Genomic DNA, 144,179 nt, shown 5'->3' with positions numbered 1-144,179 from the left:
CAAGTCCTTTATATCTAATTGTTTAGACAACCATACCCTTACTTCTGACAACATTTTGATATTGTTTCCAACTACCAAAAATGTTATCTACGTATAGTACAAGAAATACCACCATCACACCTTTTGTATACACAAGACTTATCCGGTTACTAAATAAATCCATAGGTCTGAATTACTTTGATAAACCGGATGTTCCAAGACCTTGAAGCTTTGCCTCAGTCCATAGACTGATTGAGCTTTACACAAGATGCTCTCAGCCCTTTGCAATGAACCCTTCTGGTTGCTTTATATGGATGCTTTCTTCAAGACTTCCATTAAGGAATGCTGTCTTGACATCCACTTGCCAAATAGATAAAAGAATCCGGATAGACTTAAGCATGGCTACCAGTGAAAAAAGTTTCCTTTTTCATCAGGCCTTGCTTTGAAGGTTTCAACATTCCTGTCTATCCCTCTTTTCCTATTATAGACCTTTTACACCCAAAGGCTTTTACACCACTTGGTGGTTCTATAAGCTTCCAGATTTTTTAGAATACATATATTCTAATTTTATTCATTACTTTTTGCCAAGATGCTGCATATTTATCTTGGAGTGCTTCGTCATATGTCCGGAGATCAGGTTTATGTCCTTCAGGGATCGAGTCCAAAAACTCTCCCAAAACATGAACCTATTTACCCTCCCACTGTGACAAGACACTTTATGCAATTGTGTATCATTTGTGATACGTGTTGCAGTTTTCTTGTGGTATCTCATCTTGTACAGTTGGTACTAGGTTAGACATGTCCTTTATTATTTCCTTAAGAACAAATTTACTTATGAGCACGTGGTTCATTATATAGTCCTTTTCTAAAAATCGCCATTGATGCCAACAATGACCTTTCGATTTTAAGACTATAAACCTACTTTTGTTTATCTAGGATAACAAACAAGTGAACTCTATCCAACTTATCATTGTCTCTCTTTAACATATGTGGATTACAGAATCCGAATATGCTTCAAAATAGGTTTTCACCTATTCAGCAATTCTATATGAGTCAGAGTTCTAACTTGGAAGGTACTATGTTCACTTTCGTTTCGAGTTTATCTTTAAAACAAATTTGGTAATTTTCTGAATAACTCATCATCTATCTAATTATTCCATAAGAGTCCTTTACCTTCTTTCTACTACACCATTCTGTTGGGGTGTACCAGATGCAGTTAGTTGGGATTGAAATCCAACTTCTGATAAGTGACTCCTAAAATCTCTCAAGAGGTACTTGCCACTACGATCTTCCATAGTGACTTTTTACTTTAACATTTCTCCGCATCAACCTTGTACTCTTTGAACTAATCAAAGTACTTAGTCTTGCGGTACATTAAGTAAATTTATTTGTATCTTGAATAGTTGTCTATTAAATGGACAAAATATTCAATACTACCTCTTGTCTGGATAGTCATAGGATCACACAAATCAGAATGAACCGTTTTCAACATATCTTTGACTCCATACCCCTTGGACTTAAAAGCTTCTTGGTTATTTTCCTTCCAAATAAGACTCGTAGGTTGGAAAGATTTCCACTACCAATGAACCCAAAAGTTCATCAGCTACCAATGAATCCTACTCAAGTATAACCTAGCTTTAGATGCCAAAGATATAATTGGTTCATTTCCGAAGGTTGCTTTCTCTTAAAATTATAAGATGTGTTACTAATTTCCATTTGTTGCATCGTGGGAATTTATTGGATTATAAATTGTCAACCATCATACCAGAATAGATAACTTTCCTATTTTTCTTGATAACAACTTTGTTATCAAAATAGACATAATATCTATAATAGTTTAGAAACTGAAATCAGGTTCTTTCTAAACTTGGTACGTAAAGACAATTACTTAAAATCCATATTTTATTCTTATCAAAGGATAAACATCTCCCACTGCAACAGTTACCACTATTACAGTAGTGCCCATGTGGACGGTGATTTACCTTTCATTTAGTTGTCGGGTTTCCTGGAACCCTGCAATGAATTGCAGACATGATTAATGACATCTTGTATCTACACTCCAGGTTCTGGTAGATAACACCACTAGACATGTTTCAACTAATGAATTAAATACACCTAAATTGTTCTTAGTTCTAAGAAGACAGTCTACCTTAATGTCCAAGTCCTATTTCCAATCATTACAATTGGGACTACTAAGTCTTTTTCTATAGTATGACTACTAGGGATTGACAAACATCCTAAGAATCACAAAAATATTTGGTCAAGATCAACTCCTTAAAATCTCCATGAATTTTGTGTATACAAAATCGAAGAGGAGATTTTATTCATTAATTTTATTATCTCGTCAACTTTACTTTATGACGAATAAAATTAATAGTTGATCTGTCTTTGATCAAATATTTGGTCAAAACTCTTTGAATTTAAAATAACATTGATTCCTCAAACAATATTATTTAAATTTACCAACACCTCAAACACCGTGAATTTTGCATGCCACGTTAGTGTGGACGTATACAAATTCAACATTTGCAAAAGGAGGGTTTTACCCATTAACTATCTTGTCAACGTATCTTTATGACAAATAAAATTATCTCAAACACCGTTAATTTTGTATGCCACGTTAGTGTGGTCGTATACAAAATCAATCATTTGTAAGAGGGCTTTAACCCTTTAATTTTATTATCTTGTCAACCTAGTTTTATGACAAATTAATAGTTGGTTTCATTTGGTCACACAAATAATAGCAGTGACTCCGATGGGGAGGATACTATTAGATGTGTCTAAGTGTATACCATTACTTGACACTAAGTCCATTAATAAGATTATGCCCCTTCCGTTGGGGAAGATCACACGCTCTTAATTAACTTCCTATAGTCATCCAAAAATGGAAGTCTGTTCTAGTGATCCACAAACAAGCTCATCCGTTATGGAGGAAGGCACTCAGAGCCAACGCGCAAGCTTGTTTGCATCACTTACAAACCAGTAATGGAGACCATGGGATTTACTTAAAATCCCTCTCCCACTTAGTTATTTATAAATGAGGAATTTTAACTATGCTAGCCTACTAAATATGTAAACCAACATGCACACACAGCACAATATAAAAGCAATAAATAGAAAATCTAATTTTCAACTATTATGGCTTTTATCTCTAGTTGTCCTCCGTGTGTTGTCATCCCAAGCTGCTGCCATATTTGGCCACCGCCACCGGGTCTAGCTGTCGCATCCATCTTGCTCCTAGTTCCGCTGCGCCTCTGGTCCTTAGAAGGTTCCACGCTTTGCAAGATTCGATCCGCGACATAAATAAAATTTTACATTTTGATCCTATATTCCATAAAAGGAATGTACATGTATCTAGATCAAAAATAAAATCCTAATAAAACTAAATACAACTCCTGCTGTATTTTATAATACAATCATGCACACACAATAAAATGCCCTTGACATGTCCAAGGGTCCAATCACACACATAATAACTATAAGCCATAATAGTTGGATCCTGCATCCACAAAGTTAGCACATCCTACTATTAACCTGCCTAAATTATGTATGACATGTGCATAATTAAACTAATACCAAATACACAGAGGCAAAACCTAGCTTAGATGCAATTGTTGGTTGCTACTCGGAAAACCTAGAGGTTCCACTGTACAAAAATTTTGTACAAAGGTCTGAACCTTTTCCTAGCTACCATGTGTTCTTTTAAATTAAATTTTGGATCGCCTGCGGAACTTAACACGTTTGATCCAAAACTTAATCTATTCGTTCTTTTAGGTTTTGACTTGGGTCTCCTGCGGAACTTAACACGTTCAACCCAAATCACCTTAAGTTATTAATTCCATTAAATATTAATTTCCATAATTGGTTCCCAGTACTGACGTGGCGAGGCACATGGCCTTCTTGGATATGGGAGCAACCACCACCGACTAGACAAAACCTTTATGGAAAGCTAATATTTAATTTCCTAAAATAACTTTAGGTTAACCGAAAAGAACAATCAAATCACAAGGAAAAAGAAAACAAAAGAACACAACATCGAAAAACATATTCGAAATACTAGAATCGCATGCCTCTTGTATTTGGTATTATTTCCAAAAATAACTAGTATGATGCGGAAAGAAAAATTACTAGTTATACCTTTTAGAAAGACCTCTTGATCTTCTACCGTATTCCTCTTCTAACCTCGGACGTTGTGTGGGCAACGATCTTCCGAGATGAGAAACCACCAAAGCACCTTCTTTTCCTTTCTTCAAATTTCGGCCAAGCACAAAGCTTCCAAAAGATGAAGATCTTTTCCACCAACCAAGCTCCAAGGGATGTAAGCTTTCTCTCCTTCTTCCTCAAGCTAGATCCGGCCACCAATTAAAACTCCATGAGCATGAAGAGGTTCGGCCACAAAGAGAAGAAGAAGAGAAGAAGGAAGGGCCGGCCACACCACCAAGGAAAAGAGGGAGAAAATAATAAAGGTTGTTCACCATGAAGCCTTCTCTACCCCTCTTTTATAATCCTTGGTCTTGGCAAATAAGGAAATTTAATTAAAACTTCCTTAATTCTTTTGTCATGAAAAGGAAAAATTTATTTTAATTAAAATAATTTTTCTTCTCACTAAAACATGGCCGGCCACTTATTTCCTCAAATCAAGGAGAGTTTTAATTAAACAAGAATTAAAACTTCCTAATTTGTTTCCGGAAATTTATAAAAATTTCTCCAATAATTTTATCCCTTCATGATTGGTTTATAAAAAGGAAATTTAATAAATTAAAATCTTTCTTTTAAACATGTGGATAAAAAGAAAGTTATCTCTAAAAATTAAAATCTCTTTCAATCTACAAATAAGGAAAGATATCAAATCTTTTCTTAATCTTTTGTAGAAACTTATAAAAGAGAATATTTAATTTTTAAACTCTCTTTTAAATCATGAATATGTTTAAAAAGGAAAGTTTTCTTAAAATTTAAAATCCTCCTTTAATCAACAAATAAGGAAAGATTTCAAATTTTAAACTCTCTTTTAATCATGTAGATGATTTACAAATAAGGAAAGTTTTTACCAAAAATTAAAACCATCCTTTTAAACTACAAATAAGGAAAGAGATTAATCTCTTCTCTTAATCTTTTGTAGAAAGTTATAAGAGGAAATTTTAATTTTTTAACTCTCTTTTAAAATTATGATATCCACATAAGAAATAATTTTAATAAAAATCCTTTTTAATATTCTAGTGGCCGACCACCTAAGCTTGGGACCCAAGCTTTGGCCGGCCACCCACATGGCCCATCCACTTGGCCGGCCCTAGCTTGGGTTCCAAGCTAGCTTGGCCGGCCCCATTGGATGGGTAAGAAGGTGGGTATGCGGTGGGTATAAATCTCTATATACTAGAGGCTACGATAGGGACCGAGAGGAGGAATTGGTTTTGGTCTCCCGATGAAATTAAGCATCCCGTGTTCGCCCCGAACACACAACTTAATTTCATCAATAATAATTCATTCCACTAAAGAACTATTATTGAACTACCGCACCAATCCCAAATTACATTTTGGGCTCCTTCTTATTATGAGTGTGTTAGTCTCCCTGTGTTTAAGATAACAAATGTCCACTAATTAAGTAAATTACTGACAACTCACTTAATTAATATCTAGCTCCAAGAGTAGTACCACTCAACTTCATCGTCATGTCGGACTAAGTCCACCTGCAGGGTTTAATATGACAATCCTTATGAGCTCCTCTTGGGGACATTCTCAACCTAGATCACTAGGACACAGTTTCCTTCTATAATCAACAACACACACTATAAGTGATATCATTTCTCAACTTATCGGGCTTATTGATTCATCGAACTAAATCTCACCCATTGATAAATTAAAGAAATAAATATCAAATATATGTGCTCGTTATTATATTAGGATTAAGAGCACACACTTCCATAATAACTGAGGTCTTTGTTTCTTTATAAAGTCAGTATAAAAGAAACGACCTCTAATGGTCCTACTCAATACACTCTAAGTGTACTAGTGTAATTATATAGTTAAGATAAACTAATACCTAATTACACTACGACCTTCCAATGGTTTGTTCCTTTCCATTATGGTCGTGAGCTACTGTTTATAATTTATAACGATAACATGATCCTCTTCGTGTGACACCACACACCATGTTATCTACAATATAAATTAATTGAACAACTACATTTATCATAAATGTAGATATTTGACCAATGTGATTCTTATTTCTAGATAAATGTTTATACCAAAAGCTAGGCTTTTAGTATACACTCTAACAATCTCCCACTTATACTAAAAGACTAAGCTGCCATATCTGCTGCCATACATCTGATTCCCAACCCTTCAACATGTCCATCAAAAGCTCTCGCCTTAAGGACCTTAGTGAAAAGATCTATAGGTCATCATCTGATGCATTCTAGGCAGCAACAACTTCTCCTCGTTTATACGATTTCTCGTATTGGGTGGTACTTGCGCTCTATTGTGTTTACTTGCCTTTATAGACTTATGGTTTCTTCGAGTTTGCTACTGCACCAATATTATTACAATAAATTGTAATAATCTTTGGACAAACCAGAAATCATATCTAAGTCTATCTTGAGGTTATTGAGTCATTCAGCTTTTATGGCTACCTCAGAGGCTTGCCATATACTAAACTTCTATGGTGGAGTCCAGAAAAACACCTATGCTTATCACTCTTCCATAGTTATGACTTTACCTCCTAAAGTAAACACAAAACCCCGAGGTTGACTTATTATTGTCCCTATCCGATTGAAAGTCAAAATCCATGCAACCCACAAGGACCAAATTAACTGCCTTGTAAGCTAGCATATAATCTCTAGTGCATCTAAGGTACTTCAATATATGTTTTACTGCAGTCCACTGTCCTTGTCCAGAGTTACTTTGATATCTGCCAACTATGCCCTTGGCAAAACATATTTCTTATCTCGTGCATAGCATTCATTAGGCTTCCGACAGCCGAAGCATAAAGAACTGCCTTTATTTCCTTTATCTCCTTTAATGTCTACAGAGACATATCTTTAGATAAAGTTACTCCATCCTGAAAAGGTAAGAAAACTTTCTTGGAGTTTTGCATGCTTTAAAACGAGCAAGGATTTTTCCGATGTATGAAGCTTGGGATAAGTAAAATATTCTTTTCTTGCGATCCCTTATTACTTTGATCTCAAGAATATATACATTCTCCCAAGTCCTTTATATCTAATTGTTTAGACAACCATACCCTTACTTCTGACAACATTTTGATATTGTTTCCAACTACCAAAAATGTTATCTACGTATAGTACAAGAAATACCACCATCACACCTTTTGTATACACAAGACTTATCCGGTTACTAAATAAATCCATAGGTCTGAATTACTTTGATAAACCGGATGTTCCAAGACCTTGAAGCTTTGCCTCAGTCCATAGACTGATTGAGCTTTACACAAGATGCTCTTAGCCCTTTGCAATGAACCCTTCTGGTTGCTTTATATGGATGCTTTCTTCAAGACTTCCATTAAGGAATGCTGTCTTGACATCCACTTGCCAAATAGATAAAAGAATCCGGATAGACTTAAGCATGGCTACCAGTGAAAAAAGTTTCCTTTTTCATCAGGCCTTGCTTTGAAGGTTTCAACATTCCTGTCTATCCCTCTTTTCCTATTATAGACCTTTTACACCCAAAGGCTTTTACACCACTTGGTGGTTCTATAAGCTTCCAGATTTTTTAGAATACATATATTCTAATTTTATTCATTACTTTTTGCCAAGATGCTGCATATTTATCTTGGAGTGCTTCGTCATATGTCCGGAGATCAGGTTTATGTCCTTCAGGGATCGAGTCCAAAAACTCTCCCAAAACATGAACCTATTTACCCTCCCACTGTGACAAGACACTTTATGCAATTGTGTATCATTTGTGATACGTGTTGCAGTTTTCTTGTGGTATCTCATCTTGTACAGTTGGTACTAGGTTAGACATGTCCTTTATTATTTCCTTAAGAACAAATTTACTTATGAGCACGTGGTTCATTATATAGTCCTTTTCTAAAAATCAGTCATTGATGCCAACAATGACCTTCTGATTTTTAAGACTATAAACCTACTTTTGTTTATCTAGGATAACAAACAAGTGAACTCCTATCCAACTTATCATTGTCTCTCTTTAACATATGTGCTGGATTACCCGAATCCGAATATGCTTCAAAATAGGTTTTCACCTATTCAGCAATATGAGTACAGAGTTCTAACTTGGAAGGTACTATGTTCACTTTCGTTTTCAGAGTTTATCTTTAAAACAAATTTGGTAATTTTCTGAATAACTCATCATCTATCTAATTATTCCATAAGAGTCCTTTACCTTCTTTCTACTACACCATTCTGTTGGGGTGTACCAGATGCAGTTAGTTGGGATTGAAATCCAACTTCTGATAAGTGACTCCTAAAATCTCTCAAGAGGTACTTGCCACTACGATCTTCCATAGTGACTTTTTACTTTAACATTTCTCCGCATCAACCTTGTACTCTTTGAACTAATCAAAGTACTTAGTCTTGCGGTACATTAAGTAAATTTATTTGTATCTTGAATAGTTGTCTATTAAATGGACAAAATATTCAATACTACCTCTTGTCTGGATAGTCATAGGATCACACAAATCAGAATGAACCGTTTTCAACATATCTTTGACTCCATACCCCTTGGACTTAAAAGCTTCTTGGTTATTTTCCTTCCAAATAAGACTCGTAGGTTGGAAAGATTTTCACTACCAATGAACCCAAAAGTTCATCAGCTACCAATGAATCCTACTCAAGTATAACCTAGCTTTAGATGCCAAAGATATAATTGGTTCATTTCCGAAGGTTGCTTTCTCTTAAAATTATAAGATGTGTTACTAATTTCCATTTGTTGCATCGTGGGAATTTATTGGATTATAAATTGTCAACCATCATACCAGAATAGATAACTTTCCTATTTTTCTTGATAACAACTTTGTTATCAAAATAGACATAATATCTATAATAGTTTAGAAACTGAAATCAGGTTCTTTCTAAACTTGGTACGTAAAGACAATTACTTAAAATCCATATTTTATTCTTATCAAAGGATAAACATCTCCCACTGCAATTACCACTATTACAGGAGTGCCCATGTGGACGGTGATTTACCTTTCATTTAGTTGTCGGGTTTCCTGGAACCCTGCAATGAATTGCAGACATGATTAATGACATCTTGTATCTACACTCCAGGTTCTGGTAGATAACACCACTAGACATGTTTCAACTAATGAATTAAATACACCTAAATTGTTCTTAGTTCTAAGAAGACAGTCTACCTTAATGTCCAAGTCCTATTTCTAATCATTACAATTGGGACTACTAAGTCTTTTCTATAGTATGACTACTAGGGATTGACAAACATCCTAAGAATCACAAAAATATTTGGTCAAGATCAACTCCTTAAAATCTCCATGAATTTTGTGTATACAAAATCGAGAGGAGATTTTATTCATTAATTTTATTATCTCGTCAACTTTACTTTATGACGAATAAAATTAATAGTTGATCATCTTTGATCAAATATTTGGTCAAAACTCTTTGAATTTAAAATAACATTGATTCCTCAAACAATATTATTTAAATTTACCAACACCTCAAACACCGTGAATTTTGCATGCCACGTTAGTGTGGACGTATACAAATTCAACATTTGTAAAAGGAGGGTTTTACCCATTAACTATCTTGTCAACGTATCTTTATGACAAATAAAATTATCTCAAACACCGTTAATTTTGTATGCCACGTTAGTGTGGACGTATACAAAATCAATCATTTGTAAGAGGGGTTTTAACCCTTTAATTTTATTATCTTGTCAACCTAGTTTTATGACAAATTAATAGTTGGTTTCATTTGGTCACACAAATAATAGCAGTGACTCCGATGGGGAGGATACTATTAGATGTGTCTAAGTGTATACCATTACTTGACACTAAGTCCATTAATAAGATTATGCCCCTTCCGTTGGGGAAGATCACACGCTCTTAATTAACTTCCTATAGTCATCCAAAAATGGAAGTCTGTTCTAGTGATCCACAAACAAGCTCATCCGTTATGGAGGAAGGCACTCAGAGCCAACGCGCAAGCTTGTTTGCATCACTTACAAACCAGTAATGGAGACCATGGGATTTACTTAAAAATCCCTCTCCCACTTAGTTATTTATAAATGAGGAATTTTAACTATGCTAGCCTACTAAATATGTAAACCAACATGCACACACAGCACAATATAAAAGCAATAAATAGAAAATCTAATTTTCAACTATTATGGCTTTTATCTCTAGTTGTCCTCCGTGTGTTGTCATCCCAAGCTGCTGCCATATTTGGCCACCGCTACCGGGTCTAGCTGTCGCATCCATCTTGCTCCTAGTTCCGCTGCGCCTCTGGTCCTCAGAAGGTTCCACGCTTTGCAAGATTAGATCCGCGACATAAATAGAATTTTACATTTTGATCCTATATTCCATAAAAGGAATGTACATGTATCTAGATCAAAAATAAAATCCTAATAAAACTAAATACAGCTCCTGCTGTATTTTATAATACAATCATGCACACACAATAAAATGCCCTTGACATGTCCAAGGGTCCAATCACACATAATAACTATAAGCCATAATAGTTGGATCCTGCATCCACAAAGTTAGCACATCCTACTATTAACCTGCCTAAATTATGTATGCATAATTAAACTAATACCAAATACACAGAGGCAAAACCCTAGCTCTGATACCAAATGTTGGTTGCTACTCGGAAAACCTAGAGGCTCCACTGTACAAAAATTTTGTACAAAGGTCTGAACCTTTTCCTAGCTACCATGTGTTCTTTTAAATTAAATTTTGGATCACCTGCAGAACTTAACACGTTTGATCCAAAACTTAATCTATTCGTTCTTTTAGGTTTTGACTTGGGTCTCCTGCGGAACTTAACACGTTCAACCCAAATCACCTTAAGTTATTAATTCCATTAAATATTAATTTCCATAATTGGTTCCCAGTACTGACGTGGCGAGGCACATGGCCTTCTTGGATATGGGAGCAACCACCACCGACTAGACAAAACCTTTTATGGAAAGCTAATATTTAATTTCCTAAAATAACTTTAGGTTAACCGAAAAGAACAATCAAATCACAAGGAAAAAAAACAAAAGAACACAACATCGAAAAACATATTCGAAATACTAGAATCGCATGCCTCTTGTATTTGGTATTATTTCCAAAAATAACTAGTATGATGCGGAAAGAAAAATTACTAGTTATACCTTTTAGAAAGACCTCTTGATCTTCTACTGTATTCCTCTTCTAACCTCGGACGTTGTGTGGGCAACGATCTTCCGAGATGAGAAACCACTAAAGCACCTTCTTTTCCTTTCTTCAAATTTCGGCCAAGCACAAAGCTTCCAAAAGATGAAGATCTTTTACACCAACCAAGCTCCAAGGGATGTAAGCTTTCTCTCCTTCTTCTCCAAGCTAAAATCCGCCACCACTTGATCTTCAATGAGGAAGAGAGGTCCGCCACAAGATGGAGAGAAGAGAAAGGAAGGGTCGGCCACCACACCAAGGAAAAGAGGGAGAAAATAATAAAGGTTGTTCACCATGAAGCCTTCTCTACCCCTCTTTTATAATCCTTGGTCTTGGCAAATAAGGAAATTTAATTAAAACTTCCTTAATTCTTTTGTCATGAAAAGGAAAAATTTATTTTAATTAAAATAATTTTTCTTCTCACTTAAACATGGCCGGCCACTTATTTCCTCAAATCAAGGAGAGTTTTAATTAAACAAGAATTAAAACTTCCTAATTTGTTTCCAGAAATTTATAAAAATTTCTCCAATAATTTTATCCCTTCATGATTGGTTTATAAAAGGAAATTTAATAAATTAAAATCTTTCTTTTAAACATGTGGATAAAAGAAAGTTATCTCTAAAAATTAAAATCTCTTTCAATCTACAAATAAGGAAAGATATCAAATCTTTTCTTAATCTTTTGTAGAAACTTATAAAAGAGAATATTTAATTTTTAAACTCTCTTTTAAATCATGAATATGTTTTAAAAGGAAAGTTTTCTTAAAATTAAAATCCTCCTTTAATCAACAAATAAGGAAAGATTTCAAATTTTAAACTCTCTTTAATCATGTAGATGATTTACAAATAAGGAAAGTTTTTACCAAAATTAAAACCATCCTTTTAAACTACAAATAAGGAAAGAGATTAATCTCTTCTCTTAATCTTTGTAGAAAGTTATAAAAGGAAATTTTAATTTTTTAACTCTCTTTAAAATCATGATATCCACATAAGAAATAATTTTAATAAAAATCCTTTTAATACTCTAGTGGCCGACCACCTAAGCTTGGGACCCAAGCTTTGGCCGGCCACCAACTTGGCTCATCCACTTGGTCTTGGCCGGCCCTAGCTTGGGTTCCAAGCTAGCTTGGCCGGCCCCATTGGATGGGTAAGAAGGTGGGTATGTGGTGGGTATAAATCTCTATATACAAGAGGCTACGATAGGGACCGAGAGGAGGAATTGGTTTTGGTCTCCCGATGAAATTAAGCATCCCGTGTTCGCCCCGAACACACAACTTAATTTCATCAATAATAATTCATTCCACTAAAGAACTATTATTGAACTACCGCACCAATCCCAAATTACATTTTGGGCTCCTTCTTATTATGAGTGTGTTAGTCTCCCTGTGTTTAAGATCTCGAATGTCCACTAATTAAGTAAGTTACTGACAACTCACTTAATTAATATCTAGCTCCAAGAGTAGTACCACTCAACTTCATCGTCATGTCGGACTAAGTCCACCTGCAGGGTTTAACATGACAATCCTTATGAGCTCCTCTTGGGGACATTCTCAACCTAGATCACTAGGACACAGTTTCCTTCTATAATCAACAACACACACTATAAGTGATATCATTTCTCAACTTATCGGGCTTATTGATTCATCGAACTAAATCTCACCCATTGATAAATTAAAGAAATAAATATCAAATATATGTGCTCGTTATTATATTAGGATTAAGAGCACACACTTCCATAATAACTGAGGTCTTTGTTTCTTTATAAAGTCAGTATAAAAGAAACGACCTCTAATGGTCCTACTCAATACACTCTAAGTGTACTAGTGTAATTATATAGTTAAGATAAACTAATACCTAATTACACTACGACCTTCCAATGGTTTGTTCCTTTCCATTATGGTCGTGAGCTACTGTTTATAATTTATAAGGTACTGATAACATGATCCTCTGTGTGTGACACCACACACCATGTTATCTACAATATAAATTAATTGAACAACTACATTTATCATAAATGTAGATATTTGACCAATGTGATTCTTATTTCTAGATAAATGTTTATACCAAAAGCTAGGCTTTTAGTATACACTCTAACAGGAAAAGTCCAGTCGGTCTGGAGGACCGGACTGGCATTAGGTAATCTCTCCTGAGGGGAGTAGGTGAGGACGCGTTCCCCGTAGAGGGAACAGTAGGCGTCGGGTCGACCTAGGGTTTCCGGTTGGGAATCTGAAGTCAGACTCGGACAGTCCGAAGACTGTTAGTTATTCCTTACTATGTTTTATCAGATTCTAACACTGTCTTGGAGGGAATTTTGCTCGGACTAACCTTGTTTTACAGGTGAGAAACCTGCTGGAAAAAGGTGGTCCGGGCGCCCGGGATGGATCCGGGCGCCCGGAGGTCCGGGCGCCCGGAACAGGTCCGAGCGCTCGGGACCAAACTTTATCCCCTGTGCGACTTCGCCACGTGGAGCATCCTGGTTGGTTGGCCACGTCACACTCCAGGCGCCCAGAAAGGATCCAGGCGCCCTGAATGTCATATAAAAAGAGGGTTGAGGTGCAGCTTCAAGACAACGATTCAATAAGCTTTCCTTCTGCTGTGTGCTGCTCAAGAAACGACTCTAAAGTGCTGTTACAGTCGCCGACGACCTAAAGCTTCAGTTATTATTTTGTTGTCGGTATTATTTCAATTCCAGTTGTACTTATTTCCTTGTACTTATTCACGATATTATAGTTGTTGCCCACCGGAAGCGATCAAGGATCGCGGGCCTTCGAGTAGGAGTCGCCTTAGGCTCCAAATGAAGTAATTCCCTGTGTCTCTGTGTTTGACTGTCTTTATTCCGCTGCTTATTACTCTATTAGTTTCACGTACGATTTACGAATTTTGAAAAATGAAATAGCCACGAGCGCTATTCACCCCCCCCCCCCCTCTAGCGCTTTCGATCCATCAATTGGTATCAGAGCCTGGACTGCCAGAAGGTTTAACCACCGACTGTGCACAAGTGCTATGATCTGATTGAACCATGTGAGTACAATATTTACCTCGAACAAAGAAAGGGGGGTTCCTATGTTCGGATCAAGAGGACCAGACACCAGGCAGGAAGTCCTAGTTGCGACTAGGCAAGGAAGTCCTAGTAGGTCGGGTGGACCGAGGGGCAGGAAGACCTGGTGGGTCGAGGATCGGATGTGGGAAGCCTATGGTCCTTTGTTTGAGGGGGGATTGTTGGGGTTGCAAGGTTGCAAACATAGTCCCATATTGGAAACACATGGGAAAGATCATGGGTTTATAAGAGAAAAAAATATTTCCATTGGCATGAGGCCTTTTGGGGAGAGCCCAAGAACAAAGCCATGAGGGTCTATGCCCAAAGTGGACAATATCATGCTATTGTGGAGACATCTAAATTCTTTTCGATCCTACAGAGAAGATATGATAAATTGGATAAAGACAATTGGTCTGAAGAATGATATTGTAGTGGTTATTAAAAATTCTGCTAATTTAAAAGGTGGCAATCTACCAAAGTGTCATCTTATATGTGAAAGAGGTAGAAAGTACAACCCGTCATGATATCTAGTTGATGGACAATCCTTAAAAAGAAATATTGGGACTAAAAAATGTGAATGCCCATTTGAGTTGTGAGGTATACCAATACCTCTAGATGGTGTGATGTGGGGTTTAAGGGTTATCTATGGTTTTCATGATCATCAATTAGTTGAATATATTGATTGCTATGAGTACCCAAGTAGGTTAAAACCAATAGATAAAGAATTTGTGCTCGACATGGCCAACAGCACCACACCTCGTGAAATTCTTAGTATTTTGAAGGAAAGAGACCCGTCAAACACTATAGGGATCAAAAACATTTACAATGTCATTTTCACAAATAAATCTGCTAAACGGGGTGACTTAAATTTTATTCAGTATGTCTTTGTAACACCCATAAGATCTCTAATAATGCCATATGAATTTTATGCATGATTAAAATAGGCCTTATGTGGATTTTTCCAAAAATAAAAGAAAATAGAACTAAAAAGAGGCATGACCAAGGTTTGAACCTTGAACCTCTTAGTAGATGCATGTATGTGTTAACCAGTAGCCCTAGTAGGGGAGTGCTGTTATGAAAGAGAGGGGCATGATAATTAAAGGTAAGGAAAGGCTCCCTCCACTTAGAAGGAAAAGTTGGAGTTTTCTTCTACTACCTTCCATGAGAAGATGGTTTTGCCTTCTTCCTTCATTTAGCATAAATAGGAAAAAGAGAAAGGGAATTTCATTTTTCCCTCTCTTCCTCCTTCCTTCTCCCACCGAAATCCCAAGCCTCCTCTTCCCCATTGCCGAAATCAAACAAGAGGTCTTCTTCCTAGGAGAACTTCACAAGCAAGGTTTCTTTTTATTGTAAACCAAGCGAAAGGAAGTAAGTATCCCCTCACCTGCAGTACAAGTAGTTTAAGACGTTTCTATGCTTATAGGTTACTTGAAAACTAAGATCTTGCCATATGAGTTTCGTCCATGATGAGGTTAAGGGACTATCTATGGATGTTAAAAGTTTTTATGCTTCATGTTGTTGGAAAATTTGGAATCCTACTCATTTAGGGTTTCGGCCAAGATGTGACAAGAGGTCTAGAGAAAAGTTTAAAACCTAACTATGCTTGTTTTATGCTTCCACATGATGTATGATTTTCTATACCATGTTAGGTTAAATTTCCATGTCTTATGTTGCCTCAAAAACCTAGAAGCTTATCCTTAGGTTTCGACCAAGGAAAGAAAAAGGAACTAGAGAAAGTTTTAAACCTAATTTATGCTTGTTTTATGCTTCCACATGATGTATGATTTTCTATACCATGTTAGGGTAAATTTTCATGTCTTATGTTGCCTCAAAAACCTAGAAACCTTACCTTTAGGTTTCGGCCAAGGAAAGAAAAGGGGCCTAGAGAAAGTTGTGGACCTAAACTATACTTGTTTATGCTTCCTCATGATGTATGATTTTCTATACAATGTTAGATTGAATTTCCATGTCTTAAGTTGCATGACAAACCTAGAAACCTTACCTTTAGGTTTCGGCCAAGGAAAGAAAAGGGGCCTAGAGAAAGTTGTAGACCTAAATTATACTTGTTTTATACTTCCTCATGATGTATGATTTCCTATACAATGTTAGGTTAAATTTCCATGTCTTATGTTGCATGAAAAACCTAGAAATCCTACCTTGAGGTTTCGGCCAAGGTTGAATATTAGAGTTAGAACCTCACTTATGGTTACCAAGGGACTCACTTGCTATGCTATGTAGGTTGCAGAAGTTTCATGCTTTAAATTGATTAAAGAAAAAATTTAAAACATGCCTTCATGTTTCGGCCAAGATAAGAAGAATGAGGTTAAGAAGCTACCTAGGGTTCCTAAGGTCTTACATGTTATGATTAATGATTATGAGGACTTAGGTAGTTGATTTCATATCTCCATGTTGTTTGAAAATCTATGATGTATGTTTATATGTTTCGGCCAAGCATGATTTAGGGCTTGTAAGAAGTTTCAAAACCTTAACCATGCATGATGTGGACTCTTATGACATGATATGAATTTTATGTCACCATGTTAATTGATATATGCACTTATGTCATCATGTTATGAATTCCTATGAGATGCTATATGTTATGTGCACTTCATGTTATCATGTTATGTTTTTATGAGATGCTATATGTTGTGTGCACTTCATGTTATCATGTTATGTTTTTTATAAGATGCTATATGTTATGTGCACTTCATGGTATCATGTTATATTTTTTTTATGAGATGCTATATAATGTGCATTTCATGTCATCATGTTATGTTTTTATGATATGTTATATTATATGTTATGTGCACTTGGTGCCATCATACTATGTTTATGCAAGGCTTATGTAAGATGAAAAGCCTAAGAGATGTTTCCCTTAAGTTGGGATCAAGAGCACTCTTCATTATATGACAAGAACATGAAATGTTATGATATGACAAGAACATGATATGTTATGATATGACATGATATGACATGCTATTTTACTTTGTATGGCTTGTACCAGGGATGGGCTCCTAAGTGCGCCTAGGTCGATGGTCAATGAAATGGGCCTAGTAAAAGGGATGGGCTCCTAAGTTGCCCCTAGGTCGATGGTCTATGAAACGGGCCTAGTTCCTAGTAGGTTCAAGATTAGCTACCTTGTATCTACTTAGAATGCACGCATTTATGTATGTATGTGGTACAAAGCCGGGGGCCCTCATGTTGAGATTATGTTTAAGTACCTATATAATATATGTTTTCAAAAGAACATCTTGCATATTCTCATTTCATTCTATATGTACATGTTTCAAAAGAGCATCTTGCATCCACATATCTCATGCTATATGATTCCTTATGCTTTAGAAAAATGCTCTATAGAGATATTTTCATGTTATGTGATCTTTATGCTTAGAAAGATGCCCTTGAGATATGATTATGATGTATAGATGTACATGCTACTATTTTATGATTATGCTCCCACATGTTATGCTATGATATGTCTTATGCTCTCACATATTATGATATGATTTACCTTATGCTCTTACATGTTATGCTATGATATGTCTTATGCTCTCACATATTATGATATGATTTACCTTATGCTCTCACATGATATGCTATGATTTACCTTATGTTCTCACATGTTCTATTTATGATTTGTCATATGCTATGTTTATGATTTATGGATTTTGTGAGTAGGAAAGGAACTTACTAAGTCTATGTGCTTATAGTTTATATTTCCTTGTACTGCAGAAAAGGGTAAAGAATGGCTAAACTAAGGGGAGCAGCAGGAAAGACAATGATGATGTGTGTGGAAGTGGCATGGTGGAATAGATCCATTTATGTTTTAGAACCTATATATGTCTAAACTTGCATGTGAACCATGTTTTGATTTCATGTTGGTATGCCTATGCTTAAGTTATGGAATTATGAATCATGTTCAAGTATTATGCATGAATACTAGTATGTAGCATATCCATCATGTTATATGGTTATATTACTCACATGCCATGTTTAGTACAATGCATATGATAAATTAGAAAATTTTAAATACACCTTCCGCTGCCATGAATTCATATGCATATGTATGTTACGTAGTCCAAGTAACACCCGTCCCTTCTTAGAGTAGTACTAGCATTGGGAGGGGCGGGCGTTACAGTCTTGGACCAATTAATCAAGAAAGAATACCTTCATAATTACCGTACAAATCCAGACACCAACAAAATCATAGATATTCTTTGGATTCATCCAAAAAGTCTAGAGTTGTCTGTCAATTTTTCATCTGTGTTGATCATTGATGTCACATACAAGATCAATGAGTATCGGATACCACTATTGGAGGTTGTGGGTATCACATCTACAATGCGAACTTACTCACTTATGTTTGCATATCTTAGTAATAAGAGGATAGAGTAACTAACATGGGCATTAGGTACCTTGAAGAAGTGGATGGTTGAAAAGAAGGCATCGTTGCCATTGGTGTTTGTTTCAGATCAGGATTTGGCGCTTATTAATGCCATTGAAATATGTTTTCCTAATGCACATCACATCCTTTGTATTTGACACATAAACCAATACGTAATGAAGAAATGTGCCCCTATGCTTGATCTGGAGTGGCAACATTTGTATACATCATGGCACTCATTCATTAATTTATCGACACAATGGTCTTACCAGCAGAAGTGGGATGTCATGCGTGAGGAGTATCAACGATTCAAGGGTGTTCTAAATTACCTTTAGGATACATGGTTATATCCTTACAAAGAATGGTTTGTTTCAATATGGGTTGATACATGTATGCACCTCAGGAGCAATTCAAATCAAAGGTATAGTCACTTTATAGCTTTATTATTTAAATTTTGTTCATTATTATACTATTTCAATTCTTTTCAGTATTAAAACATAATGTAATTTTTTTATTACAAGGCAGAGTCTGCACATGCAAGATTGAAGTTATATTTGGGAGATACCATGTCATCCCTATAGATATCTTTTAAAAAAATACATAAGATGTTGAGAATTTAGTTCAGGGATATTAAGAAGTTGTTCGAGAGATCTCTCAACATTCCACGCCATCAACATTTATATGATGACATTTTCAGTCAAATAAGGTGTCGGATTTCATTAGAGGCAATGGAGTTGATTTCTATTTAGCTAAAATGCATTAAGGAAGCATCTCACCAACTAGTCGGTAGATGCAACTATTCTATCAAAATTGTATACGGATTGTCATGCGAGCATGATCTTACACATTACCGTTACTTTTTCATTCCAATTCCTCTTCAGAGTATCAACGCTCATTGGAAGAGATTGTCGATGCACGTACATCAGTTTAATGACGAGGGAGCACAACCTAACAGGACATCCTACGTTGTTGAGATATTAGATGGGATGGATCCATATATGCAAGAGCATATGATAAACAAGTTTTTCGATATGATAGATCCATATCAAAGTACAGTTCAAACCCCTTCATACAACGCAGAACATAGAGGTCAACCTATGGGTAGAGATGAGCAAAGTGGGTGTCGCATACCTTCTTTTGCATATGCATCCACTTCAGGATCTAGGGTCTCTCAACCGACTGCAACATCTCGAGGGAGAGGAAGATGTGGAAGGGGGATGAAGGTTCGCAATACTTAAACGACCTATGATCACTCTCCAATTCCACCCATCCATGATACTTATATTGAGAAATTACATGTGTCTCTATAGTGTTATATTTCTCACACTGTTGATGTTCAACCTGATGGTCATTGTGGATTCAGGGCAATAGTTGCACTAATTGGGTATGGTGAAGAAGGTTGGGTTCAAGTACGATTCGAGTTTATAGAAGAGATTCAGCAAAATAAGGATCTATATGATCAACTTTATCCAGATTGAAATTTGGTAACCAATCTATTATTCTCATTAAATTGGTTTGAACTGTGGGCACCAGAAATGTATTGGATGGGCTCTATGCCTTTGGGAATTATCATCGCATCAAGGTATAATCTTGTACTATATACATTTGGTGAGAATGTTGGGAGTTGTTTTACTCACTTACCATTAAGAACTCCTCCAGTTCCAAACCAAGAGCGTCGAGAAATAGCTATTGCTCATGTTGGCAATCACTTCGTACAAGTTTTCTTACATCCTCATTACCCTGTACCACCCATTCCAACGTGGTGGTAGTAACATTCATCGTATGAAGCTAAAGTCGCTCGTTATAGAACACGTGTTCATTTGTGATACAAAGTAATAGGTACACCACCACCAAACACGTCGGGAGCAGAATTTGGAGGCAACAATGATTAAAATTTCTATTTTTATATATTTTCGTGTTCTTTTTTATATTATTATATGTACTCTTCATTTGAAAAAATACTTGTTCCTAAGTTATGAATGTGTTCACAATTAATTGTTAGTATTTTTGTTAGATTTAAATATATAATTTTTATTTTGATCCATATTTTTATACTTTTAAAATTTTTTACAAATAATAACTCCTAAAGTTTATAACTAAAAATAAACAAAAGATTATAAACATATAAAAAAATTATTCAAAAAAATAAAACTGATAAAAAAAAATTGATTAACAAAAAAAACCAATAAAAAAATAAAATTTAAAAAAATAATAAATTGAAAAAAAAAAATACAAGTATTATGAAAAAAAATAATAAATAAAATTAATTTAAAAATAAAACTAAAAAAATTATATAAAATTGAAAAAAAAAAATAAAGTATTAATAAAAATAATAAACAAAGTTGATTAAAAAATAAAACTAAATAAAAATTAAATAAAATTGAAAAAAAATATCATATTTTAAAAAATAATAATAAATTGAATTAATTAAAAAAATAAAACTAAATAAAATTAAAAATATACAAGTATGAGAGCTATTTTTAAACAAAATTAATTAAAAAATAAAACTAAATGAAAATTTAACAGCTCTCATAGTCGAGTACCTACCAGAAGATGAAGTTAGCTCTTCCTCAATGAACATTGATGAAGGGGAAGCAACGTCAGATGAAAGCAACTCTACAGGGGGAGGATCAGAAATCGACAAGGTAAGTCAAGTACGGTCTCTACCACCTGACCAAATGTTTAAATTTGTTAAATTATTAACTAAAGATGATTGCATGCTAGAAAAAGAAAATAAAAAGTTAAAATTAATTTTAGATAAATCTTGTCTGTCAGAAGATTTTAAAAGATTAGAATTAGAAAATGATAATTTGAAAATACAAATAGATATTTTGAAAAATCATGCATGCTCAGATAATCAACATATTAGAAAATTCTATGGATTAAATTGGTATGTTAGATACCATAAGGGAAAAATAAGAAGAATTTCAAAGAAATATATTGCTAAGAAATTCTTGGTTAATCCTGTAGGAAGAAACATATATTGGGTTCTAAAATCTTGTCTAATTTGAACTTTAATTTAGACTTAGCGCTTTTCAGCGAAAAATTAAACGGTTGAATTTCTTTAAGAGGCTTTGTCTAGAAATGGTTGATGATTCAATAAGCAAGAAGACCTAGTGCCTCGCCACAGTCTAAAAACCAATTAACGAAATAAATTATTCAATTGACTAACTGATAAAGCATTAAATTGAAATTGAAATTGAAATTAGATAATGCTTTAAAATAGTTACTCAATTTTTTTAAAAAAATCTCAAATTTTTCTCTACAAATTTATTTAACTTAAAAAAATTTCTCATCTATTTAACTTAATGTTTTTAAGTTATTATATAAACTTTCTTTACCAAATTTATTTTATAAGTTGCACAATTTTTTAAGAAAAATAACTTAGAAAATTTTTATGCTTGAAATTTTTTTACTTAGAAATTTTTCTACAACACTTAAAACTTCAAAACTATTGCAAAATTTTTTTTGAATTACCCTTAGATTTTTATGGAACCTCATTTTTTTATGTGATCAAAGGGAGAGAAGAAAAAGGATTAAATCTAGGGGGAGGTAGATTTAGCTAATTTTCTTTTTTTTTTCTTTATTGTAAAATTTATTTTTACTTTAACCTTATTTGTTTACCCTATCTTAACTTGGGTTGCTCACATCAAAAAGGAGGAGATTGTTGGAACCCCGAGGTTATTTTGGTGTGATCAAACAAGATAAGTTAGGTCCTGTTGGTTTTGATCCATGTGTCTAAGTGTGCAAGAACTTATGAGCACATGAAGTTAGGCAAAAGACGCAACTAGCGAGAAGGACGACACGGAAGAGAGCCGACGGGCTCGGTGCGTCTGAGGGATGAGGTGTTGTGGAAGAGTACACTGGCGGACGAGATGGAACTATGCGATGTTTCCGAGGGACGAGAAGCTGGAGCGAAAGATTACTCGGGTAGCAAAAGACGCAGCTAGCGAGAAGGTCGGCACGAGAAAGAGCCGGCGGGCTCGGTGCGTCTGAGGGGCGAAGCTATGGAAGAGTATGCTGGCGGATGAGAAGGAAGCATGTGACGATTCCGAGGGATGAGAAGTCGGAGCGAAAGGTTGCTCGATAAGACCGGAAGTTGGGTTCGAGTGAACCCTATTCCGGATGGCCGAAATCACCCAAGCAAGATAAGCCAGAGCGGAAGACCTGAACCGAGACGAGCAGCACCAGAGCAGAGGGCCCGGACCGAAAAAGTCAACCTTGTTGACATTTAGGGTTCGAGTGCTTGGATCCATTTCAAGCGCCCGGAACGGGTTCGGGCGCCCGGAACCTGAAGTTTATCAACTTCGACGTGGATGTTGAACGTTGCGTTAGGGATAGAATTCTATCCCACTCCAGGCGCCTAGAACACTTCCAGGTGCCCTAACCAGGACTATAAATACAGCATTGGTCCAAAAAATAAAATAGAACAAGCATTTTGCAAACAACACTTGTACACACTTTAGTTTCCTTTTAGCTTCTCATTTTCTATACTTCATTGCTGTAAAGATGTAAAATCCAACAATTAAATAATAAGGTTATTTGGAGAAATAATCTTATTAGAATTTTTTTAGAAATTGTTAGAAATTTTCAGGAATTTAATCGGAGCTCGTAGGGCGTATTTTGAGGGGATAAATTATAGGCTTTGGAAAAGGTCTGTTTGGAATATCCAAATTTGGGAGTTGATTAATTCTATTAACCTAAGGTATAAAACTAACACCTAAGTTTATTTTCCCTAATTTCCCTTTTCCCTTCTCCACCCGCGCCGATCCCTTCCTTTCTCCACCCGCGTCGAACCTCTTTGCCCCAAACCAGCGCTTAACCTCCTTCCCTCTCCCTCTCGTGTGTTCCCGCAACCGGGGTCGCCAACCTCTCCTCCTCTTCACGCGAGCACCACACACAGCCGCCGACCTCTACTCACACGTGTGTCGCAGCCAGAGATCTTCCTTCTCTTCTCCCTTGAGCCCCAGCCAACGACCTCCTCCTCTCGCGACTCACCTCCTTCGTCGAGCTCAGCCGGCCTCTTCCCTCTCCTCGCGCGCAAGCACCATAGCAACCGGCGATCCTCCTCCTCACGCGGGCACCAGCTGCTGAGCCAAGGCAACCGACCCCTCTTCCTCACGTGGAGGTATGCCCTAACTGCTCCAGCAAGTAGTTCCTTCATAGATAGGTATGGATGGGTAGGCTAGCAGTGACGTTTGGGCGCTGATTTTGTATCTGTGCAAGGTTTTCGCTTGATTTCCAAATGGGTTTTGAAGGATTTTGCTTGGGTTCAGTGGACATCTTTGCTCATTTGTTTGGGTTTTGATTCTTCGAAATGGATTTAGTGTTGGCATACTCGGTTGTTGATTCCTCATGTTGCCTCTCAAGGGATTTTGATTGTTGTTCGGTTTTGATGGTTGGAGAACTTCTTGTAGATTTGTAAAACGAACCCAAGGATGTTTTGTTCCAGCACAACGTTTTTGATATGTTGCTCCGCAATAGAGAGATCTTGTTTGGTTCTTGGTGCCTGGTGTTGTCTCATAATAGTTTTGATTCATCGGATGAGTTAAGTTGTGGTGGTTTTTGAAGAATGTTGGAAATTTCGTGAATGGATTTGGGATATTTTGAGTCGGGTTTGAAGCTATGATGGGTTTCTAGTGTTGCTGGAATTTTGTGTCTGAGTTAGAATTTCGGGTCAGATTTGGAATTTCTAGTTTGATTTGTATTTGAAGTCGAGATGGATTAATTAGGGTTAAACCAATCTAATTCTGATTTATGTGGATAATCGAGGATCGTATTCGATTTGTAGTTACCTTAAATATATCTGGAGATTTGATTTAGTTGTTTAATTTATATGTAATTAGCTAAATCTGTACATCACAAATTTGCAGGACTTTGATTCGAGACGAGCATCTCGATGTGGGATTAATTAGCACGATCTACACATAAGGTGGGTACTTCTTACTTTGTCTCTTTAGTTCTTTGAACTTGGTGCATGAACTATTTTTGGATAAGGACTGTCTTACCTTGACTCCACTCTTATTTTCCTGCGCTTGATACTTCCACGTGATCTTTGAGAAATTCGTTTCCATATCTATGCAGTCTCTCGTTATTGTTCATAATAGGTAGCAGATACTAGATACCATGGTTGTATGCTTTGTTTGTTGTTCATTTATGTATTATATTGAACATGCTAGCTTCATGTAGCATACCTAATTTTCTGCTTATATTTGTATGATGATTGTTGCATTTGGCGCATCATATCATGGCATGCATGTCAACGACCAATTCTCCCTTGGGGTCAAGAGAGTCGTTGACTAGAGCCGCATCCTCAGCCACTCGAGAGAGTGGTAGCTGGAGTTGATGCCGCTTGTCCTGTCGTGCCGCACTCGGCCACGCGTGGGCAGTGGTAGCTGGAGTTGCGAGCAGCAGGGACCCCTTTCGCTGTGTAGCTAGTTAGCTACTCAGCACCTGTCCAGTTGGTCACTCGAGAGTAGTGGCGGCTTTTGGGTGGTACAGTTGTCATCGATCCGGCCTCTCGACCATACAGGGGTCATGGTGCAGAAAGGTGGGCGGGGTGACCATCCGTGCATACGCTGTTATTATACTTGATGTGGCTGCTGTTGTTTACATATGCTGTTATTGCTTACTTATGCTGCTGTGGTATATTTATGCTGTCGTTGCTTCTTGCTATTGTTCACTTATGCTGATATGCTATCTTATGTTGAGATATGCTCTCGTCGTAGGTGGTTAGACTTTGGTTTATTTATTGGAAATGTTTATATACCTTACACATTACCTCTGTAGTTATGAGCAGTATTGTAACAGGTTAGTACTACTTCTGACCTCCTATTACTAGCCTAGGATATGGTTTCAAGTATGAGCATTTATTATGATTCTGTTTTAGTATCTGCTATCCCCTTTATGAGATTGTATACTGTTGGCTTATTCTCTATTTATATGTTATGTTCATGCACTATCTTTTTCTTTACCCGCTGAGTTCCAATACTCACCACCCCCAAAATGGTTTTCTTTCGCCAGGTAGCAGGTAGATGAGTCATGATGCTTGGAGAGATGCCGACTGCCAGTCCTGGGTCCTGCGTTATATCGGTTTTACTTCCACTTTACTTGTATTTTTAGTATATTGATTTGTGTTTGGAGTTTGATTCGTAGTATTTTGTTTTCGTGATCTTGTGGTTGTATAAGCCTAATTGGCTAGTAAACTTTAGTCGTGGATTGTGGGTTTTCTCTTCATTTTCCCGATGTGCTTAATTCTAGCCGTGTGGACTATGATTTAAACTGCGTGGTTATGTTGTTTCTATTTTATGTATGTTCTAGCCGTGTGGGCTGATGGTTATATAGATGTTATATGTATATTTATTGCTTCAGATTGTCACCCGTACAGGGGAGATGCTGTCAGATTTTTGTCTGGCAAAGACTCCTCTGGGGTGTGACAAAGAGGCTTCTCCACCTGAAGGAGATCTTTAGTGCACGTTCACTTCCTTGAATTAATAACATCCCTGGTTGTAGCTAAGTAAATCCTCCAAGCCTCTGTCTTTCAGTTTATTTCTTGTTTTAATTAATTTTATGCAAGTGTTCTTTTAAAGTCCGAGAAGAGTTTGTTTTGAATTTTTGCAGGATAATTCACCCCTCCCCTCTTGTCGGACTCCAAGGGACCAACAGTATCAAATTTTAGTTGAATGGTTGTAAAATTTTTGAATTACATATCTATGTTTTAGAGTTTGATGTTTTAGAGTTTGATGTTTTATAGTTTGAATTACATATAAGGCTCACGTTGGGCCTGATATGATCTCATATCAATTAGGCCCACGTTGGGCCTGATATGATCCCATATCAATTAGGCCCACATTCATGCTAAAATTTATCATAACATTAGAACATCTTTGGAAAGTTTTAAATAAGTAATGGATAGCACCGTTGGATTCTTTGCAACACCAGAAACTCACAAGACTTTAAATGGGTGCAATCAGACATGTCTAGGTCTATCAGTGGATTTTGACTGAAATCCACTTATAGACCTAGGGCTTTTGGTTTTCTATAAATTCACAATCATTAGGATGGGTTAAGCGAGGAGAAGCTAGATATGGTGTCAAACTTACTTCTAACCATTAAAAATGAAGTTCTTGTGGCATGCCAATTGGCATGGAATAGTGCACCTAATGGATTTCTATGAACAACAAACCCTATCAAATTTTATTTTACAAAAATAATAGAACCATTTTGTTTAAGTCATAACTTAATTTTAGTTCAAACCAATTTTACAAGACTTTTTTATATTTCCAAGCACACCCTATAAACTTGAATCTAACTGTTAGACCTAGCTTATTTGAATTTTTTTTTAAAAAAAAATCATAACCGCTACTAAATTGTTAGTTTTCACAATAGAGATATAGTATGAAATTTTAGATATTGGGATCAAAATCTTAGTTGTGATCAATGAACAAAGCGACTAACGACAGATCATATAAGACCTACGTTGGGCCTGATATAATTTTATATCAAGCCCACATTCATGCTAAAATTTATCATCACATTGGAGCACCTCTGAAGAGCTTTAAATAAGTAATAGATAGCACTGTTGGATTCCTCGCAACACTAGCAACTCACAAGACTTGAAATGGATGCAATCAAACCTGTTTAGGTCCATCAATGGGTTTTAAATGAAACTCACGGATGGACCTAGGGTATTTGGATTTCTTCAAATTCACAATCACTAGGAAGGTTTGAGTGAGGAGAGACTAGATATGGTGTCAAAACTTAGCTTTAACTACTACCAATGAAGTTCTTGTGGCGTGCCAATTGGTACGGAACAATACACCAGATGGATTTCTATGAACAACAAACCCTATTGAATTTTATTTTACAAAAACAACAAGAACCATTTTGTTTAAATCATAACTTAATTTGAATTCAAACCAAATTTACAAGACTTTTTTAAATTTCCAAACTTACCCTATAGACTTGAATCCAACTGTTAAAGCTAGCTTATTTGAATTTCTGACAAAAATCACAACCACTAGCAAGTTTTTTATTTACAGAACAGAGATATGGTGTGAAGTTTTAGATATTAGATCAAAATCTTGGTTGTGATCAATGAACAAAGCGGCTAAGGATGGATCCTATAAGGCTCACGTTGGGCCTAATATGGGATGATATTAGGCCCAAAGTGGGTCGGATATGATCCCATATCATGCCCATATTCATGCTAGAATTTATCGTCATGTTGGAGCACTTCTGGAGAGCTTTAAATAAGTAATAGATAGCACCGTTAGAGTTCTCGCAACACTAGAAATCAAAAGACTTGAAATGAATACAATCGGACCTGTCTAGGTCCATCAGTGGATTTTGACCGAACCCCACTAATAGACCTAGGGTACTTGGATTTCTTCAAATTTATAATCACTATGAAGGTTTGAGCGAGGAGAATCTAGAGATGGTGTCAAAACTTAGTTTTACCTACTACCAATGAAGTTCTTGTAGCATGCCAGTTGGCATGGAACAGTGCAACAGTGCACCTAATTTGTATTCAATGAACAACAAATACTATCAAATTTTATTTTACAAAAACAACAAGAACCATTTTGTTTAAGTCATAACTTAATTTTAGTTCAAACCAAATTTACAAGACTTTTTTAAATTTCCAAGCATATCATATAGATTTGAATCCAATTGTTGGAGCTAGCATATTTAAATTTCTAACAAAAATCGCAACCACTAGCAAGTTTGTTTACAGAATAGAGATATGGTGTGAAGTTTTAGATATTGGGATCAAAATATTGGTTGTGATCAATGAACAAAGCGGTCTAGGATGGATCATATAAGGCCCACGTTGGACCTAATATGATCCCAATCAGGTCCACATTAATGTTAAAATTTATCGTCATGTTGAAGCACCTCTGGAGAACTTTAAATAAGTAATAGATAGCACTGTTGAAGTCCTTGCAACACCAGCAACTCACAAGACTTGAAATGGATGCAATCGAACATGTCTAGGTCCATCAATGGATTTTTACTGAAACCCACTGATGGACCTAGGGTATTTGGATTTCTTCAAATTCATAATCACTAGGAAGGTTTGAGTGAGGAGAAGTATGATATGAAGTTCTTGTGACGTGCCAGTTGGCACAAAACAATGCTCCTGATTTGTATTCAATGAACAACACTCCTTGTCCTGTTTTATTTTTCAAGCACAACAACATTCATTTTATTAAGTCATAACTTAGTTAGAGTTGAAAATAAATTTACAAGACTTTGAAATTTCCAAGCACACCCTGTAGAGTTGAAATGCACTGTTGGACTAAGCCTATTAAATTTTTAAAAATTTGCAACTACTAGCAAGTTTTTAGTATACAAAATGAAGATATGGTGTGAAGTATTAGTTCTACCTTGCTGGGATTGGTTCACACTTCTCATATCATAGATAACATTGTATTAAACAACAAATACTACATATAAAGATATTACAGTAACATCACTTTGCACAACTATTTTTCTTAAAACACTATAAATGTACTACATATAAAATATATGGATCCACTCCTCTTGCTTATAAAATATATAAATCAAGCAGAATATTCCTGCATACATATACAAGTCAAGAACTAGAAATTGGTGGCATTCTACAAGTCATTCGATTATGACCCAGTTGTTTACACCGACTACATTTGATTTTCACCTTCCCATTATGTTTCGACTTGATCCATATCTTCTTTCTCCTACTGGGCTGCACAAAGCTAAGGGGACATAGAATTATAATATTGTTTACGCCCCTAGGACAAAATTCCTTTCTTCGAAAAGGGTAAATATGATCCATGTATATCGCATTCCAATTCTGTGAATGAAAATAATGCTCACAATATGGGAGTGTATCCATGTTCCAGTGAATGATGACGGTAACGGTATGTGAGCAAGGCAGTCCTGAAATTTGAAACTCCCCGTAGTTATAATATTTTATTTCCAAATCAACAATGAATAAAGTACCCCATGTCTTTACTTTCATTTCAAATTGAGAGTAGGGATAGACTTTATATGATCTAGCTTTCTCTCTTCTTGAATTCATTTCTTTGGTAGCATGAGGTGTCAAAGCAATATACAATTTCGAAACTTCCTCCCTACGGTTAAAGAACCATTGAGCTACCTTTCTTCTGATATTATCAATTAATATATTTATGAGAAGTTCATGTGTATACTTGAACAAAGCATTTAAACTCTTTATACAATTGGTGGTTAACATTGTGTACCTTCTCCCACTAAAGTGTGCATTAGCCCATCTTTTAGGATCAATGTTCTGAAGCCACTTATGGGTATCTAGATGTTTTTCAAGCATGGACTACATTATGAGATTATATTGGAGTGTTGTGTTTGCTCGTGCTGCTACACAAAACAAGCCTAAAGCTGACCTGCTACCAGTATTTGTTACCATATTGTAAGACATGTGGTGGCAACAGAAAGCATGATGGGCGGTTAGGTAGACTTTCTTAATTGCTGATATAATGTCGTGATGTCTATCTGATAATATGTTCATTAACAGTGCATCGACAACAAAGAATCTCTTTGTATGATCCAAAAACCACTCCTATGCAGATCCACATTCAACTTCGGTGATTCCAAAGACTACTGGAAGGACATTGTCATTAGCATCAATTGTTGTAGCAATTAACAATACACTAGAATACTTCCCTCTTAGATGTGTGACATCAATTCCGATCAGTTTGCGTAAATAAGGCCAGAATACTCTTCGACAAGCCCTAAAATCCTAAAATAGTGTTGGAACTGATTATTACCATTCCTGTGTAGAGCCACATAGGTTTCAGGATTCCTGACTCTTAACTCACACAGATATAGTGGAAGATCTCTATATGCCTGGTTATAATCTCCAACGATCTTCTTTGTGGCTTTTTCCCAAGCTGTGTATACTTTTCTGTATGATATGGTCACTCTAAATTTAGCTTTTATATCTAATATAATCATACTTGATTTGTACTGTTCATTAGAAATAAATTGCTCTTCAACAAAAGACGCTACAAATGAGGAAGAGCATGCTTGATAATCAGCACTTTCCCTAACGGTGTCATATTGGTGTTCATATACATATTTTGTAACAGTGAACTCTATGTCCCCCAGGCAACTACTCTCCATATACATGGTTAATTGAAGCAGACTGCTTTAACTCTATTTGTCAAGGTGTTAATTGGGTTATATCTCATATGTTTAACCATGGCATGTTTCACAAGTACATTCTTAAACTCTTGTCGAGATAGAAAAAGTTGTCCAACAAAAAATATATGCTCATCTATGGTCTCTCCAATTGGCCTTTATAGCAACCAAGAATTCAAAATATATGGATCATCAACTATTGGAAACTCTTCCTCTAAGTCATTGTACTGCTCTAGGAGAAATTCATATTGTTCAATCTACATATCATCAGCTAAGAATTTTTGTACATCTGTATTGCATTATAATTCCTCTGCAATTCAGATATAATGCTCTTTCTCCTCACTCCAAGTAGGCTCAAAATATTCAACCAATGTTGTGCAAGAATTCAGAACCTCATCTTGTAAGATACTTGCTTCTTGATTTAGATCAAATGTCAAATGGTTTATATTTCTATTTGTGTTACGCATACCACTATACTCAGAAGACGATGGAATATTAGTTCTGGATAAATCTACTATATTAGCTCCATGCCCTATGGCAGAATTTGCATCAAACGTATTCCATTTCTCAGATAAAATTTCTTCAAGAATATGATCGTCCCTGAAATATAGATTACAAAATAATTTAGCAAAGTTACAACTAATAATCATATGGTATTGTAATTCAAAAAGCAAGTAACAATAGGCATAGCGTACATACTAGATTTTCATAATTTATTAGTGGGTTTGATAGAATCCCACTGATGAACTTACGATTTTTGTATTTTTTGCAAAATAGCAACCACTTCCTTAAGCGAGGAAAAGGTATATATGATATAAAACTAAAGTTGTAACCAAGGATTAAAGTTTACCTTATATGATGTCATGTTGGGCTTGATATGAGATCATATCAGGTCCACATTCATGCTGAAACTTATCATAACGTTGGAGCACCTCTGAAGAGATTTAAATAAATAATGGATAGCATTATTTGAGTCCTTGCAACACAAGAAACTCATAAGACTTCAAATGGGTGTAATCAAATATGTTTAGGTCTATCAGTAGATTTTAATCAAAACTCACTGATTGACCTAGTGTATTTGGATTTATGTAAACTCTCAATCACTATAAAGGGTAAGAGTTGAGCGAGGATAATATAGATATGGTATCAAAATAAAGTTTTAATCAAGGAACGAAATGAGCCTGATATGATTGCATATCAGACCCAGCGTGCTAATACATGTCATATCAACCAAACGTGCATTAGCAAAGTCTAGCTGAAATCTAGCATCACAGTGGAGCACATCGCAAACCGATTAAGTAATGGAGGACACCATATTACAGGTATTGTTCCATAATTCTTCCCCAGAGATCCATTAACACCATAAATATTATTTTTGTAATCACCTTTTACTACAAAAGTATGCACTATTTTTTTATTACACTACAAACCATTTTTACACTAACAAATTGATACGTACATAGCTAAATCTATATATGTCCTCTTCTACTAATTTCACTCTTGCTTGAAATTTTTCCTTTAATTCAACAATGTTATTCTTGAACATCATTGTCCTTTGAAGTCGCCTCTTGAAACCCTTACGACAATATCCCACTCTAATTACTCTTTTGCAATCCCGCCAAACTACAAGAGGTTTGATAACCGGAGGAGGCTAGTGATGGCTTCATGTTTATAAGAGAAGAAAGAAGGTATGGAAGGAGAGAGACGGTGAGATCACGTGCATTCAAATCGCAAAAATAAAATAATTTTTAAATAAAAATATAGTTCAAATGCCTTGAAAAATAAGATGGGATAGGGGAATTTTACACTTTTTACTACGCCCTTCGGTAAATACAAAATCATAATACGTCTTTTGATAAATTCAGAATTCGTACGCCATTTGGTAAATTAAATTGATATTCAAGATTGCAATATGATGATCAACCACTTTGTAATAAATATTTTCTTTCCAACACGCTGAATCCAGATTTCTATGATTTCTTTGTGAAATTTTGCTACTTTCAGATTTTCTTTCTTGACCTGCCCTGGCTCAGAAGTTGTGTCCTAACTATGGTTATGAGGTCAAGTTGGAAAAAGGCAATTCAAAGACCTGGAGGCTTCAGAAACGGAAGAGGAAAGAAGCTTTCGACATCAACATTGACAGCCAATGCCCGGCTTATCAACTCCGGCGAGGAGGTTGTCCCCTTCCAATTGGAGAACCATGGACCGCCACCAACTTCCACAGCCGCCATGTTGCTGGTGACATCCAGGATCAACTGCAAGCAGATCGACAATGGATACAACAGTGTATCTGTTGGTGCACAAAATGTAGTAGTTGATGGAGACAAGAATGATCAGATACAAACCTTCCCCTTACTGCCATCGAATTTGCGTTCCCAGAGTTGTAGCTTTAGGTCACCAAAACATGTATCTTTGCAAACCACGTTGAGTCCAGCTTCGGTTGTTGGAGCTCGCAAGGGTATTCCAGGGTCTGTTGTGGTGGCTTGCAACTCGACCTGCGTACCGTTCCACAAAACCGTTGTTATAATTTTTTTTCTTTGGCAGAGAAAAATTGATGAAAAGCAGGAGCTAATCACAAGCCTACATATGTTAAAAATAAAGGAACTAGGATGAACATATTTAAATACATAAATAAAAAAATTACTATACTTGATTAACATTCATCTGAAAACTAATTAATATATTTAGTTCACACAAAAATTCAATATTTATCTGTACATGCTAAACTAAAAAAAATGAATCTAGGAATGATTAAAAACTTCAAATTAACAATTTCTCAACAATATCAAACACATGTTTAAGAAATATGAATATATATTCAGTATTTATGGGATCCATGATTTCAAAACCAATGCCAGCACATTATATTAGGTCTTGACAAACAACGTTTATATCCTATGAGCACTAATCTTAGTCATGTCGATAGAAGGATAACAATAACAATAATTAAGTTTTATCTCACCTATAAATCTTTCTATGTCATTGGACTCTATTCTCTACTATATCATCTATAAATAAATTTTATTTTATTTTATTATTATTAATTAAATATATCTCTTGTCATCTTCTCATTTTATGTACATATTTGTTATAGTTTCGCATTGTCTAACTAGAATATTTATTGATCGTCTAAGTGTATATATATATATATCATCTTAAACATGTTTTCGGAGCTTTTTCTTAATAAGTGCAACCTCAACTTTCTCTTTTTAATACTTTCATTTTTTTTTATCCTGTCCATCCTTATGTATTCGTACATCCACCTTAACATCCTCATCAATACAACTCTCATCTTTTGCTCATGTGCTCAAATCATATCTCAACATTCAACTGCATATAACATAATAGGTATAATCGATGTTTTGTAAATTTTACCTTAAAATCTTAAAGGTAAGTACGATCAAAAAAAAATACCTAACGCTCTCCTCTATTTCAACCATCTAAGACATCAATCAATCCTTCCATCATTTAAAAAAAATGATCTTAAATACTTAAAGCTCTCAGTTATAAATAATTATCTCGTTACATCTAATATTGTTAAACTTAAATTTCATATATTCTGTCTTTACTCTACTAAACCTAAAACTTTTCACTTATAGCATTACCTATCAAAATTTGAGTTTAGCATTTACTCTTTCACATGTCTCATATACCAAAATAATATCATCCGCAAATAATATGAATCATGGTATTTTGGATGTGTCCAGTGAGTTCGTCCATGATTAGTGTAAAAGATAGGGACCTAGAGTTAATCCTTGATGTAACCCTATTTTTGAAATCTTCACTCTTGTCATTACATTCTCATATGTATTTTTAATTAGTTTAATATATATTATGCTAATACCACTCTTATCTAGGTCGACGAATATCATATGTCTGTTCCCAATATTTTTCAATTAATTGTCTGAGAAGATGTATAACTTCTATTGTCAACATTCCAAGCATAAATTCAAATCAATTTTCGATCGTCGTGATTTCTTTAGTTTTTTTATTACTTTTTCCTAAATTTTATGATATGACTTATTAGTTTAATACTCCTATAGTTTGCATAATTTTAAAATCTTCTTTGTTCTTTATATAAAGGAACTAAAGTACTTACTCTCCATTGATCGAACATTTTTTTTTTCAATATCAAATTGAATAACTTTGTAAGTCATTCAGTACCCTATTTCCCTAGATACTTTCATACCTCTATCGAAATATTATCTGATCCAACTACTTTTCCATTTTACATCTCATATAAACTTTCTCTACTTTTAAAGTTTGAAGTTTACAATAAAATTTTAAATTTTTATACTCATTTGACTTACTTAAATTACCTAAATTAAATTAATCACATATTGATCACATGAACCTTCATTAAAAAGTTGATGAAAATACTCTTCCATCGCTTTTTTATTTCCTCATTACTTAATAGAACCCTATTGCATTCATCTTTAATACAATAAGATCTCGTCTCCTCTCTCTCGCTTTCACTATTCTGTAAATGTTTCTTTCTCCTTTTATCCAATTTTCAATATAAGCATTCAAAAGTTTCATTTTTGGTGTCATTCACTACTTTCTTGGCCTCTTAACCTCTTTCTTGGTTTATTGTATACTTCTAAAAAAAAAACTCATTCTTACAAGTGTATAATATTTAATAGGTTATTCGTTTTTCGTTTGCTTTCTCTTATACTTCTTCATTCCACCAAAAAGATTCTTTACTAGTGGTGCACATCCCTTTGACTCACCGAGTACACTCTTAGCTATTATTTTCAACTTTAATGTTATCTTATCTCATGTCGTATTCGAGTCACCGTGTATTTCTCTTAATACTTGTACTTCTACCCTCTCCTTAAATATGATTTACTTCCCATCCTTAATTCTCGCCACTTAATTCTAGAGTCATGCACATTTTTCTTCTATTAATACTATACTTAGGCAAATATGCAACACTATTAACTTACATTGGGTAGTTAAGTTTATCTAGAGATGACCTTACAAACTTTACAAATGTTTCTATCTTCTTCCTAATCATAAGAAAGTCAATTTGCGACTTATGATTCCCACTTTTAAACGCGACCAAGTGTTCTTTTTTTTTGGAAAAATATATTACTTAGTATAAGGTCATATGCTATCGCAAAATCCAATATAATTTTCTTCTTAATTTCTTATTCTAAACTCATTCTAAACTCATAATTCTCATGCACTCTATCATATTCCTCATTTTTTACTCTTACATAATTATTTAAGACGTGAGGCACCCAAAAACGCATAGGTGCTATGGGGCTTGAGGCGCTAGGCACAAGGTGAGGTGCACGCCTTACCAAAGTAAGGCACTTTGGATATAAATTTATACAGTTCAAACATATTTAGAAAATTTCTGCCTACATATTTCACTAACAAAACTATAATCCATAAACTATTAAACAATAATATAAATATAAAATTCACTAACATTCAAATATTTAAATAATTTATCTTCATAATCAAAATCAAACTTCAAATTAAACAAAAAGCAAACTTCAAATATTGAAGAGTCATGCAAAGAGAAATAAGTTTGCAAGGGAGATTGGTGTTCATTTTCTAGGAGAGAGGAAGAGTCATGCAAGAAAAATATATTGCATGCATGTAACCTAACTAAAGGTTGATGTTCATTTTCTAGGGAAGAGGAAAAGTCATGCTAGAAAAATGTATCACATGCATGCAACCTAATTAATTTAAAAGGTAATTAAAAATATGGGTTAGACTTTAAAAAAAATCACTTCAATAAGGTGAGGGAAATGGCGTCTTATGCGCCTAGGCACAGTCAGGCGCGCGCTTTTCATAATTATGCACTCATACATGTTCATTTACATCTTCTTCTATTAAAATCATTTCAGTTGACAGAATATTTTATAATACCTCATCTAGGTCCTCCCAAAATCTAAATTTGATATCTTCATCTAATCCTACTTGAGGTGCATATATGCTAATTACATTAATAGATTCTTTCGCCGCCACTATCTTGAGAATTATAATCTTACCACCTTTTTAACTACTTCTAATACTTCACCTTTTAACAAATTATCTACAACAATACTTAGTCATTCCTTATTTTACTCTTTCCTGTGTACCATAACTTAAAATCTGAATTCTCTATCATCTTTATCTTATACATATAAAATATTAATTTTTCTCCTAATATAATCATCGTATCTACTATCTCCATTGCTTTACCGATGAACGTTTCAAATATAAAAATTCCAGATATAAATATTATACATATAAAATATTAATTCTCTATCATCATTTCATATTTCAAATGTTAGACAATTAGTTTTCTATAATATTTGTTTTTGTCCAACCTACTGTGTGAGATAAATAACCATAAATAATTGGGATTAACAAGGCCTAATGCAAATGATGTATTGTTTCAATTTACCTTTTAATAACATTTATATCTGGGATTAATTTAAAATTCTAAATCTACAAAACTCATATTAATTTGCTATTTAATAAAAATATGATTTTTAGCTGTAGATTTTACTCTATGGTTAATTCTTCTGGACATCACAAATACATGACTTGGATTCTTTCCCAAGGAATTAAAATTTTGCATTAAATAATTAAACAGTCGAGCATTAACCAAGACTATCATACCAGCCCACATTAGTCAATCTAGTTATATATTTATCATATTCACTTAAAATTAAGAATCTACCAAAAATTTACTTAAGAAGAGTCATCATTATACATAAACCAATAAACAATGTAAGAGAACAAAGGAATAAACATTATACAGAAGTTAGAATAATCATCTTGCAATTACTCTAGGGGTTTGTTTCTAAGCCAAGCTAAGGCAGGCAACAGAGTTTCACCATTAAACATTTGCATCGGCTAACATTAAGTCGTAAACCATTCAGTAAAAAGAAACATAAATGAAGTTCATAGGATATAAGGGAGTCACCATATGTGTGTTGTTTTCTGCAGACATATGCCAAAAGCCCCACTTAGCTACATCCCACCTCACTGTTCCATTCCAAGGCACAAATTCATAGAACGATCCACCATAGTGGACACCAACCTAAAGCAGTTAGATGTTAGGATATTCTGCAAAACCTGCAATCATCTCATCGTAAAATAGAAAACTGGAGAAGCATGTCTTGGTAAAATAGCTTCTCATATCAGATTCTAAAATAAAATCAAGGTAAGAGATATTTTTGCTGACACATTATTCATTAGGATACACTACCTTTTAAAGTACAAAAAGATTAGTGTGATCCTTCAGTAGCCACCAATCAAAATCATCAACATTCAAATATTTTGCTTAAATGTTGATTCTCTATATCTGTGTTTTAGTAATGCAAAGACAAGTATCCACATCCATATAAATATATATGTATACCTTGTCTTACCACATAGACACATGATAACATACCAAGGCAGCATTTTCAAAATTCTCAGCGAATCCAGGCAACTTCCTCAAGCCCCCAGCTGCAGTTAGAGCAACATCACCTAACGCACCTTTGAAAACATTACATTGTACCTGCAAGAGATTTACAGACCTCAGCAAGAAAAATAAAAAGTGAATATATTTATATAATTATTACAGCTAAAGAAGAGAAGCTGTAACTTTTTTTACGCAGGGAACTATACGAGATATATCATAGAGAGAGGGAGAGAGAGATGGAAAACAAATTTTTATGTTTCAAAGTCTTATAACACAATGCTGTTAGCCATGCATAATAAACAGATTACCAAAGCATAAGGCATAGAATTATTGATTAGTCAACTGACGCAAGATGGCACATTTATTCCTTATGAATAGGTAACATGTAACACTATTGAGAGTTGAGACTAGGTTTTATCACCCTTTCATATTATTTTCATATGAAATGCAATCAGATGTATATAAGGACCAATCTCAACTCTTGATGAGAAGCCAGTTTTTGACACATTTAACTAGAACTGCAACAGATGTATTTATTTCATAGGAATTTCTCCAATAGGATGCATTTCAAACATATAAGATTATTGAAGGGCATTTGATATCACTCACATGGTATATTACTAGTTAATAAACTGCAATCACAGTAGACAAAGGAACTCACCCAAAACCATTTTCTTGGAAATCCACCACCCCAGTTCTTCTCAGAGTAGGATGGAGCATTTTCAAATTCAAATCGCTTTCCATCCCATTCTATCCAACCTGTAAATTAGATATACAAGTCAAGCATGTTAAAATAGCAGTTTTGTGGATGTGATTTTTGTTTCATAACTCTAGATCCAGATGTTGGATAAGCTTTGTAAGTACATAATATATACCATGTGACCTAAATATATTAGTTATGATATACAGATACATCAAAATATATTCATTATGGCTAAAACCTTTGATGTGCAACGTGCAAAGTACATAATCTTCTAAAACTCCACTAGCATCAAATAATTAGCCAGCTCAAACATATTCAAGATTTTGAGAAAGTCTAATTTAGCTAGTGACCTTGCTTATTGAAATTTATTATAAATGTGCTCATATCACCTTCAATGCAAGCACATAATTAGCATGAACAAACTCAATTCTCAAAAAGACAGTTGTAGTAATGGAAGTCACTAGTTTAAGGAAATTTCACTATCTAGCTTCTCCAAGAGCCATTTAGACAAGCGAGTGACGGACATGCACAAATACACTGATACTCCCAAAAAAATGGTATCATAGAGAAATATGATGCTTGTTTTGTTAGGTATGAACATATTTTGGTTGACTAAAAAAGGAATTCATTTTCGGAAATAAAAATCACATAACATCAAGATGACTGAGGTTTCTTTCTCAGGTATGCAATAATTAAATTACCTGTTGATAAACCACTTGCCATGCATATTTGCCAATGAGGTTCAAACACAGGGAATGCGGCGAGCCAACCAGCTGTTGATTTTTGTTTTGAGTTGACATCACCCCAGCCATACACTGGACGGGTGCTGTATTCCCAATGTGCTGTTTTCACAGTTTCAACATAATTTGACCTGCCAATTAAGGGTTGTAATGAAATTTAAATAATTGATGTCAAACAAGATCTACAACATGAAATTTTCTCTATAATATAATATTGAAATAATGACAATTAGGCAGCTTACTCAATTTTCTACTCCCAATGTACATTCAGAAATTAGTTGAACAGTTGAAATTTTTGCTTTAAAATCTGGTATTGCACCAAACCTTTGTTGAAGAACTGAATTGGTTTTCTACTCTATCATATCCTAGGTTGGTGATTGGGAGTTTTATTGTCTGCGTGTGGTATGGGAACCTATTGTCTCATTAACACATTTATTTAGCAAATTGAACATGTAGGAAAAAACAACCATATTATATCAAAATAGGCTGTCAATAATTTGGTTATGGCAGAGTAATAACCTCAACACATTAACAATGCACATCTAGCATCTAGGACTCATTCAAAATCTCAATTATGATCAATTTCAACTATAGCATAAAATATGAATAAAGTATTCAAGATAAATATTACAATACTTTCAGTGGGGTGGTGATGATATCACAATTGCAAAGTTCTCTGCTTTAGAAAAGAAAGCTCAATGTGAATTTCCAATGTTTATGTCAATACCTAAAACCGCAAGAACTTTGACTCAAGTTTATCCAAATTAAGTTTACTTTAAGACTTGCATATTCCTTTGTTATGTGGAGAGCACAAACTATAAAGACCATTATGGAAGCTTCACAAAATAATAAATGCTAGAAGAAAAAAGTTGCTCTATGATTAAATAAGACATTGCCTTCCATCATCACGTATGAAGCCTTGATGCCAGAGTGGACTGACTTGGAAACCCTCAAGTACACGTTCACGGAATTCCTATATAAAAATCAAAAGCCACTAAGAAAGTTTTGACCTATACAAATGAAATAAGTATATTCCTTGCAAATATAATGCACATTGTAGGTATCTTTTTCAGTTGTTTCATTTTTACTGATATGATCGATGCTTTATTTGCTAGATCAAACATTAACTTCTACAGCTCCATATTCTAGCCAAGTCACCTCCAGCTTTCACAGTGGGTTTACAATATCAACCAGTAGCCATAATATGTTAATTTCCTATAATTTCCAACAACTCCCCAATTAACTTCCATTAAAAAGCCAGCCGTCTAACATCTATAACTCTTATGCGCATTCCATGAAGAAGTATGTAATGGATATTCAAGGATAGGGATTGGATATGTGATGGAGTAGGCCATGTGCCTTAACCGGTGATCTCACAAGAGAAGAGAGGAAAAGGGAATAAATAAAAAACGTTCTTCAATAGTCAAAATTTGCCCCAAAATAATAAATTGAGCCCCTTTAATATTTAACCTAAACTGTTTGAATTGGTTCATTTTAATTAAGTTGTTTCATTCTGCATCACAGGAGAATGATGTCACCATGAAATGGAGATGAAGATACTCCAAAGTTGGCAGACTTGACCTAAAATTTAAATGTAGTATTATCGTATTTGATTTCTTTGTGAACTAATGATGTATTGCACTATCTAAGCTCTTTGTAACCCTGTTCTATCCAATTGGTCATCTGGAATTATCACAGGTTAGATTATTATTTTATCACAAATCACAATAGTTCAAGGCAATGCATGCATATAAGTGAGAATTAAACAACTACCAAATGAATTTATGAAAGAAAAAGAAACAAGAACATTCAACTATAGTAGAAAAATACTGAAATCAGATCTATAAGAAAAAGCATTCATTTAGAACCTGAGGTTGGACCTCCCCTGTTGGAGCTGATCCTTTCCCAAGGAGAAAGGTGTTCCCCAACATAAGTTCATGCCTATCTATAAAAGAAGATTTGTTTAAGGGGTTATGCCAAATATTACTAACTATAACTGGTAAACCAAAAAGTAGAATATGAATGACAACATTACAGAAATAAAAAGAGTAGTGTCATCATTTGTCAACCAACGGGCAACCATGTCGATAACTAAAAAGAAAAATAGCCATCCTACTATGATCGAGTTAGTAATAGGGCAGGCATAATATTAAAACTGCAAGCACACAAAAGAAATCTCAGTGTAAATAATTGTGCTTAAATACAAAAAAAAATAGCTCGCAAGCCAACTGTCTTCTCTTTGGAAGTCAAACAATCATGAGATATTATTATTCTTCCACATTTAGTAATTTTGTTTCTTAGCACTGGTCTTGTTCACAAGTTTCACAATGCCAATATATCAACAGCATAATTATCCATTGGACTGCTCCTTTGGTTAAGAATCAGTTAGACTTGACTAACATTGCAAAAAATTAAATGTTCAAAAGTAACTTGGCCAATGAAAATTTTAACATGTTTATTCGAATAGAGTGGAAACAGTGTAATAAACAACGGCGGAGCTGGCTCGGGTTATCTACCCGAGTTGTGGGCCATGAGCGTTGACGTTGTTACCCCGGGCTACCTTCCTCTTTCTCTCACATTTTCTCTTTCTTCCGCCGTAAATCCTAGCTTGTCGCCCTTCTCAACACCGCCGGCCCCTCGGCTACAGCCCGGGTAGGCGATAACGTGGCTCCGCCCTTGGTAATAAAGGTGAAAGATCCTAGGTGGCTCAAGGCACCAAGGTTTAAAAGTTCAAACCATGTTGAGGTTTCAATCCCGGACCTAAATGATACGGTTTCGGTATAGTTTCGTTATTTCTTTAAATTTTAAATATAAATGTATATTAATTTTATTAATATTTGATTATTAAATATGTTTTAGATTTTGAGATGTTGAATTTATATTTCAATATTATCTCATAAGATAATGTCTATTAAATTTTTATAAAGATTATTTTTAAAATTAAGTAATTCTCAATATTCAAAACTAAATTTAAAATTATAAAACCATTTGAAAAATTAAAAATAATTTTAAAATATCTAAAAATTTTAAATAATTGTTTATAATGTATTCATAAATTTTTAATTTTAAAAGATTTATTTGAAATGTTTAAGAATTATATTTTATAAATTTTAAATTTATATTCAATTTTAAAATTATTTTATAAAGTATTTAATTTATTAATTTTTAAAATTATTTAAAAATTTTGAAATAATTTTTAATATTTTATAACCATTACTAATATAGTTTATTTATAAAAAAAATACATATTTAAAAAATAAAAAATTAATTAAACTAAAAAAATTTAAAAAAAAAAATGAGGTTGCGATGACTCGCGAAGGGTTTTAGAAAAAAATATATAAAATTTTATTAGAATTTTTAAAAATTTAAAATAAAAAAAAGGCAGCCCGGTGCACGAAACTCCCGCCATGCGAGATCCCGGGGAAAATAAATTTGATTAAGACTTTAAGAAATATGTTTTGCTATCTATTTAAGTTAGGGGTTGATTGGATCCATTAAAAATAATAATAACATAGCTAAGAGATAAATAAATAAATAAAATTTATTATATATTTTTAGAATTAAAATAAATAAAATATATAATTAATTAGATAATTTTATTAGAGTTTATCCCTATCATAGTTAGGAGTTGATTGAGATAATAAACCTAATTTTTAATTTCAATTTTAATTAAAAAAATCGATTGACATCGCAACCTTCGACGCAGCTGCTAGGGTCGCACAACCCCTCTGCCCAGCCGCGAGGGTCGCACGACCCCTCCGGCACAGTCGCAAGGGTCATTCAACCCTTTTGGTGCGGCATGAGGGTCACATGACCCCTCCGGCGCGGTCGCGGGGTCACATGAGCCTTTTGAGGCGACCACAAGGGTCGTGTGATGCCTCCGTGACTGCTGTTGGGCCTGGTGTTGGGTCATGCCGGTCGACAAGCGGAACAAAATGTTTGGCGCTTTTCAACGGGCTCAACATGATATTTCAATCACTACAAGGCACTAACTATAGTGAAACAAGGTCCTTATTTAATTTTTTTTATAAAAAAACAAACAATTGGACATATTAATATTACGAAAACTAGTTCAACTTTTGTACTTTCGATTAATCTATCTCGAAACATTACAAACTTAGCTAACTGATGGGACTCTTGTATTTTTGTTTGTTGTTTGGTTAGCCCTAATATCCATAACAGTATTTGGCTTTTTTTATCATAGATTTCTTTTTGAATCATATATTATTATAAATTTCTGTTTTAATAAGAACAATATAGTTTATGAATAATTAGATATTATCTAAGAATAGTTACATAACCATAGAAAGGTTAGCATGACCTAAGCAAGTTACATAACCATAGACAGATTACATAACCATATCTAAGAATAGTTTCCCTCAATATCTATTAATTTGGGTTGTGTACAATCTTCATTACAAAAGAATCAAAGTTATCCTCCACGCCCTTTTATGAGAAATTAATGAAAATCACAAAATTATAATATTGCTTCAATTTTATGATATTAGGCATGCTATAAATGAAAATTGAAACTTAAATTATGTTAGCATAGAAAATGCAATCATAATGTATGTTAGATCATTAAAGAATATACAACATAACCAGTTGATGTAAGTCAGGCTTGGAAAGCAAACAATATGTCATGAAAAGCAATTAGCATAAGCGAACAAGCTTACTTCCCCAAAAATTCTTTGATTCTTTTGTGAATTGACAGATATATTTATCATCGGGACCTAGAATCTGAGCTCCAGCTCCAGTAAAACGAGGTCCATACACCACACTGTCTAGTGTTCCCATTCCATTAGGGAATACTGGATTCTCCATTGTGTACATGAAACAAAAGCTTTGTCGACACTCAGGGATCGAAACCTTGAAATACCATCCCTCAAAAAATAATCGTGTTGTTCGATCAAAATGGTACCTGACATAGCCACAATAATTTATTGGAAACTGTACAAGTTGCACAGAACAAGACAATTAACTACACACTTCCTCCTTTTCTGCAGATGAAGCTTTCAGCTAACTAATTTCTAGAATATAATTTTAAATTATAACTTGAAGGGAAGCGGAAGAAACCATATAGCTGATTGTGCTATAGATGAATACAAAGAAAGATCACATTATAATTGCCAGGTGAGGAAACGATTGAAAAGGCATAACTCGTGAAAGGAACAGTAGCATATAAATTAGCACACATCCTGGAAGTATCCAACAAGAATCAACATAACGCATCCCAATTTTCTTCATCCACTGGAAAGTGAAACCACAAAAACGTTTCCAAGTTGAAGCCCGCGAATGGTTTTGGGATCATCATAAATATCTATATACCAACGGATTAGGTTAAAGACGACTTTAACACTACATGCCAAATCAATGCCAACAGTTTACGCAATAGACTTTCTTTGAAAGAGAAAAATGGAGAACATCCCTGGATAGCAAAACCTCTCTCAGGAAAAAAATGATTTCTTTTCTGTAAGTTTTTTTTGGTCTCGCATCTCACAATATCTCCGAGGCTCTGGAACGCTTAAATTCACAGCCTTTGTAAAGAGTATGTTGAACGCAATCTATAGCCGGGATTTTAAAGTTAAATTCTACTGATTCAAGGAAAAAAAGGGAATGCGAATCAAAACGCCACAACCATTTCATACTAAACAGAGAAAAAAAAAATCAAGCAAAGGTGGAACCTGGACGGGTTAACGGTCATCACCAAGAATGTTCCTTTTTGTAAGCATACAAGAACACGCATTACCCGCTATGAGGAGTCCGGAGCTCTCTGTTCGGAGGAGTGGGAGTGTAAACTGGCACGGCGGAGGCCGGCGCCCCATCTTCCCCTTCCGAGTCCGCCGAGACAGGCTCCACGTCTCGAGAAGCAGCCCGACACTTCAGCCCGTTCACAGAGAATGGCCGACGGTAGGAGAACGGCAAAATTCCAGCCCTCAGTAGAGCGGCAGGCCGGCGATCGGGGGTTGCCGACACGGCGGGGAAGGAACTCCGGCAGATTAGCGCAGCGGATGACGCGGCATCCATCGGGTCGCCCTCCGGAAAAACAAGAACAGATCCGATGACAGAGATTGAACTGAAACGTGTTGCCCGCTCTTTGCTTATAAATCGCTCGTCGTTAAGATCGATATTGGGCTTCAGAACAGCAGCGCGGCCCAAGTAAGGAAATTGGACTAAACCATTTTGAAACATAGTCGTGAAAAGGGTCGTGAAATCAGTCCAATCCCTATGCTGCGAAGTAGGAAGATACAGCAGGAGGCGGCGCTAGGGTTGCGAGCCGTGGCCGTGGCTCGACCGCCGTCCGTCGCACCTCTCACCGACGTATGCCTCCCGCTGCTTCCTCCGTGGCCGGATTTTCATTGTCGTCGTCTCTGCCGTCCAGTCCATACTGATGGATTCGACTTCCCAACCCTTTTCCCGCGCGCACGGATGCGCCGGCGTATGCCTCCTGTGAGAAAGCCGCTGGATTCCGACTCCGAGTCGGAGGCCGAGCAGCCTGATCTTGCGCCGGATGAGGCGGGAGACAGCGATGAGTCGTCGGGCGAGTGGAAAGAGATCATGCTCGACGTCGGAGGAGGCGAAGAAAACGCCGACGATGAAGAGGAAACCGAAGGTGAAACGGCGGAAGATAAACAAGTGCCTTAGGTTAGTTCTTCTCTGACAGTAAAATATTAACTGCACACCAGATGTTTGTGGAAATACCTATTTCATAAAAATAATTTATTTTTTGTTCGGATTGAAATTAGGATAATCGTGGAAGTTCTTCCCTTTGGAATCGAAATAGATTCGTATTTGAAATGTCTGTGATAATAGCAAACTCATACTTGCAACGAACATTACAAACTCGTACTTCTATCCGTGAATGCAGATTTTGAGGAACGATTCAATAAAAGTGCGGTGATAAACAAATCCTTTTCATTAGAATTAAATTTGAATTTAACTCATTTAACTCGAATTTAACTCATTTCTAACTATAGTTCGATTATTCGAATCAAGATTCAAACCATTCAAATTCGAATTCAGATTTTCTTTCGAACTGAGTTAAAATTATTTATATTTTTGAGTTTTAAAGCGAATTTGAATATCACATATATTTTTTAAAATCGAACTCAAATATTAATATTTTTCATATCATTCAGTTTCTTTACACCCCTAAGTGGGATAAAATTTTAATTATTATTACTATTATCGGTGTTGTTGTTCTTTACATTTTAGCCTGAGAATGTCCATTTCTTCACCTCATTGTTTGTTATTGTTGTTTTGTAGTATTCTTCTCGAATTCTTACTGTAAATGAATTAAACATTTATGAACAAATTTGGTATTCAATTTGGTAAGAGTTTATTTATGTTCGTTTAATATACACAAAATTTATTAAACAAACAAGTTTGAACAGCTCGTTAAGTTAAATTAACAAGTTTAAATACATATGTATCAGTTCGTTCACATTCGTGAACAACGTTCGTGAATAATTTTTACGAATCATATTCATTAATAAAATTCTTTTTAATATGTTAAATAAATAATAAAATAAAATAAATAAATTTAAATTATCAATTTCAATAACCAATGCTAAATTTGACTTGAGAATTCGATAACATCTAAATGAATCAAACTTCTAATAAGTTTAAGCTCATAAAAAATAAACCAAGCTAAGTTTAAATAATCATTTCAAAAGCTTAGTTCATTTTAATCTCGGCTCGGTTACCTTATCAAACAAAACTTAAACATCCCACAGCTCGACTTGACTCGATTTATTTACAACCCTACAAAGTAGGATAAATCGTAATGAAAAATCTTCGAAATGGCTATAAACAAGCTGAATTCGTTAAAATGACGATCACGATACATATGCAATAATGCCAATGGATTAACCTATTGTGCAATATTGAGAAGCCTAAGTCGATCATTCTCCAACTCTATCGGGAATCTTAGCCACATCTAAGCACCCTCGTTCCACAAATAACCACTCGGTTGTAAGAATGTGTAGATCTATATACACTAGATAACACTCAAAATTCTCAAGTGGAACTATAGAAAATGGTCACACAATTATCGATCAATCGTTACGGAGAACCTTCCGAAACCAACAAAGTTGATTGATCGTCATCGCTATGTCCCTAGACATTCGTGCCTGTGTCGTGCGTTTGTTGTTCTTTTCGGTTAGTCGTGGATGTACAAAACACAAGTCGAAACTAGTTTGATTATCATACTTGGGAGAGGAATTGTAGGATGTTTAATAATGTTACTTCCATTTTCGATTCTTGTCCAAACTGAAGCTTTTTTCTAGGTTAGTGAAGATTGAAAGCTCAACTCTGGCGGTTTGTTTCCATACCGATGCAGGTTGGTTTTCGCAATTACCTACTGAAAGCTTGTGAATTTATCGGGTGTGCCTAGTGTGAAAGTGATCGTACATGGTATTCTATTTAAGTTAACTGTGTCACCTAGACGAACCCGAGCGTACAACAAGACTAATCCACTCGGAATGACCAAATTATGCACCTTCTTGAAAAATTGTGGATAGGTAAAATAATAATAATAATTTTAGCTGAATTTGTTTTCTTAAGAAATGTCTATGGTTAAAAAATAAATAAATAATTATATTGATCAATTTTTTAAAAAACAAATATTAAAAACATTTTCTACAAAAATTTAACCGTAATTAACTTACCTACGCAGCCACCGCTCTTGTGATTGATGGATACACGGAGGACCCCACTCTGAGAGGACTATTTGGAATCCACGTGTCGGATCATGACAGAGTTGTAACTCCATCATGATCTCGAGATGGACGGTCCAGATCTTCTTTTTCAAACGAACAGATTCCCTCCAAACTAATTAATTAATTAATTTAGAAAAAAAAAAACGAAGAAGAAGAAGGGGAGTTCTTAATAAAAGACGGCCTTCTCTCAACTTAATTCTTCCGATTTCGAAGGCGACGGACTCGCATTGCTCCAAGATATCGATAGATTTCTTCAAGGATTCAAGCTTCTGAAGCAGAGCGATCTCTCCTTCTCCCTTCTTGCTTCGTCTCGTAGCAGGAGCGGGCGAATTCTGGATCGGGGTGCTCTGTTAGGGGGATTCAGTTGGGGATGAATCTCCGGTCGTCCTTCTCATCGTCGGCCTTGTTGAAGAGGCCAGAGGCGTCGGAGAATCCTTCTAAGCTTCCGGAAGCCGTGGCAGGGCAATTCAAGAACGGGATCGCACTTGGGAATATCACCAACAAGATGGTTGTAGCTAAAGGCGGAAATGTGAGTGTACCTTGAGTGCTTTCTCTTTATCGTTGGTTTCTTTCCCATCTTTTTTTATCGAAGTTTTGTTTTACTATTATTTCATTTTTCATGATCCACTTCTTTGATATGGTTTCTGCTTAATTTGAAGTTCGTCTCATTTCCGTAATCTTTTGTTGGCTTTTACAGTGCCAAAATAAATAAATTCTCAAAGGTTTGATCAAATTAATATCAGTTTCATTCAGTCATTTTATTTGAACTTCTATTTTTATGATCTTGTGATATTAGAAAACTAGAAAACTACCTGTTGATTATCCTGTCTTTTCTTTTTGACTTTATACTCAGAATGAAAACAAACAATCTCATGTGCTTCAGTGCTTCCAATAGATTATTTGCTTGTTTTACTGAACTATTTGACTCATGTTTGTCATGCTATGTTATCTCTAGATTAATGTTATGCCACTGATTATTGCATTTAGCAAGGAGTCCATCGAATTCATAGACTAATTCTTGTTTGGTATAGTTGATTTTGCAAAAGATTGCTTTATTTTTTTGCCTTGGTGCTTGATGTTGCATCTTTGGTGGGATCTACACTGATCCTTGTTTTAAGTTGCTCCAATTATCAATCATTTTTTCTTTCAGTTTGTACAAAAGTCGAACTTATTCCACTTCTTTTCTACATTTGTTTGACATTCAATTAATATGTTTTTTGTTCTTCTACCATCCAGAAGCCTAATATAAAGAAGAGGCCTACAACTAGTAATTGCGATAGTGGATCAAAAGAAATTTCTTCATTTGCACCAGTGATTGTCAGAACAGATACTGTTGTGGCTAACAATCAAAGCTCAATCCTAGTGAACGATGAGGAAAATGTTTCAAGTGATTCTGTCTCCTTGAATGAAACAATGTCAAGTTGTAACTCCATGAAAAGTCCTGTTGAGTATGTAGACAATGGAGATTCTCAAGCTATTGCTTCATTGGAGAGAAGATCCAAAGAAAACCTGCTCATTTCTGAAGGTGTGATAGAGGAAAAAGGTAATTCTGAACAATCTGAAAATTTAATTCTGCACGATTCTTTAATGGGGTTTTTCTGTTTGCTCAATCAATTAGCTGTAACAGGTTAGCTTTTCTCTGTTTCTTCCTTTTTGCTTGACTTAATAGGGTCCAAATGCAATATCAATATTTCCACAACTACAGAAGTCGAATGTTTCATTGATGCTGATAGAAATAGTAACAATCCACAGATTTGCACAACACTTGCTTGTGATATTTACGGACATTTACGCATGGCTGAGGTAACAATCGTTAGTACCTTTCTTATTGTTCTTCATCCTCTCAACATGTTCATGAAAGATCTGCTTAGATTTTGGCAATTCTAGTTGAATTAAAATGTAAGTGTTCTTAGGAAAGAACTATTTCTTTGATTGTTTCCCTTGGAAATGGGGTTTGTGACTTAACATTTAGTTTGATTATTAATGAGTTGATTTTAATTTAGACTCATTGTTTTATAGTAAATGAAAAACTTTTTTATATTAAGATATCTTTTTTTATTGTTACTGTAATCACATTAATCACATGGAAGATACAAGTAGAGTTCTCTAATATGTTCCCTTGATGTGAAATAATCTTTTAAGAAATTTTGTAGTTGTTGCTGGTTTGATTTGTATAGGCTGGAGTTATAATAAGATGTTAGTTGTTCTCTTCAGGTCATTGCCTTGATATATATGAGCTTAAGAAACATTCTTGTTTGCTGTTTACTTCAATTTGTTTTATCTTTTTGACAGACTAAGAAAAGGCCTTCCATGGATTTCATGGAAGTGGTGCAGACAGACATTAAAGCAAACATGCGTTCGATTCTCGTAAATTGGCTAGTAGAGGTATATGTTCAGCAAGAAACTCGGTTCAAATGCCATGCTAATCATAAATTATCTTATGTTTTCCTTCTCTTAAATGCAGGTTGCAGAAGAGTATCAATTTGAGCCTGACACACTGTATTTGACTGTCAATTACATCGATCGATATCTTTCAGTAAATGATATCAATCGCCAACGTCTACAACTTCTTGGTGTTGCTTGTATGCTTATTGCTTCGTAAGAACCTACATATTGATGATGGCATGTTGAATGGATTTCCCTTGTTCATCTTATTTATTCATCGTTTCCTTTGCTTGGTTGATAACAAATGCATCTCTTGCTAGATTCTTCAGAAAATATGTGGAGATTTGTGCCCCACAAGTCGAAGAATTTTGCTACCTAACAGACAATACATACTTCAAAGATGAGGCGAGTATCTTCTCATCGGCTTAACTTTGTACTTTGTGCTTGTCTATTTCATTGTCGTTCTCGTGCAGGTTTTGCAAATGGAAGCTGAAGTTTCGAAGTGCTTGAAGTTTGAAATGTCTGCTCCAACTGCCAAGTGTTTCTTGAGGTAGACTGTAACTATTTTGCTGTAACGGTTCGATCATTCCTGTCTTGTTCTTATTATGTATGATCTCGAAATCAACAGGAGATTCATCCGTGCCGCTCAAGCATCTTTTGAGGTGATTTCTTTTCCTTATCGTTACTAAAACTTTTCCTTAGCGTTACTCTTTTCTTCAGGTTCCTACAATGCAAATAGAGTCTCTAGCCAATTATGTCACAGAGCTGTCCCTTCTCGAATACAAGCTGCTTCGTTATGCCCCATCAGTAATAGCAGCTTCGGCTATCTTTTTGGCAAAGTTCATTTGGCAACCGACGAAGAGACCTTGGGTATGCGCGTGCACCTCTTTCTATCACCATTTCTCGAGCTTAAAGCTTATCCTTTTGTGAATTATGCTGCAGAATGCGACGTTAAGTCGCTACACGCTATACAAACCATCTGATCTTTGCAACTGTGTCAAGGCATTACATGGCCTCCTCTGTGCGAGTGCCGGAAGCAAGCTACTGGCGATCAGAGATAAGTACAGCCAGCCCGGGGTATAAAACCTGCACTTTGTGCTCACTTGAAGTTACAGTCTTTGCCGACGCTTGTAATTTGTTCATTGATCTTTTGGCAGTACATGTATGTTGCCAAGAAACATTGCCCTGCTTCCATACCCCCAGAATTTTTCCAAGATCAGAGTGAAATTGGACCTGCCATGTGACGTTACTGCTACAATCAAGAGACATGTTCTTGAATTTTTCTTGCAGTGCATTCAACTGAAGAAGCAGTTTCATCATGCTCAATGTTTGGGGATGATACAGCAAGCAGAGTTTTCTTGAGGGGTGTAAGTAGTGTAGCAATCTATCGCATGAAAAAAAAATATGTAAAATTGTAAATGCTTATAGTGATCTGCTGGATATTTTTTTGTCGGAAGAGCAATCACTAATGAGATCGAAGAGCCCTTCAAATTCCACCAGCGATATTCTCTTGAAGAGAAGAGATGAATCTACACGCATAGTGAAAAAGTAACCATTCCTTTTTTCTTGGATGCAATATATAATGTTCCGTTGAGATGAACAGTGGGCTAATTTGATACTGTTATTACCATGAGATAGCAGATCAAATCTAATTAGTAGTTAAGTCTCTTTTATGCTATTCAATTGTCCAAAATTAATAATTATTTATGATTTACTCAGACTCGGCTCAAGTCATAATGGCCTATGTCTTGAGTCTTAATTGGACAAATTAATAATTATTTATGATTTAATCAGACCCGGCTCCAGGCATAGTGGCTTATGTCTTGGGTCTTAATTTTATTGGACCCATTAATTAATTAAAGATATTGAAATAATTAAATTGATATCATTAATATTAATTAATTATAAATATCTTACTAATTCAATTAATATCAGTAAAAAAAACTAAATTTTATATAAAAATTTATTTTTCAAAAAACATAATATTTATTTTTTAAAAAATAATTTTATTTACTTTTTATTTTCGATCTCAAATCTCGATAAGAAATGAACTGACAGAGATGTTGAGAAAAGTAAATTATTTTTTTACCATCTTTGGATGTAACATATAATGACTGTGTCTATTTTTTTTCACGTGTTATTTGATTTTTTAAAGTTAATAGTAAAATATTTTAAAATAATAGGAAAAAAAAAAGCTCTCGATGATTAATTTTGGTCCTGTCTACTACGGCTTTTGCGACAGACCGGACAAAATCCACGATCTCATTTGCGTATATAGATTTGCAACCAAAGTCAACCCTAACAAAACCAAAGTCAATTAAAACTCATCGACGCTATTAGTTTCTCGACATCTGTTCCCTTTCCTCCTACCCCTGCTACCCACCGAACAATTACTTTAAAAATTTTCGATTTTTATTTTTTTAATCTTTATCCAAAAATTTAATTTTAATTATAACTTAGTTTGATATTATTTTTTATTGGAAAGAAAAACGACATCTTTTTTATCAGAATCCTTGACGTTCCTTTTATTATTTTATTTTTATAAAATAGCCCCCACCTCTTCATAATCCTGATAAATATCAATAACTAATATTATAGCATTTATAATTTTATAATTACTAAAATATTAGTATTTAATCTCTATTCAATATTATATTATAATAACATTCGGACTCATCAATATTAATACTATTATAATCACTGTTTGAATCCTATTTATAATAAATTTATAGGAATTTTTCTTTTAAATAGAGCACGTAAGACGTAATTAAAAGATACTGAACTTTTGGACTACCCGCGCTACGAGCGCTTTCCGATTTACCCTAATAGCCTATGGAAAATTTTCGTGGGATCGAGTCGATCACCCCAGGCTCGATATTACCTAGCCTAATTAATTATTTATATTAATAATATTGTAGCACGATACATAAGTTAGCATAATTAGTATATATAAGCATGATTAATATATATAAGTGATTGATTCAATAGATCTTATGATTAATACTTAACGGATATAAAATATCTTAATGAGTATCTGATCTACTTGTACAAAAGATTATTTTGTTAGGATAAATGTCCTTTATAATTTATCTCTTTTTAAAAAGTATAGGGTCATCCTAAAAGACAGTTAAAATGATGATTTCATATTTTACTATAATATTAAATAAAATGATGATTTCATATTTTATTATAATATTAAATAATATTATAGTATAGTAATAATATGGGCACTTCATTTCTATCCAACACATATCAATATTATATTATAGTAGTCACAGATCATAATTATAAATAATTATTATAAGTCAATTTCAAAAAAGTAAAAACATATAAAAGGTGAGTGAGGGTGAAGTGGGACGCCCCATATTACCAAAAACAAGAGCACCCTTTTTTATATATTTTCTTTTACTTATAATTTTTCATATATTTATATTCCATGTATTTGGAAGGTAATTATTTTGATTCCATGAAAGAGAGTATAGATAGATTTGGAGAGACAACTCAACGTCACGATTAACTATCAAGATAAATCTATAATTCAAATGACTCATCACTCCCATGGATATCTAATTAACTACGAAAATATTTTATCGTTACACCAAAACCTAAGTAGCTTTGTTTACTTATATTGACTAATCCTGAGATGACCATGACTTGACTCTATAAAAAATTTTCATCAATTAATAAGATAAATTAAGAAGGATAAGTAACTAATTAGCTCAACGTTCTTAGATCAACTATCCATTTAAAAAAAATTATTCATTAATTCACCCAAGTTAGAATTCTATATCTGAACAACTAAAAATATTTTATGGCTGAACCCTTACCTCCTGATAAAAAAGTTAATTAAAATTTACTTATATTTAAAAAAAATTATTCATTAATTCACCCAAGTTAGAATTCTATATCTGAACAACTAAAAATATTTTATGGCTGAACCCTTGCCTCCTGATAAAAAAGTTAATTAAAATTTACTTATATTTAGTGTTACAAAGTCTGACCACCACATCAATCAATAATTACATTCCTTATATATAATCTCCTATTATCTATTATTTAAACATTATTTGAACCCCAATTATATACTTCACTTTAATCAGATATATATGATACAGTATACAGAATTTATACAGATATCTAATTATCTTTTCATTACGAATGTTTCATTGTCAAGGACATCTCCAATGCAAGGTTTTTAAAGAGATTTAAAAAATGAAAAAATTAAACAAAAAAGTTTTAACTATTGTGGATGTAAAGTTTGAATTTTATATTTTAAAAGCAGTAGTAAAATTTTAAAATTATTTTTTTTTAAAATTTATGTAATATGTATGTAATCATGTAATTGCATGTTATTAATTAGATCATTTAAAAATTATTTAGAATTTTTTTAGAACCCTAAAAGTTTTTGATTATTAGAATTATTTTAATATATTTTTAGAATATTGATATGACATGATGTAACCATTGGAGATGCCCTAATACAGCTGATGCTTAATCCTATGAAACGATGTGTAGGTCAACGCGTCGTTTTTGTTGAATAATAAATGAGTCTCCGTCACCGTCCCGTTTCCTTCGCCAGACGCAACACAAGAAACTTCCATGGAGACGGCGAGAAATTGCGCACTCTTTCTGGACCAAGCTGTTGACATTTTGCTCGAGGTCTCCGTCTGTTGGCTCGCTCGATCGCTCGCCTCTTTATTTCTTCCGTCGCGACAAACAATTCCTTGTTAATAAATATCTTCACGCGTAACTCCATCCATCGATCGATCGATCGGTCGGTCCATGGCCACCAGTACTCCGCAGTGGCCACCGGCGTCGCCGGCGGTGCACCAGTTCCTCACCGCGGCCCTCTCCCACCGCGGCCCCGCAGCCCTTCCCTACGCCGACGACGCCAGGTGGACCATCCACCACCACCTCGCCGCTCTCTCCCACGCCTTCCCCTCCCTCCGCCTCGACGCCGGCTCCTTCACCCACAACGATGGCCGCGCCGCCTTCCTCCTCCGCGCCGAGGGCCCTCTCCCCCTCGCCGCCGCCTCCTCAGCCGTCGCCGGCATCCACGTCACCATGTGGCTCCTCGAAGACTACCCCTGCGCGCCGCCGGCCGTCTTTCTCACCTTCCCGCCCGGCACAGCAGTCAAGCGCCGCCACCCGCTGGTGGACCCCTGCGGCGCCGTCTCCGTCCCTTACCTCCGCGAGTGGCTCTTCCCCTACCACAACCTCGTCGACCTCGCCGGCTCCCTAGCCCGCCTCTTCTCCCAAGACCCCCCTTTCGCCGCCTCCCCCCGCGATCTCACCGCCGACGTCGCCAAAAAAGCTCTGCTTGACCTCGAGGGCATACAACAGAGCACCGCCTTGGAAACAGAGTCGTTGCTAGCCACGCAGACGCTGCTGAGGCAGCGGCGGGAGGAGCTCCGCCGGGGGTCGCGGGAGCTGGAGGCGGAGTTGGAGCTGCTGGAGGAGCAGCTGCAGATGGTGCGCATGAACACCGACGTGCTGGCAAGCTGGCGGCCGCCGTCAGCGAGGCCAGAAGGGAAGAACATCGACGAAGTGCTGGTGGCGGCGGACCCGCAGTCGAGGAGGGCGTTGGAGTGCACGGCGGCGGACATGGCGGCTGACGACGTGATGTACGCGCTGGACGAGGCGCTGAGGGAGGGACGCGTGGCGATCGCGGACTACTTGAAGAGCGTGCGGGCGGCAGCGAGGGAGCAGTTCTTCCATCGAGCCATGGCCATGAATTCTGCAGTTTAGTCGGCGTTTACTACGAACGATCCATTCGTCAAACTTGTCCTTCAATTTGTTTCTTTCTATGGGAGAGTCCGCGTACATAATACCATCACCATTAAAGGTATCATCTCTATTTTTTAATGCAAATTCATTAACTTAATACATTTACTTAAAGATTTAAATTCATAGAATAACACTAATAAACGGTAGGGGGAAAAGCACTCTTTTTTAAAATATAAAGTACATCTCATTAGATGTTTTATCAAAAAAAAAAAAAAAAAAAACTCTTTAGTTTAAGGTTATTGTTACAATATATTTAGGATTTTGAGTTTATGATTTACTATTTAGTTTGATTAAAATGAAATAGACTATTTTCATATTATCATAACTATCAAATAATTGTTACACATTATAGCACCTAGTAGTTGCTATACACTTGTAGATAGTTCAGAGTCATAGGAAATGTATCACCTGTATTCACCCCTCCATACACTTAACATCCATGTTCCTGATAAATCTTCTTTCATTGACACAAGATAAATGCATCATTTGTGTTCGTCCCTCCATGCACTTAACATCTATGTTCCTGATAAATCTCCTTCCATTGACATGGATCATCACGTGAAAGGTCGTTAATGTTGTGGTTCTATATTTTTTTAATAATTACTACACACTTGAAGTTAAATTCTAAATATTAAATCTTGAATTATAAACACTATTATATGAAAATATTTTTTATTAACTTGGTCCAAATAATTTAAATTTATCAAAATAAGCTTAAAACAATTACTATAACACTACAACAATATTGAACTAGGTATTATGCGTTGTATCAACTATAAAATAACTTATAGTTGTAGCTACTATAATAACATTGAAAATAAAGAACAACATTAAAGTTCCTACTCAGTATTATTATAAAAGTTATATTTATATCAACCCAAATCAACTTATGAAAGTTGAACTCAGTTTGTTTACCTCAAATTTAAATCCACAAACTTGGCACCGGTTCGATTCAATAAATGTCTCTGTTCGCGACTGTTACTAAAACATCAACAAAACAAGCATCAACATAGACATCATAGAAATACAAGATCAGTTTACCTTTACATGGACATCAAACAAACAAAGATTGTGCAAGGGCATGAACTCAAAATCAGTTTCCCTGATTGATTAGTGTGTTCAGGGACAATGGCAGAGAAGCCTACAACTTGTTTCAAAGTAAAATAATCCCTCTGTATAGAAGAAAACTGAAATGGAATGCGACTGTGCAAATCAGAGAAGAGGAAAATATGGCAAAGCAACTAAGAAGAACCTTCGATATGTATTGCAGCATTCGAATTTGAGGCTATTTTATATGCTTGATCCTGGCTCAATAAAATGAATGACTAGCATTCTGTGCTTAGTTTGCTGAGTTAGAAATTCACCTTTTTTTCCCCCCTTAATTGGCCAGTTTAGACTTCATCCTTCATCTTCCGAATCTGCACTTAGATAGAACGGGCATTAGTATGGAAGCCGTGTACAAGTAGGCCGATAAATGAACAAAATTCTCGATGTTTCTCTAATCAGTTTGATTCACTAACTTGAATGAAAATGGATGTGCTTTTCTATGTTGTTCTGGGATAAAAAAAGAGGAACATTATGTAATCACCTGACCGAATGTCCTCCCCCACTTGACCTTTGTTGCTCATCTGTTTTGTAATCATTGCAAATATTAGTTTCCACCAGTAGGCATGGAAGATGAGTAGGGTCATGAGCATTGTGTTGAATGTGTAATACAAAGCGGTAGGGAATTCGTTCATCCATGACAAGAATTCGAAACTCTCGTAGCTGAAAATGGAACCGTAACAATAATCAGCACAAACAAACAAGGAGATCGTGGAATGAAAAAGGAAAAGTAAACCTGGTGCTGAAGACAACCTTGAGGACTTGATTATCCAGAAGGGAAAGTATATTAATCTCAGAAGAAACCATGATACAGCAAAAAGTCCAAATAAAAAGCTAGCTGCCATTTCCATTCCTGAATATTTGAACAACTTAGCTGACTCCATAAACACATCGCTCGTATCATGAAGAGCAAGAATTATAGTTCCAATACGGAAAAACCTGCAAAAGTAGATTCTTAGTTTCTGTATTACTGCAATTAAAATAGCCAGAGTCGGAGGAAAAAGTGTGTGGAACTATTCAGCTCTCACAAAACAAAGAAGAATTCTCAGTTATCTCAATTTTCAAGGAAAAACAGTATGCAGATTTTTTTTTTATACCAGGTATCTAGATTTTACAAGCGGACTAATCCTAGGATAGACGACCCGAACACTATGCAGATTATAACTACCATCAGGACATGAGTAGTTCAAATAATACAACCTGTCCCAAAACATGGGTTTTCCTAGGCTGGATTTCGAGCTTTGATATAAAACCTGATCCAACTCAAATTTTAGTTAAAAATAAGTGAACTACATATATTAATATTGGAATCAGATAAGTGGCACAAACTAACAGAAAATTATGTATGGAATACACCACCACCATGGTGGTAGAGTTGGCGAATGTAAATATTTAGAAGAACAATGAATGATAAATCTTTTAATATTTATCATTTAAGTTTTGCTTCAGTCAAGGATAAAAAAAAAGTAGATGGGCATGGCTAGCGATCATTATCTACAAAAGTTGACGAGCATTGAACTAGTACATGCATATATTAAGGAAAGAGTCAGCAAAAGACAGAACCTCCAGAAACCTGAATAGAAACAAGAGTCTTATGCCCAAAGTTCCCCTATTAACCAGTGGATATGTTAATATGTCAAAAGATTTGATTTATCAACAATTGGATCCTTTGATCTCTTCTACTGAACAAAACGAACATGTTACCATATAACTGCACACCTACACAATCAATAATACCAGAGTTTGACGTATAACAATGTAATTAGTACTAACGGAATAGAAATGCATAACATCAAGGTCATAAGCCCCCTTTCACGTACCTGGTAATGTAGGAATATCCAATCAAAATTGAGGTTATTATGTGATGAGACATCATTATTGAAAAATCTTTTCTGCGAGTTTCCCAGGCAATGAGAGCAACAATACTATAAATGTAAAATCCACATTGGCACATGTAGAAGAGCATCAAAGAAGACCTGGCATAAAAGGTTTAAGAAAGATCAAATTTTAGTTGCAAGAGCAACTAATGTGAGATCAGACTGATAAATCATGTTAAGGTCATGCGAGATTGGAGCAAGAAGTTTAATATATCAATATCTTCAACATTAGTACATCATGTTTGAGATGGCTGTCGTTTGTTTGTTTTTTGCATGTGATTTAGGTATAAAAGAGTCAATAAAACTTGAATAAAATGAACAATGGAAAATTATAAAAACATGAATTACTTAAAGGCAGCTGCAAACAAGAAGTTAATCCTACTTCATTTTAGACTAAGCATAACTTTTGTTAGTCAACAATAAAAGGAGTTGGAAGCCTTTCATGAACTATTAACTTTCGTGGTATAACTTCATGCTGCAGAATATTGTGAGAATATGTAGTATACTGATAAAGAAATTGTGAAAATTATATACTTTGGCAAATTATTCCAATATGCCCAAATGCTTAAGACAAAGTAAATAGTTCACTCAATCGAACCTAATAGCTTATGTTAAAATGCACCCACGCTAGCTAGTCTAACCAACATCTAGATAAGAATCAAGAATAGCATGTGAAGCAAACAAGCTTGAATGAACATGTTCATCATTATGCACTCACTTCAATTCTTGATTTGGCCACCCTTTGAAGTATTCCTTTGTATTTAATGACCAAGGCTCCTGCTTGATAATTGAAATTACCCATATTTGAACACTAGCATAATATGTCAGCTTCCACATTGACTCGCAAGACTTTATAATTTTTGTCCATTTAGCCTCATCGTTCACCATAGGAACAGCTTTATATCTTAATAATTTCATAGAAAAAGGCTGAAAATAAACAAATGAACTTGTGAGTTTTTGAACCTATAAACATATTTTAGCTATAGCTTGATAAAAAAAAACGATTTGTGTATAAAATCAAGTAAAGATCCAGTGTGAAGTGTAAAGAAGATGTTATAAACCAAAAAAAAAATGACAGAATAGCCAATGAAAGTAAATATTTCCATAGCTATTTTTTTTTAAAAAAAAGTTCATCATTGGAAATGCTTAGCCATAATCAAATTGATAGAAAAGTTTTCATCATCAGATAAATTTTCACACAATTAGGGGAACCAGTACATTTAAACTCATAGCACAATTTGCAGAACGCTCCATGAACATTTTTATCTCAGATTAATGACTAATATTTTGGAAATGTTTGTATCATAGATTGAATAAAAAAAGTGCGCTAAAACATATAGGTTTCCATGAAAAGCAGATACTTTAAGCAAAAGAAGGAGCCACTTAACTACTCCGCTTCAGGTGAGATCATTTCGTAGTAAACAAAAACTTATATAGATGAACCACATGACTGTAAATCCATCCTAGAAAGTTCCTTGATATTGCTACCCAATCCGGAGGCAATATTTCCTTGCGTGATGGAAAACCCAACGGCCATGCGACACACGATGCACAAGAGATCACCGACCAAATGCGCAGGCGAAAATAGAAGACAATGAAAGATCCGAACCTTATAGACTACGCGATCGAGAAAGAGGCGAGCCAGGAACGATCCGAATGCGAAGACGAGGATCAGCAAGAGATTTTCCGGCGCCGGGAAGCCGACTCCACTATCGAAATAGATTTTTTCCATTCCGGCCGAACGAAGCACAGATTCAAGCGGAGGAGCACGTACTTCGCCCTCCCTCTTCCGCTCAGCCTGGGTTGCTGGAGAGGAACGAGATCCGCGACGAGAGGAGAGATCTTCGGTAAGAAATGGAATCGATCTCGCTCGATTTGGTTGCTCTTTGTGTTAGAAATAGAAATGGGCGGTGGCGCATCGAGCGATGGAACCAGGAAGAAGGCGAAGTGTAAGGCTTATTATTATATTACGTAAAAAGGGATCGCATTGAAAGACTATTAACATGACGCCCATTCTTTTTTTTTTTTATTTTAAAAATATTTTTTTTAAAAAAAAATATCATAGTAATTTTAACAAAAATTATTCAAATTTTGATCAAAACTATTTTAATATTAATCAATAGTACTCTAATTCAAATTAAAAATACTGCAACTTATTAAATTAGTTCCCCCAATTGTAGCATTTTTATGATAGTGTAATATAATAATTTTGGATAAAACTCTTAGAGAATCCATAACTCATTCCTATTTTGACATTCATCATCTCATTAAAAAATATAAGATTAACTACCACATATTCATTATTACAACACATCTTTTTCATCCACATTCTTTATAACATTAATATTCATTATTTATATGAGTCTCACAATCTAATCAATCATTTTAAAATTATATTATATTAAATAAATATATCTTAAATATATTTTAAATTATTAAAAATATTATTATTATTTTTAATTCGAATTAAATAAAAAATAAATTATAAATAAATATAAAAATATAAAAATATAAAATTCAAACCCAAACCCAAGTAAAAAAAAATCAAATTATTACCATTTAAAACAAATAAATAATATTATTATTAAAAAAAATACACTCATATTTTATTATTTATCCATTTTATTCAATTTTTAATTTTATATTTTTAAATAATTAAAATTTTAAAAAAATAATAATAATACAGCTATGGGGTGGGCCAACCTTAGCCCACCCCATGTCATCTTGAGCACGTTCAAGATAAAGGGGTGTTAGGGCATCCCCAATGCTATTAACGTGCTCACGCATTAATGACATTTGCTATTTTTTTTTTTCAATCTGTAGCCATTAACGCGTTCAATTCTTTGAACGCGTTAATGCTACAGTAGATGAAAAGTACTGCCACATTGGTATACACGTCCGTATTAACGCTCCTCATTAACAACATTGTGGGTGCTCTTATAGGGCATCCACATTGGATACATTAATGGATGTTATAACAATCTTTTGGTGTTAAAATCAATGTGAAGGAGTGTTATAATACCCCTTCCCTTTAGTTTTTAAGGGCTAATTTTATGCAAGTGTGATTTTTTCCTTTGTATCCCTTCGTTTCAAATTTATAATAATATTTTAAATAAATGACACTCATAAAATAAGAAGAAAAAAATTACATAAAAAATATATTTAAAATTATTATTATTATTTATTTTAAATAATAATTATTTTAATTAGGTAAATAAAATTGAAATTTAATTTATTTAATATAAAATAAAAATAAAGATGAATAAGTGGGCAATGAGAACCATAAATAATGAGTATTAATGTTAAAATAAATGTGAGGGAATAAATATGTGAATATAATAGGTATGTGACTTTTTGATGAGGTGGCGGGTGTTATAACTTAGAACAAATATGGATGTTCTATTTTTTTTTTTTAATGAATATTATGGATGTAAGTTAAAAAGAGGGAAAAAAATAGGGGGAAAATTATACTTGCTCTTCATTTGAAATATTATGATTTTAACATAACTTGATGAATTAACTCTTGAACATATGTGTAGTCGAGCCCTTTTGATAGGTCAAATGCACATTAGGTCGAATCCTATTGCATCAAGTGCATGCGTCCCTTGGAGCCGCTGGTGGTTTGCTATAATTGCCAAGTCCCTTGAGATGATTGGCAATTTGCTATAACTATTGCTTTCCTTAGGACTATTGGTGACTTGCATAATGATCATATCACTTGGGACCGCTAAGGACTTGCTAAAATTGTCACATCTCTTGGAGCTACTAGTAGCTTGCATAATGACCACGTCCCATCGGGCTACTAGCGACTTTCGAGCACCCAAACTCTATCAAGTAGAACCTAACTTGAGTTGTGTCAAACGGATTGAAGACTGAGTTGATCGAGTTATGATATGTAGTACCATTATCTATGGCACATCATAACCTAAACATGAGATAACCTTCTTAATAATTTTCAATATGAAATATTTTTAGCAATAACCAAAACAAAATGCACCCTCGCTCCATATTATTATTCCTAGACGCTTTAAATTGCTACATTCTAAAAAAAGAAGCCAATACTTCACACAAGACAACAAGATTAGGAATGCACTAAGTCATCACCAACACATCATTTATTTCAATGAAAAAGCACATTGCTACTCACCAAAAGAAAAAAAAAAGGCACCCTTCAATGGCTCATTATTATTATCCCTGCTCACACGGCACGAAGAAACACCACCATACATCTTAAGCCCTAAAACCCTAAAACTCAGATACCAATTGATGCAGCACGCAGAGCAAACAAAATCAATAACCAAGAGAGACTTTGCTTGTCCTTGGAGGCTCCAAAGTAGGTAACCGAGGACCTTATTGTCAACAAACCTCAAACCCTAAACCCTAAGAAACATTGAATTATTGTCCCAACCAGCAACCAGCACAGCCTCACTACCTCTTCCACTAAGACCTGTTGGTTTCCTTCTTCTTTATTTGGGAATTGAACGTGAGCACAGTTGGTGAAGTTGGTCAGTAGGTCCACTCCTGGGGAAGGCAGCTCATGGGGGTTCTAATGGCAGCAGCACCAACACCAGGCTGTGGACTTGTTCTCACAGGGTTTGTTCTTCTTCCCAGAAATGAATCTAGTAATGAGAAATTGTGTTCAGTTTGAGTAAAATAAGCACTTTAATTCGAACAAATGTGTAATCTGCAACTCATAGGGAGGAATGGTCGAACACCTGGAGGGCGGCTAGTTGGTTGGAGTTGGGGATGAGGATTACCTGACTTCTTTTGCGGCTGGGGCTTGTTGTTGGACGTTCGGGGGAGGAAGACGCCGGTGCCAGTGGGTCCTTTTCTGGCGCCGGAGACGGAAAGGAAGACAGTATTCATGCCAGACGCGGGAAGGGGCTGATGCTGGACTTGAAATGGAGTACGCCGGGAAGGAGAAAAACTAGGGCAGTGGCCGCCGCCGACTCCTTTTGCGTTCCTTTGTCTTTCCAACCAGAATTGCTGCTGCATTAACTGCTGCTGCTTCAGGTGCCGGATCTGAGCAATTAGGGTTTCGGCATTAAAAAGCCAATCGGAGAAAATGACATTTTATTCGAGAAAAAGAAAGACGCACTCGAGCCGCCTGCAGCTGACGATGGGCGAGAAAGGGACTAGGGTTCCTCGCTTGATTCGGGAGCCGATGCTGGTGCTGGATCCACCGCCGGAGCTCCACCTCATTGAGCAGGTCCCGCACCTACCGCCACGGCGAGATGCCAAGATCAGGATTTGGGTCGCCAAATCAAACACAAATCCAGGAAGGGTTAATGCGCACCGAAAAATTTCTCACCTTGTCGTTGTCGTCGACGATGAAGCCGTGGAAAAAACCGTCGTCCAGGAGCTCAGCAGGAAGCCGAAGGTCCTCTGCCATGCCTCCGAGGTGAAGACGAAAGAGCAGGCGCTACAAGTCGCAGAGAGATCGGCCAAGGCAAGAAGCACTTCGGCGCCTCCGCTGCTCCCACAGCTTCACGAGGAGGCGATCAATGGCGGAGGCGAGAACAGAGAGGAGAGGAGCAGAGGGAGGAAGATTAATGACGTCGATTTTATAGGGCTCGTTGTGATTAATGTCGGTAAATTTGCGGCATTAATGGTGAGGATTAAGATTAGATTGTGATTACTTCGGGGTTACGGCATCTTAATTAGGAGTTAGAGAGGACATTTGTCTTTCCCAAATTAATTCTTTTTGTTAATTATATGGTTTACATATAATTATTTAATTAATTAAAAGATCCCCGATTTTGGCGGGACAGCTTGGATTTTGCTGGATTTGCGTATGACCCACCGACATAATTCAAAATTCTTGTACATTTTAGGCATTTGATCACGAAATTAATGAAAATGATTTTTTCCTTTATAAATTTTTCTTGCATTTTATGCTACTGGCCTCATGATTTTCAGAAATTATACTTTACCCCCTTGCAATTGACTAAGTCATGCTCATGCCACTCTGTCAGCCCAACCCGAGCTCGGGCCCGTACACAACGATCATGGCTAGGTTGAGCTCGTCTTAAGGACCATGCCATGCCAAGCCCTTAGGCGGCATAGGTGGTGCCTAGCTTTAACTTAGTTGTGACTCGAGCATGACACGATCCATGTCTTTTCATGGTCGTGTTGGGCACTATTTAGGATTAAGTTAGATTAAGTCATGATCGATTAATCGACAACAATTCTTATTCAACCTAATTCATTAACTCTTGTTCTTGAATTTAATTTGGGAAAAAAATAAAAGCTTTATTATCATTTTGATATTTTTTTTAAAAAAAAATCATTAAAAAAATAACTCTACGTATTCTAGTATAATTAGAGTGTAACGTTAAGATATGTTAAAATTGCTGCTATATAATATAAAATAAAATTACTCTAATTTAATTAAAATTATTATACATAACCTACTGTTGTCAATTTACTTGAAATCAATTAAAACATATGGTAGTAGTTACTCCATAGATTTATGGCCTCCTTGACTTGCCTATCAAAAAAAAATTAAACTAATTACTACGGGATGAAAAAAAACAAGTATACAACATTCATCTTAATGGTCTAGTAAATCTATAGACTAGATATAAATAGATAAATTATAAGAAAATTTTGTCATATTCTAACAGAACAGTCCTTTATATGAAAAACGTCAAACACCTAATAAAATATTTTATATTTATTAAAAATTAATCCTAAATATTATCAAAGCAATCATTCATATAATTACCAACGGTAGGGTAAACTAAACTAACTACTCCATATCCAATTGAAACTGATCTGGTGGTAAGGTAGGGCTCGTCCGACATATGGTCAAAGTGGTCAACGTTAGGCGGAGGTTCGATCGGGCGAACTACCTTCCCGGTCAGCAGATAGAGTAGCCGGTCCAACACTTTGACAGCTCGGTTAGACACCTAGCTTCCGACGCTCATAAAGCTCAACCAGGGAGACACAAAGGCCGAGCGACCATCTCGCTCGGCAAACAATGGATGCAACCTCGACTCGACAGGCAGGACTCCTTCGCCCGACAGGGTGTAGCCGGCAGCAGCTCATCGGCCGAGCGGACGCTCAGCCCGGCCGTTGCATTGTCCGGACGACCGACTGGCCGAGCGGCTCTCCCGCTCGACCCAATAATAGACAAAGGAAACAGTTGGTAATATCTTCCTAGAGATCAATGTCATTGGCAGGTTACGTGGTCGGCGGCATGGGCAGACAGATAATCGTACGGTGGAAGCTTCCACTGTCACGTCAGATATATGCCCGGGCTGGTAAGGTATGGCGTCAGACACGTTTTTCTGACACATCCTTTCCAGGTATACTTTGAGAAGCGTGCACGCCTCGGGAAGTGTGCATGCGCCTCTTAGGAACCCTATATAAGAACTCCCAGACTTCGTCGGAGGTATGTTTTGGGATTACTGTAGCTACAGTTACACTGCTCCTTTCTACTTCATTCTTCATTCGCTTGCCGGTGACTGACTTGAGCGTCGAAGGGTCATCACCGGGGAACTCCTCCCTGGCTCGGTACTAACGATTTTGTGGTTGTTGGCTTAGCTCGTCGGAGGTTCACATCGCCTTCAGCTGACATCCAGTCAAACGTGAGCACCATCTTCCTAGCGTTCGTCTACTCGCACTCGGACAGGATCAAATTTGGCGTCGTCTGTGAGAACGCACCTGAATCCGAGCGGAGAAGATGGAGGAAGCTGGATGTCTCCACACCCTGACGCTCACTCCAGAAGAGCTCAATGCGCTCATTCAAGTACGAGCGGCGAAATTAGTCGAGCAGCAGCAACAAGGCGCTGGCCGATCGGCTGGCACAGCAAGCAACATCGGCCTCGGGAGGCCGAGCGGCGCATGAAGACCGGCCGGAGCAACTCTCCATATGGGGACAGAACAAGATGTCGACCGACACTCCTGGGGAAGTTCTGCCAACGCCCATTCCATTTCACCGGCGTTATTCCAGACGCCCTCAGAGATCGCTCAAGCCAACCATGATAGGGGTTCCTCAGATGAGGTCCCCGCTCGGGATGAAAGAAAAGGCAAAGCACCCCGAGCCGATTCATCACCCAAGCGGATCAATCGACAATTCTTGGAGGCCATTCTGCAGGATCCACTGTCGAAATACTACGCTTCCCTGGCAATCGGAGAGTAAAACGGGTCGACCGACCCGGATGACCATCTGGGTAAGTTCGATAACGTCGCTACCCTTCATTAGTACACAGATGGAGTCAAGTGCCGAGTCTTCCTCACTACGCTCTCCGACTCGGCCCAACGGTGGTTTAGAAGGCTGTCAGATGGGTCTATCCGGAGCTTCAAAGACTTCCAAACGGTTTTCCTTCATCACTTCACGATCAGCAGGCGCTATCAAAAAACGAGCGTCAGCCTATTTTCCATGAAGCGGAGCCAGAGGGAAACTCTACGAGCCTACATCCAGCTCTTCAACCAGGTGGCGATAGATATCCCCTCGGTCTCGTCCGAGACCATGATAAATGCGTTCACACAAGGGCTCGTGGACAGGGACTTCTTCCGATCGCTTGTCAGGAAGCCGCCTCGCGATTACGACCACATGCTAAAGAAGGTTAATGAGTACATAAACGTGGAAGAAGCCCAGGCGGCCCGAAGGAAGGAGGCTCCATCCGAACCATCGGCGGTGACTGAACGACGACCGTTATCCAGCCATCAACCTCCAAGAGGGCCCCGAGACGAGGGAGTACGCTCACACCAGGAAGCAAGGGCACATGTCGTCCAACATGTTGCCACAGAACGGTCGAAGCCCAAGGAGAAGGTATGGACCCTTTTGTTCTGCTCATTCCATCAGTCTGCATCTTACAACACCCGCAACTGTCGCGGGTTCGATCCGGTTGCCCAACCGGCGCTTAAGAGTTATCGGCGCCGATCCCCTTCTCCTGATCGGCGACACGAACATCATCGGGCTGATCGACGAGAAGAAGCAAGGCGATCACCAAGGCGGCCTCATCGGAGAAGTGTGGAGCCGACAAGAGTCAGGCACGAGCGAAGCAGGTCGTTCGCTCGGGAGGAGGAAAACTAGAGCAACATCGCTCGAGGCGAGATCAACATCATATATGGCGGGCCGACCGGCGGGGATTCCAACCGGGCTTGGAAGTCACACGCTTGGCAGTTAGAAATCCATGTGGTGGGCTGCAGTCGGTAGCAGGCCAGCGAACCTGAGATCAGCTTCGGTCCCTGTGATCTCGAGGGAGTTGAAGTGTCGCATGACGACGCACTCATTATTCGAGTGGTAATCAACAATTATACTATTCATCGTATATTCGTTGACATAGGCAGCTTGGTCAACATCATTTTCAAGAAGACGTTCGACCAGCTCCAAATCGACCGGGGCGAGCTGTTGCCAATGACAAACCCTTTGTATGGGTTCACTATAATGAAGTCTTGCCGATTGGCCAAATCAAGATGGTCATCTCGCTCGGGGAGGAACCACTCCGGAGGACAAGGGCCACCAATTTCATCGTAGTAGATGCCCCCTCAGCCTATAATGTCATTTTGGGACGACCAGCCCTCAATGAATTCTGAGCGGGTGTCTCAACCTTCTGCCAGAAGATTAAATTCCCGGTGGAAGATCAAGTCGGGGAAGTAAAGGGATATCAGCTCGCTGCTCGAAGATGTTATGTCGAGATGGTCAAGACCGAGGCAAAGTCCGCTCGGAAAATACCCCGAATGGAGGTAAGCACCATAACGGAAAAAGCCCCTTACTTTGGTTTATGAGGAGAAAGAAGAGGTGCAGATACATCTGGGCCGAGCGGAGGCGACGACTTTCATAGCGTCTGACCTAGAGGTCAGGAAGAAGGCCGAGTTGATCAGTTGTCTCCAGCAGAACCATGACGTGTTCGCTTGGTCTACCCATGAGCTGCCCGGCATTTCCCCAAGCGTCGTACAGCATGAGCTCCACGTCCGACCGGACGCTCGGTCGGTGAAGCAGAGGAAAAGGGACTTCAGCGCTGAGTAAAACCTAATCATCCGGGCAGAGATTGAAAAACTGTTGGAGGCCGGCCATATACGCGAAGTTCAGTTCCCGATACGGCTAGCCAATGTGGTGCTGGTCTCCAAACTGGGCAATAAATGGAGGGTCTGCATCGACTTCCGGGATCTTAACAAGGCGTGCCCGAAGGACTTCTATCCCTTGCCCAGGATAGATCAGATGGTGGACTCCACGGCTAGGTGCGAGCTGATATGCATGTTGGACGCATATTAGGGGTATCATCAAGTGTCGCTCACCTGAGAAGACCAAGAGAAAGTTAGTTTCATCACTGCCGATGGTGCATACTGCTACAACGTAATGTCGTTCGACATAAATAACGCAGGAGCCACCAACCAAAGGCTGATGAACAAAGTGTTCTAGCAGCAGATCGGTCGTAACATGGAGCCACCGATATCAAGGAGACCTATCAGACCCTCCGGGCGTACGTAATCAAGTTAAATCCTCAGAAGTGTTTGTTCGGTGCGAAGAGTGGGCGCTTCCTGGGATATATAGTCACTGAGCGGGGCATTGAGGCAAATCTCAACAAGGTGAAGGCACTCCAGGACATGCCGCCTCCACGAAACTTGAAGGAAGCTCAGCGCCTCACTGGTCGGATAACAACATTATCATGGTTCATCTCCAAGTCGTCCAACTGGAGCCTCCCGTTCTTCAAGTTTCTGCGTCAAACCACCAAGTTCCAATGGGACAAAGAATGTGACCAGGCCTTCGAGGAACTCAAAGTATATCTGAACTCACTACCTGTACTAGCTAAGCCTACTACCGGTGAAACACTTCGGATTTATCTGTCTTCGACTGAGCACGCTGTCAGCTCAGCTTTGGTTCGGTAGAACGGCGAAGAACAACCAGTGTACTTCTTGAGTCATATATTAGAAGATGCAGAATCTCGCTATATTAGTCTTGAGAAGCTCGCATTTGCCTTGGTACTCGTCACTCGGTGGTTTCGTCCTTATTTTCTCGCCCACACTATCGTGGTGATGACCAACAACCCTCTAGGAAGAGTCCTACTTAATCCAGAGGCGTCCGCCCAGCTGATCAAATGGACAATGGAACTCAGCAAGTTTGATATCCAATATCATTCCTGAACGACCATCAAAGCGCAAGCCTTAGCCGACTTTGTCACGGAGGTGCAAAACCCTGAGCCCGACTCAGTATGGAAAATATATGTGGATGGGTCGTCCACCCGGCAAGGTAGTGGGATCGGCATACTGCTTATCTCCCCACAAGAAGAGTGGGTGCAATTGTCCGTTCGACTAGAGTACCGGGTAACTAACAATGAAGCCGAGTATGAGACTCTTATAGCCGGCTTACAAGCCGCTTGGCACGTCGGCGCGGGCAGAGTTCTTATCCACTCTGATTCTCAACTAGCCGCTCAGCAGCTGGTTGGAGCATTCAAGATCAGTAACACGCGGCTCAAGTTGTACGTTGAAACCTTCGGAAAGCTGAAGGCAAGCTTTCAGGAGGTAATCATCCAGAAGCTCCCCCGAGCGGAAAACCAAGCAACGGACGAGCTGACCAAATTGGCGAGCTCACTCTCGCCGATCGTCATTACTCAGCCGATCGAGCAAGTATCCTTGGTGGCGCACGTCGATCGGATGGAGGGGCTCACTTTCCCCAGCGATTGGAGAATGACCATAATAGAGTTTCTACGGTCGGGAGCTACGCCTTCCGATCGAGAGGAAGCTCGCTTATTAAGAAGAAGGGGCGGTCGCTTCACCTTAGTCGGGGACCAGCTCTACAAAAAGGTCTTCTCCAGGCCATTGCTTAAATGCGTCGGATCAGAGGATGCCGACTATATATTGCAAGAAGTACACCAAGGCTCCTGTGAAGAGCATCCAGGCGGTCGATCGCTAGAAAGGAAGATCCTGCTGGTCGGGTACTTATGACCGACTCTACAGGAAGATGTCGCTCGGACAGTTGCCAACTGTTCGTCCTTCTAGAAGTATCACCACCTTTCCCACCGACTGACCGAAGAGATGAAGGCCTCCACTGTGTCGTGCCCGTTCGACCAATGGGGCATGGATATTGTGGGACACTTTCCCATGGCGACCGGGCAGCGAAAGTTCTTGCTCGTCGCGGTGGACTATTTCTCCAAGTAGGTTGAAGCCGAGCCGCTGGCTAAAATAACCGAGCAGATGGTACAAAAGTTCATCTGACAACATATCATTTGTCGGTTCAGCATTCCGCGTCAACTAATCTCAGACAATGGTAGACAGTTCACCGGACGGAAATTCAAATAGTGGTGTGAGGGATATGCCATCCAGTAGGCCTTAACCTCCGTAGCGTACCCTCAGAGCAATGGACAAGCTGAAGTCGCCAATCGGGAAATATTACGGATTTTGTGAGTTTGGCTCGACCACATCGGAGGGAGCTGGGTTGACGAGTTCCTCGGCGTATTATGGGCAATCCGAATGACCCCTAAGGAAGGCACGGGTGTAACCCCATTCCACCTCGTATACGGCAGGGAGGCGGTCGTCCGGTCGAGGTGGGAGCCGAGTCCCATCGAATACAACACTATGGTGAAGACAACACCGAGCGGAGGCTTCTGGAGCTAGACTTCGTGGATGAGACGCGTGATAAAGCAGTCGTTCGACTGATAGCTTATAGGCAGAGGATGAGGTAGAACTACAATCGACGAGTGACCCCGAGGTCATTCCAGGTGGCGACCTCGTGTGGAAGAAGGTGAAGTTAGTTGGTGATGTCACTAAACTAGAAGCTCCGTGGGCCGGACCATTCAAAGTTGTGGAGAAGCTCCGCTCGGGGGCCTACTACCTAGAAGATGCAGACGGACGACAACTAGAACGTCCTTGGAGCGCGAACTACCTCCAGCCGTACCAAGCTGGATGAAAGGTGCGCCAATGTAATTGAAGTGTACCTTCCGTTTTTCCTGTGCCCTCTGATTGCAGAATTGAAATGAAAAATGAAAGGTTACTCAAATCGTCGAGCGGCGACCTTAAACCCCGGTCTTCACCAAATCGTCGAGCGGCAACGTTAAACCCATGTATCCATCGACGACCGAGCGACGACCTTAAACTTCTGCCTTGGAAGATCGTCTAGCGGAGATGTTAAAACTCAGAGTCGAGCGGCGACTATAAACCCCGGAGGTACATGCCTAGCGAATATTTCAATAATGAAAGTATGGTCATAATATCCGATCGGAACCATATAGTCAAATACTTTAGCAAACAGATGGCATATGAAGAAAAAAGACCAAAAGGATTTCATTGATAATTCGTCACTGCCGAACGACAGGAGTACATTCAAAACATTCTCTACCGACCCCTCACTCACTCGTTATATTCGAAAGCCTCGTCGGGAATGGACTCAAGGAGCTGGACGCGGTTCACATCTTTATCAGACAGGGCCTCGGAGACATGACCGTTCGCTTTCAGTTGGTCGAGCGTCGCATTGATTGCCAGCTCAAATGATTAGATGATTCGATTGGTCGCCTTCTCCAGAAATTGGTCCGGGCAAAGGTATTGTTGCTTCAGGACCGCGAAGCGACCTGGCTCGGCCTCCTGATAGGTAGTCAGAGCAGCACGGGAGGCCACCAACTCATCTTCAAGGCGCTTCACTCAAACCTGAAGCTCCGCCTCCTTGGTCGCGCGGCTCTCCCGCTCGACAACCAGGAAGTCCTCTGCCTTCTTCAGCTTCTCGGCCAACTACCGAGCATCCTGGTTTTTCTGCTCCAGGTCGGCGATGACTCGTTGTTTCCTTTTGGTAGCCAACTCGAGTTTATGATCGTAGGTGTTCAATTGCGCCTCGATTTGGCCCATCCTACTGGCTTGTTCGGTCAACTTCTGTCGCTCCTCCGCGAGGAGCTGTTGGGCCTTCTTCAGGTCGGCCTGCAGACGGGCGGCCGTTGGCCCCTAGGAGGAGGCTTCTTCAAAATTTTTTAACTTCTTCAGCTCGTCCTCCACTTGTGTTAACCATTGACACATGGCAATATTCTCCACCCAGTATTGCAAGCAAATATTAGTGCCGAGCGGAGGTAACTTATGAAATGATGAAAATACTAACCCCGGTGGACATCTCCAGATGGCTATTAGTAAACGCGCCCGGGGATTTCATGGTCGTTCGAGCACTCGCTTCCTCCCAGATGAGAGCGAGCCGACCACGAAAATAGACTTGATGCTGCGGAGAGCTGGGCTGGTCGCCTAGCGCAAGCAAGTCCTCCATCGACAGGCGAAGAGTGGCGGTGACAGATCGTCGCCTGCTCGATGCCGAGTGAGAAGAAGCGCTTGGTCCTGAAGTATGGGCAGGGGGGACTGGAAGGACAGTGGATTGGGTTATCTTCTGCCTAGCTGGTGGCAAGGAAGCGATCGGCTGTACGGCGAGGGACTCTGGTAACTCAGCCACAGACGGAGTCCGATCGGAAGAGGTAGCTTCCACTGTTGCGGGAGCGGGGGATGGGGTGCCTCCCCTTGCAGAGGCTTGGACGAGCTGGACGAGTGGCACGCAGAAGTAGTTACAGACCTCAATTATGAAGGGGTGAATAGGAAACCGAAGACCGGCCACGAATTGGTCTCGAAAGAAGCAAACTATGTCGTTCAGCGGGTCGTTTGGCCGGTCGGACGAGGAGGCTAAAATTATTTCATGGTCGGGCGGGAGGTCAAAAGCATTTATTAGATGCGCGGCGTCGGCCACGTCGAACCGAGTCTCCATAGTGGCGTACTAGAGACCAGAAACGGGGTCGGACGGCTGCGAGGAGCTCGCCATGGCCGGGGAATGAAAAGGCAGCAGATATGAAAGGAAAGATGGTCGGAAAACACAAAAATGAAAAGTACAGTGACAAAAAAGGAGCAACAGGAAAGCAACAATGTAGATGGAAAGGGAGAGCTTACAAGAGGGAGAGGATCGCCGGAGCACTGAACACAGAAGAACCGTCGGAACACTGGACGCAGGATAATCGTCGAAGCAGAATTGTCGGAGAACACGGAGAAAACACAAAGGAAGAAATGGCGACGTGGAGGCTTTATAAAGATGGACGTGGCCGACCGGAGTCGTCCGATCTAGGGCACGGGAATCAGAGTGCACATCCAGCCGTTGAATTTGAACCGCCAAACGTCACATCAGCAGCTGTCACCTCGGACGTGCGGTGCCTGCGTCGGTAACACGTGGCACCCTCCCACATGGGTGCGTGCTCGACCTTAATGGAGGTGATTTGCACGTATTCCGAGGAGATTTGGGCAGCGTCAGCATTGACCGGCCGGCTCGCGCCCACGGCTCGCGCCCCTCCGTGGGCGATGAGGAAAAATCCAAGTGCAAAGGCTCAAAGCGTCTATCGGTCGAGAAAGACCAGTCCTACACAGGTCGATCGGGATCTAACCGGCTCATTGGCTGATCAGCCAATTGGTCACCAGACTGCTTGTCCAGTCAGTCAGACTTGCAGCCTCTTTCGACTAGACTTAAGGGAGGGCACGTGATCCGGTGGTAAGGTAGGGCTTGTCCGGCAGGTGGTTAAAGTGGTCAACGTTAGGCGGATGTTCGATCGGGCGAACTACCTTCTCGGTCAGCAGATAGAGTAGCCGGTCTAACACTTCGACAACTCGGTTAGACACCGAGCTTCCGACGCTCATAAAGCTCAACCAGGGAGACACGAAGGTCGAGCGACCATCTCGCTTGGCAAACAGTGGATGCAGCCTCGACTCGACAGGCAGGAATCCTTCGCTCGGCGGGGTGTAGCCAGCAACAGCTCATCGACCGAGCGGACGCTCGGCTCGATCGTTGCATTGTCCGGACGGCCAACTGGTCGAGCGACTCTCCCAATCGGCCCAATAACAGACAAAGGGAGCAGTTGCTAATATTTTCTTGGAGATCAGTGCCATTGACATGCTACGTGATCGGCGGCATGGGCAGACATATAATCGTACGGTGGAAGCTTCCACTGTCACATCAGAGATATGCCCGGGCTGTTAAGGTATGACGTCAGACACGCTTTTCTGACACATCCTTTCCAGGTATATTTTGGGAAGCATGCACGCCTCGGGAAGCGTGCACGCGCCTCTCAGGAGCCCTATATAAGGACCCCCAGACTTCGTCGGAGGTATGTTTTGGGATTACTGTAGCTACAATTACGCTGCTCCTTTCTACTTCATTCTTCATTCGCTTGCCGGTGACTGACTTGAGCGTCGGAGGGCCGTCGCCGGGGGACCCTGACTCGGCACTAACGATTCTGTGGTTGCAGGCTTAGCTCGTCGGAGGTCCACATCGCCTTCAGCCGACATCCAATCAACATGAGCGTCATCTTCCCAGCGTCCGTCTACTCGCACTCGGACAGGATCAGAAGCCATTATTTCACAATTGATATAATACTTTTGAATTAATTTTAATGAAGTTAAAATAATTTTTATTAAATAAGGATTTTGATATAATAATTTTTTTTATGTATAGTAGCTTTAATTGTTATAATAGAATCCCGGGACTATGGTGTTGTGATAGGATATCTAGGTTGTTACCCAGACATTTACGGTTCGAACCCTAGCTATGACGTATTTGTAGGATTTTTTGCTAAATGGGGGATGTAATCAAAGGATGCTGAGCTTCTAGGTTGGCGCATGCTTCCCGATTTATCCTGGTGGGGATAGTCAATGAGATTAACTGAGATTATCATTTTTTTAATCGTTATAATAGTCCTTTACATATATTAACTTTGATTGAGTCATTCTGATAAAAACTAAGATATACCCTCTCTATGAGGATCATCGATAGCCCCCGAGGCAAGGTTAAATTGGCTAGTACGGAACAGAGTTGCTATTATAGGACAAGGGTTCGAATCTCTACAAAGCCAAGGAAAAAAGGCCTACTCAGCACTGGCTAACTACAACTTTCTGATTTATCTCCTCATAGATGATCGTAGGGCGGCTAACTACAACTTCCTTATTTACTTCTCATAGATGATTGTAGGGCTGACCGTATAGAATCGCTGGGATGACGGATTTCATTTTTTACTATCATCAATGATTTTCTGATTTATCTCTCAATATATATGATAATGGGACTAATCGCATGGACATCCGAGATCGTAGTATGATTAAGACGTTTTACAACAATACTCGAATAATGAATATATTGGATGAGAAATATATTAGGTATTATTTTAACTTTTGTTTTTATAAAGGAGAGCATTTTTAATAAATTAGATAATAAAGGTTTTTGATCTAGTGTAGGGTGCAAATGAATCGAGTCAGAGTTTTTCGAGTCGGTTCAAAAAATATTTAATTTGTATTTGAATTGATAGAATTCAAACTGAACTCAAATATGTTCAAATTTTTTTTCGAACCAAAAGTATAAATTGAGTCTTAATATTTTATTAATATAAGTTAAATACATATTAAATAAATAAATTTCGAACCTTTCGAATATCTATTTTCGAATAATAATTTGAATAACTCACGAACATATTTGAATCTTTCGAGCCGAACTCGAACCCGAGCTCTAATTTGAATTGAACTCGAATAAAAAATTTTAAATTTTTCGAACTTCGAATCGAGCTCGAACTCGAATATACCTTTTTCAAACCAAATTCAAATCTTAAATTTGTCTATATATCCAACTTGATTCGATTTATTTACTCTCCTAATCTAGTGCCTTGTTCTTTATGCAATTTTCATATTAGTCTACTATTTCCTATCATACCTATAGTCCCTTCATCAGTCACTCTGTTCAACTGTTGTCCGCTAGCAGTGTGAAAACAATGAGTAGGTTTCGATATATATATATATATATATATATCCCGCCTACAACCTCAATTTAATAGGGAAGACATGTGCTGAAATAAAAACACCTATAAAATTCACATACATCATCACAAGTATTACAAAGGCAAACCACAACCTCATTTTAATGAGTTGGAGGTGAAGGTCCAAGTGGATGAACCACCCCAAGTTCATCTATAATTCTACCAAACTAGCAAAAGACTGATCTTTTACTACAAAAGTCAAAGTCAACTACGTTCCACACACTCCATTCTTACGGAATCAGTATACCTTCTCTGTAGCTTGTGATTCTTAGTAGTAAAGAGAACCTGAAAGAGTTAAGGGAAAACAAAATCGTTATCTTCACTTCAGAGAAAGATTAAGCTCACTTTAGGGCACTAGCATACCTTGCCACCAGTCACCTCTGTCAGCAGTGCGTGTGTTATTCGAGTCATCTCCTTCATGCACTCTAAACTGGTGGAATATTATTGAATCATAAGAATCTTGAATCTTGGATTTCGAAGTAGAGAAAAAGACATTGTGAGCATACTTTTTCTGGAGTTATTGATGTTTGAGAGGAAGATGAACTCGTGTAGAAATCTCTGGCGCCATAATTCACGGATAGTAAATAGGGCGGCTCCATGTATTCATTGGCGTAGACTGGTTTCGCATCTTTGCAATGCATGCTTTGAGCTTTAGTTGGACTCTCTGAAAAAGTTCACATTTGTATCAGGTTTTCTGAATTATGATTGTTCATTCTGTGGAGATACAGAAGTTAACACCAGAAGAAAAGTTTCAAACTGAAAATTCACATTTATATTATGGTTTCTCTGAATTTTAATAACATCCAGTAGGAAATTACTAAATATAAAGTTAGCCAAACATAAGTGCTTTTCACCCTTGCACAGAACAACATTATAAACTAATAAGCAAGTATTTGCTTAGTTGTAGATGATTAATCATATGGAAATGCCAAGATCTGAATTAATTGAACTATTTTTCTAAAATATCATCCAGAAGGAAATTACCAAGCTGTGTAGATATAGTGTTAGCCAAACAGAAATGCTTTTCGCCCTCGAGCAGAACAAGATTATAAACTAATAGCAAGGATTTGCTTAGAAGTACCAAGTTTTGAATTAATTGAATATTTTTCTAGAAAAGGGGGAGAATTCAAGGGTATACAAGAGGATCCCCTTGAACTACAAGCAATTGATCTAACTTGTTTAGATGACAAAAACAAGGTTTACATGCATTATTCACTGATGCAGCTTATCATTGAAAGGAGCACCAGTGATTCTTTAGAGAACAAGCTCAAATTTACGGTATCAGTAATGTTTTGAATCTTTTTTCTATGTGTTTTTCATGTGAGGGACAAGTAGAGGGGATTCAAGCAGAGCATATTAGTAGGAGTACAGCCAAGAACCTGTAGTTGCGATCTGAGCAATTGCAATGCGACCTTCATTTCTCTGTTTGTTCAAAGTCCAGCACAAATCTGAATGTGATAAATCCTTCGCGATCACCTGAGATAGCAGCAGCATAAATCCATCCCCGCATTAATCAAATCACCAAAAAGCAACAAAGATCCATCTTTTCATATCATTAACGAAGTAAACTGGCACCAGAAGCGCATCAATAATCTCCCCTAAAAAATTCCCTTTTTTAACGGAAGATAGGAGGAAGAATTGAGGGAAAAAGATGAACACTACCTGGGAAGCCGGAGGGAAGACGGTACTAAAATAGCCAGGCGAAGCCGCCGAGGTCCTGGTCGCGGGATTCGAAATCTCATCCGCGATCGCCGGAAAACGAGGAGGCGTGCTGTTCTTCCCCTCCATCCCCCCAAACTCTCTTTGTTTGCTCTCGCCGAATCCTCGATCCAACCGATCACCGACAGCTGATGTGGGTTCTGGATGTGGACAATGGCGAAGGAAAGGGGAAATTAAATAAGCGAATAGAATGGGCGGGGGAGGGACACGTGAAAGGCAGAGAGGACTTACAAGGCGGCGACTAGTATTCGGCCCCTTCGCTGCTGCTGTGTCGTCTCCTCCTCTCCTCTTCGTCCTCCTCCTTCACAAGTGTCGCCATTGAAACGTATCTCGCTTTCTCTCTCTTCCCTCCTTCAAAAAGCTTCCCAAGATCGAGTCTTCGGATGTTGATGGAGCCCGGAAGAGTTAAATTCTCCAGAATTCTGGTCGAATTTAGAATTTCTTCTCGCCTTCTTCCTACGTTCTTCCCTCTTTCCTCGAATCCCAAATCCTGGATCTCTCTCTCTCTCTCTCCGCTAATATATTGCAGTTTAAATTAATTAGAGGATATTTCAATTTACCTTCTAAAAGTATTAATCGTTTATCTTCACTTCTCATACGTTATAAAATATCATATTTACCCCTGAATTTTTAAAGTTCATTTATATTTTTACAATTTTTAAAAGTAATAATTCTAATTTTTCAGTTATGAGAACTTTTATATTCTTGAAGGAGTGAAATTTTAAGAACTCGGAGGGCGAGTTGGTATTTTGCAAACTACGGTTGGGCAAACTGAAACTGTTCACGTTTCGTTCGCTAATCGCCAGCTCCGCCGGGTGATGCCGACAGCGGTGGGCCCCACCATATCCGTCGAAGCGGGTCCCGCAGCGCCAAGTCCGCATGCGGATAAAAACCGCCACAACTTCCTCGATTCCTGACAATGGTGGCGTATGGCCCACAGGAATTCACTACAGGGCCCTGCCTAAATTACTCGTAACTATACCCGGAATCCTTTTCCGTTGATCTATCTGCTAACGGCGATCCTTGATCGATCAGGAGGAAACGTATGGTTAGCATTAGTATTCAAAATCGATCACAAAAGAAATTGGACTTTGGGTGTAATAAATATTCTTACAATTAATTAAATTAAAATAACAAGTTTTGTCGACTTTTGGTTTTATTTTTTTTCTAAAAAGATACTAATTTTTATTCTAATTTAGTGAAATAAATATTACTATAAAGATTATTCCTTATCTATTACAAGTAATATTCTTAAAAATAAATTATATATATTTTTTACTCTTCTCTTATTTTTTGAATGCCCCTTTTACTCCCAGCGTGGATGAAGAAATAAATTTTAAAAAAAATCAAAGAAAATGATAAAAATGAAAAAGAAAATCTTCTTAGTCATTCAAACAAATCGGCGTGCTAGTGGTCGATCATGAGCACCACCTCAAGGCCTAACCTTTGAGATCGTGTCTCATGAATAATTGAGTTGGTATTCAAATGATAGATTATCATATAAAAATATAAATTTAATATTCAGAGGAGCAATCTCTTCCATCTAAAAAATTACTCCGTCATCAAAATTTATCTACTTTTTAGTGTCTTGGACGAAGATGAAGAGGCATATGAAATGACCACATTATCGGTTGCCATGATCATGATCATGATCATGATTACGAATTCATCACCCAGTCTTGATGGTTAATGGGATCATCAGAAGCACAAAAATGAAAAAGAAAAAGAATTATTCTATCTATTTTTTAGATAAAAAGAAACTAAAATGAATTTATAAAATAAATTTAAAATCCATCAATGTATTAGTTTTTTAATAAATAAAAGAAAGTATCTCAACTTATAAATATAGAATATAAGTTTTTCATGAATAATTATTGTATAATTTTATTTTCTATGAAATAAAAAAGTTAACTAGAAAAAGAGTTTGGATTAGGAAGAGAACAAGATAAGGGTCTGAATGAATGAAGCCAAATAAGATGAACATTAAAGTATAGATGGCATATATCCATACACTTGTGGGATACCACAAGGTCATTATCCTTATCTAACTCTATGACTATGACTATGACTAGTCACCTTCTTGTCTAGTCAACCTTGTGGTGCATTAACCCTAAAGACAAAAAAATATTGTTGTGTTCTACCTAAAACAGGATAAGGAGGATATAAATGTGTGTGCCCTGCATGAGGAATCAATGATGCACCCTACAAGAGCAAGGAAGAGGACACTTGTGTAAAATTAAGCTCATGAACCAAAAGTCAAATCATCCAATTGAATGAATGAATGATGCTCAAGGGCTTTGGTGTGATCATAAATAATAAGAGTTTGGAGAAATAGTTCAGTCGTAGGGTATTTTTTTAGTTTTCTAAATATTTGGATTGAGTCTTAGTCTGGATGAATTAATGAAAGAATTTTTTTTAATAAACGGTTGATCTAAAAAATATTAAATTGATTGATGATTTATTATGAATACTTCTTGATTTATATTAGTAGCCATTAGGAAATTTTCGTAGGTTCAGATCGATCATCTTGAGATTAGTCAGCATAAACTCGATACATGGTGCCAATTAAAAAAATTTAATGAATGGTGTGATGGATTTCCTAATCAATAAGGATTTGAATCACACTCAAAGGCATATTACATACGAGGAGTTCAAATTATTTATGATATTGGCTCATCTATCATGACTCTTTTAAACTTAATTAAAAAAAATTAAAATTCATCAAAATTAATTTAAATCAATCAAAATCACTTTAAAATAATTATAGAATCTATTATGTAGCTGTTATATATAATTCTACAATAGTTTTATATTAGGTCTTACACATTATAATAGTTATATATAGTTATATAGTAACTTTTATATATTCTAACAGTTACCACTAACTATTATAATAATGTCAAAAATAATGAATAATGTGTAATACTCGGTAACAACTACAATGTTGAAATAAGAAATATTTTTTGATTAAAATATCTATGAAGTGTCCTTTTATTTTAATTTTTATTTTAATTTTTATTTTTTTAAAAAAGATACATCTTTAGGATGATTTGCACCATTTAAGAGGCCATTTTGATTTTTATCCATTTAAATTTATTTATTTATAACATAATCTCAATTTCTATTAAAAGGGCCTTTTATAAAAGGCCCCTTGATTGGAATCGCATTGATGACCTCATCTTTTGCTTTGTCTTTTGATGTGTTTGATGGATAGAGGTGCCAATTGTAGTTGAAGAATTAGAATTAACTTTTTTTTTTTTGAGAAAGTTGTGGTGTAGTATAGAGTTGACATTCACAAACTTATTCACCAACTTATCTACTTAAAAGTTAAAAAAAAAAATAAGATGAATATTCTCTTTTGCTCTTTTAAAGTTTAATGAATTCGTTAGGACCATTGACGTTGTTAGAGGGGGTGAATAATGATTTATTTCATTTGTTGTGTGCTTGTCGATAACTTGTTAGCACAATAGAAAATTTATGAAACAAACACAAGTACATAACATTTAATTTTATGTGATTTGGAACTCTCGATTTCTATTGGCTTAGAATGCTAATGATAATACCACTATTCTTTCTAGAAAAATATCTTACAATAACCTACTTGTACTAGCACTATAGGCAAGAGACATATTCCAATTGTATGTTGGATAGATGTGTCAATTGTAGTTAAAGAATTTGAATTAACTTTACTTGCAAGAAAGTTGTGGAGTATTATAGAGTTGACTCATCAACTTGGTGGAATTCAACTATATCTATTCAGTATATTCACCAACATACTGACTCATCTACTTAAAAGATTCAAGAAAGAAACAAGATGAATATTCTCTTTTGCTTTTGAAAGTCTAATGAATATGTTAGGACCAGGACCGTTGATGTCGCTATAGCGAGTGAATAATTGATTCACTTCATTTATTGCATGCTCGTCTGTAACTTGTTAATGTAGCGAAAATATATGAAACAAACATAAAATAAAACACAAGTACACAACACCTTGATTTGATATGGTTTGAAATCCTCGCGACCTAAAGTCCTTGCGATAGTATCATTATTCTTTCTCCTTGTCGGACAGCTTCCGGAGATGAAAAAATTAACCTCTTGCGATAACCTATTATTACAAGCACTACATGCAAGAATACAATAATCACTCGTCGAGTACCCTTAAGAATACACTCGTCGAGTACTTTGTTTATTGTGTAAGTATCACACTGTGTGCAAGCCTCAATGTCTATTGCATTTAGTTCTACTGTTTAGGGTTCAGGATGAAGGGTTTAGGGAAAATAAGGTGACGTTTGGTTTATGGGTTTGGGAATGAGGGAATTGATTCATTCCCAAACTTTGTGTTTGGTTGATGGGAATGGAATCAAGATTTTGGAATGAAACCCAAAAACTTGGGTATGGATGAAACTCACCCCCTCCCTTGGGTTTTGATGGAATAAGAATGTGAATTAAGTTTTAGACAAAAATACCCTTAGTATATTTATTCAATTTTTTTTAATTTCACACTCTATCTCCTTGTTCTCTCTCATAATATTTTCTTTCTCCTTATTTTATCATCACACTTTCTCTCTCAACACACTTTCTCTCTCCTCATTCTCTCTCATCGTACATTCTCTAACATTTTCTCTCTATATTCTCTCTCATCATACACTCTCTCTCCTCATTTTCTCTCTCTTCCATCACACTTTCTCTCCCATTACAGACTTTCTCTCTCAACACACTTTCTCTCTCCTCATTCTCTCTCATCACACATTCTCTAACATTTTCTCTCTATATTCTCTCCCATCATACACTCTCTCTCCTCATTTTCTCTCTCTTCCATCACACTTTCTCTCCCATTACACACTTTCTCCTTATTTTTTCATCATACTTTATCTCTCATCGTACTTTCTCTCTCCTCAATCTCTCTTAGCATACTCTCTCTCTTCATTTTCTCTTATCATAGTTTCTCTCTCTTCATTTTCTCTCATCACACTCTCTCTTTATTTTATCTAATCACACTTTCTCTCTTATCATACTTTCTCTCTTCCCAGTCTCTCATTTTCTCTCATCACACTTTCTCTCTCTTTATTTTTCCCATCACTCTTCTCTCTCAACCCAATTTCTCTCTCTTCATACTTTCTCTCTCCTCACTTTTTCATTTTCTCTCATAATACTTTCTCTCTTTTCATTTTTTCCATCACACCGTCTCTCTCAGCATATTTTCTCTCTCCTCAATCTCTCATTTTCTCTCATCATGCTTTCTCTCTCTTCATTTTTTCCATCACTCTTTCTCTCTCAGCATACTCTCTCTCCTCAGTCTCTCATTTTCTTTCATCATACTTTCTCTCTCTTCATTTTTTTCTCATCACGCTTTATCTCTCAACCTACTTTCTCTCTCATCATACTTTCTCTTTTCTCACTCTTTAATTTTCTCTCATAATACTTTATCTCTCTTCATTTTTTCTCATCACTCTTTCTCTCTCAACACACTCTCTCTCATCATACTTTTTCTTTTCTCAATCTCTCCTATCATACACTCTCTCCTCATTTTATCTCATCATACTTTCTCTCTCTTCATTTTTCCCAACAAGTTTTCTCTCCCATCACACTTTCTCTCTCATCATATGTTTATCTCACATTCAACTTTCTCTCCCATCTAATTTTTTCTCTTATTTTCCTGTAAGGGTAAAAAAAAAAATTTAGGTTCATTCCGATTGAAAATATTTAACTAACCAAATATCATTTTTAAGAATGATACCCAAGCTCATATCCATTCTCATTCCATAATACTATGATACTCATTCTCATTCCGATTCCTAGGAGAGAACCAAACGACCCCTAAGTATTCATCCTTAAAGTCCAATGATGATTGCGAGAGCGACAAAAGTAGCATTCATTGTCTAAGCTCAATCATGGCAATCAGAGTGAATTGGAGGAGAAAAGCTCACAAATTGAGTTGATAATTGTGCTTTAGCTTTACATGTTTCTCAAAGTCTTTACATGTTGCTAATGGTGGTTTAGCATCTTGTAATCCAAACTGCACAACTTTGTTGCACATTATTTCTTCAATTCCGTCGATACAGCAGCTTATTTTGTTAGACACCAAAGCAATATCATGCTTTTGGCTCTCCGGGCTTGTGTGCCAAAGCATTCCATAAGCGGATCGCAGCAATCTCTCCTTGGAGATAGTATTTTCACTCAGGGAATCTTCCGGTGTAGCGAATATGGTCGAGCGTTCGGCGAAGCCCGTACTTAGTAACAGCCACATTGGCAGCTCTAAAGCCCCCTCCATAGGCACTGGAGGTGTCGTGCGCGATTTGGTGCATGAAGAACCGACCAAGATTTTTCTCCATTTCAGACTTTGCTCCTTTCTTCGATGGTTGCATCGAAGAGGACGAGGACGATGAAGCGTAGCTGGATGTAGATGGCATGCTTGGCATAATCTCCGATTCGAGCCACATATGGGAGAGAACCTGACAGATGCCTTCTTCCACCACAGGGCTTAAGTTACGATATCCTGACAAAAAAAAGGAATTAGAAGAAATCAACACCAAGCAAAATCGAAAGGGACAATCAGACAGAACAGTGTATGAGGGAGGAGGAAACCAAATAGAGTTGTTGAGTTGAATCTCGTAGAAAATGAACAATATAGAAGTGAAACAATTAGTCCAAAAACAAGAACACTGAAATAGAGGTTTAAAATAATACGAAGACAGCAATGCCTTCCATGCTTCATTACGCTAGATCTCACTAACGTCGATAAAAGGTTGAGGAGATCACGAAATTAGAAACCATAAATCAATCTTCAGTTATCCTACTCCCATCAGAAGGAACATTGAAAATGCTAAAATTATCGATCATTTGGCATCGAACACTGAATAATTGCAATCTGAAGTTGAAAAAAATATACCTTTAAGACGTAACCAACCGTGCATTAATTCATGAGCAAGGATGGAACCTGTTAAGAGTCTGCATTTAGAATTACAAGGATAAAGAATATCAGCATATTTGAAAAGTTTTGCCAAATTAAATGAATAATGCAACTAACTGAACTTTTATATTCAACTCAAATTTCGCAAATTTCTGTTCTCTATTGCACGAGGATGTGATAGTTAATTGACATGCACATTCAAAGGGTAAGGAAACAAATATCTCAGCATATAAGCAAACTATTATGATAGAAACACATAAGAAATAGAAAACAAGTACTTGCATAATCAAAGCAAATGGTACTGGGATCAGGCTGACCTAGGAAGGCCATATAGAACGAGAATTGCAGTGACTTCACATTTCCGTGTCAACTTTTGTGGGTAAGTCTGCATGTCCTTAACTTTGTTTCCCCCAATTTTTGGTCTTTTGAGTATCTGTATTAGGTAATAGTAGGGCTTAGACTTCGATATAATCTAGTTACTTAAAAGGGAAGGAGATCACTTACACTGCTAACAGTCTGCTCCTCTGAAAGACATAAGCCTCTTGTTTCAGGCATGTGATGATGACCCTATTAAAAGAAGAGATCGGCAAACTATCAAAAACTCCAAGATATGGAAGCAAAGTCAAAGCATCTAAAGGAAGCATACCTCTTTCTCCCCTTCTATGGCTTCATTGAGTGCCTGCCTTTCGACCAAAAGCATTGGAATTTGTTGATCTATCCTCATGTTCATTCCTTCATAATAATCTCTGATTGAGTGGTAGAGAGGTTGGCAATCACCAGTGTCCATGATAGCAGAATCAAGACATTCCAAGCACAAGCTACGGCCTTCACCCAGAGAGATGTATCTCGTACTTCGTGACTTCAGTATACAAACAAGGATATTTAAAATATTAGAAATGAAGGATCAAGGATGTTCTAGATCTCAACAAGCAATTCTTCTGTTCTCGACATCAATTTTCATGTGAAACACAAGGAAATTTGAACAATAAATAAATGTCTTCCATACCTCCATTCTCTCGCAACTACAACATCGAGGTGTGCGGTCATGTTCATGGGTAGGACAATACTTTTGACCCCAAAAGGGGTGAGCTCTATACTCAATTAAACCAGCCCTATTTACTGGGATCTATGCGGAAAGAATACACAAAATCAATTTTCACTAAAGAATAGCATGTTTTAGATCAATTTCTGTATAAAAATAAGGAAATTCTTAAGCAAAAGGAATGCTAATTGGCGAAAGTGACCTTAAGCCATTGGCTAATGCAACTTTTTAGCAAACATATTATGTGTTAGATTAGCTGCTGCAGATTCTCAGCAACATATTACCAATGATAGAAGTAAAACTGTAAAAGTATCACTCAGAAGTCCATATTAATTTAGGGATTCTGACAACAAAAAATGTTTGTAGTTGACTATAATTGGACTATAACTTGTTAATGCTGTTACCTAGAGAAATTCGAAATTGATGGTTTTCACAACAACAAACAGGTGATATCTAGTAGATCAATAGTCCCTTGTATAGGAGCAACAAATAGAAAACTCAAATACCAATAGTAGAAGTACTAACTAAAAGCATAAGTTGATTCTGAAGAAAAATAATGTATCTACGGATTATTGGTATTAAAACCAAGTTAATCTTGTTATTTATAGAAAACTAATAATGGTTTATCAGTGGAGGAACAGTTCATTGTATAGCATACGTTGGAGCAAAATATATCACCTAAGCTGACAAATAATGCTTGTACTTGGAGAAAGAAAGCTTGATCGTCATAATCCAAATTGAAATATTCTACACTCTCGTAGAGACAGATTTTAGCAAAGATTTATACATAATGATAAATAACAAGATATAGGAGAGAAAGCTCTTACAAATTCATGGCAGACGTCACATTTGGGGTGATGCAACTCCTTATAGCACGACTTGTGGTATGGATTAATTCCGGACAATGAAAACTAAAAGAAACACCATGTTTGAGATCAGCTTCACACAACATTTACTTGGAAGATGTATGGGTCTTATATATAGTGTTGACAATTCCTACACAAATGGAGAATGCTTTTTTTATACTAAAGAATAAACTTGAAATACCTCACTCTCACATATTAGCTGATGACAAGCACAACATCTAAAACATTGTGGATGCCAAAAGGTTTCCATGCAACTTAAGTATTGTCCATAGCCTATTTCACAGTGACAGGCTCCACAAATTCTGCAAGACGCAATTTATTAGCATCGTGGATTAGTCATAAGTTGTCACAGAATACCATATTAACTTGACACTACAAAGAATAACAGGATCAAACCTCTGTCCTCTTGGCAAAAACTTTACAGGTTGATATGAAGTCATGCTCAGGCTATCTTTGACCCTTGTGTCCACATTTTCATGACCCTTGTGTCCTGCAGCTATACAAATAGGTTCCTGTGTCAAACTTATCAAGTAATCTAACTCTAAAAACACAGACGGGGAAATTCAATAAACATTAATCTGAAGCCAAGGAGCTAATCACATAAATCAAATAAAATTTTGAACAACTTGATTTTTAAACCATCACCTAGTCAAACTTACCATTAGGTTTCTTGGCATCTTCTGCAAGAGAGAGTGCAATAGCACGATCCAAATCTTCATTTTCAGCTTTGGATTGATCATCCTGGTAAGAGCTTGTGCAAAAGAATTTGATGAAACCATATAGAAATAATGGGCATCTTATCAAATCAAAATAACTATTTCTAAAATTTGATAAACCGTGTATATGGAGATATATTAGAAATTGGGTTAACAAGAAATTTGGAAACCATGTAATATTTACCACTGGTTTAACTGGTCTATGCAACAGGTTCTCTCCCCCCATTACATGTGGGTGGCGCCCATTTGATACTCTGAAACCTGAACCTTTGAAAAGCTTGGAGAGCCACCTCATGAAGCAAGACCTTCTCTCGGCACATGGAGTTGTATGTCCTGATAGGCGATAACATTTGAAATGATATGTATGGTCACCATGAAATTTGTGTCATACAAAGAAGATATTATAATTTGAAATTTGATACAACTTAAAAGGACATAAATATCCCAAATTGTATTCTTATAGAATAAAAAGTAATAAATTAACATAATTTAATAAATTAACTCTATTAGTATCGAGTCTATATATAATTCTTTCATCATATGTTTGTGTCTATTTGGTGTACATCATTATATGACAGCTAATTGAGCTATTGAATCATGCTTTGAAGAACACCAGCTAGCATATAAATAAAACATTTTGCCTGTGCAGTCATGTTAGTCTTAATTTTAATTCTCTGCTGCATTCTTCAGCAGTACCATAACCAATCAACTTCAATAGAAGGCATTCTCAAGTTATTCCTCTCTAAAGCCAACGTAAAGCAATTATTTGTTCTTGTTATGGGCATGTGAATAGAACTAGGTTCACAGGCGATTGGGCTTCAGTTTGGGCTCAAAAGTTGGATAAATGACCTTAATTCCACCTTAGAAGCCAACATGGCTGGATTGCAAGAAGAAGAGGTGGTTAGCAAGGGAGGCGAATGTTGGTGTCTTGTGGCTAGATGCACAAACTAGAGAGATAGTAAGATAGATAGAGAGGGAGAAGGAAAGGGAGAGGGAGAAAGAGTTAAAGAACATGACTTTGTTTAGTTCACATGATACCATTAGGGTGTTTTCACTCCTTTTAAAGAGTTTCTTTTCAACTTATTCAATTCAATTAAGATATGTCTGCTAATTAATTCTCCCTATTTTTGCTGACTCATAGATATATTTCTTTGTCAAGTTGGTGGCTATTGTTCCACTTAGATTTTTTCTTCCATGTGGTCCAATTACCTCTATTATCATTTTTAGCCTTTGCAAGATTATGCTTTCGTCAAGCACCAAGTTAGCAAACATTTGTTTTTGCAAGATTATGCTTTCGTCAAGCACCAAGTTAGCAAACATTTGTTTTACTTCTACTTCATCTTCTTACAAGGCTTTTGTTGGCAACAGCCCTCCTAGAACTTAGAGAAGGTGATTCTTTAAGGGGCTTCGGTTCATGCTCATAGCTTTCATCGTTGTTGAGTGCCTTTCAACTTGTTGTTCGTGTGTTGTAAATTCTAGGCTCATGATATCAAAGTTCACAAAGACAAGATTAGGCATGCTTAATAATCTAGTCCCTAGCAAGATATAAAATTTTGTTAGGGGAAGAATAAGAATATCAACTTTTATACCTTCTACTCCCTAGCAATAGGTGAACCCCTAAGAGAACCCTAATCCCTTGAAGTCATCCTCCATTAGTGATCACTACAATAAAATTAAGCTTCTCATCTCGGTCGAACATTAATTTGGTGACTAGTTGTTTGTTGATAAAGGTATGTGTGCTTTCTAAGTCAAAGGTGATTGAAATGGAGTTCAAGCGAATGGTGATTGGCACTTGCATTGATTGAGATTGAGAAACCCCTAGGTTGACAATTAGTGAATAGTAAAGATGATTTTCTAGGCTCTCATCTACTCAGTCTGACATGAAAAAAACGCTTGCACTTGTGGCTAGATGAATGGTTCATCACAGTAGAAATAAAGGCGTCTTGCACATTGTTTAGCCATCTTAGTGATGGTCAACTGGTGACAAGAGAAAGAAAGAGAGAAACAAGGAGAGATAGTTAACAAGAAGATAACTTTTAGTGAGTTTCCATTATACCATTAATGGTATTTCTTTCTTTTATAGAGTTTCTTCATAACTTATTCAATTCAGTTATGATACTTTTGCTAACTGATTTTTGCTTTGTCAAGTTGGTTGCTCTAGGATTAATTCCTCTTTGATCTTTTCTTCCATGCAGTCCAAGTACCTACCATAGCATTCTTCTTCTTGTTATCTAAAGTAAATTTTTGTAGCTGGTAATGGAGGAAAGTAACACCATCACATTACCATCAGGCTATGGATGAAACTAATAAATGCAACAAATTATCCAAACCATACAAGCATTGTGTAATAAAATAGCTATATCCGAGCTACACTACATGAATAAAGCAATTTCATTGGTTCCAAGGATTATCAAGAAAAAGATCACAACTTGGCTCACCTAATTTGATTACAAAAAGTAAAATTGCCATTAAAGATAAAAGATTGACGTCGAGATATCAATAATTTGGGCATCTCAAATGCTACATAGGTTTTTCATTCTTTCAGAGATAGTAATCCATGTTATTGCTCAAACCATCGTTCATTGACTCCAAAAAATACAATCAACTGCTAAAGCACTAAGAGGATAGCTTCCACTTGGTAATCCTACAGGTTCTCACGACAGACAGGGAATGTGATGCTGCCACAATTCTCATATTAGACCAGAAGAATTAATGCTCATGTATCGGTTCCTAGTGACATTCACATCAAATAAAAAGGCTCACCAAGAGCCAAGCGTCCAGTGTGTCAAAATGACAACTACATCATATTTTGACGATAGGCAGCATTCTAAAAAAGGGCACAATTTTGGACAGAATCTTACTGATCTCAAAATTTAATTACTTTGTTGAGCGGCAACATTCTAAAAAAAGGCGCAGTTTTGGACAGAAGTTTACTGCTAGTCGGGGAAAAAAACTCTGTCGATTCACCTCGTCCAACCGGAAAACAGATTTAATTCAAACAAAACCAAGAAAACCATCCATGAAGAGTTGGAGAAACTAAAAGATTACCTTGAAACTGAGGCGGCCGGGAGAGATAGCTGGAGTTGGAGGAAGCCATCGGGGCGAGAAAGGGATGAGGAAAAGGGGCCTTTGGGGGCAGGGGGGAGCGAGAGAGAAAGTCGAGGATAGAAAAGGGAAGCGATGAGGAGGGAATAAAGCAGGGTGGGGGATGGCGCTGTAAAGGAAGCAAGGGATTGAGGTAGCGAAGAGGAGGGTGGCAGACCAACGATAAGGCATCTCCAAAAGCTTCCGCTCCTATATATAATACGCCGCGGAAAAGTAATTGTTTAAGGCGACGAGGGAGGGCGGTGGTGGTGGAATCGCCGAATCGGGGCGGCGGCGGCTGAGGAGGATGACGTGAGAAAGACGGGAGAGCTAGAGAGGGAAAAGGAGATTCTCTTCTTTACAAGAGAGACCAGACCATTTCTACTCTTTCTTTATAGTTTCAAACCGGACCGGACGGTTCAATATAATTTAAAATAAAATCGAACCGAATAAAAGGAAAAAAGGAAATTTTTATTTTTATTTTTATTTTAAAATTATAAAAATATCTATTATTTTTATGGCATTGTAAATTATATATATATATATATATATATAATTTATTATTATACATAAAAAATTATTATATCAAAATAGTGTTTATTAATTTGGTAAAAATTATTTTAATTTTATTAAAATTATTTTAATTTACTCAAAATTACTTTTTCGGTAAAGTGGAGAAAAATCCCCAATCTCATTCTTAATTTTGCATGTAGTCCCTTTATCCAAAAAAACTTCGTTTCCACTCCCTACATGCAAAGTTTCCTTTGCTTCAACTCCCCTTATGTAAATATCATGACCTAATTGTTCTCAGATTTTTTAGGTATAAAAAATTCAAGAATGAGTATAATTCTTCTTAAAGTTAGTATTTTATACTAGAATCGAGTATATTTTCTATCAAAATTATCTCTCATATTTTTTAGATATAAAAAAAATCTAAAAACGAGTATAATTCCTGTTAAATTCAGTATTTTATATTAGAATCAAGTATATTTTCTATTAAATTGAGCATGATTTTTTCCATGCTTAATATAATTTCTCCTAAATTCAGTATCATTTAAACAAAATTTAGTATATTTTCATCTAATTGAGTACCATTTAAAAAAAATCGTGTATATTTTCTATCAAAATGAACTCTCATATTTTTTTTAGATATAAATAGTCTAAAAACGAGTATAATTCCTATTAAATTCAGCACTTTAAATTAGAATCGAGTATATTTTCTATTAAATTGAGCACAATTTTTTTCTTAATAAAATTCCTCCTAAATTCAGCACTATTTATCATTTAAAGAAAATCTAGTATATTTTTCATCCAATTGAGTACCATTTAAAGAAAATCTAATATATTTTCCATCCAATTAAGATGAAAAAAGAATCGTACTCAATTTGATAAAAAATATACTAGATTCTAAATTTAATGTACTGAATTTAAGATGAATTATACTGATTTTTGAACTTTTTATACCTAAAAATATCATGTGTAATTAGGTAAATATGTTTGACTATGGAGTGAAAACAAAGAATTTGGGAAGTAGGGACTGCATGCAAAGTTATGTTTGCCAATGGGGACTGCATGTAAATTTTCCCTTAAAATAATTGTAGTGGCTGGTAGCTCAACTCTAAATGAATGCTATTTATATTAAAATATATTTTTATCAATTTAATAAAAAAAATATTAAATTTCATAATTATTTTAAATTGATAAAAAAATATTTTAAAATAATTATAACAATTGCTTATACAATTGTAAAAATACTACAATAGTATGGTATTAACTATTAATATTGTAATAGTTATTATGTAACTAATAATAGTTAGTTGTAGTTATTGCAATAATATTAAAAGAAAAGTATTATTCGGGTAAAAATGATTTTTACAAAAGAGATATTCATTTAACCATTTATTAACTATAAGACACGGAAACTTTAATATAGAATAACTTTTGATATTCTATTTTCAAATAAAGTGCCAAAAAAAGTTTTAAATGTCAAAATATAATAATATTATTTGATAATGTATTATATATTATTAGAAAAAAATCATCCAATTATGTCTCATTATTTTTCAAGTATTCAATCGTCCATTCTCTCTTGCTTCCTTTACTAGTAAAAAAAACCGCTGGTCCAATCAAGCTTTGAACCGGTTTAATTCGGAAAATCCAAAAAACCGGCGAGGGGCCCGGTTGAATTTTAGAAAGAGAGAATTTTGAAAAGGTGGGGAGTGAAATGTGGGCTGACGTGGTTCGAATCAAAACCAGCGTGGCTCGAATCAATTTGAAACACTTTTCGGTTTTTTTTTTATTTATTTTTAAAACGCTTTTACGGACCAAAAAGAGAAGAAAAAGGAGTTTTTTAATTAGTCAAAAGTAATTTCGTTTTTTTTTTTCTAAAATGGAAATTCATTTACTTGGAATGTCAATCGATACCTAATGATCGAGTATTCGCAAGCATCCAACTCGTCGAAGTTGGGATCGAATTTTCAACTATATTGGATGATCGAATTTGAGTCAAATTCGAGTCAACTTACAATTTATCTAGTTTGAATCGAAATGTACTACAAATGAGAGCACGAGCGTAATTATTTAAAACACAAGATAGTTGCATGCATAAGCACAAAGCGGAAAATATGCACATGTGAGCCAAAAATATTTTGGGCAACAATTAAAACAAAAGGGATCTCTATTTATTGGAATCTTTAAAAGAAAGGTCTGTCCCGGAGTAATAGTACACGATGTCTTTCAATTTCTCATAGTCTTTTGTTTTTTAAATGAACAATTGACCTATGACGTTAAATTGATCCACCATGAATATTTTTTAATTGTTCTTGATAATCATTAAAAAATTTCTATGAGAATAGACGGATTATTTTTTTATGATTAATCAACGTAACCTAAATATATGATACCAATTAAAAAATTAAAAATTAAAAATTAAAAATTAAAAGAAAATACTGATTTCATTTATTATCAAAACACCACTTCATATCACCTAAGTCTATTTTATTTTCAAAAATATCTAGATTTTTCAACAATAATATAACAACTATGAGATCATAATTGATACTAAGTCATAACAACTATATTTCAATAGATACCATACAATTTTAGAAGTTATGATCATGTAGATACTACACAGTTATTACGGGAGCGGTTCGGATTGCTAGAGGGGAGAGGTAGTAGCGAACCTACAATTTTAAAATGAAATTTCTTTTGCTAATGGCTAATTAACAAGGACATATGCATTAATTAGAAAATAACGAACACATAAAGCAAGGGGACACGAGAGATTGACTTGGTTCACAACCCTGAGTTGCTACATCCAAGTCCTTATGCACAATTTAGCGTCTATCTGCTAACTTTCTCATCTCCAATAAAGTGACAGAGATAGAAAATCCTCTTACAACAAGAGTATAATAAAGGAGGAAAGAAAACGTTCGAAGCTTTAATCGCATTGTGTTATTTTGAATAGAGCTCCTCATCTCCTTTTATAGCCTCTGGTTGATCTGTTGACGTGGCTCGTTCGGTCGACCGGATAGGTTGTTTAATCAACCAAAAATAAATGATGTGACAGATAAGGCTCATCCACTTGTTGAGACCAAAGGAAATTCACATATCTCCACAATAACATGAGATTGTCTACTTTGGGCTTAAACTCTCATAACTTTGTTTGGGCTACAATCCTCCCTTTAAACGACGGATCACTATTACTCTCACAATTTGAGCCTCCCCCGCAAGCATCCGATCACTTTTGACCTGCTTTGGGCCTCCCGTAATTTCATTCAAGGCCACCTCACATAACATATAGTCTGGACCATAGCTTTGATATCATTTGTTATGTCCAAAAGGAATTCACATATTTCTATAATTGTATGATATTATCCACTTTGAGCTTAAACCCTCATGATTTTATTTTTGGGCTCTACTAAAAGACTTCATATCAATGGAGATATTTTACATCCTTTTATACCAATGATTTTTTCGATATCTTTTCAACGTGGGACTTTGATTGTATCCCTAACTGTAAGGAACTAGGACGCTAAACACGCGAAAGCGCAGCGGAAAACGTCTAGTTCCTCCAGGTGATCCATGCGAAAGGGAAAGAAAAATAACTTATACTAAGTTGCATGATAGTGACTATACTTTTGATGCGTGCTCACGAACTTCAGACAGCTTGGATCTCAGCACGATCACACGTTCGGGCCTCTACGGTATCCACACGAACAAGTCTTGTCTTCGTTTGTCTCACAAACTCACAAGAAAGAGATGGAAACCACCTAAGGTTGTGCTAGCAACCACAAAAGGGGTTTCGACCAAGAGAGGGAAGGAGGAAGAAGACTAAAGGTTTTTCACATAATGAAAATATCATCCAAAATGATATATCTATATATATATATATATATATATATATATATGATATGGCGGTAAGAACAGGGGACCCCCGTTTTGAGGAGTCAACGCCGCGTGGAAGTCAAGGGCCAGGTGGTCCACCGGATATGGAGGGACCGACCGGACTCTCGAGAGAAGGCCAGACCGATCAGCCGACCGGAGAAGGGGGGCTGACCGACCGGACAGTCGACCGGTGTCTAACTAATGGCAAAAAGGCGCCCCGGCAGAAGCCAGGGTTCCGGCGCTCATTGAACAGGATCTCAGGGCCAAGCGGACGGCACGCTCGACCGAAGATATGAGGTTGCATACTGCTAATAGTCTCCATAAAACACATTACCGAGAATCTCTCAAGTAGACCACCATAGGTATCTGGCCGGACATAAGGCGGAGGCTGGCCGGCTGGGCGCCCGGTCGGGAGTAAGTGGAAAAGGACAAGGGACATCTTTTTCTGACAGCGGGCATGTGCTACGTTTAGGCCATACTCCAAATTTTACGACAGTATGGGGTCAGGTAAGCTCACTGACAGGCCCTTACTGAGGTATGGGCTGAGGACACGTGTACACCTTGGTACGTGTGCACTCGCTTCTCCACTGCCCTATATAAAGGCCCTCATCCTTCGCCGGAGGTACGCGTTCTACGATTCTTGGAGCCACCTTCTTGTTGTTGAGCTTCGCCTGACTTGAGCGTCGGAGGGTCGTCGCCGGGAACCCCTTCCCGGCCCAACTTTGTGCAGGTTCGCCGGAGGTGCGTGCGACCAGACAGAGACCTACGTCAGCAACCCGGAGAGCGCCACGTGCCCAGCGTCCGTTGATTCAACATTCGGGCAGGATCAATTTGGAGCCACTTCTTCACTATTCGCTTGCCTGACTTGAGCGTCGGAGGGTCGCCGCCGGGAACCCCTTCCCGGCTCGACTTCTGTGCAGGTCCGCCGGAGGTTCGTACGACCAGTCGTAGATCTACGTCAGCGACTCGGAGAGCGCCACGTGCCCAGCGTCCGTTGATTCAGCATTCGGACAGGATCATATTTATATATATCCATCTCATGAATACCAAAGGGTTTTTACCCTTTCATCTACCAATCCAATGGCTCAAACTCTTTCATCTTCCAATCCAATGGCTCAAAATTAACCATTCAATCCAATGGTTCAATTTTGACCATTCAACTTCCTCGGTGAACTCAAGTTCACCCAATGAGTCTAACTCATTGATTCTCATGCAATTTGGAATTCAATGAATCATCATTCCAATCATTCGAATTGATTCAATGAGTCTAGTTTAAATTGGACTTAATCCAATAATTAGATCCAATTGAGTTTTATTCAATAAGTTCAATTCGGATTAGACTTAATCCAATGATTCATTATATGAACTCATCTCCATATCTACTTATTCTTTGTGTGTGACCCAATAGGTTCTCGTAACGTTGGCAATGTACCCAAATTAACAGTTAGATACATAAGCAATGAGTGACATCTAGCAAGACATCATTGCTACCCAAGTGACGAGAAAGTCGAGATCCGACCTAACCTGTCCGTGGCTATTATCTTATATGACTTGGTCCCTCTATCCTTGATATCTAGATTGATCAATGAGACATAGATCATGTCATTCTCTTATCAACCTTTGTATTTTTTGATCTCTAAGTAGACACACTCAATCAAATAAGCTCAATATCTCATATTGACTCATTTGTGCATGGTCATGTTTTCTTGTATTCTACTAATCAAGGGGTCCATAAATATCGCTTCTGTCATATGGAAGGGATAGATCCCATCTACATCACTCGCATCCCTCCGCATAGTTCATTGTATACCCAGTGATCGACTTTATTGTCCACCTTATTATAGATGTTGTTTGTCGATACCAAAGTATACAACTCCTTATGTAGGGAACCATAGTGACTTTAGGTCTAAGCACTATTCATACCAATAGTTACATGAGAATGTTTATGACACTCATATAATAATTCATGAAACATTCTCATGGTGGGTCATTCAGTATATATTCTCTAATATATACCCATGTGTCAACCTGATATCTCATATCCATGACTTGTGAAATTAAGTCATCCGTTGACCTACATGCTAGTCTCAACACATTAATATTGTCCTTGTATATTAATGTTTGACTAGGAATAGTTAAGAGTAATGCTCCATGTATATCTATTATGTCTCACTATCAATTCAACCAATTGATATGCTGTAGATAAGAACCTACTATCCAAGGACATTATTATACTTATTCAATCGGCACTAAACTGAAATAAATATAATAACCTGTTGGTGCAATCGACCTCCAAGGTTTTAATGTCAGACAAATATGTTTAAATATGCTTAAGTATATTTAAGTATGAAGTTTGATCTAGGGAAGTCCTACTTGTAGGCTAGGCAAAGGAAGTCCTAGTTGGAGGCTAGGCAAGGAGAGAAATCTCGGTATATCGTGGAAGCCAGGTGGATAGGTCTGGAGGACTTGATCCCTTGGTAGCCGAATACTGAGTCCTAGTTGTAGGTTAGGTAAGGGAAATCTTGGTATGTCGTGGAAGCCAAGTGGATAGGTCTGGAGGACTTGATCCCTGGGTAGCCGAATACTGAGTCCTGGTGAGTGAAGACAGGTTGAGAAAACCCTAGGGGATGGTAACCTTAGGTAACGAGAAGTCATGGAGGAGTGAACTCCAAGCAAGGTTGATCGGATGGTTTCCGGTCGACCGCGCGCGGTTAACCGGACTAGCGGATCTCGGTAAATCTAGGTTTAGGTTTACCATTATTTTCTGTATTACTATTATTGCTGTTAGCTAATATGGTATTGCAGGAAAAGTCTTAGTGGATCAGGCGATCAGACACTGAGCAGACAAAAGACCAAACATGTCTGGAGGATCATGTTTGGCAGGTAAGTTGAGGTATGCAACTGGAAGAGCGACAGTGAGGTCGGGTTCCTAAAGGGAACAACCTAAGGTCGCTGATCCAACTAAAGAAACCGGGAAGGTTTCCAAGTTGAGATCAAGACAGTCCTAACTGTCATACTCATGCATTATATATTACTGTGCTAACCTTTGTGTTGCAGGGATACTTTGCTTAATACTATGTTGCAGGTTTGGCCGGATCGGTCGACCGAACCAGATGATCGGTCGATCGAACCAAGATGACTCAGCACAGATTAGTTTAATCATCAACGATCAGATGCAAAAGGAAACTACACTGATCGGTCGACCGACCCCGAGGATCGGTCGACCGAACCATCAATATTAAAGGCGTAGTAAATGCGGATCATTGCAAATCTCGACGAACAGGGAAGGAGCCTGTTCGGTCGACCGAACAGAGGGATCGGTCGACCAAACCATTGAAGTCCAGTTAATGTAGAATATCGAGCCAGCGTCAGACTCCAGCTGGAAGGGATCGGAGTTGGTTCGGTCGACCGAACAGAGGGATCGGTGGACTGAACATCCATCATACCTATAAATTGAGGCTCGAAGTCAGAGGCCAGAGAGTACTTTCTGATCAATTCTTGTGCTACTCTGCAAGCTGCTCACGCTACTCATCTTCGTCAGCTCAGCAAGCAACATCATCCGGAGTACCGACCTAAGCTTCATCTGCAATACATTGTCGGTATAATTTAATTAAAGCTTGCTTTGTACTTTTATTTAAGCAAGATAGTAGGGTGTTACTATCTTGCTCCATTGTACGATTCATTTCTTTCCAAGGATTTCGGAAAGAAGGATTATAGTGCTTTGCCCATCGGTGCGGTCAAGGACCGCGGGCCTTCGAGTAGGAGTCGAGCTAGGCTCTGAACGAAGTAACCGAATTGTGTCTCTTTCTTATTTCCGCTGCACGACTTTAAATTCAAAAGGTTAAAAGAAAAAGTTTTAAACGCGCGATATTCACCCCCCCTCTATCGCTCCAAATGATCTATCATAACCAACTTTGTCTTTTATTAATAATGAAATACGATATAAAATGAGCCCTTTACAATCATCTCATAAGTGGTACTAAGGATAATACTAACACCAACAATGGTCCTTGCTCATCCCTTTACCACTTACTAGTCGATTGAAACTTATCAACTTTGGATGACTTTTTTGAATTTTCTGTCATGTGTTCTCCAATCACTAATCTTTATCTTCGATCGTCCGATCTACTACATCGGATCTCCACTATTATATCAACTTCCGTGTGGCATTTGGTCACCCGATCCAGATGTTCCGTCAACTGATCCTACTCCAATGATAACTTATGGATAGATAACGTTTTATCTTGTGCATTAGTAGATCAAATTGTCGGGCCGATCGACCAAACTATTGGTTCGGTTGATCGAACCGTCAGTCCGATTGACCAAACCATCAGTCCGGTCCATCAAAAAAACTTTTCGATCGGCCAAACTTCCTGACTCAACCACCTATGCCTAAGTCCGCCTAGAGTTGAGCCTACACTCATCCGGTTTACATTTCACTAAAGTCTCATCTCACTAGCTTATCTTGCACATGCTTCCTCCCAACTTTTCATTCCTTGAATGCCGAAGTACTTTTTCATATATTCTCGTCCCTTGGATGCACCGAGCCCATCGGCTCTTTTCCTATGTCATCATTCGTGCTCGCTTACATCTTTTGCCAAGGTTCACCGTCTTTGATGCTCCTCATCCTTTTTAGTCCCTTGGGTGTCCCATACTACCTTTTGTTGGTCCCGATAGTGGTCGGTTAAAGAGGGGAGGATAGCCTTGTAATAAAAAATGAACCTTCCTTGTTCTTTATAGCGTAATTAAATTGAATACTTGCATAAACAAGTAAACAAACTAAAAGGAAGAGGCACAACGAATTACTTGGTTACAATTGGGAAGGTTGTTAATCCAAGAAAGATAAAAGCTCAGTAAACTCTCCTTCAGGCGGAGAAATCTCTTACAACAATTAACGCACTCAATTACAACTCAGAACTCAAGATGGATCAATCACAAATGTTGTGTTATATTTCCTAGGACTAGGGGTCATTTTATAGTCTCTGGAAAATCTTATCTTGGGCTAGAAGATGCCTTCCATAGGGCTGGAAGGTGCCTCTTGCAAGACGCCAGTGGATAAGAATTTATTCACTACCAACAGCAAAATCTGCCTGGTTGAAGGCACCTTCATACTGTTCATCGAAGGTGACTTCCATCCATGGAAGGTGCCTTCCACAGTGAGGCGCGGAGGCGCCGTGGAGGTGCCTTCAATTCCCTTTGAAGGCACATCCAACAGTGTTTCCAACCTCCTTTCTCTCTTTTGCTGCTCCGATCGCCTGGGTGATTTTGACCAACCAGAATAGGGCTCACCTGAACCCTTTTTCCAGCCTTCTCCTCGAGCAGGCTTCCACTCTGACTTCTCGCCCCTCAGACCGCTACGCGCGTCCTTCTCGTCCGTCGGTGTACTCTTTCGCAGCACCTCATCCCTCAGATGCACCGAGCTCGTCGGCTCTCTCCCGTGCCATCCTTCTCGCTAGTCGCGTCTTCTACTCGACTTCCTGTACTCCTAAGCTCTTGCACACTTAGACACAGGGTTAAACACCAACAGGACCTAACATGACTTGGTTGACCACATCAAAACTACCATGGGGTACCAACAATCTCCCCCTTTTTGATGTGATCAAACCCAAGTTAAGTTAGGGTAATTAAAAAAATTTCTAATTTTTGCAAGAAAAAAAATCGCAAGTAAGAAAATTTTTCTAAGTAAAATTTGCTAGAATTTTTTTTTAAAAAAAATCAAGTAAAAAAAAATTTTAACCTTTTTTTTTGCAAGAAAAAAAAAATTACAAGTACCCTCTAGACTTGACTTGTTCTTCCCTACTTCCCCTTTTGATCACATTAAAAATGAGGTTCATTTAAAAACCTAAGAGTAAAAATAATAAAACAGTGAAAAAAATTTCTAACTGTTTTAAAAAGATAAGAATTAAGTCAAAAAAATATTTAATTAATTTTTAACAGAAAATTAAGGTATTTTTATAACTTCTAAATACTTAACAGTTATTCAATTAAATACCTATTCCAATAATTAGCTTCCAGACTGTGGCGAGGCACTAGTTATTCTTGGATATTGGAACAACAACCACTTTATAGACAAAATCTCTTAAAGAAATTTAATATTTAATTTATTCAAAAATTCATAATTTAAAAACATTCAATCCAAATATGATTTTGGAACCCAATATAGGTTTCTTCCTACTGGGTTAATTAAATTTTTCTTAGGTATGTATTTCTATAAAATTTTCATAATCTGACCCTTATGGTATTTAAGGTACCAATTCAATCCATTATATTTTCTAATATATTGAATATTTGAGCATGCACGATTTTTCAAATTTTCTATTTCATTTTTCAAGATTTCATTTTTATTTTTTATTTTATCATAGTCTTCTAATCGACAAGAATTAGCTAGAGTTAACTTTAATTCTTTAACTTCTTTTTCTAATTTACAGCAATTCTTTGTTAATAATTTAACAAACTGGAATAATTTATCAGGAGGAAGAGACCGTACCTGACTTACCTTGTCGATCCTGTGATCCGAAGCTCCTCCTGAAATACTGCTTTCTTTCGATGTTGCTCCTCCTTCATCGATACTTTCGATGCTCATTTCGGACGAGCTTGCTTCGTCTCCTTCTTCTTGGTGACTTGTCACTAGTGCAAGTCCGACGTTGGCTTCAATTTCTGATTCGGACGATGTTTCGTCCCATATCTCCTTCATATTCTTGTACTTGTTTGCTTAGGTCAGCTTCTTGTTCTTGCTCTTGTCCTTGTCTTTTAATTTAGGTCAGTCATCTTTCACATGTCCTTTTTCATTGCAGTGGTAGCATCTTATCCTTCTTTTTCTACCCTGCACTTGATTAAATATTTTAGTTTTAAATAACTTTTTAAATTTACTTACCATCAGTGTTGTTTCATTATCATCGAGAGAAGATTCTGAATCTTGTTCGTCCGCCTTTGTCTTTAAGGCAATGCTATGCTCCTTCTTCGGACCTACACATCTCGTTTCATGGACTTCAAAAGTTGAAAATAATTCTTCTAAAGTCGTTGAATCTAGATCCTTAGATATATAATAAGCATCTACTAATGATACTCATTCAGTATTTCTAGGGAATGCATTAAGAGCGTACCTTAGCAAATCTCGGTTACTTACCTTTTCTCCAAGATTCATGAGTCCAGTGATGAGCTCCTTGATCCTTGAGTGAAGGTGTGCAACAGTTTCGCCTTCTTCCAGTTTGATGTTGCTGATTTGGTTACTGAGCAGATCCCGTCTCGCGAGCTTCGCCTCCGAGGTTCTTTCGTGTAGTTCCAGGAATTTCTCCCAAAGCTCCTTCGCAGACTCGTAGGCTCCAATCCGGTTGACTTCTTGTGACGATAAAACGCTTAGCAGATGGAACTTTGTTTTACCATTTGCCATGAAATCGGCTTGCTCCTTTTTGGTCCAGTGGTATTTTTCTTTGCCTTCGAGTGCTACAAAATAAAATTCCATTATTAAAAGCAAATTGAAATCAGTTTTGAAAAATACCTCCATCTTCTTCTTCCAGTTGGCGAAATTCCCCTCGAACTTCGGTGGGTAGATACTTGATCCGGTCATCTCATGTACTTTGTTCGACGGTTAGTCCTCCTGAAGCCAACTTGGCTCTGATACAACTTGTTGGTCCCGGTAGTGGCCAGCTAAAGGGGGGAGGGTAGCTCTGCAATAAAAAACGAACCTTCCTCATTCTTTGTAGCGTAATTAAATCGAACACTTGCATAAACAAAGTAAATAAACTAAAAGGAAGAAGCACAACGAATTACTTGGTTACAACCAGGGAGGTTGTTAATTCAAGAAAGATAAAAGCTCAGTAAACTCTCTTTCAAGTGGAGAAACCTCTTACAACAGTTGACACACTCAATTACAACTTAGAATTCAAGATGGATCAATCACAAGTGTTGTGTTATATTTCCTAAATCCAAGGGTCATTTTATAGCCCCTAGAAAATCTTGTCTTACGCTGTGCCTCCAGCAAGGCGCCAATGGATAAGAGTTTATCCATTGCTAACGGCAAAATCTGTTTGGTTGAAGGCGCCTTTCATAAAGCTGGAAGGCATCTTCGTACTGTTCATCGAAGGCGCCTTCCATTCATGGAAGGTGTCTTCCACAGTGAGGCGCGGAGGCGCCTTCAATTCCCTTTGAAGGCACCTCCAGTAGTATTTCCAGCTTCCTTTCACTCTTCTGCTGCTTTGATCGCCTGGGTGATTTCGGCCAACCGGAATATGACTCACCCGAACTCTTTTTCCAGCCTTCTCCTCGAGCAGGCTTCCGCTCTGACTTCTCGTTCCTTGGACCGCTGCGGGCGTCCTTCTTGTCCGCCGGTATACTCTTTCGCAGCACCTCGTCCCTTAGACACACTGAGCTCGTCAACTCTCTCCCGTGCCGTCTTTCTCGCTAGTCGCGTCTTCCGCTCGACTTCCTGTGTTCCTAAGCTCCTGCACACTTAGACATAGAGTTAAACACCAACAAAACCTAACATGATTTAGTTGATTACATCAAAACTACCACGAGATACCAATATCTTTCACCTTATTTCTCCAAAACATGAGTCATTGGGTACATGTATGTTATGCTAAGTTCTTGTACATTTAGACAATATGACATAAGCAAAGACCTAACTTAGACTAGTTTGACAATCTATCAAAGCAATCGTGGTTCAAATCACTTGGAGTTTTAACATTCTTTCTTTTTTTTTTATTGTTTGTCCTAAATCAATAGCAAACAAAAAAAATTACATATAAGATAAAAGATACATATAAAGCCCCCTGTATTTAACCCTAATTTTAATAATTCTCCCCCTTCATCAATAACCAAAATTGACGTTCTTTAAACTCAAATTGACTTCCCCTTTATAGAAATTTGATAAAAATTGTCCAAGCATAGAAAAATCTCAAATATTTATCAGGCCACACTATTTTCTATAGAAAAACAATAATTTTCAACGAAAATTCATTTGAATTATTTTTTAATTTCAAAAGACATGAATTCCTTTAGAAAATTATTAAAAACTTTCTTTATGTCAATTTTTTTTTGAAATGTTTACTACGTGCAGAAAATTGCAGTCCTTTCACAGCAAAATATTTTCATGAAAAAATTATTCCCATTTTTTAGAATTAAACTTCTAATTTCAAGAATCATGATTTTATTTTAGAAAATTATTAAAAAATTCTAATTAAGGAAAAATCAAGAAATTTTAACTATCAACAGTAGACGACATGTTTTCACAGAACCATAATTTCCATAAAAAATTTTGAACCAAATTATTTTATGATACATAGCGAGTCAATCATTCACTAAAAAAATTCTTTTTATGTAGTTGACTATTCTAGGATTTTTTTCTAAATGGCTAAAAAAAAAATTGGGCAACCAAAATAAATTGCCTACTAGATTATTCAAAATTTTTGGAGGAATTAAAAGTTTTGATACTTTTTTTATTGTGCCCCTAGAATTTCTAAAATGGTATCTTGGTCCTCTAAACCCTAAGCTTTCTCTTTCAAGCTTTGTTCTTTGGTTCTTCAGTAATAAATTCAAATTATTCGAGCCAACAGAGAATTTTTTTAAGGTTAGATTTAATGATCTACTTAGTCCCTTAACCTTAGATTTTTAGTTGATAATTTTCAAGTTCTTTCCTAATTTATTTTCTAAGTTAGATTTAATCTTTTTAAATTCCATGTATTTTTCTCTAACTTTACAAAACGATCTCGAAAAGTATGGCTATTACCTCATACAATTTATCAAAAGGTAAACTACGTACCTCAATTACCATTTCAAATTCATTTGATTAAGTCCTCTTTCACTGTTGCTTTCTTCAAATGAGTTGAAATCTTCTTCTTCAATGTGGATCGCCACAAATGTTAAGCCAGTTATTTATACTGACCCTAATCTTACTCATCCCAAGTCGTTTTTAGTTTTTTGTGCTTGGATTTTGTAGGCTCCTTATCTTTCCCCTCTCTTTGTTCTTTATTTTGAGCTTGAAGCAGATGTCTCTGATGTTTAATAGTTTCATTACCTGTCACAATTGAGGCATCTTATTATTCCTTTTTACTTCTTCTTTAATAGTTTCAATGCTAGTCTTCTGTCAAAATTGTTAGCTTTAACATATTTCTTTATTTTTTTTTACCAAACATGCTTCTTGATTTCATCAAGAGATGTGTCCAAGTCTGACTTGTTCTTTTTAGCTTATAGAGCTATGTTGTGGTTTGATGTTCTTGTTTCTTTCAAACCTATACATTTAGCACTATGTGCAAATCAGCAATGGACTTAGGATATTATCCGAAGTAATAGATAGATAACAAAGAAGAAGCACGTGAAGTAAAAATGTCACTTTATTACTTTACCACACAATTATCGAAGTCTATCACCGATCCAAAATCGGTTCAAAATTAGACCATTTTCAAAGTAAAAAAAAACTCTATTACTTCTTCGAGATCAGTAAAAGTACTGAAGTGGTTGATGGTATATTACTTCAGAGATTACCTTGATTGATGAAATAAAATATGTATATACTTCACAATTGTTGTATTCTATTACAGTAAATGTTTAATTTTACTTCTGCATAATTTGACTTGGTCGAAGTATTTTTTTATTGTATTACTTCATCATAGTAGAGAAGTAATAGAACATGTTTTATTATAATAAAAAATTTAATTTAGCGAAGTAATTTATACGAACAACTGCACAAATTTGATCAGTGGCGGAGCAAATAGTTTCGTTAACTACGCCACTATTTAAATTTATCGAAGTCTTTTGTGTTGCATTACTCCATCATTTATTTATAATGCTGAATTAATTAATCATATTTTACTACAATATAATTTCAATTGACAAAAGTGTATATTATAATATTTTACTACAATACAATATTTTTTACCACCAAAATTGAACAAAGACATCTATCAATCATAAAAGGCATGTTTAATCATAATCCAAAAGTTTTTGTATCCATAAATCTCTAAATACAATTCAAAATTTATATAACAACCTACACCTAAGCACTCACATAGAAGTAGACGAACTCATCTCATTCACTTCTGATTTCATCATACTGAGATTGATTGTAATACTGTTTATTTTTTGATACTACAAACTAAAGCATTAAAAAACGTTTAAAGGTCAATGCAAAATGACTCAATATTTCATAAATAATATATTTTATAAATAAAAAAAATTCATCTTCCTCTCCCATTGTGGATATTCATCCAAGACTATTCTTTCATATACCATATTACACAATATGCACATTCAACACCACCATTTAATTTTAAATTACCCTAAGGAAATTGAAAATGTCATACAATAAATCATAATTCAAATAATAAGAATTATTAATTGACATCTAAATATATGGTCACGATACATACCGTCAATTGTTTAAAATATGATTCTTTTGAAATATCCCTTCATGCATTATATATCTTGACTCTACTACATTGTAAAAAATAGAGTTATTTTTTCAACCTCTAATGAATTGAATGTATTCATAATCAGTATAATCTACTACCTACTTGGTCACAATAGTTTGCCACGCATGGTCTCGATTCATGTTACTCAATGAGTCCAATATATATATCATATTCTTATCTTCATTAATTATAGTTAGGATCCAATGGTACCTGCACAAATGACAATATAACATTGACTAGTATGTAGTAGGAATTGATAAATAATTAAAATCTTACCCAGTGTTTGTTGGTGCAAGAAGCATCCGACGATCGAACCGATGTTTTGATTATGACAAAGGGTTCAAGTTAAGTTATTTTGTTATCTAACGTGTGCGAATGAGGTTGCAGGAAAGTCCTAACTGTAGTTAGGCAGGTGGAAAATCCTAAGGGGTAGTAACATTAGGTCCTAGGGGGTGGTAACCCTAGGTGGTGAAAAACCCTAAGGGGTGGTAACTTTAGGTCCTAGGGGGTGGTAACCCTAGGTGGTGGAAATCTTAAGGGGGGGGGGGGGTAACCTTAGGTCATAGGGGGAGGTAACCCTAGGTGGTGAAAAACCCTAGGAGGTGGTAACCCTAGGCGAAATGTCCAGTCGGTCTGGAGGACCGGACTGACATTAGGTATGCTCTCCTGAGTGGAGCAGGTGAGGACGCGTTCCCCGGAAGAGGGAACAGTAGGCGTCGGTTCGACCTAGAGTTTCCGGTCGGAAATCCGAAGTTAGAACCAGACAGTCCGTAACTGTCAAACTTTCTTATTATTATGATTATTGTTTGTGCTAACTTTGTTTTGCAGGATATGTGGTTGGTTTGTGGACTAACATATTTTGCAGGGACAAAAGAGCAAGATTAGCCTTGGATGAACAGTACCCAAGGCACCTTCATGGAGCTTGAGGCGCCTCGGGTGCAAGGCAGAAGCAGCGTTAGAAGCTACATTGGAGGCACCCTCATAGAGGCTTGAGGCACCTCAAACGACAAGTTGGAGGCGCCTTCAAGGCTTATGGAGGCACCTTCAAAAGGATCAGCGAGGACTTCTTCAGTGTTTATCCACGCGGCTGGTTCGGCTCGTTGGAGGCACCCTCAAGGGGCTTTGAGGTGCCTCCAATAGCCTTTATATGGGGTATTCGACCAACAACTCAGAACATCAATTCCAAAGCTATTCATCCTTCGTGTGCTGCTCAAGAAACGACCCGACTAAGCTACGACAAGTCCCCGACAACTCGGAACTTCTAAATTTCCATTTTGTTGTCGGTATAGCTTTTATTGCACTTATTGTAATATTCAATTGTAACTTTTGCGCTATATTAGTTGTTGCCCAAAGTAAACGCTCAAGGAGCGTGGGCCTTGGAGTAGGAGTCGCCCAAGGCTCCGAACCAAGTAAATCTTGGTGTCTTTGTGTCTTGTTTTTATTTCTTATTCCGCTGCTTTACTCTTGTGGATTTTCGAATCCGAAATGTGTGAAAGTCACGAGCGCTATTCACTCCCCTTCTAGCGCTTCTTGATCCAACAGTGTTGTATGGGATGAAACAAATACTATCTCTGTTCGATGTTCCCAACTGAATAGCAATATGTTGTGACAATTTACTGTCTTCTTCACTCACACCTCATGCAGGTATGCGACTAGGATCCACAAATGAGACATACTCAACTCTATTTTCTTTTTTCAAGTATTTATAAAGGCGACTGCAAGGTAATTGAAAGGTAATGGCAAAGTAACGACAAATCTAAATATACCCCATGTAAACCAACACACAAGCATGTGAACAAAATATAGCATGTGAACAAATATTGTATTTAAGACATAACATACCCCATATAAACCAAAATTTACCTAGCACCTATCTCTTTCATCTCCATAAGGAGCAAGATATCTTATCTTCACAACCGTACACTTTTAAGACATCCAAACATAGATTCATCAAATTTTATGTATATACTCTCATCCTCAAGCATCAATCTGACAACATGCAAATAGATATATTTGCATGTCATTGGCAATGTTTGCTCAATTTCCTTGTATTTGTCCTGTTGACCATGAATATTCGAAAGAGCAAATGATTGAGGTTGCACATTATTCTATAATATTTTAAAATATTCATATGAGTATTCAAATAATAATTGAGGTTTTTTTTTTCAAATACCAACTTTTCATAAAAATTGAAAGTACCTTCTTCATTGGTAAAATTACCAACTCTTTAGGCCAAGTAATAGTTGTTCCAACAACATCATTGACAATTATTGGTCCAAATCAAATTGGGATTGGAAGCTTTGCTCCATCTAAAACAACATCAATAGATACCTTGAATTTTCTTCCCCAAGGAGAACATGATGAATCAGTATATTTGAGTCTCCTTCTGATAGTATTGTGTCGTACGTCACCATATTTTCACGTTGTTTCACAACCAAATTACATTTCCCCCCCTTTAAGAATAATAAGAAATTGTATATAAATACCTAAATTAAAAAAGAAAGAAATCAATTTGACGTAAAATTGAGAAATATAGAACCTCAGTTTAAAGTGTCGCATTCATAAACCTCCACATCATCTCTCTATTTTGGGTTGTTCATGTTTGAGGACTTGTTTGATATCACAGCCTCACAGGTTTGATCATTAATAACCTGAGCAAGTTGAGCCTTCAATTTCTCTACTGCAACCTTCAAGTTCTTATTCTTCTATGATTGCTATTTGAAGTTGTCGGTTGAATCCTTTGGGGTTAATTCCTTATTCTTTCATACAGTTTTAAAATAGAGTTGGGATTTTACACATCCTCCCATACTTCTAAACCACCCATAGCGTTCCCAATTTCCTAGGACAGTAGTTAACACATCATTCATCCCAGAAGATTTAAACTCTCCTTTGACCTTTTCTAACAAGTCATCTTACAATAAGGGATGTAATAAAGCAATCCAAAAACTCTAATATTATTTAGCTAGGTAATATGATAATTAGATAAAACTAAATATTTATAATATTTTTAACGACTTCTGTTATCGTCATATTTGTTATGTAATTGTCAGATTTATCCTCGCGGGCTTTACGCCAAATCATCAATCTATCAATTTCCTCATTTTTAATAATTAATTTTTTCTCCCTCTACAATTCCAAAATTAATCAGTTAAATAATATTAAGTACTTGTCTAAAAATAACAAATAAAATGCTCCATATCATACCAATTCAACTTCTAAACTAATGTAACCCTTGCAAGACCGTCTATATTTATAATGCATCGTCCATTCTTTTTTACTTTTCATGAATAATCTACATCATTATATTCTTGAATCAAGTATGAAAATAATCTTGAAAGTAAAAAAGTTAATACTATTATGTAAATCGAGACAAAAGAATACTAAAATGTTGAAAGCAAAAGATTAACAACATTATGGAAATAATCATATATATTTCAATTATATAACTTTAGTACAACTTGCTGCAATTTTTCCTTATAACTTGCTGTATAACTTATTTTAAAACAGATTTTTAAAATTGCAGCATGTTACTCATAAACAAAAGAATACTAAAATTGAAGAACTACAGCATGTTGCTCAATTTTTCATTCGGGCTCTTTTAGATAAGGGATCTGATTTGATCCAACTATACAAGCAGCTAAAAGGAAACATAAAGGAAGAGTCTGAATTACTTTTTCTCAGAAATCATATAAAAAATAATTATTTTGAAGGAATTTTCAAAAGCCATGACGGTCTTAACTCAATTACTTAATCCAATTAGCTCAAGCTCATGATGACTTATTTCTCTGAGTTGAGTTATTTCTCTGAGAGAATGACATGCGGCTGCATGTTAAAGTAAGAAAACACATGTATAGACTTGCAAATGCAAACAAACACCATACAAATATTTAAGATGAATATAAAAGGAAACATGACAATATTTATATGAGTACGTATCTCCCATGATAAATGAAGTTTCTCATCTATAAATATTTTTCAAATTACTTTTGGGATATGATATTGATTCGGTAGAGAACTCAATTTTTTAGGATTGTTTTTATTTGGCTAAACAAATCTGCTAGTGAGTTTATTTTTGAAATCCTGTCATTTTTGAGATGTTGAATTCATCACACCAATCTCACTTTATGGTTCTAATTCGAACGCATTCTGTAACACAAAATATTAGTTAGTACTACTAATAGAGAAGTTAAACAGGAATAAGAAAATAATCAATATACAAGCTAGATAATTATTCAACTAATATGATAAGAATGGATTAAAGAAAGCAATGACAACATAGAGTTGGAAAGATTCAGGATTGTATGTATATATTAATCTTGCCCATATCTCTTCCCATAATTTTTATTTTATATTTTCTGGAACAGTATGCCAAGATTTTATGTTGATTGATACCATGGTTCTAGCAATAGAGTCAATCGTAAATCTACGATTGCAATGTCTTTCCATTTATATTGTATAATGTCCACCTCATGCCATTATAATCAATCTTCATTTTTTCCCCATCTTGTAGCTACAATGAGTTTACACATTGATATAGGACCGACTTGTTCTTCTGCACATCTACAGAACATTCTTCTCCATTAGTAACTTCATGTAGTTTCGCATCAGCAACTCCATGTAGTTCTGCATCGACTACTCCATATATCTCCTCAACTGTTACTCCTTGTTTTTTACGACTCATCGAGTATTGTCTATATAAGAACATAAATGAAATCGATGTTAAAATACAATAATATAAGTAACATGACATTATTAATTACAATAACTTAAACATAAATAAATAACAACACAGACATAAACATGACATAAAATTTATAACATAATTTTTTAAAGTGCACAAAATATTCTTTTTTTTTCATTACATAAAAATGCAAAACATTATTTTTTTTTCTTTTTCGTGACCCCAAAACCCTCAATTTCTGATCTAAAATATCTTTCATTAATAGGAATGCAATGAGTATCAAGATTATCAATTGGTCGAGAGTCCAGAATACTGCTTCAATCATCATCATTTCCCTCATAACATATATTAGGAACTAGGAGCACAATTAGCCACCCCTTTTAATGGGTCATCAATATAAAAGACTTGGTTGACTTGACTTGCAAGCACAAATTTATCATTCGTGTGTCCTTGTTTGTTTAAATTGACTAAAGTGAAGCCACATTCATTATTGTTGATTATTCATTTGTCATTTGCAACTCGCGCACTCTTGAAAAGAGGAACGTAAAATTAATGATAGTCTAATTCTCATATTTCTTTAATCACTCCATAGAAAGACACATCAACTAGCAAGGGATTCTTATCTTTAACACTATAGACAAACATGATGTTGGCAACTAAAAAAACCCCCACTAGTTTGACAAACTCTGTCATCATCTCACGCCTTTATTTGGTGTTGTACAATCACTAGTGTGGAAAGAAGGAACAAAATTACTCGAGTGGTGTTGTACAATTTTGAGCATCGAAGAAATTCTTGAACAAAAAAATATCATAATAGTTGATTGCATTGATTCTGATTAATTATGAAAAACTAGAAAAACAAATAAAAATGCTCAAAAAGGTGGTTGCACCAATTTCGTGTGACCCCACTCTAATACCAATTATAGAATTGAAAAGCAAGCTAGGGGGGTGAATAACACTCGTAGTTTTTCACGTTTTTCGTAAAACTCGAGAGTACACAATGCAATAATGAAAACAATACTAATATAGTTTGTTTTTACTTGGTTCAGAGCTTTTGACGACTCCTGCTCCAAGACTTGTGATTGTTGATTGCTTTCATTGGGTAATTCACTATCAATTCGAATAATACAAAGCTTGAATATGAAGATACAACTTTTTCTTAAGTAAATTATATCGACAATTAGATGATCCAGAGTAAGGCGTAGTTGTCGGAGCAGTGTTACAGCGTCATAGTCGAAGTTCGTAGTAGTACAAAAGCTCATTTGATCATATAGAAAAGTTGTTCCTTTGTTACTGCTCGTGACCTCCTTTTATAGGTCGATCCAAGCACCTCTATTCCCTTTGAGGTGCCTCAATCGAAGTCTAATATGATCTCGTCATGCCTTATCCTTGTCCAGGCTCCTCAATTTCTTTAAGGCACCTCGATCGCTAACGTGGCGAGCACTAAGCGAAGTTCTCCTAGCCGACTCTATCTATCAGATGTGTGCTAACCAACTAGAAGTTGCCACCTCATCCTACTATGTGCGTCGAGATGATAAAAGCACTTGAATACCTTTCAAGCGGGTTGTATATGCTTGAGGCAACTGGGCCCTTTCAGGCACCTGGATCAACATTTCCAAACTTAAAGAGTATTCTATATCACAAAGTTAGCATCGAAAAATAATATAATATTAAACAATATTATTTGATAGTCTTGGATTGTCTGGGCTTGACTTTCAGATTTCCCATGAAACCATAGCAAATTAAGGTCTATTGTTCTCTTAACAGGGAACATGCCCTCAGCTATTACTCAAAAGAATATACCTGTTGCCAAACATCTAGTCCTTCAGGCGGGCTTTTACTCTGCGTTCGATCTTGACCTTCGAGACTTCCCGCCAGACATTCGATCTTCAACCTATCTATACTTCCATCTGGTGTTCACGACCCCCAAGGCTTCTGCCTGATGTCCTCGATTTGCCAACACTTCTACCAGTCCACTTGACCAAGACTTCATGTTCAATGCTCTTGACCAGAACTTAGTGTTCAATTATCTTGACCAGGACTTCTTTGCCTAGCCTCAGCTAGAATTTACTTGCACACTCAGGTAAGTTTGTTAGATCATAACAACTCTTAACTTTGAACGGTTGCCAATATCAAAATACATGTTTGATTAGCTAGTACTTTTAGCACCAACAAAACAGACCACTTCAAGTTGAACATGTTGAATCTACTAACTTGGGAGAATTCCAAGACTTAGAAACTCTTGCTGCTAGTTAGATGAAGACAACATTGCAAGAATTAGAAGAGCTCATGATGCAACGAGCGATTATGTATCTCCAGTCCCAACAACAAATTGATAAATCAAGTCTGAATTTGCAGATACAGTTAGATCATGTGTCAAAGGGGATAGATTGTAAAGCTGACAACGATTTGACCTATGATTATGTGGCTCTACAGGACTCCTCTGTTGATTTTTGATAATGCGCACTTGATTGCTGATGAGAATAGAGATGGGGTAGATATTGATGTCTATAATTTTATGGATGATATTGCATGTGGAACTTTTGGTGAAGTTACTACCATGTTACATTTGGATGATGATATTATTGTACAACCCTCAAAGTGGGAAGTGATAGATAGCTAGAGATCTCGAGGTTGGACACTCCCACTGATGTCGAATCCTCTATTTCTACTAAACAAGGCCCCAATATCCATTGTAATAATTGAGCTCCCGGAGTGCATGCTCCAACTGAACTGCCTCCAACAGCTCAGAATATCTTATGAAGAGGAAAAGGTGGAAGGAGGAGTATGTGCTATATTAGCGATCATTCCACCTTCAGGATGGATGCTTCAACTGAATTGTCTCCGACCTCTAGGAAAAACCTTCAAGGGAAAAAGATGGAGGGAGTAGTTTCACGATATTGATCCAATGATGACAATTCTCTCCACAATTTGGACCCTTGGCAAAATGGTTCAGAAATATCTTACTCCTTCACGAGCGAGGTTTAAAACATACATCTTTGGTCAACCTAATAAGGGGTCGAGCTTATGACTGTAAACAAGTATTTATTGGGAGGTAACCTAAGTTTCTTTCTTATTTTCATTTATGTTTTCTCTTGTTTTGTAATTTTAACTTTTTATTTCGCTTAAGTTTAGGGCAAGGAGTATGATTTCGAAGAGCGACTCTTATTATTATTTTTTGATAGGGCACAAAGAAAAGCTTAAAGATCAACTTTCCAGGACACTCGAGAGTCTGCCACAGCCGGTCATGCCTAGCACGGGCCATGGCTAATTTACAGATCCTTCCCAGAGCTTGCAACAGGCACCCATGCCCGATTCCTAGGAGGTTTCCATAGCTCACCATGGGCACTCGTGCTAGTCGGCATGGACCATGGCGGAGTTCAACAGTAGCCATAGTGCCTAACATGGGCGACCGTGCCAGACGCCACAGGCCGTGTCAAGTGCCTGAAAAAAAAACTAATGAAAATGAAGCTTCCATGTCAAACTTTGTTGAGAGCAAGGATGAGCTGTGTTTTCCTTGATCTCCCTGCTTTCCTTTTTCCTAACGCTAACCCTCAACTTGATTTTTCTTATCTAATTTTCTGTTTGTAGGATTCAAAGATTAGGAGTGCAACTATCTAATGGAGGGGTGACTTCAACACATGAATGACTTAGACTTTCGGCATGCATCACTTGGTAACTCCTCTCGCTCTAAACCTCCTCCGAATTAGATTTATGAATTTTATGAAAACATTGAAAAGTTTAAGTTTGGGGGGAGGGGGTGTTAGTTAGTTTTGTCATTTTTTTTACATAATAAATTTTTCTTCAAGTTGCATCATATATCATTTCACTATTTGTTTGCTCCTCGTAGCAAGATGCTAGCATGCTAGTTCCAGATATTTTGTTGTTATTATGTTTGTTAATGTATCTAGTAATCTATTTTTTTCCTAGAGTGAGTATTATTTCTACCGGAGAAATTTTAGTGCTAGCCTAGTTTAGGATCTCGTCACACTATGCTTGACTTTTATGGTAGACATTTTTAAAAATAGTTATGATTCATAGAACCTGATTAGTACTTTTACTTCCTAGACGACCTCTCAACTATATTTTTGTTACTGGATAAACTCGTATCATGTCAATTCATTAGGAAAAATCAGAATCCAAAAGAAAAAAAATGAGAAAAAAAAGAGTTTGTTCAAGTGTTGTACTTTGCTATCACTTAGCAAAAAAAAAAAAAAAAGAGAGAATAAGGGATAAAAAAATAATTATCGTGAGTGGAAACTAATAAGTTACATTACTGGATAAACTCGTATCATGTCAATTCATTAGGAAAAATCAGAATCCAAAAGAAAAAAAATGAGAGAAAAAAAAAAGAGTTTGTTCAAGTGTTGTACTTTGTTGTCACTTAGCAAAAAAAAAAGAGCATAAGGGATAAAAAAATAATTATCGTGAGTGGAAACTAATAAGTTACACCTTTGACACCGAGTTAAGTTACTAAGAAATAACTGTTATGTTTCTCTTGATTCTAAGTATTTCTTTGAGATCTTGTGTAGACTTTGAGAGGGATGAACTATACGTGTGGCAGGTAAGTATCTATCGCAAGAGACACGAGAAACATGGTTAAATGACGAATTAACTAGACTTAGAGATTGACACTTAAAAAAGTTAGGTTACATTGCACTGAACACGGACAACTTCTACTTAGGTCACATTCAAATAAATTTGTATCATGCTCATCAATAAAACTATATGATAGGATTGAACTGATTCATTAGGAATTATGATGCTCCATTTACATGCATAAATCTAAATTACAGGTTTTGCTTGAAAACAAGCAAAGGTTTAAGTCTGGAGGATTTTGATAAGTGCATTTTTATAGGTTTTTTATCATAATTTGATGCACATCTTGTCCCATTTTATACGCATACATTTCACATTTTCATCTCCATGTGCTTCATTTTGATATTTTCCTAGTTCAGAGAACTGCTCTCATGTATTTCTTTTGATAGGACGCAAAAAGAAGTAAAAATGGTGGTAAAAGCCAACTTCCAATGACTTCCAAATCTTTCTCAGATTCATCCACGGGCGACTGTGCCAGCTAGCATGACCCATGCCATAAACGCAAAGAAGCACACAACGGCCACCACAGGTGCTCGTGCCTGCCAGCATAGCTCGTGGTGGCCCCTAGAGGAGTTCATAGTGCACGACACAGGCACCCGTGCAGAGCACATGGAGAAAGACTATATAAATGGATTTTTTTTTTTGGGGGGGGGGGGGGGGGGGTTAGGGGACCTCCAATCTTGGACCGGGGCTTCGCCCCTTCCTTCGAAGAGGATTTTTCTTTCTAGGGGAAATCCTAGAGTAACCATCTTTATCTATTTCAATGATCTGTCCACCTCTAGAGCAAGAATTTCAACTGAGAAGACCGGGAACGCACTGATAAGCATTTTCTTCTCTCTATCTTGTGTATTGAATTGTAGATTATTATTTTCTGTCTCTTGGTTGTATTTCCTTCTCTATGAAATAGATCTCCAGATTCTAGGAGTAGGGAGTAACTATGATGTGATTATTGATGCATGAACTATATATTTGATCATTTTTATGTTCTATAATATGTTTGTGGGATATGAATCTCACAATTTAATTACTTTTTACAATAGTTTAAGATTTACAAAATTAACTGTACACATCTGAATTTTAGTCACTATACACAAAATTAACTTTTACAAACCATAAATCAACTTTTTTTCACGATGTGCAAAATGTCTTCTCCGCATTAGTAAGAAAATCTTGAAACAAAGTCAATTCATTCTTGCATCTCTCTTGTTCCTCCAAAACTAAAATAGATGAATTATTTAAAAGATATAAATAGATGCTATAACTAAAAGAACTTTAACATATGTGCTAGGATTGAAATAAAATTAAAAATCGGTATACATGACTAAAATTTTCTGAAGTATATGCCAAAAGAGAAACAACATTACTATGCTCTGCACATAATTGAAATTTCTTAAAGTATATGCTATGTCGGAAACAAAACCAAAAGCATGTACTATATTTTGAACTTTATCCAAGTTTTTCTGAGGCAAGTAAGGCAGACTTGCTGAATATATAGGTATACATGGAAAATGGTTATCAGATACATTTTGTGTTTTAATCTAAGCGTAGCAAGATAGCTATCTAGAGACAGAAGAAATAGAAAATGGGAGAATATTACACTTACCAGAGTTATATATAGTGGACAACATTTAATTTTGTGTTAGCAGCATTTGTGTCTGATGCATTTTAGTGGCTCATTGTTAGTTCATAGCAATTCACTAATGGCCATGTTGTATTTATTTTCTCTAATGAACACTCATCTAGTATAGTGATAAACTTTTAATATTTGAGATTAAAACATGTTCAGACTAATTTAGCTTGGAGAAGTAGTAAGCCTGAAGAAAACATCCAACAAAAGTAAACAAAAATTAAACTTTCAGGGGACAATTTTAAGGAAGAAACAAACAATGACACCATAATTCAAGATTGCTCAAACAATTCATATTTGTAGTCGGGAGAAGAACCAACTGAAAGCAATAATATTGCCTCGGCATCTCTCCTTGTAACAAAAGAAGATGTGACATTAAGATTATGTGTATCCAAGAGAATACCTGCAAGCTGGAGATAGAATAATAATCACTGGAACTTGCAAAAGAGGGCGAAATCAATTATATGACTCAAATTGTGAGTTTTACCAATAGATTTTTCAACTTAGGATTCTGAAATAGATCATGGGTTTCTTCACAGTAATTATTTGTGAGAATTGTGCACAGTGAACCCACCTATGCAAGAGAGAATGTATGAGAATTTTATAAACAAATGGTTCTGTTCTCAAATTTTCAAATACTGATCGATCACCTCATTCTTAGTTTTAAGCACACCTTGTCCAATAACAAGCATACTTAATTGTTTGTTCATCACAAGATTACCAACACATGAAACAAGTAAATAGTCATGAGAAATGAACACGAATGATTACCAACAATAAATTACAAAAGTTTAAATTACATTAAACATCCTTAGCATAAGATATTAATGTAATTTTCTTTGGATATAAAGGTATAATAGTGAATATCATGAATCAAAAACTTTGACTGTCGCTGCAAATACAAGCATACAAAAGAGTAGTGAGGCCTCAAGCATATCACTTTAGTGTTGATCACAAAGCAGATATCGACCTTATGCATCATGCAGCCATGGAGGCTACGAAATGAAGATTGGCACCAACAGACATGATATGCGATATTTGGAAGCACTCAAGCACACATGTAATGTTGTAAAGAAAGAGTAGATCTAGAAAGTAAAACTTGATGAGAGTTGCCTCGTCGGTAAAGAGCAGTGTCGAAATATCAATGCCAACATGGAAAAAAAGTCAAGTAACTTCTTCATGCTTGTTCATCCTCCCTCTCTCAATGTTCACCACTGACATCACAACCACATCTTCCTCCTCTCTATTCTGCAGTAACCATGCATAACATATAGTCGCCACCATCGCACTCATCGTACCTATCAAAGAAACAAAACCCTAATTGGAGAAATTTGGTAGATATGATTGAATGGCATGGAGAAAAGGAGCTTATATGAATTTACATAAATCATTTGACGATCTGGAGAGGATGATCTTGGTCTTGGATAGGACTTCTCCATGAGAGATCCTCCCAATCATTTTCCTCTACCCACTAAGAAATGCATTGATCTGCTTCACATCCGCTGGGGATAGCGCCTCCCCTAACTGATACCCAGATTCAAATGCAGACGAGATGGATCTATGTTGAGAGGATCCCTTCTCCTTCTCCGGCCGAGAGAGCATCTCCATTGAACACGTTGTGGAAGAGACAGACCTCTCATATGTTGACTCCACCAGATTCCACAGAGGCGACAAAGCTAGAGGTGCGGCATCCTCCGACAGAGTTGTCGCAGGGGAGTGGCTGTGGAATGTTCAATGAGAAGTAGCCGCGGGGGACGGAGATGCTTAGGGTTTCCATAGCGTGAAGAGATCGAGAAGGGAAGACATTACAAGGACAATGATTTTGGCATAAAAATTTAAGGAGAGGGAAGGAAAAATGCAACGGCAAAAAAAAAAAAAAACTGCTAGGGGAAAAATGGTGAATGAAAAAAAACGTTAAAAGGGGAATTTTTTTTTTTAAAACAGCGCACGTATGATTTTATCGTGCAGATAGATAGCGATTTTTAAAAATAATTATTCAAAGACAATTTTTCTTACGACCATTATAAAAAGGTAAAAAGTAATAATTTTTTATAAAATCATTATCTTTATAGTGTTGTTAAATAAAGATTTTCTTATAACGAAATTGAGGATATAAAATCTGATATAAATTCGACCCATGGATATTCCTAGTTCCGTCGAAGATCTCGTTACAACGATAACTTCTAGATAGATAACATTTATCCTATGCATTGATTTGATCAAATCATTGGTCTTATTGACCTAAAAACCTTTTTCAATCCCGACTTCTCATTGCCAGAATGTCAAAGTATTTTTCTGCATCTTAGATGCATCGAACCTATCGATTCTCTTCTCGTGACATCCTTCAAACTCGCTTATGTCTTCTACCAAGATATGTCGTCTCTGATGTTCCTAGCCCTTTCCGATCCCTCGATTGTCTCATATCATTTTTCATCATACTTCTTCGAAATTTGAGTTATCGAGTAACTATGTGTCCTTCTAAATTTTTATACACTTAGATATAAAAGTTAGTGAAATAAGTAAAATCTAACTTAGACTAGTTTGACAAAATAGTTAAATTTCAAACAACTTGACAATCTAACAATTGTCTCAACTGTAATCTAACAACTGCTATACTATACTATTGAATCTATGACAGGTCACAAATGGAGAGAATTTGTATTTACTTTGCCTTTTAAGAGACATACAAAAAATAATAATAGATTTAATACATAAGTACTGCCCTAGGATTTAGCATAGACAATGAATGTATGACATTTCTGATGTAATAGTCAGGAGTTAATTCTTAAGAGTCGACGATTTAAGATTTACCTCACTTGACGTATGTATACCTACATAAACCTCCTTCCATATTCATGAGGTTGACACCAAAATGATCATTAATGTAGTAGATCTATATTTTTTTAATACAAAAGTATTTTATATACTTATGTATTTATATTTAATATATATGTATATAATCTAAATATCTAAATATATTATACAATATAAATAACTATGTATATTATACCAAAAACAAAGGAAAAGCCATGTTTGTCATTCGGAGATATGGTAACTTTGCTCTAAATAACTGAATTTAAGAAATAAGAATTTTAATTCAAAATATACGGAAGATACGGAAGATACGGAAGATGTGATTAGTATTGCTAAAAGTAAATTATCTATATTATATCAACTATAATGATATAATATTGATAGGTAATCATGGCTCATATGTTAATAATTATTTGATTATGTTTCATTCCTTATAACTTGATTATGTGATTACTTGATAATTATATATCTAAGGTTATGTGTTATAATTTGAACCAAACATATTCTTAACGGTATCCATTATAATATATTATTATTAATGTTGCCGAGAGAGTTGAAGTATTCATGATATAGTAATTAACCAATAATATTTTTGAAGGAAATAATAGTTGGTAGGATATGACACTATTTTGATAAGAAATAATAATGTTTTTTTACTATTCCAATATTTAAAAGGATGTTCTTCTAATTTTTACCTTTTTGTAAAAACAAAATTTAAAGGATTAAATATGTCTAAAAATAGCTATAATGGAAAAAAATAAATTATACCAACAAAATTTGAATACTCAATGTTTTCTATAAAATTTTAATTTTATCTATAATAAATAGAAAAAGGATTTAAATAAGTATAGAAATAATCTTTATCTCACAATTAATATTTTCTTCTAATTTTTTTTAGTCCATTGAACTTTTGACCCGATGATTTGACTCGATGATAACTACGATAGGATAAAATAATTATCATAATTTATCTATCTATATTTTATTATGGGACTAACAATATTAGGCTACTTGGAGTGAACGATATCATCTTTTACTCTAATAAAATAGATAAAAATACTCCAACAGTGCACAAACATCCATGATTTAAATCTAAGCTATGACGCACTGTATAATAATTTCCTTTAGTGAAATAACAAATTTGAAACATTAGTTATACGGGATACTTGGACTTTTAAATTTATCCTAGTAGTGGATGAAAAACTTATGTGGATATCTTATTTATATTGACTAATCTTGACATGACTAATTAGTCCTATAAAATTTTTTCATTAATTATTAAAATAAATCAAAAAAACATGAATGATCTATTAGTAACCCTCATATTACTGTATCATTATCCGAGGAATCCTCAATAGATATATTCGACAATTTGCATAAAAATATATTAATAGAGTTTTTAAAAACAATTAATTTATAATATATTTTAATGTTCAAACTAATAAACCGACTCAAATTGGACTTGTGAACTCGATCATCATTATTAGAGTAATAGACTCTTCCTTGAAAAAAAAATTAATTTAATTTTTTATATTAGATATTAAAATAAAAATAGTTACTATAATTAATTTTATTCAAAAGATTGAGAAAGATATATTTTATAATGTTATCGATTTAAGGTATTTATAAAAAATTTTCTATTCCTAAGATTAAAAAAATCATGATAGTACATATTTTTTTATATAAATAATAAGTAGAGAAAAATAATTTACAAATCTTAAATTTATTTTTAGTAGGAAAAATAAAAAAAATTAACATAAATGGATTTGAAGTTTCATCAAAATTAGTAAATAAAAATTTAGATTCTCTAAAATAGTAAAGATATATATTTTATTGTTTTTTAATAATGGTTCCAATTGATCACGGTCTCATCTTGATATGGCCAAAACGTAAATACCTAATCCACATAAAAGGTGAATATTCATGTAATTCTCATCCGAGGTGGACCCTACAAGATCGTGAGCCCAACAAAAGGAACGAATCAAGGGAAACATCCGTGTGCCACGTCGGAGGAGCACTCGGTGGGATATACTTTTGAGTACAACTATGATAGCCATTATTTAGGGATACCACGTCCACGAAGAACGAGTTGGATATTTTTTATATAGGAAGAGAAAATTTCACTTTACTCTCAAAATTTAAAATATTTGGTTTGGCTCACTACTCATTATAAAACATACAGTTTACTCCATAAAGTAATGAAATTCACCTTATTCCGTCCTCCTTCTTGGTTCCATACTTCCATTTCATTATTGAAGATTTTAAATTAGAGAAACGGATGATATTTCTTAAAATTTGAGTAGTTTGGTGAAATATTGATAATTTAGGGACAAATAAGTAAACTTCTCTCAATTAAAAGCCACGCGCGGTGCCGACTGCTCCCAGCCCACCCCAAACCCCACCCTTTCTCATCGGCGCCTCCGCCGCCTCGTCGGCGCTTAGCGATCTCCGCGTGCCCCCCTCGCTCTATCGTTTCTCTTCTGCCCACCCAAAGTTTCCTTCTTTATTGTCACCTCGCCTGGCAACAGCAGCAGCAACAGGACAGGGATCGTGCAGACAAGGGATAAAAGGGGGAGGAAGCGTTTCCTCTTGTTATCTTGTGTTATTTTTTTTTTTATCGATCGTGGTCGATCGGTCCGATGGACGGCGAGGTGCTCGATAGCATCATAAGCCGGCTGCTGGAGGTGCGGACGGCGAGGCCTGGGACGTTGGTCCGCCTGACAGAGGCGGAGATCCACCAGCTTTGCGTCGCGTCCCGCGAGATCTTCCTCGCGCAGCCGAACCTCCTGGAGCTTGAAGCCCCCATCAAGATCTGCGGTCAGCTTCCTTCCCTTTGCTTTCCTTGGTTTAACGTGATTCGCTCTTGGATTTGTAAAATTACTCTACCATCCTTTTGTTTTTGTGGGTTTAATCTATCTGCATCGTGTTCTTCCAGGAAAATGTATTTTTTTTTTCTTTATAAACTGAAGTTAGGAGGTTAGTCTAGAAAATTTGATTTTTGATGGGGGTATCCTTTTATTACATAGGTAGCCCTCAAGTCATGAAAGTATTGGTTTTGATCATGCTTATGGAGTTTCTTTATTTGTTTTTTCTTTTCTTCTAAATTTCCCTTTACCGTGTTTACTCCTGATGGGGTCTTAGATTGCCAAGTTTTATTTAACTGCCAAAATAGTTGGGGAGATTGTATATAATTGTTGGTTGATTGTTTGCAATTTGCTCAAACTTTAACTCTTTCCTTCATCAATTTCAGTCTTTTAATTGGTGTGAGTGCGCAAAATATATTATATCTCCGTGTGATTAGAAGATGTTACTGCTGGATAAGGACTATTTTGTTTGGTGCATCTTGCTAACAATTCTGATGGAAAATGAAACCTGTAAGCCTTAATGAAAACCGATTAGGATCATGCATGTTGATGATGGAGATAGGTTTAGGAAATCTCCAGTTTCAATATGAACCAGTACAAAATCAACTGATTCCTGTTCTTGGAATATTCAATTGTTATATATTGATGGGAAATTGAAAATTTAGTTCTTTCTATTAACTTGTTGAACTCAAGATAATACTTAATCACCTGCTTCAAATGATTTATTAACTCTACAGATAAAAAAAGGGAACTAAATACTGCAGGTCCTGATTTAATTTGGGAAAAGGAAAGCAAACTAGAATTTTAGGAAGTACGAAGATGACCGTGCTGCTTCACAAAGCGTTTAAAAGGAAATTGATTCAGCATTGATTTAAACAACTTATTTGGAGCAATGTTTCTTGCTATTACATTGTATATGGCTATTGATTTTCATTAATTTGATTTGTATTTACTACAAGTATATAGCAAGTCTTAATAAACCTCTATGTGATGATGGGGAGAAATTGATATTATAGAAAACATTATTTCTTGACATTTCTATAGTCGTTATGCTATTGATTACTGAGGATCAAAAAGTATTCTGATGGTTTATTGCTATGAAGAGTGACTTTTATTTCTTGGGAACTATCCTCTTTTACTTTGCCTATATATGTAAGGGGACTTTTCAAGCCTCGTTCCTCTGTTGCCACCTCCTAATTAACAGAGCCCAAAAAGACTAGAAAACAATAGGTGGAGATGGTGTAGTTGTTTAAAGGTGGCCAATGTATTTTATATTTAGAAGAATTGGATCAATTAAAGTGGAATACGCAAGGGGTAGATGGAGACTAAACAAAATGTTAGTTAATGTAGAAAAAACGATTTTAATAATATAGCCTTGAATTGAATCCAATGGAGAGTAAGACTCATGTAGCCGACCCAAATAATTTCGACAAATATAAGTTGATAATGATCATTAGCTCTACTTTTCATTTCCAACATAATTATTTGAATTGCGCCCACTTTCTGCTGGTTTTTTTGGAGTTAAAACGTTGTTGCATCCATTATCTGTTCCATCTTCTTTTTGCATCTAAATTTCAAATCCAATTACGGGCATTGCGACTATGAAGTAGTTGTCTTGGAATGTTTAGAGGTATGCTTTTGTTGCATTTAGGTTTGTTTGTATGTGAAAGTTTTACCTTCTTTGTTTGTGTCTTCCACTCTCTTGCCTCTGCCTCACAAACTCCATTCTCTACTTGCCTCCTTCTGACATCAATTCTACATAGAAAGATCTTGTATACAGAGAGACATAGTAGTTCACCATTTAGGCCCATAAGTAGCCACCCATACTGTGGATATGGCTAGGAGGTTAGCCAATCTAGGTTCAAGCCTTTGTTACCTACTCTACTGTGGTTGGCTTCTATTCAATTGCCTGGCACTATCATTTTAGGCATGAGTGTTGTCCTTGACATTGATGATGATGGTGTTGATCTTAGTCAAAGTATCCAAGTACGCTAGTTAATGACCACCTGACCTATGCCTCCTTTTTCGTCCCCTAACTACTTGTCTTTTGCCCCAATGAGGTGGAGTTAGTTGATATTTTGACCTTCGTCTTGAAAACTTGCAATCAAGCTGAGCTCTTTGGCATCTGTGTTTTGTCCTCTCTTGCTCCTAGAGTCCCCCCTTTGCCCACAATCTCTAGACCCTCCCTTTTTATACTGAATAATTTTACTTTATTAGTTCTAACATCTAAAATAAATAAAACAATAAACATTCCATTTTAATAGCATAATAGTATATAGGAAAGTCGATTTGATTTCTCGCGTTATATAACAAAGTATACTTAATTAATATCTTATATTGATGGCAATGTAGAAATTATTGTATACTTCATTAAAAAATTAAATGAAATGAGAAATAGAAATTTTTCTCTCATTAAATGGGTTTGACATGAAAAGTTCATGGTTTTCAAGTAGAAGACAAATTTGATATTATAGCACATTTAAGTCACCATTGATATTGCTACCATTGTTGTATTGTATTGATGTTACAAGACATATTTTTCACGGTCATTGTTAAGTGTAGAGATTGCTTACCTTAGATTATCGACTCATGTTTGCTTGATTTTTTTTTTCTTTTATATCATCATTAATTTTGAGGTTCCTCTCTTAAAGTTTTATCTTTCTACTATTAGGCATAAAAAACCATTCTTTCTTTCTTCCTTTATAATGATTTAGATTTAATTTTTCCTATGTTGGGTTTAATTCACTTTCTTAGTGAATCAGGATTAATTTCTGTTGCAAAATTGACTTTTAATAGAGTTTCTTTCTTATGTTTAGAATTATATGAAATGATGTTCATATCAAATCGTATTGAATCAAACCAAATTGTTTCTTTTCATTTCTGATTCATATGCAAAAACAGGATTATTTTACATGTGAATCATATCGTTTCTATAGTACAAATTTTGAATCATAAGTTTTGTCAACTGTAACATCTAATACTATGTTTGGTAACATGTTTACATAGCTACTACGAATTATGTAAGACAATCTATTGTATACGTTATACCTTGTGGGGGGTTTCTTGTTAATTGGTGAGATAGCAATTCTCTTTTGGGATTAGCTAGTTGTTGAATTTACTAGGTCTTACGATTGTTTGGTCTCCATTTGTTCGTAGATGTATCCACATCCTAGTAGGTACAGGTTGCTACTTCATTCACTTGGGTTGTGTTGGACCCTTCCATCCATTTTAACAGTGGGTCTACTGCTATGTTAGTTAGGGTGTCAATTCGAGTGGGTCGGGTGGATTTAGGTGGTGTTGAAGGAAGCATATTACAAAAAAACTCCCAATCTGAATCTGATCCGAATCCGAACACAACTCGAAAACCCGAACCTGAACCCGAACCCAAATAACCCGACCAACCCAAATAAAAAAGACTTTTTTAACTATTTTCCCAATAATTTTTCACTTTTATCTTAATACTTTATCATTATCATACTAACCTTCTGCTATTATGTACATAAAGCATCTTAATTTTCAAAATAAAATTTGATTTTACTCTAAAAATATCCCTAAACCCTAAATTTAGATCAATCCGGGTCAATCCGAACCCAACCCGATCCTAACACAACCCCAAAACCCCCAAGCCGAACCCGAAAGCCCCCAACCCTAACCCGATATTTTTCGGATTGACTCAGGTCGAGTTCATTTTTGACACCCCTAATGTTAGTAATTGACGATGTAATGTGTTGTTAAGCGTTTTACTCTATTGATGTATTGTGCACGTTCAACGTTTTTTCTTGACCACTCACATTCATATTTATTTAAGTTGACCTTTGTTTAATTGTTCTTTTCTGATTACCTTACTTTGCAAGAGAGTATACTTAGCAAAGTATGCCAAACCTGCATTGTGATTAGTTTCTTACAAAGATTAGGTGAAGTTGTGTTATAGGGTCCCTTACAGTAATAAGGATCATTTTGCACTAGTTAATTTTTCTATTTGGGTTGAGTCCATAAATTTGGAGTTAGCAATGTAGTTCTAAATATTGCCAACACTTGGACTTGCATGGTTTTTTGAAAGATATATGTCTATGGTGTTTTGGAGTAAGATAACATGCCAATTTAGTTTGAAATATTGCCAAATTTGGGTGAATGCTCTAGTTGTGGCTGTTGTTATATAGATGGTTTGGAATGGATAAAGTCGTGACAACATAGTGAAGTCCTTTAACCATGCCATGGGCGACAAGTGTCTCCTTAATCTAACCTTTATCAAGTGTTTGTGTTTGGATTTTGCTGCAATTAGATTCATTTTAGTTGGACTATGGCTAATGTGGCTAACCATAGATTGGTTATGATTTATCCACCTATGATTTGCATTGAATCAAGGTAAGCATACGTTTTAATGTATGGCACAATTTCTATGATGGTAGTGATCTATCCCAGATTGAAAAGAAGGTTTAAGATAGAATTTTATCCTCAAACTATGAAATGGGTTCAGTTTGGTTTGTTAATTAATTGTGGTTTGACTAATTACTGTTTTGAATGGCAGTCTGCTGATTTAGAGAGATATTTTATATGCTCAATATTTTATATACAACATTGATAAATGTTCCAACTTCATAAGACAATTCTTAAACGAAACAATTCCATATGTTATTTCATTTCAGCACTCCATACAATTGATAGATGTTTTAGTTTATACAATTAGAAAGAGTACCCAAATACAATCAAGAGTGTGTCAATACACTATCTTATTCATATGAGCTGTGTCAGCACAATCAAGAGTTTGTGTCGATACCATCGCGAGGATGACGGAAAGGATAGTAGAAAGAAGTGAGCACAAAAATAAAGAGGAAATGAGCAAGAAAAAGGGATAAGGAAGTGGAGAAGAGGCATTAAGGAGAGGCTTCAACGAGCAAGCAAGGATAGAAGTGGAAACACGGAAGACAAAATGGGGTAATGGAGAAAAAGCAGTATCAGATTCTAAACGGTAGGACATGGAGTGGGGAAAAAAAAACTGAAATGTGTCCAGTAGTGATGATCCCTGCAAAAGAAGATTTGTGATGTCGAAAAAATGCACAAGGGATGAGACCCACAGAAGTAATTGTTGTTTGTTAGCCACATGCCTAAGTTCAGTATTTTTTGCGCAGCTATTAAATTTAGAGCCAAATGTTCTCCTTTTTAGTGATTAGAATTGGTTGATGAAAACAACCTTTTGCTGATTGTTCTTCATGACTTTTGTTTTTGAACTGCTTCATAGATTGATTCTACCTTTCTTCACTTTCAGGTGATATTCATGGCCAGTACAGTGATCTCTTAAGGCTTTTTGAGTATGGAGGCCTCCCTCCATCTGCTAATTATTTATTCTTAGGCGATTATGTGGATCGAGGAAAGCAAAGCTTGGAAACAATATGCCTACTACTTGCATACAAAATTAAATACCCGGAGAACTTCTTCCTTCTGCGTGGAAACCATGAATGCGCTTCTATTAATAGAATATATGGATTTTATGACGAATGTAAGCGCCGGTTTAGTGTGAGACTATGGAAGGTATTTAGTGATTGTTTTAATTGCCTTCCTGTAGCGGCTTTAATTGATGACAAGATATTGTGCATGCATGGAGGATTGTCCCCTGATTTAACGAGGTTGGATCAAATAAAAAGTATACATAGACCATGTGATGTCCCTGAAAGTGGTTTAGTTTGTGACTTACTCTGGGCTGATCCTGGTAGAGAAGTTCAAGGTTGGGGAGAAAATGACAGGGGGGTCTCTTGGACTTTTGGTGCAGATACAGTTACCAACTTCTTAGCCAGACACGACCTTGATCTCGTCTGTAGGGCACATCAGGTAATATCTTAATATGTTAAATATGATCTCTCTTCCTTGTGTATATAATAAATTTTATCCATGTTTTCTCAGGTTGTGGAGGATGGGTATGAATTCTTTGCTGACAAACAACTTGTGACAATATTCTCAGCCCCAAATTATTGTGGTGAGTTTGACAATGCGGGAGCCATGATGAGTGTCGATGAGACATTGATGTGCTCCTTCCAGATTCTCAAACCTGCTGAAAAGAAGCCAAAAGCCATGTTCTCTACAAGAATTTGATAATCAACCATGGAATTGCCATCAAGGTTAGTGGAAGATCACTCCTGAGTTATCTCTATTTGATCAGCAGTGTTAACATTCAAAACTTTCAAGGGCTTAATACATTCCCACTATTATACTGTTCCTGTAATGAAATTCAATTTGGCATTTAAAGCTGAATGTACAAGCATGAAGTTGTTAAATAGGGAGGGAACTACAATCTATGAGAGTTCATCATTTATATAAGATTGTTGCTATTCGAGTCTAGTGATTCCTAAACCAGACCGTATGAGAAAAATACAAAGGCGGAACTTGAACTTGGTAAAATATAAACTTCAATACCAATCTAAAAAATACTAAACTTAGCTAAGTCGGACATCATGGAGCTAAGCCTGCTATAAGATTATATGCGCCCTTTAATTCACATATATGGAAATTTTAAGCTAAAACTATCTTCACACACTGATTCAATAGTTGAATATTTCATCTGATTAGTGATCACTGTGAAATTGCAGAATGCAATAATCTTTTCCAACCAAATGGGAAGTAACCTGTTCGATCATCAATGATTGCCCCAATTTTCACTCTTACCTTTTATTGCTTGTTGTTTCGTTTTTTTGTGCTATGGTATTTTCTTGTTCATTATGATACGAATCTGTTGGCTCATAGCTGCATGCACTGATCCACCAATTGGATATTCTCTGATCACTGTTGAATTGCATTTGTAATAATTTCCTTGATCAAGCGGAAAGCAAGCTCAGACAATAAAAGCACCAATTTTTGCTCTTCCTTTTTTACTGTTTGTGCTTTGTTCCTGGTTGAAACGGCATTGTTGTCTGTTCTTGTTCATTACGATAGGATCTCAGGAAACTGTTGGTTCATATGTGGTAATTTGGAGCTAAAAGTATCTGCACACTGGTATGATAGTTGAATTTTTCATCGATCACTATGGAATTCCAGTATGCAATCTTTTCCAGATCATAGGAAAAGCAACATTTTCCTGGTTACAATGGGATTATTTGCTGCTCTTGTTCATTATGATAAGATCACATAAACCTGCCTGCGTGTTCATATATATGGTCACCTTGAAGCTAAAAGTATCTGCACGCACTGATTCAATAGTCCACTATTTCATCCGATCATTGTGGAATTGCAGTATGTAATCTTCTCCGGCTCATATGAAAAGTAACCTGTTGTAGGATACTTAACCCAAATTTGTGCCTTTTTACTCGTTGCTATGGTAAGATCATACGAACCTGTTGCTTCATATGTATGTGTGGTATGTAATGTTTTCCTGATCGTATATAACATAACCTATTAGACAATTATCACCCTAATTTTTGCGCTTCATTTTTACTGCTTGCGATGACATTGCCTGCCCCCCGTTCATCGACTAAACTCCAAATCTGTTCTCCAGGGAATTTGACTGCACCAAATGAGATGATGAGGCAGCAAATGTTGTCGACCACAGTGACTTTCAAGGTGCAGAGGTGCTGTAATAATATGTCATGTCGCCATGGCTATTGGCTGTAATCGACTTCCTTTTATAACTCCATTTATGTCCCAAGTTTCAAATTCAAGAATTCTTTCTACGCTGGGAACCGTATTTGTATATTCACACGGAAGTAATTTCTACTCTTTCTAGTTCATTGTCTCGAACTACATTGTGATGTTTGTTTCCTTTTCTTTAAGATAAAATCATGGCTAAAAATTTAAACAACATAAATGCATTAGTTTGAGCAGATGTTTGAATCATAGTTGGTAACTTGAAAAAACTAATCACTTGGATATGTGATTTGTGAATCAGTCAGTTTGCTGGATTTTCCTGAGACAATGCTGCTGTCCGACCGTGTGTTGGTGCAGTCTTGAATGCAAGATTGCTGTCCGATCGCGTGTTGGTGCAGTCTTGATTGCGAGATTTGGATGTGATCCATTGTTGTGGGGTTAGGTAGCAGATGAAAATGTCATTCATTTTGGACTTTTGGGTATTCTTTTCTTGCTCTGTAAGTGTCGGCGCATCGTTCCTGTGTGGCTGGCCTGACTGTGCTTTACAGTGGTGAACAACTGATCAGAACTTATCTTCCACGTTTGGTGTTCATGAGAGGAAGTTTGTGGGTCGATGGATGGTCACTGATCCAAGGGGCAGGGCGGCAACGCCACGTCGAAAGAACAAGTATGGTATTTGCCTAGTCATTCTTGAGATTTAGGGTTCTTAGGCGATGTAAAGGTCAAGGCCTAGATGTCTTAGGCGATTTAAGTGGCGATGAAATTCTAAAGCTAAGCAATGAAGATGGAATTTGGATTCTCCTACCTTTCATTTTGTTTATGGTTGATTCGATCGATTAGTTGGCAAAGGGAAGAAATGAAAAGGAAAGGGCAAGAAGGAGAATAAAAACTAGAGGGAGAGGAGAGTTGTTCCACCATGTTTCATATTCTCGCCTCTCTTTAGCAAAGTAAACAACTCGGCCTTCGGTCCCTCAAAGTAATGGATAGGAAATTGTATATTTTTGGAAGGAAGATTTGGTGTTTGACATTGTTGGATCGAAAAAAAATTTAGATATCTTTATAATGACATAATATTGTTCAAGGCCTCATACCAATGGAGAATGGAGATATCTTCCCACGTATTTTCAATGTGGGACTATGTTTGCAACCTTGCAAACCGAACAATCCTCCCCTCGGTCCACCCGACCTACTAGGACTTCCTACCTAGTGTCTGGTCCTCTTGATCCGGACACCGGAGCCTCTACTTCTTCGTAGGTTAATATTCCACCCACATGGTTCGATTGGACCATGACTCTTGTGCACATTCGGCGGTTAGTCCTTCTGGCAGTCCGGGCTCTGATACCAATATTGGATCGAAAAGAATTTAGATATTTTCACAATGACATGATATTGTCCACTTTGGGCCTAAGCCCTCATGGGTTTGCTCTTGGGCTCTACCCAAAAGGCCTCATACCAATACAGATATCTTTCTCTTATAAACTCATAATCTTTTCCATGTGTTTTCAATGTGAGATTATGTTTGCAACCTTACAACCCCAACAGACACTTGGGACACAAGTATACGAGAGCTCGAGATTGTTTGGTGCTCGACACTCGGGACTCGAGACTTGGGACTCGGGACTCGGGCATGGAGAAGTTCAAAAATGTTTGTGAACTTGGGCTTGACTTAGAGATGAAACATTTCAAGAATGGCCGATCAATAATGAAGGTGACCAGTAATAACTAATGTTAATTGTTACGGAGGGATGAACATTAGGACTGTTATGAGAAGGTGGCCATTAATAGAGGTCGACAACCTTTAGTTGTTGCTTGGTAAAGAATATGGTAAAAAATATAAAAGAAGATTAATAATCCGAGGGTGAGTGTTTTTATCTGAAATCGATGAAGATGTATTGAAATCGATGAAGATGTATTGTTGATAAGATGGCTTGCACGCTGACCACTGGGGGACCTCAAAGTGGGGAAGTCTAAAGTTCCGAGCTAGTTGCCACGTCACAGAAGACAAGGATGAGTTCCCGATATAGTTATTTCAACATTTAAGTTAGTTTTAAGATTAAATCCAAGTAACTATGATAACAGTGGTCATGAATAGTGAAAATCGTTGGAGAGTCCCTTTGTGCATGGAGTAGGGACCTCTTATATAACACCATTACTCTTGGCTCATGCAACAAGGCATCTTATCACAATAAGGTAATCCATCCGGCCATTATGCCTAAATGGTACCTGATAGTCCTATCGTAGGGATGATAGAGATGTATATTATATTGACTACAGAGATACACTTCCCAGATCTTTTGATAAACTTTTGTGTGACATTAAATGAGATAATAAGCTAATGGGCCAAATAGATTAATGGGTCTTAGTTGATATCCTTTAGTAGTGAACATATGTCATTTAAAAGAAGACCTTGTGAGTCCGTAAATGAGAAATTTGAACTTGGATGGACCTTCAAGGGGTTTGAGGTCTTAATGGGCCCCCAATGGAATCAGCTTTGTGGGAGCCCAATCGGACCTGGTGTACCACCATATCCAATCGGCTTCGAGAGGTTGAGGGTCCAAGAGGATTTTATGGGGAGATAGAACTTTTAACATACTTATAGCGATATTTGATGACTCAACTATCCGACATGTCTTAGCCACTTGGCGGCTCAAGAAATCTGTACCATACAACGTCCGATCGAACTTGAGAAATTATGTCTCTTGAAAGTCTTAGAGAAAGGCCAGACCCATAGAACGTCCGATTAGCACTATCAAATCGGTACTATCAAGAGAAACTTTTTGTACGCTCATAAGAGGATTTGAGATGCTTGGCTACATACGTTGAGCTTCATAGTCGTTGCAAATGTCTGCTCGGCTTCATCCGATCGGGCTTAGGGGAATTGCGCCCCTCTCCCTTCTGAGTGTTTCGCTTGTCCGTCCGATTGATTGAACTTCAGGAGTTAGCTTGAAACTCGAATACTTAAGTTGATTTTTCTTAAAATTTGATCTCCACGTCAACTAGTAAACTTAATTTTACTGGTAAGGTCCTATGTCGGAACAGTCCAAAAAAAAAAAAGGAGGAGCGCTGGACCATTTTTGTTGGATATTGGGGCCTAAATGGACCAATACGATTTTGAGGAGGAAAAATCGGAAGCCATCAATTGTTGAAAGTCGTAATTGACTTCAAAATTGAAATCTACGTTTCGCGTAGATAGATTTAGACTATTAATTTGCTCAAAACCGATTAAGGGTGAATGAGAAATTAATGTTCAAAGTCGGCCCAAAATAACGTTGGTTATTCATTAAGGAAATGGAAGGAAGAATAGTCCCACATCGGAAATTTCCGATGTGCATTCCTTACTTATTAATGATGTTGAGTTATTGGAGTTAACTCAGAAAAGTACCAGGTACTCTCTGCTCAGGGGCGAGCAGGTGCTCGCACCTGTGAGCCCGCCACCCGCCACGTGCGCACGTGCGCAATGGGCGCTTTGTAGGCGCACTTTGCACTTTTCTGAGTGATGCGATCTAGAGCGTTGGATCACAATGAGTCACGATCTGACGGCTTGGGATGAGACATGATTTGAAGCATCGGATCAATGGATCCAGATCCGATGGCTGATAGATCTGAGGGTCACAACTCTTAGATCTGATGGATGAGATTAAAGGGGCTATGTGAAGGGTTATAACTCTTCAGTCCGGACGGCCCAGATTAATCCACCCAAAGGTCACACCCCTCCCTAAAGCCTCTTCCTTCTGTATAAATAGAACCCTCCAGATTGGAATCAAATCACTCAACTTAATCTTCTCTTCCTCAAGTATTCACTCACTCATCTTGTGCATTCAAGAGTCCAAGAAGCCTACGAGAAGGTTCGCTGGTCTCGGAAGTCGGAGTGCTACGATTCCGAGACGATTGTCGTCGTTGTATCTTGGGAACGAATTGCAACAATCCGTTAAGCACCGTAGCGGAGCAATATCGTTTACGGAGATAGTGTCGAACACTAGCCTCGACGATCAGTTTGCATACTCCGGAATTTACCGGAAACAACAGTTTACCGGAAACAACAGTCGTAAACGATAGTCCGTACAAACTGATATGGCTACCAACGACGTTCCAACCACCATTCCGACCGCTGTTCCGACGGCCGTTCCGACCGCCGTTCCGACATCCATTCCGCACGGAGAAAAGCCGGAGAAATTCACCGGAGCCGACTTCAAAAGATGGCAGCAGAAGATGCTGTTCTACTTAACAACGCTAAACCTTGTACGATTTTTGCGTGAAGACCCGCCAGTCGCTACGGACGGTAGCAAGGCTGCTTGCGATACGTGGACGCACGGAGATTTTCTGTGTCGCAACTACATTCTCAACGCCTTGGACAACACGTTGTATAACGTGTATTGTTCATTGGAGACAGCGAAATCTTTGTGGGAATCGCTTGAGAAGAAATACAAGACCGAAAATGCCGGATCAAGAAATTCATCGTCGGTTTCTGGATTTCAAGATGGTGGACTCAAAGAGCGTCTCATCTCAAGTCCAAGATATGCAATTAATACTGCATGATCTGGACGCCGAAGGAATGAAGCTGAACGAGTCATTCGCAGTTGCTGCGGTAATTGAGAAGCTCCCTCCGTCATGGAAGGATTTCAAGAATTACCTAAAGCACAAGCAAAAGGAGATAGGGCTGCAAGACCTGATCCTGAGGCTACGAATAGAGGAGGATAATCGAAAGTTATCCGACTGCAGAGGAACCAAGCGGACTATAGACGATATGTCCAACCTGGTCGAGCCGAACGCTAAAAAGCCGAAACAGTTCAAGAAGAAGGCACAAGCGAAGAAGTTCAAGGGATCCTGCTACAACTGTGGAAAGGCAGGACACCTGCCCAAGGACTGCAGACGCCCGAAGAAGCCAACCAAGGGGTCAAAGGATGCTGCGAACCACGTCGCAACCTCTCTTGAGAACTTGGATCTCACTGCGGTTGTATTTGAAGCCAACTTGGTGGATACCAACCCGAAGCAGTGGTTCATTGATACTGGAGCAACTCGTCATATCTGTTCCGATAAGGCGATGTTCTCCAAGTATACTCCGATAAATGGCAGGAAGCTCTATATGGGTAATTCCACGACGTCGCCAATTGTCGGACTCGGAAAAGTTGTTCTGAAGATGACGTCCGGAAAGGAGCTAACACTCATTGATGTACTCCATGTTCCCGACATCAGTAAGAACCTAGTTTCTGGAGCGGCACTAGTTAAGGCCGGATTTAGGCTAGTGTTCCAGTCAGACAACTTTGTACTTACGAAGAATAATATCTTCGTAGGAAAGGGGTACCTAGAAAAGGGTCTATTCAAAATGGTTGTAATGCCTGTACTCCGAAATATTGATGGTAATAAAATAAATGCTTCCAACTATGTTGTTGAGTGTTTTAATTTGTGGCATGATCGACTCGGACATGTGCATAATAATACTCTTAAACGTCTCGTCAAATTAAATTTATTACCAAACGTCAATGTTGACGGAACACACAAATGTGAAGTGTGCGTGGAAGCAAAAATGACGAAACTACCTTTTCATTCGGTGGAAAGGTCAACGACTCCTCTAGAGTTAATACATAGTGATCTATGCGACTTGAAATTTGTGCAAACTAGAGGAGGTAAAAAGTATTTTATTACTTTTATCGATGACTGCACAAAGTTCTGTTATGTCTTTCTTTTAAGAAGTAAAGACGAAGCCCTAGAGACATTTAGAACTTATAAAACAGAAGTTGAAAATCAACTTGACAAACGAATTAAAATAATTCGTAGCGATAGAGGTGGAGAATATGGTGCACCGTTTAATGAATTTTGTTCAGAATCTGGCATTATTCATCAAACAACGGCACCTTACTCACCTCAATCGAACGGTGTTGCCGAACGTAAAAATCGGACACTAAAAGAGATGATGAATGCCTTGTTGATAAATTCAGGCTTACCTCAAAACTTGTGGGGGGAAGCAATATTATCGGCAAATCACATTCTCAACAAAATCCCTCATAAGAAAAGTGATAAAACTCCTTATGAACTATGGAAAGGCCGCGAGCCATCGTACAAATACCTGAAAGTGTGGGGGTGCTTGGCAAAGGTCGAAGTACCTAAACCAAAGCAAGTAAAGATCGGACCTAAAACGTTCGATGCGGTATTTGTCGGATATGCCCATAATAGTAGTGCATATCGTTTCCTAGTTCACAAATCAGATATTCCTGATATTCATGTGGGAACAACCATAGAATCTCGGAATGCAATATTCTTTGAAAACGTATTCCCAAATAAGAAGGGAAATGTTGAAAATGATAACAACGGAAGTTCAAACGAGAATGTCGTTACCGAACTTAGCTGTTATAAAAGAACTATTGACGATCAAAACAAAGAGCCACGTCGTAGCAAACGGGTTAGAGTTGAGAAATCGTTCGGGCCAGATTACATGACTTTCATGTCAGAAATGGAACCAAGAACATTAAGTGAGGCTCTCTCTAGTCCCGATGCTCCAATGTGGAAAGAAGCTGTCAATAGTGAGATTGAGTCTATCATGAATAATCATACTTGGGAATTAGTAGACATTCCTTCTGGTAATAAACCATTAGGTTGTAAGTGGATACTAAAACGCAAGTATAAAGCTGATGGATCAATTGACAAGTATAAGGCCAGACTTGTAGCCAAAGGGTACAAGCAAGAGGAAGGCCTTAATTACTTCGACACCTACTCACCGGTGACAAGGATTATGTCCATACGAGTGCTAATAGCCATTGCAGCACTGTATGACCTTGAAATACATCAAATGGATGTTAAGACTGCGTTCTTAAATGGTGAGTTGGAAGAAGAAATTTATATGGAGCAACCCGAAGGGTTCATAGCTCCAAGAAATGAGAAAAAGGTGTGTCGACTTGTTAAGTCGTTATACGGACTTAAGCAAGCGCCTAAACAATGACACGAAAAATTTGACAAAGTAATGCTGTCAAACGAATTCAGAATAAATGAATGTGACAAATGCATTTATGTCAAAGACACACCTAAAGGTTATGTAATCATCTGTCTATACGTAGACAACATGCTGATAATGGGCAGTAATCATGATATAATCATGACTACAAAGAAAATGTTGACCAAAAATTTTGATATGAAAGATATGGGTCAAGCAGATGTTATATTGGGAATTAAAATTCTCAGGACATTAGAAGGGATAGTTCTGACACAATCTCATTATGTAGAGTCAGTATTGAAAAGATTCAATGCGTACGATCTCTCTATAGTAAAAACACCTATGGATTTAAGTCAACACTTAGCGAAAAACCATGGTGAGACCTTATCGCAGTTGGAATATTCTCGGATAATAGGCAGTTTGATGTATCTCACAAACTGCACACGTCCGGATATTGCCTGTGCAGTCAACAAGCTGAGTCGTTTTACGAGTAATCCAAACGACACTCATTGGAAAGCATTGATGCGAGTTCTTAGATATTTGAAATATACTATGAACTATGGATTACATTATGGAAAATATCTTACTGTGCTGGAGGGATATTGTGATGCTAATTGGATATCAGATACAAAAGACTCCAAATTCACTAGTGGATATGTTTTCACGATCGGTGGGGGAGTAGTATCTTGGAAATCCACTAAGCAGACGTGCATTGCTCGGTCAACTATGGAATCCGAGTTTATAGCACTAGACAAAGCAGCTGAGGAAGCTGAATGGCTGCGGAACTTCTTGGAAGATATTCCGAGCTGGGAAAAACCTGTACCTGCCGTACTGATCCACTGTGATAGTCAATCGGCGATTGGAAGGGCACAGAGTAGTATGTATAATGGGAAGTCAAGACATATACGTCGTAGACATAATACCATTAGGCAGTTGATCTCGAATGGAGTGATTGCAATCGACTATGTTAAGTCCAAAGATAATTTGGCAGATCCTCTTACGAAAGGGTTGAGTCGAGATCAAGTATACTGCTCATCAAGAGGAATGAGATTAAAAAATCTACAACTGAAAACGACTGAAGTGGAAAACCCAACCTTGTTGACTGGAGATCCCAAGACCTTGGTTCAATGGGACAACAAAGTTTCAGAAGTTGTGGTTCAGCACAGGAGATAGTTTATCTCTATCCCAATCCTAGGATGAATTTGTGCTGTCCTACCTCATGTAGTGAGGTTAAGCTTATGCTTTTAATGACTTCTATACCTTATAAGGTGGAGTATGGTAGGATACTCTTGATAGAAGTGTCACCTATGTGAGTGTGAAGACAGGCCGCTTCAATGAAACACTCATGAATCCAAGATGGTGTCCATGGCCAAAACGGAATCAACCATGAGAACCTAAAGTAGGTGAGATAGGTCTCTGTGTGGGTGTTATTGTCTTAGTATACACAAACAGCTGAGCAGTTCAAGACATCACGTTCACTGCGCAGCCTAGTATACTCGATAGCATTCCACTACGGAAGGTTCAAAGCCACAAGCTACCTCTCCCGATGCAGTGACTTATCGATTGGACTCTTGTAAAGTGTCAGCATGCATACACGCATTACATTAATTTCCATTCATGTGGGGGATTGTTGGATATTGGGGCCTAAATGGACCAATACGATTGTGAGGAGGAAAAATCGGAAGCCATCAATTGTTGAAAGTCGTAATTGACTTCAAAATTGAAATCTACGTTTCGCGTAGATAGATTTAGACTATTAATTTGCTCAAAACCGATTAAGGGTGAATGAGAAATTAATGTTCAAAGTCGGCCCAAAATAATGTTGGTTATTCATTAAGGAAATGCAAGGGAGAATAGTCCCACATCGGAAATTTCCGATGTGCATTCCTTACTTATTAATGATGTTGAGTTATTGGAGTTAACTCAGAAAAGTACCAGGTACTCTCTGCTCAGGGGCGAGCAGGTGCTCGCACCTGTGAGCCCGCCACCCGTCACGTGCGCACGTGCGCACATGCGCAATGGGCGCTTTGGGCGCTTTGTAGGCGCACTTTGCACTTCGCACCGTCTTGAGGAGCTTAAATTTATGCTCCAGGTGACATTGTAGTGCCTACATGGCACTCGGGTGACGTGTCAGGCTAGTACCTGACATGGCAGTGCCTATGTGGCATCCTCGTGGGCAAAGGGAGATGACTGGACAGTTGGTTGAGCGAACGGATGGCAGCCGTTGATCAACGTTGATCAAAGAAGTATGGTGGATCGCTTGTGATGCGATCTAGAGCGTTGGATCACAATGAGTCACGATCTGACGGCTTGGGATGAGACATGATCTGAAGCATCGGATCAATGGATCCAGATCCGATGGCTGATAGATCTGAGGGTCACAACTCTTAGATCTGATGGATGAGATTAAAGGGGCTATGTGAAGGGCTATAACTCTTCAGTCCGGACGGCCCAGATTAATCCACCCAAAGGTCACACCCCTCCCTAAAGCCTCTTCCTTCTGTATAAATAGAACCCTCCAGATTGGAATCAAATCACTCAACTTAATTTTCTCTTCCTCAAGTATTCACTCACTTATCTTGTGCATTCAAGAGTCCAAGAAGCCTACGAGAAGGTTCGCTGGTCTCGGAAGTCGGAGTGCTACGATTCCGAGACGATTGTCGTCGTTGTATCTTGGGAACGAATTGCAACAATCCGTTAAGCACCGTAGCGGAGCAATATCGTTTACGGAGATAGTGTCGAACACTAGCCTCGACGATCAGTTTGCATACTCCGGAATTTACCGGAAACAACAGTTTACCGGAAACAACAATTTTCTGGTATGGTGATTTTCTCTAATAATCTTTTTCATTCCAAAAGCATTCCTACTTCTCTCTTCCACCCTAGTAAACTTTAATTTTACTGGTAAGGTCTTATGTCGGAACAGTCAAAAAAAAAAAAAGGGGAGCGCTGGGCCATTTTCTGGTATGGTGATTTCTCTAATAATCTTTTTCATTCCAAAAGCATTCCTACTTCTCTCTTCCACCATTTAAACATGGGAGGCACTACGTCGGAACAATCCGACTTTCATTCCAAAAGCATTTCTACTTTTTCTCTTAAGTTGAAACTTAGGAGATCGGAGAGACAACGACAGACAAAAGAAAAATCAAACGAGGAGCGCTGGACAACGGACATCCAAATTTCACCATTAATTATTGCACAGAGGACCCCAAAATTCAAGAGAAAAACAATTCTTAGCATAAACTTGTTCTCTTCGATTGACGAGGTACAAACGACGCAAATTCTCCATTAATCATCATCTATATAAATCGTTTCCTGCTTGAAGAGGCCGCCAAAGATCTTCTTCACCTCAGGCGACGCCTCCGGCTGCTTAGTCTTCGGCTTCTCCGGTGGGGGAGGTCGCTTCACCACGGCCTTCTTCGCCGGCAGGCTCCGCGCCTTGGCCTGTCCCCTCACGGTGGCGACCTGCGTCGTCGTCTTTATCTTCCCCTCCGCCGCGCCATTCGTGGTCACCGCCACCACCGTCGCCAGCTGCGAGCTCAACTTGTCCCAGGAGAACTCGCCGCCGGCGAGCCCCTTGGCCCTGGCGAGCAGGCCGTCGAGCGACGCGCCGGCGTCCTCAACCAGCTGCCGGGCCTCTTTGCTCGCTGTGGCGGCGCGCGTCTTCTTCTCCTCCAGCTTCTGCGCCTCCTCCTCAATCTTCTTCTTCTTCGCCGTCGCCTCCCGGGCTTTCTCGGCCGCCGCCTCCTCTGCTTCCTCCTTCGCCTTCGCCTCCGCATACACCTTCCGTCTGCCGTCTTCCGGTATCACACTGACAAAATTTACACATTATTCCTATGATCAAACGAGTCAAACGACAGAATCGACCATCAAAATTGCTTTTTTAGGAAGTTTAACTACCGGAAGAGTTCTTCCACACCCTTCGATGTCGCCGACGGACTCGAGAAGACTTCAACAACCTGAAGATCATGGACAAAAATGGCAGTGTTGGAGAAAATTCTTGATTGTCAAAAAAAGGAAAAGGGAAAGAGATGAGAGCAGATTCCGTACTTTGTTCTCGGCAATGGCAGTGTTGGAAAGGACATCTGCGACTAATCCGGCGATCTGCAATCTCGATACCTTGAATTCGCCGGTTGTAGCTCCGATGGCTTTCCCCTCCTCCGCCACCGTCAATGCGTACGAGCTCTCGGCCGCGTAGTCGTCTGTGAGCGCCGCCCTGATCACGGTGTAGTTCAGGTCCAGCTCCGCCATCTTCCGGAGCAAGTCCCCCAGGGTTAGCGATTGCCCCTGCGCGAAGAGGTTGGAGAAGAAGGAGGTAACGCCGTCGAGCACGTTGCCGGTGGACTGCACCGGGAACCCGCCGGGCCCCGCGTTGTAGACCACCGCCACGTGCCCGACTCCGGCTAGCTTCGCGGCGCGCACCACCTCGAGTGCCTCGTTCGTAGTCAGCTCTGCAGTGGGTCCCTTCTCGGCTGCGCCCACCGTGACCACCACCTTGGCGGCGGGGCCGATCGCCTTGGCGATGGCCTCCGCGTCGTCGGACGGTGACTCCACCGCGTTGAGCCGCTTCGATTCCTCCGGCGAGATGATCTGCGGCGTAAAAATTAGATTTTTTTTTTTTTTTGGAATCGGAAAGAAAAGTTGGTATTTTGCTAGGCGAACCTTGTAGGCGGCGGCGAGGCGGGCGACGTCCTGGGCGGCGGCGAGGTCGGAGACGCCAGCGCGGACGGTAAATCCCTGGCGGAGGAGGGCCCACGCAATGCGGGCGCCGGCCTGCCCGGTGGCGCCGGCCACGAAGACGGAGCGGGGGTCCTTGCGGCGGGCGCCGGCGAAGAAGGGGGTGGAGGGGCCGGTAGCGATGGCAGGGACGAGCGACTTTGCGTCGGGGAGCTTCCCGAAGTCGACGAAGAACCGGTTGGGTTTGGGCGCCTCGTCCCCCGGGGCCGAGGGGTCTTCCTTGGGCCGTCCGAAGCTGAAGAGGTTCGGCCGGGGCTGCGCAGAGGCGACGGTGGCAGGCCTCGTCGGCTTGGAGTAGAGGCGGAAGGAGTTGGAGGTAAGGGCGGGAGCCATGGTGGTGGAATGGGGGGCTTCTCCGGCGATGGCGGGAGATAGATTGGGTGTATAGATGTCGTGCGAGTGTATCGGCCAATGGAATGAGTCCACGTCAGCGTTATCTTCACGAAGAGTATGGAGACCAGACGTTGGATCGAGTCGAATCCGGATTTTAAAGTGGTTGATATTTCCAATTACGTGGACCCCAATTTCATTATCATACTTTATCGTTTAATCTATAATCCTTAATCGTAATTTAATCAACAAGTATATTTAAGGCTAAATTATCATTCTTGTTGACTAATATAAAAAAAATTTAAAAAAAAAAAGATTAATCATGAAGAATAACGTCGAATCATATCTATCAGGATAAATCGAGAAGCGCTCATAACAGATAATCTATGAGCCCAGCATCCTTTAGTTCCCATTTAAAAAAAAAAATTCTTACAAATTTATCATAATTAGGATTTAAACTATAGATAACTAGGTGACAATCTGAATATTCTATCACTGGATCATAATATGAAATAAT

At 37.3% G+C, this 144,179-nt stretch overlaps 9 protein-coding genes and 1 long non-coding RNA gene across 17 annotated transcripts; 3 read left to right on the top strand and 7 right to left on the bottom strand.

Annotated features, from left to right (window-relative positions):
• Window positions 1-32,789: 32,789 nt before the first annotated feature.
• LOC122056681 (probable tocopherol cyclase, chloroplastic) lies at window positions 32,790-46,018 on the bottom strand. 3 transcript variants are annotated; one of them, XM_042618744.1, is made up of 10 exons: window positions 45,509-46,018; window positions 44,436-44,680; window positions 41,628-41,704; window positions 40,656-40,732; window positions 39,721-39,890; window positions 38,978-39,075; window positions 38,305-38,412; window positions 37,834-37,950; window positions 33,251-33,400; window positions 32,790-33,160 (listed from the first exon to the last, which is right to left on the bottom strand). In XM_042618744.1, the coding sequence occupies exons 1-10, from the start codon at window positions 45,949-45,951 to the stop codon at window positions 32,987-32,989; spliced, it is 1,659 nt and encodes a 552-aa protein (XP_042474678.1). In that variant the 5' UTR covers window positions 45,952-46,018; the 3' UTR covers window positions 32,790-32,986. The 3 variants fall into 3 exon arrangements, with proteins under 3 accessions (XP_042474678.1, XP_042474679.1, XP_042474680.1); XM_042618746.1 differs by lacking the exon at window positions 45,509-46,018 and adding an exon at window positions 44,879-45,017 and having other exon boundaries at window positions 32,793-33,160; XM_042618745.1 differs by lacking the exon at window positions 44,436-44,680 and having other exon boundaries at window positions 41,628-41,700.
• Window positions 46,019-46,277: 259 nt separating this feature from the next.
• LOC122056682 (cyclin-A1-4-like) lies at window positions 46,278-52,440 on the top strand. Of its 2 annotated transcripts, none has more exons than XM_042618748.1 (12): window positions 46,278-46,404; window positions 48,437-49,008; window positions 49,716-50,022; window positions 50,149-50,282; window positions 50,772-50,864; window positions 50,944-51,077; window positions 51,194-51,269; window positions 51,338-51,414; window positions 51,493-51,526; window positions 51,585-51,734; window positions 51,807-51,941; window positions 52,022-52,440. In XM_042618748.1, the coding sequence occupies exons 2-12, from the start codon at window positions 48,850-48,852 to the stop codon at window positions 52,106-52,108; spliced, it is 1,386 nt and encodes a 461-aa protein (XP_042474682.1). In that variant the 5' UTR covers window positions 46,278-46,404; window positions 48,437-48,849; the 3' UTR covers window positions 52,109-52,440. The 2 variants fall into 2 exon arrangements, with proteins under 2 accessions (XP_042474682.1, XP_042474681.1); XM_042618747.1 differs by having other exon boundaries at window positions 51,185-51,269.
• A 2,923-nt stretch (window positions 52,441-55,363) lies between these two features.
• LOC122056679 (protein ELC-like) lies at window positions 55,364-56,774 on the top strand. Its single transcript, XM_042618740.1, has one exon. The coding sequence runs from the start codon at window positions 55,647-55,649 to the stop codon at window positions 56,610-56,612; it is 966 nt and encodes a 321-aa protein (XP_042474674.1). The 5' UTR covers window positions 55,364-55,646; the 3' UTR covers window positions 56,613-56,774.
• Window positions 56,775-57,629: 855 nt separating this feature from the next.
• On the bottom strand, window positions 57,630-61,596 carry LOC122056680 (ASC1-like protein 3). Of its 2 annotated transcripts, XM_042618742.1 has the most exons (6): window positions 61,242-61,589; window positions 60,351-60,559; window positions 59,576-59,731; window positions 58,509-58,694; window positions 58,240-58,418; window positions 57,630-58,069 (listed from the first exon to the last, which is right to left on the bottom strand). In XM_042618742.1, the coding sequence occupies exons 1-6, from the start codon at window positions 61,362-61,364 to the stop codon at window positions 58,050-58,052; spliced, it is 873 nt and encodes a 290-aa protein (XP_042474676.1). In that variant the 5' UTR covers window positions 61,365-61,589; the 3' UTR covers window positions 57,630-58,049. The 2 variants fall into 2 exon arrangements, with proteins under 2 accessions (XP_042474676.1, XP_042474677.1); XM_042618743.1 differs by lacking the exon at window positions 57,630-58,069 and having other exon boundaries at window positions 58,280-58,418; window positions 58,492-58,694; window positions 61,242-61,596.
• Window positions 61,597-63,720: 2,124 nt separating this feature from the next.
• On the bottom strand, window positions 63,721-65,206 carry LOC121968408. Its single transcript, XM_042518796.1, has 4 exons — window positions 64,944-65,206; window positions 64,731-64,850; window positions 64,390-64,654; window positions 63,721-64,251 (listed from the first exon to the last, which is right to left on the bottom strand). The coding sequence occupies exons 1-4, from the start codon at window positions 65,022-65,024 to the stop codon at window positions 64,139-64,141; spliced, it is 579 nt and encodes a 192-aa protein (XP_042374730.1). The 5' UTR covers window positions 65,025-65,206; the 3' UTR covers window positions 63,721-64,138.
• A 12,207-nt stretch (window positions 65,207-77,413) lies between these two features.
• LOC122056678 lies at window positions 77,414-79,615 on the bottom strand. 2 transcript variants are annotated; one of them, XR_006133354.1, is made up of 6 exons: window positions 79,333-79,615; window positions 79,045-79,241; window positions 78,762-78,858; window positions 77,889-78,046; window positions 77,746-77,807; window positions 77,414-77,667 (listed from the first exon to the last, which is right to left on the bottom strand). XR_006133354.1 is itself a non-coding variant. In XM_042618739.1 (6 exons), the coding sequence occupies exons 2-6, from the start codon at window positions 79,168-79,170 to the stop codon at window positions 77,651-77,653; spliced, it is 465 nt and encodes a 154-aa protein (XP_042474673.1). In that variant the 5' UTR covers window positions 79,171-79,241; window positions 79,333-79,613; the 3' UTR covers window positions 77,414-77,650. The 2 variants fall into 2 exon arrangements, 1 of the variants encoding a protein (XP_042474673.1); XM_042618739.1 differs by having other exon boundaries at window positions 77,746-77,812; window positions 79,333-79,613.
• A 5,394-nt stretch (window positions 79,616-85,009) lies between these two features.
• LOC122056677 (protein DA1-related 2-like) lies at window positions 85,010-92,071 on the bottom strand. Of its 3 annotated transcripts, none has more exons than XM_042618737.1 (12): window positions 91,684-92,070; window positions 88,820-88,968; window positions 88,579-88,660; window positions 88,316-88,415; window positions 88,101-88,221; window positions 87,881-87,964; window positions 87,018-87,137; window positions 86,658-86,870; window positions 86,516-86,578; window positions 86,329-86,444; window positions 85,991-86,049; window positions 85,010-85,597 (listed from the first exon to the last, which is right to left on the bottom strand). In XM_042618737.1, exons 1-12 carry the CDS (start codon window positions 91,730-91,732, stop codon window positions 85,275-85,277), a joined length of 1,479 nt encoding a protein of 492 aa, XP_042474671.1. In that variant the 5' UTR covers window positions 91,733-92,070; the 3' UTR covers window positions 85,010-85,274. The 3 variants fall into 3 exon arrangements, with proteins under 3 accessions (XP_042474671.1, XP_042474672.1, XP_042474670.1); XM_042618738.1 differs by having other exon boundaries at window positions 88,316-88,409; XM_042618736.1 differs by having other exon boundaries at window positions 88,579-88,968; window positions 91,684-92,071.
• A 26,480-nt stretch (window positions 92,072-118,551) lies between these two features.
• LOC122056676 lies at window positions 118,552-120,274 on the bottom strand. The gene is made up of 3 exons (XR_006133353.1): window positions 119,803-120,274; window positions 118,908-119,718; window positions 118,552-118,830 (listed from the first exon to the last, which is right to left on the bottom strand). It is a non-coding gene; the product is annotated as an uncharacterized LOC122056676 (long non-coding RNA).
• Window positions 120,275-123,625: 3,351 nt separating this feature from the next.
• LOC122056675 (serine/threonine-protein phosphatase PP1) lies at window positions 123,626-131,813 on the top strand. Its single transcript, XM_042618735.1, has 4 exons — window positions 123,626-124,051; window positions 129,365-129,924; window positions 129,997-130,211; window positions 131,582-131,813. The coding sequence occupies exons 1-3, from the start codon at window positions 123,874-123,876 to the stop codon at window positions 130,183-130,185; spliced, it is 927 nt and encodes a 308-aa protein (XP_042474669.1). The 5' UTR covers window positions 123,626-123,873; the 3' UTR covers window positions 130,186-130,211; window positions 131,582-131,813.
• A 9,996-nt stretch (window positions 131,814-141,809) lies between these two features.
• Window positions 141,810-143,733, bottom strand: LOC122056674 (protein PLASTID TRANSCRIPTIONALLY ACTIVE 16, chloroplastic-like). Its single transcript, XM_042618733.1, has 4 exons — window positions 143,258-143,733; window positions 142,646-143,185; window positions 142,496-142,554; window positions 141,810-142,406 (listed from the first exon to the last, which is right to left on the bottom strand). The coding sequence occupies exons 1-4, from the start codon at window positions 143,663-143,665 to the stop codon at window positions 141,884-141,886; spliced, it is 1,530 nt and encodes a 509-aa protein (XP_042474667.1). The 5' UTR covers window positions 143,666-143,733; the 3' UTR covers window positions 141,810-141,883.
• Between the last annotated feature and the right edge of the window lie 446 nt (window positions 143,734-144,179).

Source organism: Zingiber officinale, chromosome 3B (assembly GCF_018446385.1).
Source record: "Zingiber officinale cultivar Zhangliang chromosome 3B, Zo_v1.1, whole genome shotgun sequence".
Taxonomy (NCBI): domain Eukaryota; kingdom Viridiplantae; phylum Streptophyta; class Magnoliopsida; order Zingiberales; family Zingiberaceae; genus Zingiber; species Zingiber officinale.
This window is presented reverse-complemented; position numbering and strand designations above follow the sequence as displayed.

Bases quoted from the DNA above. Each gene is read 5' to 3' on its own strand.
- LOC122056682 (XM_042618747.1), top strand. From the start codon at position 48,850: ATGAATCTCCGGTCGTCCTTCTCATCGTCGGCCTTGTTGAAGAGGCCA. The intron at 51,270-51,337 runs GCGAGTATCTTC...GTTCTCGTGCAG, and splicing joins ATACATACTTCAAAGATGAG to GTTTTGCAAATGGAAGCTGA. The intron at 51,527-51,584 runs GTGATTTCTTTT...TCTTTTCTTCAG, and splicing joins CCGCTCAAGCATCTTTTGAG to GTTCCTACAATGCAAATAGA.
- LOC122056675 (XM_042618735.1), top strand. From the start codon at position 123,874: ATGGACGGCGAGGTGCTCGATAGCATCATAAGCCGGCTGCTGGAGGTG. The intron at 124,052-129,364 runs GTCAGCTTCCTT...CTTCACTTTCAG, and splicing joins AGCCCCCATCAAGATCTGCG to GTGATATTCATGGCCAGTAC. The intron at 129,925-129,996 runs GTAATATCTTAA...ATGTTTTCTCAG, and splicing joins TCGTCTGTAGGGCACATCAG to GTTGTGGAGGATGGGTATGA.
- LOC122056674 (XM_042618733.1), bottom strand. From the start codon at position 143,665: ATGGCTCCCGCCCTTACCTCCAACTCCTTCCGCCTCTACTCCAAGCCG. The intron at 142,555-142,645 runs GTACGGAATCTG...CATGATCTTCAG, and splicing joins CTGCCATTGCCGAGAACAAA to GTTGTTGAAGTCTTCTCGAG. The intron at 142,407-142,495 runs GTAGTTAAACTT...AAATTTTGTCAG, and splicing joins GGTGTGGAAGAACTCTTCCG to TGTGATACCGGAAGACGGCA.
- LOC122056681 (XM_042618744.1), bottom strand. From the start codon at position 45,951: ATGTTTCAAAATGGTTTAGTCCAATTTCCTTACTTGGGCCGCGCTGCT. The intron at 39,891-40,655 runs GCAATGTCTTAT...CTTAATTGGCAG, and splicing joins TTCATACGTGATGATGGAAG to GTCAAATTATGTTGAAACTG. The intron at 33,161-33,250 runs GTTTGTATCTGA...ATCTGCTTGCAG, and splicing joins TCGATGGCAGTAAGGGGAAG to TTGATCCTGGATGTCACCAG.
- LOC121968408 (XM_042518796.1), bottom strand. From the start codon at position 65,024: ATGGCAGAGGACCTTCGGCTTCCTGCTGAGCTCCTGGACGACGGTTTT. The intron at 64,655-64,730 runs GTGCGTCTTTCT...CTAATTGCTCAG, and splicing joins GTCAGCTGCAGGCGGCTCGA to ATCCGGCACCTGAAGCAGCA. The intron at 64,252-64,389 runs GTAATCCTCATC...TCTCATTACTAG, and splicing joins CCAGCCGCAAAAGAAGTCAG to ATTCATTTCTGGGAAGAAGA.
- LOC122056680 (XM_042618742.1), bottom strand. From the start codon at position 61,364: ATGGAAAAAATCTATTTCGATAGTGGAGTCGGCTTCCCGGCGCCGGAA. The intron at 60,560-61,241 runs GTTCGGATCTTT...GTTTATTTTCAG, and splicing joins TCGATCGCGTAGTCTATAAG to CCTTTTTCTATGAAATTATT. The intron at 58,695-59,575 runs GTACGTGAAAGG...CTACTTTTGCAG, and splicing joins GGATATTCCTACATTACCAG to GTTTTTCCGTATTGGAACTA.
- LOC122056677 (XM_042618736.1), bottom strand. From the start codon at position 91,732: ATGGCTTCCTCCAACTCCAGCTATCTCTCCCGGCCGCCTCAGTTTCAA. The intron at 87,138-87,880 runs GTAAGAGCTTTC...CTTTCCGCATAG, and splicing joins GTGACGTCTGCCATGAATTT to ATCCCAGTAAATAGGGCTGG. The intron at 85,598-85,990 runs GTATATTTTTTT...TTTTTTTGTCAG, and splicing joins CGGTTGGTTACGTCTTAAAG to GATATCGTAACTTAAGCCCT.
- LOC122056679 (XM_042618740.1), top strand. From the start codon at position 55,647: ATGGCCACCAGTACTCCGCAGTGGCCACCGGCGTCGCCGGCGGTGCAC.
- LOC122056678 (XM_042618739.1), bottom strand. From the start codon at position 79,170: ATGGAGGGGAAGAACAGCACGCCTCCTCGTTTTCCGGCGATCGCGGAT. The intron at 78,859-79,044 runs GTAGTGTTCATC...CTGCTATCTCAG, and splicing joins TCTTCCCTCCGGCTTCCCAG to GTGATCGCGAAGGATTTATC. The intron at 78,047-78,761 runs GTTCTTGGCTGT...GAACTTTTTCAG, and splicing joins TGCTCAGATCGCAACTACAG to AGAGTCCAACTAAAGCTCAA.